Here is a 110,530-nt window from a genome sequence, read left to right as displayed (position 1 = left end):
CCGCCCCCCAAAATGGAAGCGATGATCCCGCCTCTTCAGAGCTCCAGCCCTTCATAGCTCCTGCGTGTGAGACCCCTAAAAGGCTTCCGTCAATCCAGCCTAATTAAGCGGGCAGTCTACAACACTTGTTTCATTGTAAACACCTGTAGGTCGTGGGCTAGCCCCCGCCCCCATCCTCATCTAAAGAACCACCTCAAAGCTGACATCACCTGCTGGGAGTTACAACCCATCCAGACAGGAGGGGCCTTCAGATACTCATCCTTAGGCTCTGGCTGACTCCCTGCTGTATGTGCTGGTGCCTTTTACCTCTCAACTCAACCAGACCTAAAATCACCGGGAAAGAAAGGCTCAACAGATCAGGTGGCCTGTGAAGCTTGTCTGTAAGGGATTCTTAATTGTTAACAGGTGTGGGAAGACCCAGCCCCTTGTGGGCAGCATCATTCCCTTGGCAGGGGTCCTGGGCTGTAGGAGAGGGGAGAAAGTTAGCTGAGAGCAGGGAAGCAGGAAGGACTCATGAGTCACTCTCTGTCTATTCTTGACTGTGGACATGAGGGTTTAAGATCCTGCCTTGATGTCCCCACTATAAAGGACTGTGACAGGAATTATGAGGTTTTTGTCAGGGTGTTTGTGACAGAAACAGATGAAACTAGAGCACTGTATAAATTAGTAACGGGGTGCTGAACACCTTTGATCACTGCTGCTATTAAGCACTGTAAAAGATCCCAGTCAAGCAGTCGGTGGTGGCATAGCTTTAGTCAGCTCTGGGAGGCAGAGGCAGGAGGATCTCTGAGCTCAAGGCCAGCCTGATCTACAAAGCAAGTTCCAGGGCAGCCAGGACTGTTACCCAGAGAAACCCTGCCTTAGGGAGGGAATGGGGTAGGGGTGGGGGGGGAGGGGGAGTAGGGGGTGGAGATCCTGGTCAAAGCAGTAAGGAAAGTTGATGATTAAAAAGACAGAAGTGCCGGGCGTTGGTGGTGCATGCCTTTAATCCCAGCACTTGGGAGGCAGAGGCAGGCGGGTCTCTGTAAGTTCGAGACCAGCCTGGACTACCAAGGGAGTTCCAGGACAGCCTCCAAAGCCACAGGGAAACCCTGTCTCGAAAAAACCAAAATAAATTAATTAATTAATTAAGTGGCTGCCCTACCCTGCCTCACCCGTCCTTCACATTTCTCCCCAGCTCGCCTGAGAGTCAGCCACTGACTAGCAGCTCTCTGTAGCGGTCCTGCTCCCTCCTCCTGATGCTCACAGAACATGTCAGGGAAGATGGAAGCCCAGGCCTTGGAGGATGTCTCTGAGCTCTCCTCCCTCTCCCCCAGCAGGAAGAGGTTGCCTCCAAGGGTTCACCTGTCTGTCTGCAGTGCTCCCACTTGGGGCCACCCAACACTTCCCTTTGGGGCGCACAGGCCAGGTCCTGGCTCTGGGAGCACTGAGAAGACGGAAGGGAAGGGAGAGGAGGGGATGTGGTTTCCGCTGGAGATGGGCTTGGGTTTTCCAGAGTTGCATCTGTTGCCTGAGCCCACACCATGTGATTCACTTGCAGCGTTGACAGCCCCATGACCCTGTCTGCATGAGGCTCAGGGGCCTGTGTGTGACGTCGCAGCATGGCTAGGGCTGTGAATGGAGCTTGGGGGTAGCATGTGAGACCCCAGGTTTGACCCCTGGCACCGCCAAAGTGTGTGGGACGGCCCCGTTCTCTGCTGCTGACTTCTGCTTTGTTGTTCAGAATGGTGAGGGAGAGCAGAAGAACAGCCGTTGGCTTCAGAGGGGCCTTTAATCCCAGCGCTGGGGAGGCTCTAGAGGCAGGCAGATCTGTGAGTTCAAGACCAGCCTGGTCTACCTAGTGACACTGTTTCTCAAAAACAAAAGCAAAAGATTCCAGTGAGAAGCAGGCGGCATGAACGCTGACATTTCAGACAGTGAAGTGTGTAGTTGAGGCAGGTGAGATGGCTCGGGGGTAAGGGTGCTTGCTGCCAAACCTGACAGCCTGAGTTCAAACCCTGGAACGCACATGGTGGAAGGAGAGAACCAGTCCTTACGTTGTCCTCTAACTTTCACCCACACACTGAGGCACACTCATGGGCTTCCACACTCATGGACTTCCACGCTCATGGACTTCCACGCTCATGGACTTCCACACTCATGGGCTTCCACACTCATGGGCTTCCACACTCATGGACTTCCACACTCATGGGCTTCCACACTCATGGACTTCCACACTCATGGACTTCCACACTCATGGGCTTCCACACACTTCCACACTCATGGGCTTCCACACTCATGGGCTTCCACACTCACCACATTCACAAATAAATACAAATTGTAAATCCTAAACAAAAACATCAACCCTGGCTCTGGTCGCTGGGTGACTTGGGATTACTGGGAGGTAAAATCACGGGTCAACAATGATGGGGAGGAATAGAGGTGTGGAGAGAGCGGTTGCATGGCATCTTGGCGCTGGCTATGAAGGGAGGCAGAGCTGTTTGCTCAGCAGTGAGCATGGGGATCCAGGAGAGTCTGTGAGGGGCTATCCTAGCCATGCAATCCTGTGACCTGAGGTCAAAGGGCAAGTGTCCTGCAGGCTGGATGTTTGACTGATTGTGTGTGTGTGTGTGTGTGTTGTGTATTTATGTGTGCATGTCAAGTGGTGGCCAGAGTTCAACCTTGGGTGTTGTTCCTCAAGAGTCAGCTACATTATTTTTTGTGATGGGGCCTGGAGCTCACGGATTAGGCTAGACTGACTGGCCAGTGAGGCCCAGGTTTCTGCCTGTCCATCTCTGAGATCACAAGCATGCACCGCCATGCCTGGATTATTTCATATGGCTGCTGGGGATTGAACTCAGGTCCTCCTGTTTTCATGGCCACCATTTGCCAACTGATCTACACTCTAGCTCCTTTTATTGCTGTTGAGACGGCTCACGTACCCAGGCCTGCCTCAAACTTACTAAGTACCCAAGGATGTCCTCAAACTTTTGATCCTCCAGCCTTGACCTCCGGAGTGCTGGGATTATAGGCACCACCACATCCCACTTGGGCAGTTAGTCCAAGTCTGGAGCTGAGCATCCGGGGTGCACAGCTGATCTTACAAACGCGGGCTGAGCTGGGAGCCCATTCCAGAGGCTGAGCCCGGTGGAGAAGATGAAGGAGAGGCTGGGGACGGAGAGGAGGCAGAGGTAGAAGAAAAGCCCAGGGCACGCAGGGCTCTGGAAGCTGGAAAGAGGGCCTCTAGAGGGAGGGGAGCCATGTGCCAGGACAGGTCGTGTCCTGAGCCTCCCTGGGGTTCTTCAGACAGGACATCACTTCGGGCAGAGCTCTGCCTTGCTCCACCTGCTGTTCACTAGTGGAAATGACTCTCCTAGGCATGCCATGGCCTGGCCAAGAGTGAGGGTTCCACCACAGGTGAAGGTCAGAGGATAGCTTTCAGGACGCTGTTCTCTTCTTCCATGTGGGTTCCTGGGGATCAGAGTCAGGTCATCAGGCTCACCGTCACTCAGGTTGGTGACAAGCTCCTTTACCCGCTGAGCCATCTCACTGGCCTCTCCTTGAGCTTCTGACCCTGCTCCCTCCACCCTCTGAATGCTGACGTTACAGGCCCCAAGCATGCTAGACAAGAACTCTCCCAGCCCCTGTGGACTGTGTAAGTCTTGACAGTCTTTTCACTTGGAGCTTCACTTTCTTGAGTGGGATCCAAATGCATAAGGAACTCTCAAAGGAAGAAAACCACGGAGCAGTGGGAAATGACCCAGCAAAGCACCTCCCACATCAGCCAAGCTCGTAGAACCTGCTGGTGGCAACTTCACACACATTCGGTACAAAGCAAAGGAGGTTCACACTTGAAGCAGTGGCCTGGATCAAAGTAGGAATGCAAGGTGTATCTCACACCCAGACTCCAGCATCTCAGGGAAGAGTCTGACCCCACACCCCGCCAAACGCAGCAGCTACATGCACGATGGATGGCAGACACTGAGAGATGCCGCAGAGCAATCAGAGCCCTCTGAATTAAAACAACGGAAGTAGTCGGGCATGGGTGGCGCACGCCTTTAATCCCAGCACTAGGGAGGCAGAGGCAGCAGATATCTGTGAGTTCAGGGCTAGTCTGGTCTACAGAGCGAGTTCCAGGACAGCCTCCAAAGCCACAAAGAGAAACCCTGTCTAGAAAAGCAAAAATAAACAAACAAGCAAGCAAATAACGGAAATGCTGCTTCTAGCCAGGCCTGTCATCTAATCATTGGGAGGTAAAGGCAGGAGGACCACAAGTTCAAAGTCAGCTTGGGAAATTTAGTGTGACCCTGCTGCAAAGAGCAAAAGGAAGGTTGAGACTGTGGCTTAGTGGGTTCATTCCCAGTACCAGCCCCAAGGCCACGCTCTTAAAGAATTATTTTTATTTTATGTGTGTTTTGTCTGCTTGTAGACCGCAACATGTGTGTGCAGCACCCATGGAGGTCAGAAGAGGGCATCAGATCCCTTAGAACTGGAGTTACAGGGCTGGAGAGATGGCTCAGAGGTTAAGAGCACTGGCTGCTCTTCCAGAGGTCCTGAGTTCAATTCCCAGCAACCACATGGTGGCTCACAACCATCTGTAATGAGATCTGGTGCCCTCTTCTACCATGCATGCATATAGACAAAACAGACAAAACACTGTATACATAATAAATAAATCTTAAAAAAAAAAAACAGAGTTACAGAAGGTTGTGAGCTCCCATGTGGGTGCTGGGAATTGAACCTGGGTTCTCTGGAAGAGCAGACAGTGCTCTTAGGCACTGAGCCATCTCTTCTGCCATCCCAAATCCACAGAATAATTCCAAAACTTGGACGAAACGTATACACACAAAGGCTTAGAGTCTTTGGAGCCTTCTACTTCACATTCTACTATGGTTTCAGGACAGGAGTGACCCAAGGTGGAACATTTATTGGGAAGCGGCTGTGTTTTTAAGCCCTGCATCATGACATTGCTGGATGCTGTAGCCCCTCCCCTTGGCTGGTCAAATTACAGTAGTCCTGGAAAACAGCTGGGATATGGTGGGAAAAAAGGGCTGGTGAAATGGCTCAGCAGGTAAAGGTGACTGCAGCCAAGACTGAGGACCCGAGTTTGATCCCTGGGACCCCCATAGTGGAAGGAGAGACCAGACTCTTGCAAGTTGTCCTCTGACATCCACACGTGTGCTGTGGTATGTGCACACACTAATTAAAACTTTCTGGGAGCCGGGCGTTGGTGGCTCACGCCTTTAATCTCAGCACTTGGGAGGCAGAGGCAGGTGGATCTCTGTGAGTTCAAGGCCAGCCTCCAGGACAGCCTCCAAAACAATACAGAGAAACCCTGTCTCGAAAAACCAAAAAAAAAAACAAAAACAAAAACAAAAACCAACTTTCTGGGAAACTGCTAAAAGAAGTCAGAAAGACTGCAACATCAGAAAAAGGAGAGGAAAATGATGGAGAAAGAAAAACACATTTTCCCACTTCATAGCCACAGAGGGGAGTTGGGCTCTCACACCCCACGGTGCTGCTAACTGAAGAGGAACCCCCATCTTTGGTAAGCTTGTGAGAGGAAGTCGCAAGGCCCAGGGCTTCCACCATATTCACTGTCTCTCAGTTTGCTGGCTGCAGACCACACCTGATACAGACAGGGGAAATGGGAAGATGCAGCATCCCTGTTGAGTGGTCCCCAGTCACCTGTAACTCCCTCCAGAGGATCCGTCGCCTGCCTCTGGCCTCTGCTACACCTGCACTCTGTCCACAACTCCCCACATATACTTAGAAATGATAAAAACTCACCCGGCGGTGGTAGCGCACGCCTTTAACCCCAGCACTCGGGAGGCAGAGGCAGGCGGATCTCTGTGAGTTCGAGACCAGCCTGGACTACAGAGTGAGTTCCAGGACAGCCTCCAAAACCCTGTCTCGAAAAACAATAAAAAAGAAATGATAAAATTCTTTTTACAAGTCCTTCAAAGATAAAAACAGAGCACATGTAAAATACTAAAATATACCTTACACATGTGTACACACTGAGATAGTTAAGATACACGTACACACAAAGCTGACATGGCCAGCAGAACTGACACCTATCCAAGTCAGGCTCCCAGCTACACAGACCCACTCCGGAGCGTGGAGCCTGCATCTTATCTCACGGTGCAGCTGCGAATCCTTCCACCTGGGAGACGGAGCCCATGGCCTGTCAACTCCAGCTCTCTCGCAATATCCAGTGTTGGCACCAGAAGGAAGCTATGCGGTGCTGGGAGGGGGAGTGAGTGAAATCCATGCTTCCCAGTAAGTGACTTGGGTTTCAGATTCAGTATCTGATTCCCCAAAAGTCCCAAGGGATTGATGGCTAAAGTCAGCAGATGGCAAAGTCACTACCAAGGCCTCGAGGAGCCCACCCACTGTGCCTACCCCATGGATGTGTAACAGGAATGGCTGGAAAGGCCAAGCTGCCAGGCTGTCCAAGAACATAATGACTGGTTTCCTCCATCACTAAGCTCTGAACAAGTGGTGTGTGGGCTGGTCCTCACTGGGTACACAGTATCTGGCACTGTGTTAATTGGGTGGCTGGAAGAGAAAAAGAGGAAGTGTTCTTAAATGGCACCTTGAATTGCTTCCCAATTACATCTTGGCCGGGTATTAAAATTAGCACCTGTCCCAGGAGCAGTGTCAAGCGCCTTTAAATGTGGATAGGAGGGGGTACAGAAACAGGGGGACCACATGTCCAAGGCAAACCTGATCTGTGTAATGAGCTCCACGCTAGCCAGGGATACAAAGGTGGATGGTCTCGAAGGCTCTGCAAGCCTGGGAACCTGAGTTTGGCTCCTAAGAACCTATATAAAGATGGACGTATAGTATGCAGCAAGGAACAGGAGACCAACATGGATTGTCCTCTGACTGCCATACTTAAAATTTTGTGGATGGGTGTTTTGTTTTGCCTGCATGTATGCCTGGTGCTTGTGGAGGCCAGAAGAGGGTGTTGGATGTCCTGGAACTGGAGTTATAGCCGTAAGTAACTGATAATTTAACTGCCCACCCATTTCTCTAGCCCCAGCTAAGATCTCATTTAGCTCAAAATAAAACTTCTTGAACTTACCTGGGTTCGTATTTATTAAGTTCTTGCAAATGTTCTCATCCCATAGCTACCTTGGGTGTCATTCCTCAGGTGTTTTTATGCCACCATGACTTTTTTTCCCATTTTTGACAAAGCCTCTCCTTGGCAGGACCTGCCCTCCCTTGTGTGGGGACTACAAGCACGTGCCACCACACCAGCCTTTTCTTACAAGGGTTCTGGGGTTCATGCTTATGCAGCCACTTTACCTGGGTCTCCCCCAGCTATTCCGACTTCTTTATCATAAAACTGTAAGGTTATTACTGAACCCTTTTTGCACTTTGACAAAAATGGAAAACACCTATATTTGAAATTACTCAGATGTCAATACAAACACCAAGCCTGTGGGTGTGCTCTTCCGAGAGTCAGAGGAAACTGCAGCCAGGCATCCATGAAACAGCAGTTCAGGAAGCATTTGTCCCAGTTCAGTTCTGGGCCGAGGTGGCAGCCCGCGCTGTCCATCCTTCGTTCCTGGGAACTCCTGGGAAGTAGCTGGTTTGTGTCCACTTTCCCTAATGCAACATCACGTACTTGGACCTTGAGTCTTTGCTGTCACTCTAGCTGATGTTGCATGGGTGCTTGTTGAGTGGACTCAGGACTAGTTACTGAGTTAATACTGCCAGGGAATATTCTAGTTGCTGTGTCAGCTCGGGGCAGGTAGTTAGTCTGTGCTGGTGTATACATAGACCACACAGGAACACAGCTCTGTTCCTCAAAGTCACCCCGCCCCTATCAGCTGGTTGGTCCATCAGTAGAAAACAATTTTCTGAAAGAACCACTGGCATTCCAAGCCAATTTGTGCCTTCTTGTTAAAAATTAAAAAATTAGGTATATGTGTCTTCTTGTGTGTAGGACTCTATAGAAGCCAGAAGAGGGCACTGGAAACCTAGAACCTGAGCCACAGGCAGCTTTGCTACCCTAGGCACAGCGGACCCAGGTCTGAGCTTTGTAAAAAAAAATTGTTTTTGGGTTTTAAGACAGAGTTTCTCTGTATTGTTTTGGAGGCTGATCGCCTGGTTCTAAAGGCATGTGCCACCCCCACCCAGACAGGAGCTCCACCTTTGCTTCTTTCCTTCCAATCCGTCTGACACGGCATCTCCATCTCCTGCCTCAGCCCCTTGTGGGGCCCATGACACTGAGCTTGCCCTTGGCTTCTCTCGGTTGCCTGGGCTGGACCCCAGTGGGATGCAGGGGGCGCTCTGCTCCCTCCCAACAGGCAGATTCCAGCCCTTCCCTCCTGGACTAGCATTGTCCCTGCCCCAGGTGTGTTTCTGGCTGTCTCTATATCTACAGAGTACTGTGAATAAAGCAATAGACAAACTGTCCAAACCAGTTTCAACAGAGCCTTTGAGTTCACAGCTTCAATATCTAGGGGCAGTCACCTCCCTTTAAGCTGTTTTATGGTAGCGCCAGGAATACTTGTCATATATACTCACAACTGGGACTTCAGCAGGGTCAATGAAGGCCTGGCAGGCAGCCCCACACCTAGCATGTAGTCAGGGCTGTGGCTCTGCCCTGAAACCACTCACCCAGCCGGAGGGCCCAAATTTCAGAGGAGCATAACCCTCTTAGGTCACAAGAGCATGCAGATAAAGGGGAAGACATCAGTAAATGGGGCAAGTCTGGTGTGTGTATGTGACCCTGTGCCAACTTCAAGTTTTCTCTGCTCAGGGTCCCATAGCAGAAGGCCAAGCCTGATGCCCTTGAACTGCCTTTGACCTAACCAATGGCTCAGACTTCCCTTCCTCACTGAAGGTTTACAGAACAGTAGGTCCAAACTCCACAAAGGAAGCAGTGAATGTGTGTTGTGTGGGGTGTACGGGGGACAGCACTCAGGCTGGTTCTGATTTCTGGTCTTTCCCACCCCCACTACCACACACAAGGTCAGAGGGTCCCTAAGCAACAGGGACCCAGCTTCAAGCAGAGCACAGCATTCCCCTAGAAGTGGAAGATGGAAGAACCCTCTATGAAAGGAAGCAGAGCCCAAGACTAAGACGAAGGAACTAAAGGCAGAGTTCTACAGGACAGGGCCTCCTCCCTCTTTCAGGATCACAGCTCCCCACCCCCAAACTGCCTGAAGGAGGAAAGACAAAGCGCCGCCACCAGACAGACAGACAGACACAGACAGGTTAACAAGCTCGCATTTAATAAGTCTGAAGTCATTCTCAGCACATGGCATTGTACACGGGCATCTGTGGAAACAGATTCATTTTAACAGGTCGTAGATTAAAAAAGTCATAGATACTGTGAGTTCTGTATAAACGGGTGGACGGCAAGTTAGTTCCTTTTGATTTATAAGCCTCAGCGTCACCGCAGAATAAAGAATGTAGCCAAAGAAAGCGCTATCGGTCACTCGTATAGGACAGTGTTGTTTCTATAATTTGAAGCTTTCTGAATGGACGGGTTCAGGCCTGATCCAACTGTAAAAAGATTACTTAGTGAATAGACTATCTGGGAATTGTACAAACTGTTATTAACTTCCATCATTAATAGCTTACCCAGCACTATATCACTATTGCTATTTAAAATAAAAACCTGCTTCTGAGTCCCCACGGAGGCGGCCTGTGCACGCAGCCTCGATGCCCTGGCCACCTCATGTCCAGGGCGTGCCAATACAGTCCAACAGAAACTTTGGCTTTAGGAAGGAATCACAAACATTGAAAAGAATGGCTTTAATCGTCATTAAGTGTGCGATGGGAGGGAGTGTGCTTCAGACAGTCTGGGCAGTGCAGGCGGCAGGTCACACCTGCTGCCCACGTTGCAGACACTATTTGTACATGACAAGACAGAGGAAAAGCAGTCCCTTTCAAACAAACTTTAAAAAATTGTTCACAGTGGTTCGTATCAACAGAATGCATTTATGACAATTACATGTACAGACTCACGCACCCTACGGCTTTCTGTATATACTAAAGAAAACAAGCATTTACATTATTCATGATTTATACTAAATTAAAAAAAGATCAATTGTACACTTGCCCCTCAGACAGGATAACCTGCCGAGGTGTATAGCTTAACACCATCATCAGAGTTGTCTGCAAAGGAAACAGAGGTTAAAAACAAAACGCTTTCTTGAGAATGACATACTTCCACTCGCTGCTATAACCAGCGAGAGCCAACGGTAACCCAAATGAAGGAGGGCCCAGCAGGTCGACCTGGGCAAGCTGACCAGCACACATTACAGTTTAAAAATGAAGGTTATGTACGCTATGTTACAAGTCCCAACCAGGCAGTGTCAAGTGACATCTATTTCTTTGCTTGCTTTGTGATCATACCCCTTGGCGGTGTGACGGGTCTGGTGGCATTGGGCTTCTTCTTCTCTGCAGGCTTTAAAATCTGTGAAGATGAAAAAACACCAGGCCCGTTAAGAAATGTATGCAGGTTCTCAGTCTTGTTCACATCTTCCATTCAGAAGTTCCTGCCTAACACTGCCCCCACCCCCAAACTTGGAAAACCCCTACTAGTAGTAGACGGAGCTACTAGTACACGAGCATTTTGCTGGAGATATGCCAGAATATACAGCTAAAATATGTGACTTGGCAAACAAAAGTTCCTGAAGGGGTAAAGTGACAAAGTCTAGAGAGCTCCCACAACCTTGGGGAGTTCCGTGGAAGGCACGCAGTCTGCAGTCTCTGGGGGTGCCATGGGCTGCCTCATCAGGACTTCCATGGCTACACTAACATTCACAGGTGAGTGACCTTGAACTAGATCAAGTCTACTACACCGAGTGAATGTGAGGAACAGCTTAACCCCAACAACTGGAGATGATGTTCCAGCAGAGGAGCCCCATGTGGCGGCACACACCACGTCTAGTCTCAGCCACAGGAGGCAGAGGCAGGTAGATCTCTGTTACGTTAACTTGAGGCCAGCCTGGTCTACATATGGAGTTATGGGCCAGCAAGGGCTACATAGACTGTTCCAAAAAGCCATGTACAGCTCCAAAAGCACTATCTGTAAAGTGATAACGCAACACATCATTTGCTTTCAGCTCTTAAAGAATTCAACTACACCTAAATTCAACACCGGGAAAAGGTCCTGTTAATTCCTTTGGAAAGAGAACACACAGTACTCCCATGGAACAAATTGGTCACTGGAGAAGAAAACACAGCCCACTCAGGAACCAACAGGGAAAGCTGTTTCTTTGGAGTCATGAAAAGCGGCATGTCTCACCTGGAAGGAGCACATGAGGGTTTCGTCCACACTCATCATGGCGCCTGCATTGTCAAACTCGCCACAGTAGTTGGGTGCAGAAAACAGAGTGACTAACTGCCTCTTTGCAAAAAACTCATACCCATCTTCAACCACCTGTGGAGACAGTGTCAGTGTGAGTGGCTGCAGGCCTGAGCAGTGCCACTCTTGTTCCCCACTGAGCTTGGCCTCCCACGGCTCTCCCCGGAGGCACGCTGTGTGGCAGGCAAGCCATACCTACCCACCAAAATCAACAAGGAGAACCTGCTCACACACATGCTCTAAGTGTACATGTAAAATTCAAAATCAATACCTGATGGGCTCTACATATAAGATCCAAATCATGCTTATGGAGAAATTTTGCAACCACTTCTGCACCAAATGTGAAGGACACTCCTCTGTCATTTTCACCCCAGCCTAAGACATCTTTATCGGGGTCAGACCACAAAAGATCACAAAGAAGACCTTGATCTGGTACATCAGTTGGTCTCATAATTCGCCGAATCTGCTCCATAGATTGAAGATCTGGTGATAAACCTATTCAAGGAGACGGGAAAGCACACTGGAGCGAGCACGATTGTTAGAAGCACACTGGCAGCCCCTCCTGTCTGCAGAGGCTGCTGCCGCCAACAGCTGCACTCACTGTGGCTCTTCTGTTTACCTGGTTTTGGTCAAATCAAGGCAACAAAACTGCCACCAAATATGTATGAAATTTACAGGGACAGTCACCTTGACACAGAGCACTGTGAAGTCAACACCCAGTGACTCTGAATCCATACCCCTCCCAACTGAGGGCAGCAAGGTGGACACACCAGGTGTCATCATCACCACATGCAATGGCTGGGCCCAGTGACAATGTTCAGCTGTGAGGCAGCTCCAGAGCCCCCACTGTCTACAGACCTCCAAATCTACAGGAGGACAGAGTAGACTGTGCCTTAACAGTCTGTGGTTTTTGATAGCTGCGTAATTCCCAGTATCATCCCCAAACCCCCATATTGTTGCAATTTCTGTATATCTCACACACAGCATAGCCACGGAGCAAAGCAAAACCACTTTTGGAAGGAGACCCCGTCAGAAGGGTCCAGGCAAACACACACAGCTGAGCAGACACACTAGGCTTCATTTTGTAATTTTATATTAAAAACATGACATATTTTCAACCTGCTCTCACACTTGACCTGACAGTCACCACGGATAAGTCCTAGTACATACACAGCAGTGGCCTGGTAGAGGCCATCACATCCAGTCTACCTTTTAGAAGGGGTGGAAACTACTTGGGCAAAGATAGCCACATACCTCCATGACAGCAGAATATCTTCTCATCCACGATGGCTGCTATCGGTAAGCAGTTAAAACAGTCTGTGAATGTTTTCCACAGCTTAATGTTGTATCTTCTTTTGCCTGTGAGAATGTAGATGGTCACCCCACTGTTCAATTAACTGAAACATGCTAACATTAAGAGGCCTTGCAGCCTCAGGAGGACTGGGGCACAGGACACCTGGAGCTGGTTTATCCAGAGGCAACAATACAGTCCCATACAGTTCTAGCCAGGAACACCTCAGGTAGGCCACAATTAGTGGGCATCACCTATTCTATTTGAAGCCTCATCTGCCTTGTCTAAATCTTGACCTAGAGGGAACTTCAAACCCTGAAGACAATCACCACCACACCCTCACATGCCATCACCTCTTCCTTTAGAGACCTGAGCTCTGGCACTTGCTACAACCAGACCACAAGACAGAACCCAAATTCCTACTTCAGGAAGAGGTCCAGGGACTCTGGGCATGCAGCTAGCTTAGTAGAGTACTAACAGTCAGTGCTCACTCACCCTGCCCCAGAGAATAAAGGCTACAGGGTTATACTCCCAACACGAGGGGGAGGGGTGTCCCCCTTCAGCACCATTCTGTTGTGAAAATTATGTTTTGAATTAAAAACCCATTCACAAGCCTTAGAAACTACCAAATTCTCTTAATTGGCTGAGGACTGGGCAATGCTAGGGAACCCTTGCCTCCTGGGCCACCTTACACTGAAGCATTATGTTTGTATTGTCTCCACAGACTGCCTTTTTTAATGGGACACAGGTACATCTAAAGGCCTAGACTCACTCCTTGGAGTCACAGCAGGGCCTAGCAACAGCTTTCCGAGCCGTGTTTCCAGACTGGGCAGACCACACTCCTAGCACCAACCCTCCCTGTAGAGGCCTGGACTCTATCCCCTAAGATACAGATTCCTTGGATAATTCTGGAAACTTAAAGGAACACAGCCAACAACTCCCATTACCAGCAGCTAATGGCAATAACATCAATGCTCACATGGAGGCCAGATGGCCCTGACCCCACTTCAAAATCCATCTGGTCCTGTCTCCTTTCTCACTGAACCTGGTGTCTGGGCAGTCACTCACTGCCTTTGCTGAGGGCTAGATTAAGGTTGTGTCTGCAATGAGAAGGCCCATGCTGACACATGGCCAGCCCTCTGCAGCCCACGTGACTTACTTCAAACCGCTGCATGCATGTGCCACATCAGCAAGTGCTAAGCCACCAGAGTCCTTAAATACCTGCCACTCCAGCCCAAACCCTCTCCTGGCAGAAACAGCCCAAGGATAGTGCAGCTAAAGGCTCAAGCCTCCTGGCATTTTCTTATTGTGAAATAATCCAAACCCTCCACCAAACCAGTCCTTTTTTCCACACCAATTCTTTAAGGCTTTGGAAGCATCACTTTTGTCAATGATCAACTCAACGTGCAGCCTCACCAGACAATGCAGTGGGGTGAGCACGTGGAGCTCCCACAGCCAACAAGCTGGAGCAGGAACCACAAGGCTGAGGCCAGCATGGGCTACTCAGTAAGAGCATTTCAGAAAAACTCAAAATAAAATCAAACAACCCAAAATGGGCCAGAGAACACACAAAAACTCTTTAAAATAAAATGGGGGGAGGGGGCAGCAGTGCAATGGCTCGGGGTAAAACGCCCACTGCTCAAGCCTGGCAGCCCAAGTTGATTCCTAGAACCCAAGTAAAGGTACAGATAGCCAACTCTACAAACTCTGATCTCCATTCCCACACCCCTTCACATCAAACACACAATCAAATCAAAATGTGTTTTTAAAAAATTATCTTTATTTTATGCCTGTCTGTGTGAGGGTGTTGGATCCCACAGAACTGGAGTTACAAACAGTTATGAGCTGCTATGTGGGTGCTGGGAATTGAACCTGGGTCCTCTGGAAGAGCAACTGCTGAGCCGTCTCTCCAGAATCCCAAAATGTAGGGGTTTTGGGATTGTGTGTGTGTGTGTGTTTGTTTTTTTTTTTGAGTTTTTCCTCTGTGGAGCTTTGTAGACCAGGTTGGCCTTGAACCCCCAAAGTGGAGTTTTTAAAGCATTTCTTTCTCCATTAAGCATATTTCAGAAAAAGGTAATGTCCCTTCCCTAAACAGAGCTGTGCTAAAAGAACACAACACACACTCGAGAAACAAACCGTTTCATTGCAAGGTCCCACTTCCCTTCAGCACAGCAAAGCCAGCAACAGAGCCAGCAGTCGACAACCCGAGACTGTGGCCCAGCTCTCGTTCCCACTGGATGGGACCAAGCTAAGTGAAGCCATGAAGAGCAGGGCCGTTTGGGCAGGCCCCCTGTGCCACCAAGACAGCCGGTGGCTCTTTCCATCCATCCATCAGCACCTGGGTTCTGGCAGCCCCCCTCACACTAGGATGAGGCGCAGTCCACCTGCGGCAGCCCCGCCCCTTGTACTTACATTCATCGTAAAATCCGTAGATTCTATTGATGCTGGCACACTCATGGTTCCCTCTGAGAAGGAAAAAGTTCTCCGGATACTTGATTTTGTAGGCCAGCAAGAGGCAGATTGTCTCCAGTGACTGCTTGCCCCTGTCCACATAGTCCCCAAGAAACAAATAGTTGCTTTCTGGCGGGAAGCCACCGTATTCAAATAGCCGGAGCAAATCATAGTACTGCCCGTGGATGTCACCTGGAGATGAGAACTCAGTGTTGCCATCTGCACAACCCTCAGTTCACTGACAAAACCTTGGCAAGACACCTCTTAAACATCCAGTGCACATGACAATAGCCTCTAACAAGTTTATAGCCAACACCAATTCCCAATCTTGTAGCCTATTTAGTTCAGCTGATCATGGTAAGCAAATGTACATGTCCAGAGCCCACTACAGGTACAACTATAATTTATTTTGTGGTGAAGAGTATCTTGACTCGTGTTTCCTGCCAAGCACTGCGGTTCCTTCCCTCTCAGATCACCAGAAGACCTCCCTCAGCTTCAGGGTCCTATGTCAGCACATCCTTTGTCAAGAGAGCTGGGCCCCCTCACAACATTAGCAGGCAGCGCACTAGCCGCCATCTCTAAGTGCTGCCAGACCAAAGAGCCTCATTCTTTTTTTCGAGACAGGGTTTCACTGTGGCTTTGGAGGCTGTCCTGGAACTCGAAGAGCCTCATTCTTAACACACATGATTTACCCAGAGTCAGAGATGCAACCCATACCACCCAGACTGCTCAGCTTCAGACCATAGCCTGTACCTGCTCCATACAGCAGACCCCAAACTAGACCAGGCTACCCCCCTGCAGTACCCATAATCCTTCAGAGAACTTTAAAACTCAATAGCTGGTAACACTTCCTCAACAGCTCCAACCTCACTCAACATGAGGGGCCACCAAAGTGCCCCAAGTGAGGGTGGGCTGGGTGACGGAGGCACTCAATGACACTCACCACATATCTTGAGTGGCGCTTCAAGCTCCAGAAGGATAGGCTGACTGAGGAAGATCTCACGAGACTTCAAGCAGAGTCCCCGGATTTCGTTCTCCTGTAGCTGGACATTCTTGCCTGGCTTGGACCCCCTCACTGTGGAGAGAATGGCAGTGAGGACACAGCTCCACATGGAAATGCTCATTCCTCAGTGGTCAAGAGCCCCTACTGTTCTTTCTAGCTGGCTTATATGATCATATGATCAACTGGAATCTGAAGATGTCAGTTGTATTCTTCAAGACAAGCCAGGTTCCTTTACAGTAGTTTGAAGGTCACCCCGCTGGAGCGGATGCGTCAGTGTCATCCCCTGAACACGGTCCTACTCTGTGCCACATCCAATACACCAGGACAGTGCCTTCTACTTCCAGGCCCCTCTACTTTCACACAATAAACTCAAATTTGCAATGGGAAAGGTCACACTGTCATGCCATGTCTGTCCTCAGAACAGCGTGATTTGACTGCTAGAAATGTCCAGAATCATCTCCCCAACATTGCCTTCTCAGGACCAAGTGCAATTCTACTGTCTCTAATTTATGAGGTCTGAGTGTTGTCTGAATTTCATTTTAAAATGTCATAGTGGGGCCTGCAGAGAGCTCACAGAGAACCCAGGTTCAACACCCACATGGTATTTAACTGTTTGTAACTCCAGTTCTAGGGGATCCAACACCTTCTTCTGGCCTCTGAGGACATTAGACAAGCACTTGCACAAACACATGCAAGGCAAAACCATACACACAATTAAAAAAAAAAAGCTCTAAAAGCTAGGTAGATAGAAGGCCCAGTCAATAAAAAGCTACCTGAAAACTTAGGTTTGAGTCCTAGAACACAAAGAAAACAGCCAGGTCTGATAGCCCACCACAAGTCCAGTGCACAGAGGTAGAAACATGCAGAGCTCTGGGAATGGGCAGCCAGCCAGTCACCTAATCTACTTGGTGAGCCAGTGAGAAATCCTGGGGGGGGGGCAACACAAACAGTTCTTGAATGAATGATACGATATACCCTGAGGCTATCACCTGGCATCCATATCTAAAATACGCCAAAGCTCCTTATGTACACTTTGGTGTATACACTGTGAACTTGCACACAAGAAATGTCAGCGCCTCCACAAAGCTAAGCTCAGCCCAGCCCCAATCATGGTGACTCCTGAGCCCGCCTCTGTAAGTAAGGTCTGGCCACAGCCCAGGCCTCAGGAGGCAAGTGTGACAGCAGTGGAGACATCTGTGTGGGCTCGGGTTACAAGAGCTCAGACAATCATGTAGACTGAAGAAACAGCTCCAACTGCCAAGGATCTGAACTCTCCAGCTCTGAAGTGGCTGCTTTATGGAACGGCTGCCACAGCCCTGCTTGCTGCACATCTGGTTGGCACAGGAGTCTGAACACTCAGTGTGCTGGAATCTATCTCTGCAGTTTGGTACAGAAGACTGGTGAAACAGGTACTTGGGAATCCCTCAGTGTCAGGCTAAGCAGCCCATTTAAAGCTGCGCCTGTCCACCATGAGCCAGTGACTTTTTTTTTTTTTTTTGAGACAGGGTTTCTCTGTGGCTTTGGAGCCTGTCCTGGAACTAGCTCTTGTAGACCAGGCTGGCCTCGAAGTCACAGAGATCCGCCTGCCTCTGCCTCCCAAGTGCTGGGATTAAAGGCGTGCGCCACCAACACCCGGCTGAGCCAGTGACTTCTTAGCTGAACCCTAACCCTGAATGATCTCACTAGCTTACATTTTTTCAATTGCAGGCTTTGTCTTCACATCGTAAAATCATTTGGCCTGATTGCTAACAATAATGTTTAAGACTTATGTATCTTTGGGTTCTGCAGTAGAGCAGATAGTCCTGGGAGAGAGGCCTGTTATGTAGAGTGGTGTCCACTCAAGGCTGTGCCCATGTTTCAAAAACAGAGCCTCGGGGAGGCTGGCCTTCAGCCTGCCCAGCCACACACCCCCGCTTCTCCAAAGGAACAAGCTGATCAGGAATGGAATGGTGTGCAGAGCAACATTAGTTTCTCAGTGAAAAATAAGCAAGGAAGGAAAAAAGAACATGAGAAGGGACAGGGAACCAGCTGGGAGTGGGCCCCTGTGTGCACCTTCACAACCCCCCATATAACTGGACTGACAGAAAAAAATCACGTGGGCTGGGAGTTGACCCTTCTCTATTCTCTACCTCACTTTTAGCTACACCGGAGGACTCAGGGATCCTGTTTCTGCTACCCCAAGTACTGGGGTAACAGAAACCTTAAAAAGTAGACTCTCAGCCAGATGGTGGTGGCGCATGCCTTTAATTACAGCACTTGGGAGGCAGGCAGATCTGTGAGTTCAAGGCCAGCCTGGTCTACAAGAGCTATTTCCAGGACAGCCTCCAAAGTCACAGAGAAACCCTGCCTCGAAAAACCAAAAAGAAAAAGTCAAGATCAGATGTGTATCTTAGATTTATTTCTATCTGAAAACTGGTACACATTACACATGGCCCCAAAGCTTAACTCCATCTAATAAGTAGCTCAAGGGAAACCTATAAATGCATCCACTGCCACAGCTCCTTCCACAGCTGGCAACAGCTGCTCACCCTCCAGGACTGCCCAGACACTGTTCCCTGCCCAAACAACACACCACAGTATCTGAACTGCTGCCAACACCTGGTTGCCAACTAGCCCTGAATGTCAGTCTGGCTGACTTACCTGCTCATTGGGAGCCCCTGATGTAGGAGGAAGTTTGCAACCATCTCTCCTGCTGACTTAAAACGTTCAAATCAATACATTCCCAGCACTTGGGAGACAGAGGCAAACAGAGCATAAGCCCAGCATGGTTTACACAGAGAAACCCTATCCCAAAAAGCAAAAAAAGCACAGGACTACACTCTTCAAAACGGACTTTGCCAGGCATTCCAAGTGAGCACTAAGTATGTTCTAAAAGCTGCCAAATCAGTGTCATCAAGCAGAATGACTCCTTCCCAGCTCTTCACTACTGCTGGGTATGCCTGTCACTTCCAGTGAGACATCTGGGCAAACTGGTAGCTAACATCAAAGACTGTTCTGTAGAAACTAGTTACCCGAACATAACTATAACATCACACAAGTTTCACCAAAACCTCCACTGACAACAGAAAGCCAAATGGGAGCTGATAAACCCTGAGATCAGTCAGTGCTACTGAGGGTTATTTGTAGCCCTAGCATCTCTCTAGACAGCAGTAACTTTCCCAGTCTAGCAGCAAGCAAAGGAGACAGCATTACAGGAGGAAGTGAGGACATTAAGTTAATGGGGGCTAGAAAACCTCTCCACGGAGCTGTGGAACATTGCCCATTGTGCACCAAGACCTGGGTCCACCCCTGCACAAAACTGGGCCTTGTACCAAGAGAATCAGAAGCTCAAGGTCATTTTCATCTACACAGAAGTGTCCAGGTCAGCCTAGGACATAGGAATCTCCATCTTAATGAAAAGGACAGAACAAAAAATGTCATGAATTACAATGAGGTTTGGAATCAAGAGCAGCACAAAAGGAGTGAGTCAGCAGCCCTTGCTATCTTGTCTGAAGATGGGACCCTACTCAAGCATCAGTCAGCCAAGTGCACCAGCAGCTTTAGTCACAGTACTGAGGAGGCAGGGTCAGGCAGCTCTCTGTTCAAGGCCAGTCTGACCTACATACATAGAGATCCTGTTTAGCACTTCCCAGGCAGAGGCAAGTATGAGATTGAGGCCAGCCTGGTCTACAGAGCCAGTTCCAGGACAGCCTCCACAGCCACCGAGAAACTGTCTCAAAAAACCAAACCAAGCCAAAAAACAACAACAAAAAAAAACCAAAAACAAAAAAACAACCCTGTTACTTTCATAGTATTTTAAAAATTGTTAGAAACAAGCCGGGCTTTGGTGGCGCATGCCTTTAATCCCAGCACTCGGGAGGCAGAGGCAGGCGGATCTCTGTGAGTTCAAGGCCAGCCTGGTCTACAGAGCAAGTTCCAGGACAGCCTCCAAAGCCAGAGAAACCCTGTCTCGAAAAACAAAAAAAAATTGTTAGAAACAGATCGAGGCCAGCTTCGTTCACAGAGAGAGTTCCACTACAGCCAGGCTATTAACACAGAGAAACCCTGTGTCGAAAACAAAAACAACAAAAAAAGATCTCAAACCAAATAAACTTAGTAAATATTAGCAGCACTGTACACTTTCTCACCAACCAAGTCATTTTCTACAAAACATGCAAGCTACAGAGACTTCCCAAGAACCCTCTTTTCCTCCTAGCTACCAAAGGGCAGTACCTCTTCCCATCTCACTGTGGCAAAACACCCCTGCCAGCTGGCTGGGAACTGCTGCCACCACGCACACTTGGGACTTTAAGGACAACTCTGGCTTCTTCAATGTGGGCAATTGGGATGTGCCTAAAAAAGCTCCCAGCACTTGGGAGGCATAGCCAGGCACACTGACTCAGTGAATTCAAGGCCAGCCTGGTCTATACAGTGCATTCCAGGACAGTCAGAGCTGTTACCCAGAGAAACCTTGTCTTTGAAGAACCATAAAAAAAAAAAAAAAAAAAAAAAAAGAAAAAAGCCGTGAGGTGGCGCATGCCTTTAATCCCAGCACTCAGGAGACAGAGGCAGTCGGATCTCTGAGTTAGAGGCCAGCCTGGTCTACAGAGCAAGCTCCAGGACAGCCTCCAAAACAATACAGAGAAACCCTGTCTTGAAAAACAAAAAAGAAAAAGCTCAAGACAAAAATCTCAAGGATGCATCTGGTTTTCTATACTGAACACAAAGCAACAGTGTATTTAGCCTAAACCAGGTACTGGGCTGTCGCTTCTGCAATCTCATCCTTCAGGTGGAAGGCAGGAGGGTCAAGAGTCCAAGGTCATTCTCAACTACAAAGGGAGAGGGAAGGCATCATTAGAATATGTCTTTTTTGGGGGGGTTCGAGACAGGGTTTCTCTGTATTGTTCTGGAGGCTGCCCTGGAACTCTCTCTGTAGACCAGGCCTTCGCCACCAATGGCCAGCTTAGAATATGTCTTGAACAAAAAAACGTTAAACATTTCCACAGCTGAACACAATTCGGCATCAGTGCCTTGCCCATCCGATCCTATGAATTTCTACTTCTTGGGTAAAGCCTAAAATTACTCACACCCTTCAAAAATGGAGGGGGACATCTAAAGAACCTATGAAGGCACATCTTGCCTTCACCCTCCTGACACACTGCAGTGACCTCAAGACAAGACAGAAATTCCTTCCAGAATCCCAGCTCAGGGAAATGATCTGCTTTCTTTAAGCGGCCTGTGGGGTTTAGCTCCCACCCGGGTCTTTCTCCCTCATATTTCAGAATGTGAGGTGTGCCAGCGTCACTCAATTAAAGCCTAGGATTGTCCTGCTGCCCCCCTCCCCCACGCAAAGGGCAATCAAGGCTCTGGGAGTCATCCTTGCCAAAGTGAGGTTTTTAAAAAGGCCCCAAAGCACCTGCAGATCATGAGAGAAGGAGTCCTGCCCTGCCTTCCAGGTGAGGTATGAGGACACACACCTGTCCATGCTGGGGAGCAGCAGGAAGTCCCAGCTAAAATGATCTTGCTTGTGGACTCTGCTCAGTTTTAAGATCTGCTTCAAGACAGCCAAGCCCATGGTCCTCACTTATCTTTCCTGTAAGACCTCAGCCACAGGCTTCTGAACCTCTCCAATAGGAGCACTGAACAGTCACAGATTTGGGGGCTTTTAGGACTTCAGACTGTCTTCACAAAGATGAGAACTGCTGGGCGTTGGTGGCGCACACCTTTAATCCCAGCACTGAGGAGGCAGAGGCAGGTGGATCTCTATGAGTTCCAGACCAGCCTGGTTTACAGAGTGAGTTCCAGGACAGCCTCCAAAACCACAGAAACACCTTGTCTCGAAAAACCAAAGCAAAAAAAAAAAAAAAAAGAAAAGAGAAAAAGGAGAACTGGAAAGCACTCTGTATTAACACAACCACTTCTCACCTTGCACCCTGATCCTCCTTTACAGAAACATGCTTTTTTTTAAAGGTTTTTCACGACAGGGTTTCTCTGCTAACAGTCTTGGCTGTCCTAGAACTCACTTTGGAGACCAAGTTGGTCTCGAACTCACCTAGATCCCTCTTTGTCTGCGTCTGCCTCCCAAGTGTTGGGATTAAAAGCGTGCACCACCATAGCCCAGCTAAGAAGCATGCTTCTTGCACACTCAAGAAGTGAAGCAATTACAATCACTTGTTACTCAAAAAAAACACTAGAGGTTTCATGAAGAAAGTGCCCCAATTCCACACTCCTCCTTTAACCAAAACAACAGAGCAGGAGGCCCAGGCCAAACCCAGCTAGCCTATTACCTATTTAAATCTGTTCTGCTTGAGCATAGAGCTAGCTAGCAAGGTGCTAACACCAGAATGTGTTAAGGAGTAACAGACCTTCCATCAGAGTGGCTGACCACAGGAGGACAGGGCTCAGGGGAAAGCAACTGCAGTTAGAATGCAGCAAAGCACTAGTGTTTATAATCCAGATCCAGTTTCCTGTTTTGTTAGACAGGGTCTCCAGGGTAGACTTGACCTCCTGACTCCACCTAAGTGCCTGGGACTACAGGTCTAAACCATGTCATTATTTAGCCTTGGGCGGTCTCAACTTATTCTGTACACCAGGCTGGCCTTGAACTCAGAATGCCACCTGCTTCTGCTTCCCAGCACTGGTATTAAAAGTATGGGTCACCATGCTCAGGTTAACATTTATCTTTAATCCTGTCTGTACAAGTTATGACATTCATGTAGGTATGTATGTATGGCATGTATGTTTCAGAAGCTAGGTGTCTGATCTCCTAGAGCTGGAGTAATAGGCATTGAGCTGCCCAGTAAGAGTGCTGGAAATTGAGCTCAGATCCTCTGCAAGTTACATGCTTTTTTTTTTTTTGGTTCTTTAGAGACAGGGTTTCTCTATATTGTTTTGGAGGCTGTCCTGGAACTCGTTCTGTAGATCAGGCTGGCCTGGAACTCACAGAGATCTGCCTGCCTCTGCCTCCCGAGTGCTGGGATTAAAGGCGTGCACCACCAACGCCTGGCCTAACCCTGAATTTTTTAAAGAACATTTTTTGTGTGTAGACATGTGCGAGTACACCCTTGCTGGGAGCATCTGTAGAGGGAGGGAGGTCAGAGGACAACTTCTAAGAATCTGGTTCTCTCAAGTTCTTGTGGGTCCTGGGGATCAAATCAGGTCTTTGGGAGTTAAGCTACTAATTCAGCTGAGCCATCTCTAGAATCTACGAACTACTTAAATCTCACTCCATGTTTAGAGATGAAGAAGGTACAGAGTACAGAGAACACAACACCACATTCTCTACAGGAGAAGCGCACACATCCTCAGCAGATGGCTGTGGTTCCTGTTAAACTCACACACAGAAATAAGAAGGAACATATACTGTGCAGCTAGCTTATTCTCAAAGCATTTGGATACAGTGTCCTACTCTATTAAGTTCAAAAGAAAATAAAAACCCAGCCTGGACATGGTGGTAAAGACTCTAATTCCAACACTTAAGAGGAGGCAGAGGCAGGCAGATCTCTAAATTTCAGGCTAGCCTTTGCTTGGCAGTGACACTCAGTCTCTAAATTTAAAAAGTAACCACTAAGTAACCAGAGGGGTCCATCAATGGTGGCAAAACCTGTAATTCCAGAGGCAGGCGGATCTGAGTTCAAGGCCAGCCTGATCTACACAGAAAACCCTGTCTTGAAACCTACTCCCCCCATAAAAAAAGAAAAAAAGGGGGGTGTGAAGTAATGGTTCAAAAGCCAAGAGTACTTGCTACTCTTGGGGATAAGCCTGGTTCCATTTCAGCAGATAGTGGCTCACAACTATCTAAGCCAATTCCAGAGGGCCCAATGCCCCTTTCTGACCTCCTGGGCATAGGCAGTGCACATAGATATATGCAGACAAAGCCTAAACATAAAATGAAATCTAAAACCAAAAACTTTTAAAGGGGGAGAAGGGGAAGCTGGTGAGGCAAGACTACACAAATATAAAAACAAACTACACACACCTAACTGTCCTCTAATCCCAGTGGCCTGTGTGTACTCATACAGAAAATAAAATAAATTTTAAAAAAAGATGGAGCCGGGCGTTGGGGGCACACGCCTTTAATCCCAGCACTCTGGAGGCAGAGGCAGGTGGATCTCTGTGAGTGAGGCCAGCCTGGTCTACAGAGTGAGTTCCAGGACAGCCTCCAAAACAATACAGAGAAACCCTGTCTCGAAAAACAAAACAAAACAGAACAAGAAACAACAACAAAAAAAGATGGGTCAAGTTTACTGCTAAAACTTTCAACACAATGTTAAACATTAAAAAAAAAAGTGCCAGGTGATGGTGGTGGCAGCAGTGTACACCTTTAATCCCATCACTTGGGAGGCAGAGGCAGGAGATCTCTGTGAGTTCGAGACCAGCCTGGACTACCGAGCGAGTTCCAGGACAGCCTCCAAAGCCACAGAGAAACCCTGTCTCGGAAAAAAAAAAAAAAAGATAAAATAAAAAACCTTTAAAGCCGGGCGGTGGTGGCCTTTAATTCCAGCACTCAGGAGGCAGAGTCAGAGGCAGGTGGATCTCGGTGAGTTCGAGACCAGCCTGGTCTACAAGAGCTAGTTTCAGGATAACCTCCAAAGCCAGAGAGAAACCCTGTCTCAGGGAGGAAAAAAATAAAAGAAAAAAAAAAAACCCAACAAATAACAAAATCTGAGCTGGGAATGCAGCCCAGGTGATGGAGTGCTTACTCAGCATTGTAGGAAGCCTTGGGTTCAATCCCCAGCACTTCACAAACCAGGCTTGGTGGCTTACAACTTCTAGTACTTGGGAGGAGGCAGAAGGATCAGGAGTTCAAGGCCAGTTCTGGCTCTGTGAGGCTTTATCTAGGGGGAAAGGTGATAAAAGCCTTTAATCCCAGCACTTAAAAGAGTTTGAGGCTAGCCTGATTTACACACATCCAGCTCCAGGACAGCCAGGACTGCAGAGACCCTGTCTCAATAAAGCCAAAAACAAAAAAGACCCGATCTAAACAAAACAAAGTATTAGGGGAGAAAAATGCACAGATTTTTAGAGACACTTTTTACTTTTGTTTCAATGACTTACTCTGCAGCTGCTCACCACCATCACTCATGGCATGTTTCTTACACGCCAACAGTATTTTAGGCAAAAGCAGGGAAAGCCAGCTAGTTAACATTGTCTAGAACCCAATCAGCTTTAGGTCGGGAATTTGTGGGGAGTCCCTATGCTAAATTAATCTCTCACTAACTGCAGCACCCCCCACCCTCCTACCCTCCCCCGTCTTAAATCGGACAAAAGAAGAGATTTTTAACCTTTCCTTAGCCACTGGGCATGCCCTGAGCTCCCACAGGGTGAACAGTGGAAGGTGGCTGGTTGTGTCTAGATTCTGGCTACCAGGGGTTTGAAACCTGACTGTTAACTGTGCCCTTGGTCCGGCGAGGTCTTTTGAAGTTTCTCCTGCGAAACACTTCCAGGATAACAGCACCTACCTGGCAGGGCGCTCCGCTGAATGCAGCAGTGCGCCCCTATCCCCGGGACAACAATCTGATGAGCAGAGAGCGACAGACTCTGTCACTCGGGTCGCGGCTCGGTCCGTGTGCAGATGCACGTTCAAGGGGAAGGAGCGCTGGAGGGAGGATGGCTTTTCTTTTGGGGGGGGGGGATGCAGGAGACGGGCTCTCATCGCCCTGGGACGTCTCCCCGCCGCCAAGCCGCACCGATGGGTCCTTGGACCCCAGATTATCAGGATGTGAAAGCCAGGGCAGGGGAGGGAATGAAAAGACGGGGTCCCTAGACCCCGGGGGCGCTGTGTGCGCGCCCCAGATCCAAGCGGTTCCCGAGGACCGGTCCTCGCCGGGCCTGGTCCCCACCGGCCCCCAGCCGCCCGCCCGCCCGCCCGCCCGCCCGCGCGCGCGCCGCTCACCTTCCAGCAGCCGTTGGATGATGCTGTCGATGTTGAGTTTATCGATATCCGCCATCGCCGTCCCGCCGCCGACCCTCCCGCAGCGGCGCCGCCGCCGGCTCGCGCCCGGGCCTCACACGTCCTCCTTACTCACGCCACGAGCCCCACGGGCGGTGGTGGCGGCGGCGGTGGCAGCAGCAGCCGCGGCGGGTCCCCCCCCCAGCCGCCCCGCTCCCGGCTTCCTCCTCCTCTCGCCACTGGAACCACGAGAAGAACAAAATGGCCGCCGACTCGTCAGGCCAGCCTCGGGCGGCGCACGGATGCGCGCGCGGGAGTGCAGCGGCCGGGCCGGGACTTCTTTACAGGCCCATAGGGCGCGCGGGAGGGGGCGGGGCCGATGCGGAGGGGGCGGGGCATTGGCGCTCAGGGGGCGGGGCCCTGGCAGAGACGGTTGAGCGACACCGCATCCGCGCGCGGGATCCTTCCGCCAAACGGGCGGAGGGTGGGGGGAGGTGGAGAGGGCGGGGAATAGAACTCCCCATCCCACCCCCTTCACACACACCCCGGCGGGAGAGTGAAGTTGCAAAGTTGGCGCGAGCGAGTTGGAGATGGTTATTGTCGGGCGGCTGCTTGCTGCGAGAGAGTCAAGATCTCCTCCCGGTCCTGCTGATTTGGGGCAGATGTCTGCTGACTCGGCGGGGTGGCAGCTTACCAGGGAACCAATCTGGGTTGGAGTTGTGAATGGAGGATCATTAAGAGAAGGATGTTGGAGCGTAGAGATTCATATGCTGGATTATATTGGTGAGCAAGAAGAGCTAGATACATGGCTCAATGGTAAGAACGCTTGTCTAGTATGTGTGAGACCCTGGGTTCAGTCCCCAGCACTGCCAAGATTTCGTAATACTGCAATAAAGTATCTAAGATCCAGTATTTGTAAAAAGAAAGCCTCCCCCAGATAAACGAAATGTTAATCCATTGTGAGTGGTGCATATTTCAGTAACTTGTGTACTTCTAGTGTGCACTTCTGCAGTTTTACATTTTAGGGAGAGGTTGGGAGAATTCTGAAAGGTGTCACCTATCTTTGGATTATCTTTCTTGAACTCAGAAAGTTATATAATAGCCGTGAGGTTCTCCCCTGGATTTAGCCTGAGCTGGATTGAATGAGCGCGCGGCAGCAGATAAGATGGAAATTTGCTGAGGAACGCGGCTTAGAGGCTCCTGTGCGCGCCAGGCTTCAGCACGTTCGACTGCTGCTTGCCTCTGGCTGGCTTCGTCGCCTCCCCAAAGGCACCCTTCTCCAAGGAGCCCCCAACTGTGCGGCCTGGCAGACTAACTGGATCTGGAAATGCACACCCGCCTGACCCATTTATCTCTCCAAGCAGCACTTTACAGTTTACACAGTTTAGGAAAAATCCTCTTCCCCACCCCCACTCCAGAAGCTCATGATTCTCAAGCAAAAGGGATGCACGGATTCCCTTCCGTGTGTTCCTTGCAAGGTGGCTTCCCCATCTGGAGATTCAGGCCGCAGCAGCATGGCGTGGAGTGCACCCTTTCGGATCTCCGGCCCTCTTCCTGCCGCTGGTGCCGACGGTGGAGCTTTGGAATTCATCCCAGCTCCCTCAACCATCTGCTCCATTTTGCTCAGTCACCAACTTACTCTCCCATGCTTTGGTTTTGCCCACCAGTCCTACAAGTGTCGTTTGTCACTCCAAGGCACCTGACTCAGTAGACATCTTGACATCTGGGGCCGATGCCAAGTCCTGCTGTGAATATCTTGTGTGACTCTCACCGAGTCTTGTGGGCTCTTCTGGGGCAGGGGGTATCTTCCCAATGACACTTTGGGAAAGGGATATAAAAGACAGGTTCCCTCAGGAGACAAATATTTACAGAGTGCCTACTCTGTTCCTGAGTTTTTTCCTAGGTGTGGAGCAGGGTGAGCAAAACAGAGAAAGCCTTGTCTCCATATAGAGACAAACACACTGCACTTTTATTTGTTTGAGCCAAAAATTATATTGCTGTGGGGGCCTGCTAAGTGGCTGTGTGGGTAAAGATGATTGCCACCAAGCCTGCCAGCCACAACACCCTGATGAAGAGAGGTTGTCCTCTGACCTCCAAGCAGACATATATGCAAAATAAATGTAATAAAATATTTTAATGAAAAAAATTACCTCAAGGCTGGGCATGGTTGTGAATGCCTTTAATCCCAGCACGGGGGAGGCAGAGATTGAGGCCTGCTGCAGATTGGACAAGGCTCCAGAACAAAATCTTGTGTTAAATAAAGCAGAATCACCTCATTGAATCCCCAATACTATCCTAGATATTACATATTCCCATCATTCCCATTTTACAGATAAAGTTAGGCACAGAAAGGCCAAATGGTTTGTTGAAGGTCACATGGCTGGTAAATTCCAGGGATAGCCTGAATCCTCAGACTTTTGTTTAATAAATCCCTAAATGGAGCCTTAGGAACCCAACAAACTGTGGCACACACTGTGTGCATCACTATGGGGAAATCAATGGAATAATCTAAATGTTTATGCCCACACTGCCATAACTCTCTAGATGCCAAGCCTTAGGTGTAGATCACTTAGTCCATGTGAGGGTAAGGAAAATAACAGTGAGCCAGTAGAGGGGACAATTTCTATCAGGGGACAGTTCCCTTCCAGAGTCCATAACCATGCCTGCATCAGAGAGTTGGCTCCCTTGAGAATGGTGGAACCCATAGCTGATAGAGAATGACCTTCAGCTACTCATCCTCCTGCCTCCACCTCCAGAATGTTGAAATCCTGGTGTGGCTGCCAAACCTGCTCTATGCCTTGCTAGAAAGATAACCCACGCCAGGAGACCACTCTACCAGACAGCCATATCACAGTCCCTTTGGAAAGTTTGAACAGACAATGTTTTGTTTTGTTTTGTTTGTTTTCTCTGTTTAACAGCCCTAGCTGTCCTGGAACTCTGATCTGTAGACCAGGCTGGCCTCAAACTCACAGAGATGCGCTTGCCTCTGCCTCCCAAGTGCTAGGATTAAAGGTGTGCACCACCACCTCTCCGAGAACATACAGATTTTTGAATCTTTTTTTTTTTTTTTTTTTTTTTTTTGGTTTTTACGAGACAGGGTTTCTCTGTATTGTTTTGGAGGCTATAGGTCCAGCCCGGCCTCGAACTCACAGAGATCCGCCTGCCTCTGCCTCCCGAGTGCTAGGATTAAAGGTGTGCGCCACCACCGCCCGGCTCAGATTTTTGAATCTTTATTTAAATCAATGTTCTGTCTTATCAACAGAGTGAGTTCCAAGACAGCCAGAGCTGTTGCACAAAGAAAACCCTCCTGAAACAATAAACAAGCAAAGCTGGAGGTGTCTCAGTGGTTAGGAGCACTGGCTGCCCTTCCAGAGGTCCCAGGTTCAATTCCCAGCACCCACATGGCCGCTCACAAACTGTAACTCCAGTTCCAAGGGATCTGATGCCATCACACAGACACGACTTCTGGCAAAACCATCAATGTACATAAAGTTAAATTCTGAAAGGGGGTTGCTGGAGAGACAGTCATTGGTTAAGAGCACAGGACTGTCTGCTTCCTGGCTACCATGCTGCCATGAGGCTGGCTAAGAGAGCAACAAAGGAAGATCCTGATAAGGAAGTGCAAAGTGGTGTGGCCTCCTGCAGTAAGGACACTCTGATACCATCTGCAGGCCTCTCCTCCCTCACTGGAGCCTGAAGAGTGGTGCGGACTCATAAACTAAGGAATCTCCCCCTCTCCCAGGAGAACATCCAGGTCCCTCCTGATAAGGCCACACCAAACTCCATGGTAATTCCAGCTCTGAGATTGCAGGGTAACAAACCTGTGAACGGAATCTTCCACCCTAGAATCCCATGGTCCCATAAACGCCCCCATACACACACCCCCATTTCCTCCGAGAGATCGGTGCCCTTCATTGTTCCCACTGAAAGTCGTTTTCTCATTATGTCTTATTCCCTGCCTCTATCAGGCCCGTGTGACAGGGTCCTTGAGGCTCACATCTAGTTACCACCCATCCCTCGGGCTGTGGGATCTGACCCCCTGTGTCTGGGAACTGCTCTACCCCCACCCTATTTCACTGATTTACTCATCGTCCAGAGCAGTTGGAATGGCAGAGCTACCCCACCCGATCAGACCCGATTGCTAAAATATCTTCATCAGTGGCAAAGTAACCCTGTCCCACTGCCGGTTACCTCCCATCTTCTAGTCTCTCTCCTGGTAACTTCCGATCTGTTTCCTTTCTGTTTTGATCTTTTCTGGACATTGACTGTCATATGCTTGGTGGCTGTTCCTATCTGGCTACTCAGTAGAAACCTCGACATACACCAAAGCTCTGTCCGATTGTATGACATCCCTTCATCCGCTGATTCCACTCCCTTTTTAGAATTTTTTTTAAGATTTATTTTTATTTTACGTGCATGCACATTGCCCTGCATGGAGGTCAGAAGAGGGAATTGGGTCCTCTAGAACTGGCATGATAGATGGTTGTGAGCCACCATGTGGGTGCCGGGAATCAAACCCAGGTCCTCTGGGAAAGCAGCAAGGGCTCTTAACCACTGAGCCATCTCTACAGCCAGGAATGTTAATCGACTACCTCAGGTCCCAGAATAAACAGACTAGCAGGCATGTGAGCCTCTTCCCTCCTTTAAACACTTGTTTATTTAATTAACCAGTTATCTATCCTTGTGCTCACGCTTGCCACAGCACATGTGCAGAGGTCAGCGGACAAGGTCTCTCTCTGTGGGTCCCAGGAACTGAACTCACATTGCCAGGCTTGTAAAGTAAGGGCTTCCCTTCCTCCCGCCTTTCTTCCCCTTTCTTCCTTCAAGACAAGACCTCACTATATAGCCCTGACTGTCCTGGAACTCATCTGTAGACCAGGCTGGTCTTGAACTTACAGAGATCCACCTGCCTCTCCCAGTAGCATATGCCACCACTCCCAGTTCCTTTTCTTTTTTTGAATGTGCTTGCTTCCTAAGATGGATGGAAGGTGTTGGGCTCCAGCCCCCACGGGGTCTCTGTGAGTTGCTTGTCAGCCAATAACCACAGGTGCATCCTGTTTTCTAGTCCTGGCTCACTGCCCCAGCCTTGCCCCACTGGCATCAACCGCTAATTATGGAAACATGAACTCTTACACCTGGGGTTTCTCCACTGTGCTGTAAGTCTGTATATAAGACTGCTCCCTCCTTGCAGTAAAGACATGGATGGACACACACACACACACACACACACACACACACACACACACACACATTCTCTTAGCACAAACGGCCAGAGATGTCTTGTCTTTCGTTTAAATCTCCAGGCTTTCACCCAATACATTAGATTTGCTTGTGGCCCAGGCGCCACAGGAAGGTGTCTCCCTCAGCCTGTTAGCAGACATTTTGTCCTTTCCCTTTGAGGACTGGCTGTCATTTTTATGCTGGGTGTGGCTCTGGTGGGGATACGGCTCAGTAGAGTACTTGCTGAACACACGAACCCTAGGAGCCATCCCCAGCACCACCGAGAGGAATAAAAACAGGCATGGTATGGTGGATGCCTGTGATCCTAGCTCTCAGGAAATAGAGACAGGAGGCTCATCTATGGCTACATCGTGACTTTGAGGCCAACCTGGGCAACATAAGGCCCTGTCTCAAAGTAGAAGCAGTGGTGGCACACGACTTTAATCCCAGCACTCAGGAGGCAGAGGCAGGTGGATCTCTGTGTGAGTTCCAGGCCAGCCTGGTCTACAAGAGCGAGTTCCAGGAGAGCCGCCAAAGCCGCAGAGAAACCCTGTCTCAAAAAAAAAAAAAAAAAAAAAAGGACAAAAAGAACAAGGAGGGAAACATGAAAAACCTCTTAAGGAGAAGCACCTCCTGGGACAGCTCCCCTGCCAAGTACTCCAGGCATTTGGGGATGCCACAGCCCTCTGTCCAAGCTTCCTCAGCGATGCTCCACAAAACCATCAAATACTGGCCACAGACAGAACAGCCTGGGTCCGCAGAGACTCCGTGGTCTGTGGGCCAGCCAGGCCACTTTTCCAAGAAATTCATTGATTGCGGTGAAGAGACCAGGATAAGTCAGGTTAATGCCAGGGTCTCGGGCTAAGTGCTCTCCACAATCCCAAGGCAACCAGCCCCGTGGTCACCATCCTGGCTGTGTCTCCACTAGCCCAATGTCAGGGTCTGCAGAATCAGAAGAAAGGGTCCAGTGTGTCTTTTGGACGGAATGTATCTTCTGCTCATATATCACACCTGTGACCCCAGTGTTCAGGGGCTGAGGCACCCTTCCACACTGTTCATGTTTTTAAAGTTCTGAACAGACATTACTTAAAAGGCAAAAAAAAATTCAGGCTAAAATATTGGTCTCAATTGTTTCTTTTTTTTTTTTCCGCCCAGCCTTGGTCTCAATTGTTATTGCATCCTTTAGCACAGCCCGCTGGTAGTGACACGCACACCTTTAATCCCAGCGCTAGGGAGACAGAGAGGCAGGGGAATCTCTGAGCTGGAGGCCAGCCAGGTCTACAGAGTGAGTTCCAGGACAGCCAGGGCTACATAGAGAAACCCTGTCTCAAAAAATAAAATAACATGGACTGGACGATGTCCCGGAAGTGGGTGGCTCACAAATGCCCATGACTAAGGGACCAGGGGTCCAGCAATGGTGTCTTCTGGTCTCCACCAGCACTTGCATTCACATGTTACAAAAGCACACAGATAATCACAAATAGAAGATCTTCAAACCATGTAGCAATGTATGCATGTAAGCATTTTGCCTGTATGTATGGAAGTGTAACACATGCTTGGTGTCCTGGTATTGTGAGCCATCATATGGATGGTAGGGACCGACTTGGGTCCTCTGCAAGAGCAACAAGCACTCTTGACTGCTATGCCAACTCTCCAGCCCCCACTAGACACTTTTTTTTTTGAGACAGGGTTTCTCTGTGGCTTTGGAGGCTGTCCTGGACGTGCGCCACCAACACCCGGCTCCCACTATACACTTTTAAGTTTTGCAAGTGAAGTCTGTGCTAGGGACAGAAGCGAATGTTTTCCAGTTCTGCATTGGCTCCCTCACCTCAATGCCTCAGGATGGGGCTGTGTTCTGGGTTATGAATAGTGTCCTTTTTAGAAGAGGGAGTCAGGGGACCAATGGGGTGGCTCCGTAGGTAAGAGTGCTTGCCACAAGCCTCATGGCCTACGTTCAAACCCTGGAACCTACTGGTGAAAAGAGAGACCCCTCTCCCAGAAGCTGTCCTCTGACCTTCACATTTGCAATCTGACAAAGCAGTGGAAACAAAAACAGGAGGCGGTTATGACGCAGTTGCTATGGATGCATAGGAGACCAGCAGATGAAGGACGCTGGGAGTGTGGTTATCTGCCACCCGAGGAGCAGCCTCAGAAGGAAGCCACTCTGCCCAGTCTGGGCCTTGGACATCTAAAACCGAGGAGCCCATCTCTGTGGGTAGAGTCTGGGAAATTAACACACGGGACAGAGATACATTTGCTTTTATTATACGTCAGATGATAATTATGTCCTTCACACCCCCCCCCAAAGGCTGGAGTCTGATCTCACAGTCTTTTTCTTTCTTTCTTTTTTTTTTTTTTTTTGGTTTTTCGAGACAGGGTTTCCCTGTGTAGCTTTGGAGGCTGTCCTGGAACTAGCTCTGTAGACCAGGCTGGCCTCGAACTCACAGAGATCCGCCTGCCTCTGCCTCCCAAGTGCTGGGATTAAAGGCGTATGCCACCAACGCCTGGCTCTCACAGTCTTTTTCGATTGACTAATCTGAAAAGAAAAGAGAATGGAGTCATTGCTTCAGGCCATCAAATTCCTGGGAAGATAGCTGGGAGCCTGTGAACAAAAGGTTTGGTGGGTGGAGCAGGGATTGAGATATTTACATAGAAAGTCTTAGTAAGTTAGAGGGGCTGGGGTAAAACTATTTAAATCTCTTGTCCTAAACACAAGCTTTATAGTATTTGATATAAAATACTCATACTCAACTGCCAACATAAGGCAGAGGCAGCAAAGCCCAAGTACAAATGAACTGTTGTGGCTGTGTTCTTTCTTTCTTTCTTTTTTTTTTTTTTTTTTTTGGTTTTTCGAGACAGGGTTTCTCTGTGTGGCTGTGTTCTAATAAATGTTTATTCATAAAAACATGGGACCAGCCTAGGTTTTGAGCATTGATTTACTCTCCAATCGTGTTCATGTTTTTTGTTAGATGCAGTCATGATTGTGAGATAAATGTGACAGGGTCACCGGGTAGTGGTGGTACACACCTTTTATCCCAGCATTCGGGGGAGGCAGAGGCAGGCAGATCTCTGTGAGTTCCAGGACAGCCAGGACTGTTACACAGAGAAACCCTGGCTCAGATTTCTTTGTAGAGACCAGGATGGAAGTGTGGTTGTGTGTGGGAGGATGGTGGAATGGGGGAGGGGTGGTTCTCAAACATTCCAGGAAAGGACTCTGCCACTTAACAGTAATGACAGCCCTCGGCTGTTTCCAGAAAGGCCTATTATCTGACAGGCAGGCCTTCAATCCTCCCTGAAGCTTCCCAAGTTGTTGGGTCTGCAGGTGTTCATCTCCCTGTCACTGAAGCTTCTATTTATTTATTTTATTATTTTTGAGACAGGGTCTCGTGTAGCCCAGGCTGTCTTTAAATTACCTAAGTAACTGAGGAACTTCTGATCCTCTGACCTTCGCCTCCCAAGTGCCGGGGTCACAAGTGCACATCACTGTGACTGGCTCGTGCATTGCTGGAGCTGGAACTCAGGACTTGCACATGCTGGGCACTCTGCCAACTGAGGTACAGCCCAAGCTCTGCCTCTAAAAAATTCCTTCTTATGTGGGTGTGTGTGGGTACATCCTGTGTGTGTGTCTGCGGCACCAGAAAAGACCCTTAGGTCCCTTGGAGGTATAGTTACAGGCAGCTGTAAGCAGCCAGACATAGACCCTGGGATCTAAACCTTGGTCCTAATGATTGAGCAAGAGTCAACATAATTTTTTTTTGAAACAAGAGTATGTTAGTTAGAGTTTCTATTGCTCTGTTGGACACCATGACCACAGCAACTCTTATAAACATTTAATTGGAGCTGGCTTACAGTTCAGAGGTTCAGTCCATTGTCATGGTGAGAAGCATGGCGGCATGCAGGCAAACATGGTGTTGGAGAGGTAACTGAAAATTCTACATCTTGATCCACAGGCAACAGGAAGTGAACTGATGATGAGCTTGAGCATAGGAGACCTCAAAGTCCTCCAACAAGGCCATACCCACACCTCTTTTTTGTTTGTTTGTTTGTTGTTTTTGGGTTTTTTGAAACAGGGTTTCTCTGTGGCTTTGGAGGCTGTTCTGGACCAGGCTGGTCTCAAACTCACAGAGATCCGCCTACCTCTGCCTCCCGAGTGCTGGGATTAAAGGTGTGTGCCACCACCACTGGCCACACACCCACACTTCTTTTTTTTTTTTTTTTTTTTCGAGACAGGGTTTCTCTGTGGCTTTGGAGGCTGTCCTGGAACTCGCTCTGTAGACCAGGCTGGCCTCGAACTCACAGAGATCCGCCTGCCTCTGCCTCCCGAGTGCTGGGATTAAAGGCTCGAGCCACCAACGCCCGGCTGGGGGAGAGGCATCCTTAAAACATAACTCTTACAAAAACAATTTCAATGAACACTATTCTAGAAACTTCTTGTGAGATTTCCCTTCAGGTTTCACCAGTCAAGAAAGACAGTTGCTGGGAAATAAGTATTTTCAGTGTGAGTATTGATGTCAGAGTCCCAGCAAGGGAGAAGAGGACCAAGGGAGATAGCTGGCCACTGTTTCTCATCACGCAGCTGGCATTGCTGGCTTCCAGCTCTATGACTTGGGACTTTCTGAACCGTTGTGTCTTCCGCTGTCTGTGGAGACGGTGGCACATGGGAAACTGGAGTTATCCGGGAGATTCACGCAGCCACCTGAGGACTTCTTGCCTGTCAGCAGGGAGAGGTCACTGAGAAATGGTTGCCATGGTGACTACGCTGCCATGCCATAGGATGACGCGGGGAGCTTGGAAAGAGCAGCGGACTTTGCACCTTGGGGCTTCAGACAGGCAGCGGATGTTAGTGGACACACCCTGCTCACACCAAGCTGCTTGGCTGTGCTTTCCCTATCTGCAAGGCGGGGCAAGGTCCAAGGGCAGGGCTCCCTGCCATTCTACTCCACAAAACCCTCCTCGGGCGGGGGAGATGGCTCAGTGGATAACACGCTGGCTGTGAAAGCGGGAGGGGCCTGCGTCCTGAACCCGCTGCCTAGCTAGACTGGCCAGCTCCATGTTCAGACAGAGACAGACCCTGCCTTGGTGGATAGAGTGGAGGTTTAGGAAGGCATGTGTGCCTGAACACTGGGAAGAACACCACACACACACACACACACACACACACACACACACACACACACACACATCATATGCATATCACACACACATGTCACGTGCATATCACACGCACATGCAAATGCCCACAAAATAAAAGCACTTACTGAGCACCAGGATCGGGGCAGTGAGTAAAACAGACCCTTCGCCCACTCGCCCTTCATGGGGAAGATAATAATTCTTTCTGTGCAGCCGCTGAAGGAAGGAGCAGGGGACACAGACTAACCCTGAGGAGGAAGTGGGCCACAGAGGATGCTAGGCTGTGGTACAATGACAGCTGGAGAACAGGACACGGCAACTGCCATTCGCGAGAACCAGAACACGCGCACGGGAAAAAAGCGCGGGACTGAAGACGGTCAGAATGGTTCACACCTTCAATCCAGTATGGGGAAACAAAGGACTAGAGGATGATGGGAGTTTGAGGCCAGCCTGCTCTACAAGGTGATCCAGGGGTAAGGACCCAGGCATTATGCTAGCCCGCCCCCTCACCTGGCAGAATGTACCCAGGCAGTACCCTGGTCAGCCCCAACTTCCCCAGCTCCGACATCACCATGCAGTCTGCACGCAGGTGCAAAGGAGCCTTTAAAACGGAACTCCGCCCCCCCCGCTTGAAGGGGCCAACAGAACTTTTCCTGCCTCCCTCTTTGCTTTTTCTTTTTTTTTTTCCTGCCTCCCTCTTCGCTCTTTTTCTTTTTCTTTTCTTTTTTTGGTTTTTCGAGAAAGGGTTTCTCTGTGGCTTTGGAGGCTGTCCTGGAACTCACTCTGTAGACCAGGCTGACCTCGAACTCACAGAGATCCGCCTGCCTCTGCCTCCTGAGTGCTGGGATTAAAGGCGTGCGCCACCAACGCCCGGCGTTCTCTCTCTTTTTCTTTCTATCTCTGTTCCCCCTCTTTCTCTTTCCTTTCTACTCCCGCCGCTTTCTAGTAAAACTTCTCACTTAAGCGCTGTCTGCCAGGCACGTTTGTCCCTCGCCTGCCGTGGAATCCTCCAAGGTCCCCCACACGCTTTATTCCTAACACTTAGCCTAGGTTAGTCAGACATTGTCTCAAAACCCCAAACTAAGCAAACACGAAAAGGCGGATCAATGATTTAAAACCACAGCAGAGTTCAGGTATGGCTTGATCCAGCAGCTCTGAGGATGCTCTCGGGGCTGGTCTCTCTCTGCCTCTGGCCTCCCCATCATTCAGTTCATCTTGTGTCAATCCGGTTCCCTCAGTCAGGCCTTCCGCTGTGGGTGGGAAGCCTGCTGCGAGTGTCTCCCTCGTCCTTCCCCTCAGATACCCAGGCGGCAGCTTCACCCATTCAACCAAAGAAGCAAAGATTTTGGTCCTGGAGCTCCCTGGTCCACATGATGTATGTATGTATGTATTTGTGTGTGTGTGTGTGTGTGTGTGTGTGTGTGTGTGTGTGTGTGTGTGTGCTGTGTATGTATGTATATTTAATCATCTGTGAGGAAGTAAAGGCCCAGCTGCTTCATGGAGGTGCCTGGCAGGAACGGGGCAGGTCTGCTCTGAGCTGACAGCCCCACCACCGACAGACAGAGGCTGTGAGCAGTTCTGGGTTGGCCAGTTGTGGTGCTCAGCAGAGATGGTGTCTCTGGGTCAGTCTCATTTTAATTAATCAATTAATTTTTTTTTTTGGTTTTTCGAGACAGGGTTTCTCTGTGGCTTTGGAGGCTGTCCTGGAACTCACTTTGTAGACCAGGCTGGCCTCGAACTCACAGAGATCCGCCTGCCTCTGCCTCCTGAGTGCTGGGATTAAAGGCGTGCGCCACCACCGCCCGGCTAATCAATTCATTTTTGAGGCAGGATTTCAAGTAGCTCAGGCTAGCCCAGACTTAGCTTTGTAGCTAGGACTATAGTCACAGGTCTCCATGCCTGGCTTGCTTATTACTGCCCCAGACTCCCCAGTGCTCCTGGGAACTGGTTCAGAATCAGTCTTTAAAGCCTGCACTGGGGGCCAGAGATGTGGCGTGGTTGGTAGTGACCTCACCTGGCATGCACGGTTGGCCCTGGGTTCCGTTCCCAGCACCACATGAGCCCGACCTTGTGGAACACACTTGGCATCCCAGGATTCAGGAGGTGGAGGCGGGAGGATAAGCGTGATTGCTCAGCAAGGAAGTGAGATTACCTTCTTCCCCCAGTGAGTGATGGGAGTTGCTAAGGAAACCCAGCTGCTGTGTCTCCAGCTGCACCGTCCCTGTGTTTTCTCTTGAGGGCCTGAGCTGAGGCAACCTGCAGCGGTGATGCATTTGACCAAATGTGTCTTGTGTGTCAGTCAGCTTTCCAAACTGCAGCAAAACACCTGAGGGTTAATTTACAAACAAGAAAGGTTTGTTCTGTCTTAGCTGTGGACGCTTTATTGGCTCAGATGGCTGCTGGCTCTGAGTCAAGGGAGGAGAAGGTGGCTGGGAAGTGAGACAGAGAGGGAGAGAAGGGCAGGCTTTCCAGTGTCCTCTCCAAGTACAGCCCCAGGGGTTCCTCCCTCCAGGTTCCACCCCCTTTGTGTTTGGCTGTCCTGAAACTCGCTCTGTAGACCAGGCTGGTCTCGAACTCACAAAGATCCGCCTGCCTCTGCCTCCCGAGTGCTGGGATTAATGGCATGCACCACCACTGCCTGGCTATGGTACCTTTTTTATTGTTGTTTGTTTTTTTTTTTGCTTTGACAGGGTTTCACTATGCTGTGGCCCAGGCTGGCCTTGAACTCACAGCAAACCTTCTGCCTCTGGTCGCAGAGCCTGGATCCACAGCATTAACTGCTTTCCTTGTCCCAGTCTCTCTGTCTCCTCCTGAAGTTTCGTGGGACTCCCCCCAGCATCCCAATTTACAGCCCAATCCAGGCCTCCTAGACTCTAGTCTGTGTCCTCCCCTTCACCCTGGTGACAGAGAGGAACTCTAGGAATCTCTGTACCGCACAGAAGGTCTTGGGGGCATCCGGGAGAAGCATTGCATCTCAAACACAAATGTGCAAGGCTGTGAAGCCTGGTGTGCACAGGCCTTTCCACTCTGTGGAAACCCCTGGCTTAAACATTCCAAGTCATGCAGGCCAAGAATCCTCAGGCTTCGCTGGGCGTTGGTGGTGCACACCTTTAATCCCAGCCCTCGGGAGGCAGAGGCAGGCGGATCTCTGTGAGTTTGAGACCAGCCTGGACTACCAAGCGAGTTCCAGGACAGCCTCCAAAGCCACAGAGAAACCCTGTCTCGAAAAACCAAAAAAAAAAAAAAAAAAAGAGTGCACCAGTTTCTCCTCCCAAGCTGCCACAGGAAGGCATCAACCCCCAGATAGGCACACACAGAGGCATCACACAAAGGAACAAAAACAAAACAGGACTGGGGATGCAGCTAAGCCGGTACAGTGTTTGCCAAGCACGCGCAAGGCCCTGGGTTCGACTCAGGAGATGTGGTCTGCCTGTCATCCCAGCGCTCGGGAGGTCAGCGGGGCATCAGAAAGCATTCCTTCGCAGTCACACAGTACATCCACAGCCAGCCTGGGTTACACGAGACCCTGGCTTAAAAAAAGAAACAAAGCAGAAAACCCCCAAAATAACCACCCTCAAAGCAGAAAATGAGGCCATGTCCAAGCTGCCTTAACTACTGTTTCTAGACGCCTCGGGGACTCTAGGAGGATCTGGAAATTGGCGGTTGGGTATAAGCAGATGAGAAGAAGCCTTACCATGTCATTCACAGTGGCAAGTGTGGGCAAGACCAAAGCAATCCAGTTTTGTCTCTGATGCCAGCGATGTTTTCCCATTGAAGACTTCTTGGTGTTTTGTAGGTGAAAGGAAAGAGAGAGAGAAGAAATTGGCAAGTGAAAGCAGCCATGTTTTAGGACACCCCCCCCCAATTTAAGCAGCAAACAGGACATGGGTGGGGTCCCTACATGGACCCTAGTGTCATCTGCCTGTGTTGGCACCCTAGCCCTGCCATCTGCCAGCTGTGCGACTTGTAAAAAGCCCTTCAGCCTCTCTGGACCTCCACAGCCTCATCTGTAAAATGGGATAATAACGGGGAGGTTATCATGTCACAGCAATGTCCTATGGACAGGGACAAGGTATTGGGATCGGTCTGTTGCATCATAACTGCCAAGCATCAGGAACACTTAATACTGTGCCATTGTCACCGCTTTGGGTCATGGGTAAGGCAATGGGAAATTGTTGGGGAGACTGGTAAGAAATGAGGGGGTCGGCTGGGCGTTGGTGGCGCACGCCTTTAATCCCAGCACTTGGGAGGCAGAGGCAGGCGGATCTCTGTGAGTTCGAGGCCAGCCTGGTCTACAAGAGCTACACAGAGAAACCCTGTCTCAAAAAACCAAAAAAAAAAAAAAAAAAAAAAAAAAAAGGAATGAGGGAGTCGGATCCTTGTGTGATTCTGGGCCTCAGTTTATACAAAGATGAACACGACAGTGCAGGGACCCCAGGACCACAGACACTGTTCTGAGTGTTTGCTATCATCCCTAATCTTCAGAGCTGCTTTCTGGAGGATGGGCAGTTAGCACTCCCGATGAGGAGATTGGGTGCAGAGAGGGACAGCAGTTTACCTGAGGCAACACAGTTTCTTCTAATATTGTTCTTATTGTTGCATTTATCTGTGTGTGGGCATGCACCTGTATACATAATATCCACACAACGGTTCACATGTGGGAGCCAGATGACTGTTATGGTGGAAATTCCAACCAAACCCCCTCACCTATCTCTCTCTAAACCCTGCTGCATCTCAGAAAGCCCGCCAAAGATGACCCCTCCCCAAAAGATGCTCAAGACCACTCCCACAGTGTATTTAAACTCTCTCCTAGAAAACAGACTTGGGGTTTTTCCAGTCTCCTATCTGGAGCAATGGAAGGCCATCCGGGAGCATTGTATCCATTAAACGTGGGCTTTTTCTTTTTTCTTTTTTTTTCTTTTTCTTTTTCTTTTTGGTTTTTTGAGACAAGGTTTCTCTGTATTGTTTTGGAGACTGTCCTGGAACTAGCTCTGTAGACCAGGCTGGCCTCGAACTCACAGAGATCCGCCTGCCTCTGCCTCCCGAGGGCTGGGATTAAAGGCGTGCGCCACCAACGCCCGGCAAACGTGGGCTTTTTCTAATTGGGTTTGATTTGGTCTGATTTGGATTACTGCATTGGCAGGGAGGCTTATCAGGTTTAGAAACTTTTCATCTGGAGGACAGCTGGTGAGAATCAGTTCCCGCCTTCTGTCAGATCCAGGTCCTCAGGCATGATGGCAAATGCCTGTAACCACCGAGTCATTTTTCACCAGCCGAGGTCACACAGCTACACCACTTCAAAGACCCATGGAGGCGTGTGAGGTCAGTGTTGTCCACCTGTCCCAGGAGCTGGTGGTGGAGCCCGCTGGCCCACCCTGTCCCATCTGTAGGTCTTCCTGGCTTGCTAGGCCCTGGTGCTGGGAGCTGGTCTAGGGAGGGTTTTGGATCTGATGAGCTTGGAACCCCAGGGCCTCCTAGTCCGTTCCTTCCCTTTTACGATGGGGACAGAGGTATGGCTGGCTTTCCCAGCAGCCTCTGCTTCCTTTGCGTCTCCTTCCTCATTTCATGCCCTCTTTCTCAGCATCACTCGGGGTCATGTGAAGATCTTGGGACACCAGTGGAAGGTGACCAAGCTGCTTCATCAGCGCAAGGCTTCTTAACTGGATTAGGGAGGAGGAGAGTGGGTGGGAGGCTTGGGGGGGGTGGGGCAAAATTCCAACCAGAGCCATTAAAAGATACTGCTCGGGGCTTGACGAAACCGGGGGCTTGGCACACTGTCTCAGAGAGCTGAGGGTGTACACACGTGTCCTCCAGCAGACAGAGGACATCCGGCAGGGGATGCTTGGGGGAGGGGGACCAGGAAGCTGTTCGATTATCCAGCTGCTTCAGTCTAAATATGTTGCACATCTGGTGGCCTAGAAATTGCCTGTGATTTCATAGCCACTGACTTGCTGTCTGGGCTTGAGCTCGGCTCTAGGGGAGGGAGGAAAAGAGAAGAGGGAGGGAGGAGGGGGGAGGCAGTCCAGAAAGAAAGGAGAGGGGCAAAGGGTGGGGGGAGGAGCAGAGGGAGGAGGAGGAGGTGGAAGAGGAGGAATTGGAGGAGGAGGTGGAGGAGGGGGAGGAGGAGGGGGAGGAGGAGGAGGGGGAATTGGAGGAAGGACAGCAGCTTGTTCGCACAAACAGCCACCGGGTTTCTCTGTTCTGCCAAAACTGGAGCTGGTTTGTGCCAGGCCTTGATGGGAAGTGCTGATCTCTTCTGAGGAAGAGCAGACTTGAGGAAGAGGCTCTTAATATAAGTGATCAGCTGCTCCCAAACGGGCCTATTTCACTCTCTGCTTTGTAACCTTCTGATAGGACCAGGGACGGTGCCAGCGTGGTTACCCACTTTCTTCTACAAACACAGAGCATCTGCGGTTTCTTTCTGACAGGATGTGGGGTAATGTGTCCAAGCAAGGGTAGGGCCTTTCAATGACAGTTGTGGGACATAGAGAAGGTGGTCACATGGAAAGTTCCAAAACAGGGAAGGACAATTTTTTGTCCCTCTGCTAGGTGATGAGCAGTGGCTGCTTTGGGGCAGCAGGTGGGGGGGTTCTGAGGCCACATCTCAGAGTGAATGAGTTCAGTAATGGATTGCTAATGTCTGTCATTAAGTTGGCAGGGGCAGGCAGGGTGGGTTGCTGTTCCATGTCTGCAGATTCAAACAGCTGTGTGTTGAAAGTATTTAGAAACAGTGGGTAAAGCAGCGAATTTGAGATTGAAGAAAGATGGGCCTGGAGGTGGCCTCACTTTCTGATTTGTTGCTGTTTCTTATTTTTTGTTTGTTTGTTTGTGTATGTTTTTTGTTTTTTAAGACAGGGTTTCTCTGTGTAGCCTTGGCTGTCATGCAAGTCACTCTGTAGACCAGGCTGGCCTTTAACACACAGAGATCCACCTGCCTCTGCCTCCTGAGTGCTGTGATTAAAGGCGTGTACCACTGCCACCACCACCCAGTTCTGAATTTTTTTTTGAGACAGTGTCTCATGTAGCTCAGGCTATCCTTGAACCCACCATGTAGCTGAGGGTGACCTTGAACTCCTGATCCTCCTACCTACACTCCTAAGTGATAGAATTATAGGCATGCATCAGTATACTGGGTGTACTTGGTACTGGGGATTGGAATTCATCTCATGCATGGTAGGCAAACACTCTACTGACGGAGTCACAGCTGAGATCTCTCCTTTGCCCGTCGTTCATGATCCTTCTGTCTTAGACTACTGAGTGCTGGGATTCCAGGCAAGCACACTCCCCTAGGTGTCTAACCATGCCTGGCTACTGCCTCAGGTATCATTGTCTGGGGACAGGAAACAAAGAGGCCCAGCTCTGTTAGCTCTTACCGTCTCAGAACCTCCTGCCTGCCTACTTGCATGAAGCAGACAGGGGCAGGCAGGAAAGTACTAGCTAATGGACTGGGCATGGGGTCTAAATGCTCACAAGTTAGACATGTTAGAAATTAAGAATGAGCCGGAGCCGGGCGTTGGTGGCGCACGCCTTTAATCCCAGCACTCGGGAGGCAGAGGCAGGCGGATCTCTGTGAGTTCGAGGCCAGCCTGGTCTACAGAGCGAGTTCCAGGACAGCCTCCAAAGCCACAGAGAAACCTTGTCTCGAAAAACCAAAAAAAAAAAAAAAAAAAGAAAGAAAGAAAGAAAAAAGAATGAGTCGGGCAGTGGTGGTGTATACCTTTAATCCCGGGAGGCAGAGGTCGGTGGATCTCTGTGAGTTTGAGGACAGCCAGAGCTGCAAAGTGAGACCCTAGCTTAAAACCAAAAATAAGAAAAGAAATTAACTGTGGTTTGTACACAAGACCCTGGCCCACAGTCTCAAGGGCTGAGCACTTTCTGAGCAGCCTGGCCACAGGACATACCAGCGGTCACTGTATAAGCTATCAGGATGGCAGGGCATGGCAGTGACCACTGTGTGTGTTACTGGGATGGCAGGGCAGGGCATGGCAGGTGGGCGCTGTCTCTTCAGACCTGGGACTCCCAAACGTGACCAGCCCTTGAAGAGCCTGAGGTTGTACTCACCCAGGTGCCTCAGCTCAGGGTCCCCAGGTTCTTCTGAATTGCCTGGTTGCGGGTTCCTAGGACCATGTCCCAGCATCTCGGAAGAAACGCGTTGGCATCTCAGTGTGTTCGGCTTCAGCAATAGAGCACGCTTCCTCCCGCCTGACATCATTCCCAGGAATAGACAGCAATTACCACCCCAAGCCAGTGTAGAAGGGAAATGAGGTGGCATATGATCTGAGTGTGCCGTGTGAGGATCTGTGCAGGTCCCAAGGATTCTTTTCTGTGAGGAATCTCCATGCAACTGCCAATCTGCCAGGTCAACAGCTCTCAGAGGCTGCTTAGATCACGGCACTTCATAGATGGGCATTGGCCTAAGGTCACCATGGGGGACAATTACTCTAAGGACAGTGCAACTCAAACAAGTTTGGGAACTGTTTTTATTTTTATTATTATTGTTGTTGTTGCTGCTGTTGTTATTATTATTTATTTACATATTGGTTTCTTTTCTTTTCTTTTTTTTTTTTATTTTTCGAGACAGGGTTTCTCTGTGGCTTTGGAGGCTGTCCTGGAACTAGCACTTGTAGACCAGGCTGGCCTGGAACTCACAGAGATCCGCGTGCTGGGATTAAAGGCGCCAACAATGCCCAGCTGTTTTTTTTTTTTTTAATAATTTGTGTGTGTGCAGTATCCCCAAAGGCCAGAAGAGGGCATCAGCTGGAGCTCAAGGTAGTTACATTTCTGTGTCAGTTCTGAGAACCAAACCCAGGTCCTCTGCAAGACCAGCCAGTGCTCTTAGCTCTTAACCACCAAGCCATCTCTCCCTCTCCCCATCATCTGTGTGTGTGTGTGTGTGTGTGTGTGTGTGTGTGTGAGAGAGAGAGAGAGAGAGAGAGAGAGAGAGAGAGAGAGAGAGAGAGAGAGAGAGAGAGAGAGAGAGAGAGAGGGGAAAGAGGGGAGAGAGGGGAGAGAGGGAGAGAGAGGGGAGAGACAGAGAGACAGAGACAGAGAGGGCCTCCTGTAGCCTAGGCTGGCCTGACTACACAGGGAGTCCCTGCCTGGAAATAACTCTCTTCCTGTTTCTGTTTCTGGACAGTATCTGCCACTTGGAAGGACCTGGAGTCTTTGTTTTTTGTTTTTGTTTTTTTGAGACAGGGTTTCTCTGTGTAGCTTTCGAACCTGTCCTGGAACTTGCTAGCTCTTGTAGACCAGGCTGGTCTCGAACTCACAGAGATCCACCTGCCTCTGCGTCCCAAGTGATGGGATTGAAGGCGTGTGCCACCAATGCCGGGACATCTGGAGTCTTTGTACACACCTCTCTGCCACACCTCTCTGTGACCCTGGAGGGAGACAGGCTCTGACTGGGAGGAGGCAGTATCTGCCTTCCTGCTTCCTCGTTTTGGATGCTGCGTGTGGCCCCAGGAGCTCCCCCTTCACTATTATCTAGAAGCTTCTCTGACTTGCTCACTTTTCTTTTCTCTTGTTCCTGGTCCAAGTGGGTCACCAGCTGGCCTCAGGGTCCCCTCCAAGCCTCTCTGCTGTTCTCCAGCCTCCGCTCACACAGATGTCCAGCTGTTCTGAAGCTATCTGTGCCAACCCAAGGCCTGTGCCCACGCTGCCTGATGGTTGCCAGGCAGTCGCCCCTTGCCAAGGGGTGCTTGAGTCACTATTGATCGGGCTGTCTGGTGGCCTATGTAAATCTCCTAGAGTGTCTGTCACATGGGTGTCATTGCTTCCACCTTAAGATGAGAGAAACAGAGGCTCAGACAGAGAGGGGCGAAGCTGGCTCATGGTGGGGACAGAACTTGAGCCCAGTGAGGCCAGATGTCTTGCGACCCTCCACCTCTGGGGCTCCCAGAGTCCTGAACCAGAGAGTCTCGTTAGTAAATGCATGAATGAAGGGATGTATGACAGAGAGAGGGAGAGAGAGAGAGAGAGAGATGTCCCAGGTGAGTCCTCACTGTTGGACTCACCCATTCTGCCCTTAAAACTTAACACATCGGCCCCAACACCTGCCATATGGAACCGTGGTGACCGTGTTCCAGGAAGCCATGCTTTTGGGGCCCTTTGATAGCTAATCTTGACTGTCAGCTTGACCACATCTGGAGTCAACTAAAGTCTAAGCAGCTCGACACACCTGTGAAGAATTATTCTCATTTATTTGTTTGTTTTTTGAGACAGGGTTTCTCTGTGTAGCAGCCCTAGTGTTGTGCCCAAGTTGAAAGTCCCGGAGACCACCAGGAAGACAGACCCACTAAACTGCAAAAGCAAGGTTTAATGATTGTTCATCCACTCATGACAGGGACCCTGTCTGGCTAGCTGTCACAGCAGCCTCCAGAGGGAGGTTCCCTGTCTACTGCTAGGTTTTAAAGACAAAAGTTACAGGATTGCATCAGTAGGTATGGGTTGGTTTCTGATTGGTTGACATTTAGGAACAACCAGGAGAATTTATCAAAGTCATATTTTGGCACCAAATACCTGTGCACCAATTATTTTCACTGGTCAGTGCTGAGAAGGAACATTCTGTGGTTTCTATGGCATTGTCTTATTACTTGCAGGTGGCCTGTTGCACATAGATACCAATAGTTTTCAGAACTATATCCTGGAGACTACAGGGGAGGTTTTGGTCCCCCCTGGAGTTTCTTTTGTGACCAAACAGTTCCCAGGAACCAAGCATCTAGGAGGCTGTGGGGAGGGGCATCTGGAGTTTCTTTGTGTTCAGTTTTGGCTCTAGACTCTGGGAGGTCAGAGGATCTGGAGTTTCCTTGTGTCAGAGACCTACATGTCTTTTCTGTAGCCTGTCATGGCTGCTAAAGCAGGGGCTGAGTGAGGGTCTGTTCCCTTTGTTTCTAAATTATTAGAAGTGAAGCTCTTGGCTGGGCGTTGGTGGCGCACACCTTTAATCCCAGCACTCAGGAGGTAGAGGCAGGCGGATCTCTGTGAGTTCGAGACCAGCCTGGACTACCAAGCGAGTTCCAGGACAGCCTCCAAAGCCACAGAGAAACCCTGTCTCGAAAAAGAAAAAAAAAAAAGTGAAGCTCTTGAGTTTAGTTTATCCCTGGAACTCACTCTGTAGATCAGACTGGTCTTGAACTCACAGAGATCTGCCTGTCTCTGCTTCCCGAGTGCTGGGATTAAAATTGTGCCCCACCATCGCCAGGCAACTTATTTTTATTTTACATATGTTGGTATTTTGCCCACAAGTATGTGTACAGGAGTCAGATTCCCTGGAACTGGAGTTGCAGACAGTTGCGAGCTGTCATGTGGGTTCTGGGAGTTGAACCCTGGTCCTCTGGAAGAGCAGCCAGTGCTCTTTTTTTTTTTTTTTTTTTTTTTTTGGTTTTTCGAGACAGGGTTTCTCTGTATTGTTTTGGAGGCTGTCCTGGAACTCGCTTTTGTAGACCAGGCTGGCCTCGAACTCACAGAGATCCACCTGCCTCTGCCTCCCAAGTGCTGGGATTAAAGGTGTGCGTCACCAACGCCCGGCCTGAAGGCTTATTCTTGACTGGGTCCTTTGAGGTAGGAAGAGACCCCCTAGATCTGGGCCACCCACGGTGGCAGCCAGCATAAAAGCATGTGGAAAAGGAAGCGTTTGCTGGTTGCCCTCCTCCCTGACTCTTGCTGGCCCGTTCCTCCATTCAGCTGCTGAGACATCCCTTTGCTGGTGTCAGAGGTCCAGCATGCACCAAAGACCAGCCGAGGCATCCAGCCTCCTGACTGAACAGCTACCGGATTTTTGGTCTTACAGTCAGGAGTCAGCCATTGTTGGTTTAGCCAGAACATAGCTCCATAAGCCATTCTAATAAATCCCTTTTATAAATACATGTATATATAGACTCATTCATCTGTTCTCTGGAAAGCCATGACTGACAAGAGGCCGTCACTTTGCAGGATCCAGGCAACTTCCTGCTGCAGTCTTTGTGTTTCTCAGAGTTGTATAACACAAGGTCTTTGCACCGGGCCAAGGCACAGAGAGGTTAAGTCACTTGCCCAAGTCACACAGTTTGCACATAGCAGAAGTGGGATTTAAATCCAGATCTATCCAAGTCTGTTACTAACATGTCCTCCTGCTCACCCATGGATGAGTTCCCCACATGGATTTCCTGGAAGGGATGCAGAGAGAATGAGCTCATGCCTACCACAGCCTTCAAAGTCTTGGGTACAGCAGTCAGACCCTCAGCAGTGAGGGCTGAGAGCCAACCTAGGTGTCAAGGAAGGAAGCTTCTGGGAGACTGTCCCCCGTTCTGCTCAGGGTGGAAGGGGAGCCCTAAAAGACAGATGTTGATGGCAATGACACATGAATGGAAGGATCTTACGAATGAAGCCGTGAGACTAAGGAGGACAAGAAGATGCTTTTAGGGTAAAAACATGCTCGGGGCCTGAGAGATTACTCAGTGGGCAAAGTCACTTGCTCTGAAGGTATAAGGACTTGAGTTGGAATCCCTAGCACCCACAAAAAGAAGTCAGACATGGTCATGCATTCCCATAATCCCAGTACTGATGGGCAGAGATGGATGGTGCCTGAGAGCTCTCTGGCCAGTCAGCCTGATGAAATTTCAAACTACACACACACACACACACCTTTAATCACAGCACTCAGGAGGCAGAGGCAGGCGGATCTCTGTGAGTTCGAGGCCAGCCTGGTCTAAAGAGCAAGTTCCAGGACAGCCTCCAAAACAATACAGAGAAACCCTGTATCAAAAACCCTGTATCAAAAAACCAAAAAAATAAAATAAAATAAAAAATAAACAGGCATTCAGACAAAAGTACATGTAAAATAAAAGTTAAAAAAAAAAAAAGCTCACCCCAGGCATTGGTGGTACACACCTTTAATCCCAGTGCTTGGGAAGCAGTGGCAGGCAGATCTCTCTGTAAATTCGAGACCAGGTTGGTCTACAGAGCAACTTCCAGGAAGGTTTCAAAGCTACAGAGAGACCTTGTCTCAAAAAAAAAAAAAAAAGGAAAAGAGCCACTTCTCCAGTAGATCCAGAGTGGCCTCCAAGCCAGCCAGCAACTCTCGTTCTTTAAGTGGCCTCTCTGGCTTGGCTCAGTCTTTATGTTTTTGGCACATTAAAATCGTTCATGGGCCGGGCGTTGGTGGCGCACACCTTTAGTCCCAGCACTCTCCGGAGGCAGAGGCAGACAGATCTCTGTGAGTTCGAGGCCAGCCTGGGCTACAAGAGCTAGTTCCAGGACAGCCTCCAAAGCCACAGAGAAACCCTGTCTCAAAACAAACAAACAAACAAACAAACAAAAAATCGTTCACAGTGACCCAAATCCTGGGCCGGGCAGGGGGATGTTGTAAGATGACAATTCTGCCTCACACACTTCTGAATAGAAGCAAAGATGTCCCCAAATGCCATCCCCATCACTCCCCACAATCCCCCAGCCCCCACCATCCCTGCTGGGACTGATTATTGTCGGGCGTGCATGAGTGAATTTTGGGGTCACAGTAGGTAATCGGATCTGGCCTTGCTGAGGCAGGTGACCTGAGGTCCTGGATAAGGGGATTAATCTAAATCTGTCAGAGAAGATATCTTCTCAAGACATCCAGAGAGCCAGTATGTAAAAGTTGAACTTGGGAACCCCCTCCCCATGCTCACAGCTCCCATGCGGTGTGAAAACTCCCATCACTGAGGCCGAGCCCCTGCACTATGGGTGAGAAGCCTAGCTGTCAACGAACCTGGAGGAGGAAGCCGGAAAGGGGGCGTGGCTGGGGTCAGGCCTTCTTCCAAATCACGCTGAATGGATGTCATCGAGTGGGGTACGGGTCCAGTCTGGGCTGGGGATCATGACTTTGTCTGGTAGTCTGTGTGAAGTCACTGCCCTACCACGGGCCTCTGTTTCCTCCCTGTGAAGATGGTCAGCATTGGCTCACCCTCCTCAGCCTGCACTGTGGGCTGGGCTCTGCCGTCCTCTGGGCTCCGCTTTCTCCTTCCTGTGAAATCGATGGTCATGTCAGCATGCTGGCTGTCTCCCGTTTTCCCCGACAAGATATTGACTGATGCTCCTAGGACTGCAAAGAGTCAGATGTTTCCCCTGGCTCTGGAGTCACCCACAAAACAGTCTCTGGGTGGTGGGAAGAGCCCAGAGGCCCTAGATCTTTCCAGAAGTATTTGGGGATTCTGTCTATAAGCTGTCAGCCAAAACAATCACAGGACCACTCAAGACCTCCGTGAGGAATGGGCGTGCACACACATGTCCAGTATTGATGAGTCCTTGGAAAGATCCAAAAATACAGCCTGCCCTTGCCCACAGTCAACCCAGTTTGGCCCTTAATTGGACTTTCCCAAGTCCTCGGTGACTCCCCTGGGTGGGTCGTTGTAGCCCATTTTTCAGACGAGAAACGGAGGCTCAGAACTGGCTGTTTACAGGCTACCAAACTATAGGATGCTAGGTAGGCAGGGATGCCAGGAACAGAGACACAGCCATATAATGATCACAGTCATGAGCACAAGGCCAGTGTGGGCTTGAGGGCCTACCAGGAGGTGTAGGTGATGAAGGCTTCCCATTGGCTGGTTCACATTTGAAAGTAGATATTCACTACTCTACGAGTCAGCTAATCCCAAAGGGCAGTCCCTGACACTGCCAAAGAGTCCCCAAAGTCCCCAAAGGGAAGACTCAGTCACACAGCACCCTTCAAGTCCTGGCTCCATATTTGTGTTTAATCTGTTTGTCTGCCTTAGGGAGAATCTGGTTGCGGTAATGAAATAATCAACAGAGGCTTTAGGAGCAGGAAGGAAGCCTAGAGGCACAAGCCCCAGGTCTTTTTGCCACCTCAGTGGCGGCATCAAACCCCCAGCCCCTTGCTCGCTTTTGCTTTCTCTGCGCGGCATGTGTCATATGGTTCTTCATAGAGTGCCAGGAAGGCTGCCATAGCTCCAGACATCAACACTTTGTCCAGAGGCCCAACAAGGAAGAAAAACATTCTAGTTACTGGTTTCTGTGGACTCCACTGTGATGTCACAGCAATAACCACAAGTTATTAGATTTTTGTAATTTGTTCTGATTCGTGAGTTTAACTAGACAATTTATTCTGTTCCATGGACATTGGCTAAACTGCACACAGCAAGCAGCTGAGTTGGCTGGAAGGTTCAAGAAGGCTTCGTTCGCATGTCTAAGGCTTCACATGGCTTCTCCAGTTGACTACCTAGAGTTTCCTCATCATGGTCTCACGGCAGTCTTTCGTGGTGGCTGGCCTGGCCCCCTCCAGTCCTAGCCAGAAACTGCCCAGGGTGCCCAGCATCATGGGAAATTACAGGTACAGCTCTGACTCCCGGGGAGGCAGACCCTTTTCCTTCTTGATGGGCAGTGTAGCAAAGACGCGGGCGTGGTAGGTCTGTGTTGTCCAAGCCCTGAGCAGTCCTAAGGAAGACATGTCCCTTGCTAGGCTCCTGGGAAATAACATCCCAGCCCCAGAACAGGTACTGGGGGGGGGGTGTTCTCCAGCCTCGTATTTGGGCTGGACCTCTGGATATGCAGGGTCTCTAAGCTCACGTGACTGACCCTTGATAATCACTGCCGATGCCAAGACTTGGTGATATCTTCTAACTTTCAGCAATTTGTGTCACAGGCCAAAGCTTTTTGAATTCAGCGTGGGGGAAGCTCCATGGAACTCTGAGCCTTGTTTTTAATCTTGCTGAGTTTATAGTCTGTTGCAGTGACATCTTCCCTTGCCTGTGACCTTGTAGTGGCAGCCACACCCTTTGGGCGTGGTTTCAGGTGTAGACCTGACCCATTATAAGGTAGAGGAAGGGCTGGCTCATTCTCTCTTGGGTTGCAGAGAGCATCGGAAGGGCAGAGACTGCATCTTCTGGAGCAGGATGACCTCGGCGGCTATTTACTCTTATCTGTGTAAGTGCTTCCCTGATAAACACCTATTAATCATTTATCTTGGGTCTGGTGGACTCATTTAAACCCCCGCCTTCAGTCTGTGTCTTGCCATCATGATATGCCATGACTGGGTTCCTCCAACCTTTCTGAGGGCCTGCTGAGCACAGCTGGTCTAAGCCACCATCACTGGAGAAAGTCTGCAATAGAAAAAGTGGTAGCAGGAGAGTCTAGTTGTCTTGGGGTACCCCTCTGCCAGGACACCTCCTCCTGGCTTCTCTCTAAGTCTAACTTGCTTGGAAGTTTGCCCAACCCTGGTCTCCACATGCTGGGTGTGACCATGGGGGGGTCAGAGTAATCAACCTCCAGGCCTGGGCATGCCCGGCAGGAGCCTAGGAGAAGATGAGCAGGAGGTTTGCGAAGGTGACATGATAGAAGAGGAAGCTTACTTACCCTCAATCCCCAGAGGAGGAAACTGAGGCCAGGAGATGTCGAGAACCTTGTCCAAAGTTTCACAGCTAGCTAGTGGCAGCCCAAGTCTGCACGGCTCTAGGACCCAGCTCTCCAAGCTGTGGTGAGGACGGGACCATAGCACCAGCCTTGGGAGATCCCATGGGAGTGACTGGGCCACCAGGGTGTGTTGCAGAAGGCCACACAAGGGAAGGGACACGTCTGAGCTCAACACATTCCCAGAGAACTAACAAGTTGCTTCTCCTCTATCAAGAAGCACAAGAGGACATTCACTTAAAAGATGCTTGTAAGTCACATTTATTTGTTGGGTGGAGGCAAGAACACACCACAGCACACGTCTGGCAGTCAAAGGACAGCGTTCTGGAGTCAGTTCTCTCCTCTGGGTGGGGCCCAGCGGCTGAACTCAGGCTTGGCAGTGAGTGCCTCTACTGAATGAAAGCTCTGCCCGGCCTGGCACCAACTAGGGCTAGGGATGAGGGACCTGGGTTTGACTGGTGGACCTGAGTAAGGAGCCAGGTGTGGTGGCAGGCTCTTGTAACCCAGGTGCTGGGATGCGGTGACAAGCAGACCCCCAGGGCTTCATGGCCAAACCCAGGTCTTAGGGAAAGACTGTCTGGAAAAGTGAGATATGGTGTTGGGGGTTAGCTCAGCGGTAGAGTGCTCGCCTAGGCCTTGGGTTTAATCTTCAGCTCCAAAGAAAGAAAGAAGGGAAGGAGGGAGGGAGGAAGGAAGAAAGGCAAAAAAGAAAATTCAACCCAGCACACGGGAGGCAGAGGCAGGCGGATCTCTTGTGAGTTCCAGGCCAGCCTGGTCTACAGAGTGAGTTCCGAACAAGTTTCAGTACAGCCTCCAAAAACAATACAGAGAAACCCTATCTCGAAAAACAAACAAACAAAAAAAAAAAAAAAAAGAGGGAGTTCCAGGACATCCAGAACTACACAGAGAAACCCTATCTCGAACAACCAAAAAAAGAAAAAAGAAAAGAAAAATCATTCAGATGGACTGGTGGATGAGATCAGGATCCAGGAACTTTCCCAGATTTAGGAGGAGGAAGGAGAAGGCAGGGTCTTGGATTCAGCCTCCTCCTGATCAGTAAGGAACAGCTCACCACGGGAGGCACAGATCTACCCCATGTGCCACCCCTCAGACCCTGGCTAGCTGGAAGAGGCTGGGAGGGAGTCAAACCCAGGGAACTTAGGGCTTTCCCTCTGCTGCAGGATCCAGTTCACTGTCAGCAACAAGGAGGACAGGCAGGAGCTAGGGATGGCGGGCTGGGAGACACTAGACCTGCAGCTGATGTCTTAGGGCCTCAGCTGAGCTCACTAAGCCAACAAGCTGCATGTCTTGCTTAATCTTCCTGTGAGGCCCCGCCTATTCTGCAATGGATCCTGGGAGTTGTCTTTTTTGGTTTTCAAGACAGGGTTTCTCTGCATAACAGTCCTGGCTGTCCTGGAACTCACTCTGTAGACCAGGCTGGCCTCGAACTCACAGAGATCTGCATGCCTCTGCCTCCTGAGTGCTGTGATAAAAGGTGTGCGCCACCACTGCCCAGCAGGAGTTGTAGTTTTTAAGGCTGTAGTTTTAAGTTCTACTGGTGCTTTCCCAGAAGTGGGAAGGGAGGGAGGGAAGGAGGGGAGAATGGTGTGGTCTCCTTGCTGAGGAGCTGGACAGGGCCAGCCTTTTCTCAGAGGAGCCTGGGGCATCTAGTCCCTCCTGCCACCTCCAGACGGTGGCCAGGTGTCCCCAAGAGTCTTGCAGAGTCACGGACAGCAGCATGGTGCCAAATTGAATTGAATGCTGGCTTCCCTCCCAGCCTGGTCTCTGCCCTCTGGACAGAGTCACTGCTGCTCAGGACACAAGAAGGTCACCTGTTTGTCACAGGGGAAGGTGGGGAGGGGATGTGATGGTCATTCGCAGGGTTTTAGGATAAAGCTGGGGTGAATTAGGGATCAGTTTAGCTACCTGTCTGGACATGACAATTAGAAAGCAGCATGAACTAAAACATAGTCCGTCACTGTGGCCACCCTGGAAAGAAGAGATAAAGGGGTACAGCGACCCCGGGGTTATCTCCTGAGGCACTGATGGGAGCTTTAGGCTCCAATAGAAAAGAATTGGGTTAAGGGCTGACATGCCTGTGTCTGTGAGTTCTACTGTTCCTGGAACTCAAAGTGACTGAAGATTAGGGCAATGGCCGGAGACCTTATTGGGATGGGGCCAGGTGGGGCAGTTTGCAGCAGGGCATTGTGGGAGCTGACCTTCAGATATTTCTTCACTCTTATTTCTGCATCTTCAGACTCTCAGGCCCTGAGCTCAGCCAGGTGGGCAGTATCCTGAGGGATCAACAGACTGGTGAATCAAAGCAGGAGTGCGACCTAAGGAAAAGGGACAAGAGGGAAAGACAGACAGACAGACAGACAGGTAGGCAGGCAGGCAGACAGACAGAAAGAAAGGGGACAATAAAATGAAGGCACAAGGCACAGCATGGTGGCGCATGCCTTCAATCCCAGCACTCTAGAGGCAGAGGCAGGTGGATCTCTAGGAGTCTGATGTCACCCTGGCCTATACAATGAGCTCCAGGACAGCCCAGGCTATACAGTGAGACCCTGCCTCAAAGCAAACAAACAAGAATGAGAAGGTAAAATAAGCAAAATGTAAGGAGGTGTGGGGGCCTACCTTCCTTCCCTCACCAAGTATTGTCGCTGGGGTCGGGACCCGAGGCTGGACTCCCATACTTGATCCCCAATTCTTGTGAACCCCCGTTGAAAGAATTCAGAGCAGTGTGTGGAAAGGGGGCAGGTTTATCACGCAGCAAAGTGGAGAGTGTTCTCCCAGGGTAGGAGTGGACACTGAACCAAGCAACCAAGGCACCCGTGTGTCTCCAGGGAGTGGACAGGAGGCCAAGCACCAAGTCACCATCTACCCTGCAGATGGGCTCTGTGCAGTTCCTTGAGACCCCAGAACACACCAGGCTGGTTTCCCTTAGGGTGACTGACTGGTCCATCTGCGTCTACTGTTACGGGAAGGGACAATCCTAGACATCCTAGCTGTGCCCTTTTATCACTACGCCTGCTGTTAGATAAGGATCTTGCAGGATTTAGACAGTTATTTATTAATGATTCTTAGGACAGGTCTGAGCTTCGTCTCCACCCAGGCGGGAGCTGTGACTCAGAGCCCATTCCTTTGGACTCTAATGAAAGTCCTGAACTTGAAGTTCCAGGTTATACAAGGAGCTGGTGATCCGGGAGGGTGCCGTATTCTTAGCCTGCATCCCCAGTGAATATCTGAAGAGGATCTCACACCAGTTTCCCTCATGATTGCAAGAGAGCTGCCAGCTCTTTTTCATTCTCAGAGACAGCAAAGAGCCTTCCTCTAAACTTGGACTGTGGGCCTCTCCTTTGCTTCTGATGAGAAGCCACTGCCATCCCTGTGGCAGACTCCAGGAATCTGCAATGTTCTTGGTTCGAGGATTGGCCAGGGCAGGCTGGTTTGGCAGTCTGACCCTGATGGAGACTCCGTGTGAGAGTCAACTGGGTGAACCAGAATCTGCTAGAGGATTCTTTGCATTTGTTTGAGTGTGCCTGTGATCCTCACCGGCAGAGGTGGGTGAGGGTCGGGACCCCTCCCCTCCTGACCCTCCCACGGTTTGCCCAACTCTCTGCATCCTGGCTCTGCTTGCACCCAAGAAGACCGCGAGGGTAAACCTTCTCCTGGAGGCAGGCATGTTTCTAACCACTGACCACCCAGCTGTGAGTCAGCAGCCTAAACAGCAGTAACAAGGGTGGGAGCTTCCAGATGGTGAAGGAAGTCATTCCCTAGCATGCGCGAGAACCTAGGGTCAATCTCCAGACAGATAAATAAATTAAGTTAAACTCTGAAAACGAGTCTAGTTAGGTCCCTGGGCTACAGAAAGGAGGCCTTTAGTGGAGAAGCAAGGGGACAAGAGAGAGTGGCCCAGGGAGGGGATGGGCTTGGTGGCCGGGACGATCCCTTGTCTCGGTTAACCAACCTGAGAATGAATGATGTGGGGGTAGCCCAGGAGTGCGTTACCCTTTCCCCTCTGAGAAACTGCGGGTTCCCAGTGGGTCCTGTGGCCTCGGCTGTCCATAGAGAACGTGGGTCGCCACTGTCACAAAGGCTCGTGTTCCAGGGCAGAGAACGCCGGGTGCGGAGCTGGCTGCAGCCCAAACGCAGCCGCGGTCTACCCGGAGCCACGGGAGCCGCGGGTGGTAAGTTCGGTGCACACAGCGCCCCCTTCTGGGGAAGAGCGGAGCTGGGAGCTGCCGCGAGCCTGGGGTTGCCACTGCCGCCACAAATGCTCCCCAAACCCAAAGATCTACATGTCCTCTCAAGCGCCCCCATATTTGTTTATTTGTCATTGATTCCAATTCATTCAGTTGTCTGAGACATGCTCTCATATGTCACAGGCTGGCTTCGGAACTCGCGCAGCAGCCAAAGATGACTGTGACATCTGATCCTCCTGCCTCCACCTCCCAAGGGCTGCGATGGCAGGCCAGCGCCATCATGTCCGGCTTTACTCTTGTTTTAAAACAGACCGTGCCACACACCCAGGGTCCCTGCAGAACCCACCTTGTCATTTAAAAGCAGGGAGGAAGCGTGGACTCCCTCCCTGTCCCAGTTGTTAGATGGGAGATGGTAAAGACGCAGCTATCAAAATGGGAGGTGTTCAAGGGGGCCTGGGTAACTCAAGGTGGGTTCGGGAAGCTCCAGGAGCTGTCAAGATATGGCCCCGTGGCTGTGACCTCCTCGCTGTAAGAATCTTCTAGCATTACTGTCCCTTCAGTATGATTTACCAAACTCCAGTCATCCCCATAGTCTCCATGACATCTTGGAACAACAGCTCGCACAAGCTACTGGATGCCTTGGGGCTACATTTTCCTTGCTTCTCAGCCTTCTGCCCAGAATCCCCCTCTCCTACTCGGCTCAGCTTATTCAGACTCAAATGTCTTGTTGGAGCCTTTCCCACTCTTTGACCCTGGGCTACCTTTGTAGCATCTTGAGATGACTGCCGCTTGGGTCCCCATAATATCCTGCACACAGTAGGCGCCGTTGGTATGCCAAATCGACTTGCACATGTGTACTGCCAGAACTCTGGTGGCTTACAAGCCCCAGAAAAGTCACTTCAGATTGCTTTCAGGAAAGGTCCCAGAGGCATCTTCCGGTCTGGCTTTGGTGTCTATGGTTTGCCTCTCCACCTTAGCTTGATTCTTAGAGCCCTGTGGAGATCTGTCCACACGCGCCTGACCTCAGGTGCCCAGGTTAAAAGTCAGCCTGCGCCAGCCTGAGTTGCTGAACTTTTTTTCCCGGGGCCCACTCTAGTGGGCCGAGATTATGCAAATTAGATGAGGGCTTCGCACTGATTGGCTCCTACCCTCACCGCTTTCCAGAGTGGAAACCAAGGTTCCAGATGCACTCGAGGTTCATCAGAACTGGGGAGGAATTGGAATGGAGAACGGGGGTTCCACATAGGATCCCTCAGTTCCGGGACACAGTGGATCTCACAGCCCTTTGGGGCTTATTAGGCTCATGTCCCCTCGCCAGAGTGCCTCTGGCAGGTGACATTCAAGTTCTGATGTTATTGGTTCCTGACCTGAGAGGAGGGGGCCCCAGTGTGTGTCTGTGTGTCTGTGTCTGTGTATCAGTGGACCTTGCTTGCCCAGCACACATAAGGTGCTGGGTTCGATATTTAGCACCACGTAAATTGGGTGTGTTGGCATACACCTATAATGCCATCACTTTGGAGGTGGAGGCAGGAGGAGGATCAGAAAGAAGTTCAAGGTCATCCTTGGATACATATTGACTTTGAGGCCAGCCTGGGCTAACAAGTGACCTTATTGCAAAATCAAAAGCCCAAAAAGCTCCACCAGGGTGCTCAGCATCTGAGGCCTTCAGGGATGTGGGGAGAGGGGTGAGTGACAGGCTGGAGCCATCTGCCCAGGTCCTAATAATAAACTGGGAGAGGAAGACGGTCCAGGCACTCTTGGCTGTGGGGGAGGGGCTCTCGTCACACCCAGCACCATCTGCCATGTCCCCTTTGCGTGCCAAGCTGTGGGCGGAGGAGGGGACTGTGAGGACGGAGGGAGGCCCATGGGTCCTCACTGCCAGCGAGGGTGGTCCACTTCCTTTTCTCTTCTCTTTACACTGGGCAGGACATTTCTGAGAGACAGAGAGACAGACAGAGAGAGAGAGAACGAGAGAGAGAGAGAGGTGGGCTTGCTGGCCGTGACCTCCAGGACCCCGTCTTTAAGCTGAAGGGAAGCTCAGATCCATCCCGATGCCAATGGTAGGTGATGACAGCTTCCTGTGCCATCTCGTCCTACCCTGACACCTCATCTCTGGGTACCAACTTTATAGACGGGAGGCTGGAAGTTCAGAAACACTCCGTGACTTTCCCAGTCTCAAAGCAGAGTAGCATTTGAACTCAGGGCCCTAAAGAGCACCTTCCCAACTTGGGCAAGGCACCCCCGCAGCGAGTGCGACGGTCACCTGGCAGCCCTGGGTGGGTCTCCCCTGTGACAGACAAGCAGATGACATCACCCTGGGGCGGACGTCCCCCTCTCGTGGGAGCCACCTGAGGGCTTCTCTGACCAGCTGGGCCTCCTTGCTCTCCATCTCGCCCAGGTGAAGAAACACAGGAGGAAGGTCTCTTTAGCCCTTCCGGAACTTTCCAACAAGGCCAAAGAGCAGCTGGCCGAGGCAGAGCTCAGGAAACTGAGGCAGCAGTTTCGTAAGATGGTGGACAGCAGAAAGTCCCTCAATTTTCGGAACCAGCGCATGATCGCCAACCAATAGTAAGAGGGGTGACCCCGGGCGGGCCTCGTCCCCAGCGTGTGCAGGGGGCACCCTGAACCCACGGCGGGGGTCGGGGACCTTTTACCCTGTGCTCTAGGACTTCACAGGAGGGCACCCAGCGAGCAGGACCCAAGGGGTCTTGGAGTCCCCGGGAGACAGGTGGCCCTCCACCAGACCCCATGTTCCCTCTGCCCCCAGCCAGGGCCTTGAAGACACATCCTCGCTATCAGTCCCAGACCCAGCATAGGGACAACCTGATTGGCTCAGGCGTCTACTCCTGTCCAACCAGCTGTGTCAGTGACGGGGCGGGGCCAGAGGATGCCTCGGGGCGTGGCCATCCTCCAGCGGGCGCAGCCAGGGATGTTCCCACGCTGCCTCCACAGGGCCCCCAGCCTTTTGCAATTTGAGGGACCCGGCTGTGAGTCGCTTTCTGCAAAGGCAGAAGCCGGCCTCCATGCACCCTCTCTGTCTGGATGTTTGGAATTCAGAGGAGGGAGCGGAGGTGTTCCTTGGTTTCCCGTAAATCTGTTTACTCCCGGCTAGGCTGGTCCCTAGGGAACGTCTCTGTCAGAATTTTTTTTTTTCGAGACAGGGTTTCTCTGTATTGTTTTGGAATCTGTCCTGGAACTCGCTCTGTAGACCAGGCTGGCCTCGAACTCACAGAGATCCGCCTGCCTCTGCCTCCCGAGTGCTGGAATTAAAGACGTGCGCCACCAATGCCCGGCTCTGTCACAATTTTTAAAAGAAGTCTTTTGCCCAGAGCGCTTTACTTCCTTCTCTTGGGAAAGTGCTCATAGAACGAGAGGAAATGTCTCAGGCTGGGGAGACGGCTCAGCCTGACTCCAAGTCTGAAGGCCTGAATTAGATCCCAGAGACCCACAAGGCTAGAAGTACAGAACTGAATCCCACGCTGGTTTTTGACCTGCACATGCGCACGTGCTAACACCCACGCATGTATTCACACATGCACAGTGTAGCGTGCTGAAACCCACGCACGTGTTCACACGTCATGCACAAATAAACACACGTTGAAGAAAGAAAGAAAAAGGTGAAGACTGGAGAGACGGCTCAGCGGTTAAAAGCACTTGTTGCTCTTGAAGGTCTGAGTTCGGTTCCCAGCACCCACATCTGTCTTCCTGACACCTCTAGCTCTAGCCCCAAGGGCTCTGTCACTCTCTTCCAGCCTCTACAGGCACTCCTTCCATACCCACTCCCATGTAAATAAAAATGACAGGATAATTACATTTCCAGGAGTTGGCGGCACACACCTTTAACCCCAGCACACAGGAGGCAGAGGCAGGCGGATCTCTGTGAGTTCGAGACCAACCTGGTCTACAGAGTGAGTTCCAGGACAGCCTCCAAAGCCACAGAGAAACCTTGTCTTGAGACCCCCCCCCAAAAAAAACCCAAGGTCCCTCTCCAGGAGGGAGCAAAGTGCCAGAAGCCTTGGAGAAAACCAGCTGCTAGGTTTACCACATGGCCATGCATGGCCTCTGAAATGGTATTGAGTTAAATAAAATGAGGTATTTGAGTCTTGGTGCACAGCAGAAGTGGGTCAGGGGTTCTCTAGTCTCGTGACAGTGCAGGGGCAGGACCTTGGTCCCTTGTTGTCTTTGTAGATTGTCCAGTTAGTTTCATCTCTGGACCATGGTGCACTAGCTGCTGCTTTTGTTGTTGTTGTTGTTATTCCAGACAGGGCTTCTCTGTGTAGCCCTGGCTGCCCGGCTGTCCTGGAACTCGCTCTGTAAACCAGGCTGGTCTTGAACTCTGAGATCCACCAGCCTCTGCCCTCTGAGCACTGGGATTAGAGGTGTGCACCACCCATCTTGTTCTTTTGAGACAATGCCTCTCGTCAGCTAGGAGCTCCCTAGCTAGGAGAGACTGGAGGAAACAGCTACCTCAGGCGTCCTCCTGCCTTCACGTCCAGCGCCTGACTTTTTGCACGGGTGCTTGGATGGACCTCAAGTCCCCGTGCTCACACAGGACACACTTTAACTTTACTGCCTGGTCATCACCCCAAGCCCTGCACCCACTCCCGACTCCCCTGAAGGGCTTTGACGGGCACCAGGGCAGTCTTCTCCTAGCGAGTGGAGAGATGGGAATGACTGGGTTCAGGGGCATGGGGTTCCATATGTGGACCCAACTCCCCATCCCTGAAGCGTTTGCATCTCATGGGGGCCTGGACCATACCCCAGGCTCCTTTTTGGGGAGGGGGATACCCTGTGGCTTCTGTGAAGGCGGTTAAGGGGCTGCTGGGTTAAGTCAGAACTGCTTCCCCTCAGTAAGGAAATTGAGAATCTGAAAGCCGAGCAGGCAGAGACTACCCTGCTTCTGAGCCTCGTGAAGTCTCCAAAGAACCTCGACCTGAACCAGAAAAACTTCATGGAGCTGCGTTTCCTACTGCAGACCAAGGGGGACTATGAGGCTCTTATCACCTCCATGAAGGTGCTGCTGGGAGAGCTTGATGACAAGGTGAGGCTTCCCTGGGAGACTGAGAGAAGGGACAGGCGCAGCACACCCATGATGCCCTAGGCAGAGTGGAGCATAGCATGGGAGTTCATCAACCCTGCTTGTCCCCTCGCCACCTCAAGCCCAGAACCAACCCCAGCACCCTTAGCATCAACCGACACGGGCAAGGCTTCGGTGCTGCAACAAAGATCCCCGCTGGTTTTGGGTGATGCTCGTTCCCCGTCCTTCACTGTGCACCAATCGTGGGTGAGTGAGGAGGCTGTTATCGTTTGGTTCTGTCACCGAGACGGTGGCTAGCATCTCTCTGGAACATTGCCAGATGTTATGCAAGAAAAAAGCCTTCTGGATAGTCTCATGTAGGCCATGGGAGGCACTTGTCATTCTGAGCATGATTCCTTGGCTCAAAATAGTCGCTCAGCACCACCCATCATGGTGCAACCCTCCTGGATGGCGGTGATGGCCAGGCCTTGCTGTGTCCCAGTCCTTCCTCATAGGAAAAGGAGCTTACCCTGAGCTAGTGTGCTTTGGAAGTATGTAACTTTTTAATTTATTTGTACTTATTTATTTCTGAGACATATATTTGTAGTCCTGGCTAGCCTAGAATTCACTCTGTAGACCAGGCTGGCCTTGATCAGACATCCTGACTTGTGGGGCTCCTGCCTCTGCCTCCCAAGTGCTGGGATTAAAGGTGTGTGTCATCACACCCAGCCACCCGTACTCTTGTTTTATTTTTTGGTAAGGTTTACTTTAATTGTGTATATGTGCCTGTATCTGTGTGTGAGTGCGTGCATTGGATCCTCTGGAGCTGAATTACTGAGGTGGCTGATGTGGGTGCTGGGAACCGAACTTAAGTTCTCTGCAAGTCCCTGGGGATGGAACTTAGGACCTTGTGCATGGTAAGCAAGCTCTCCATCGCTGAACCCTGTTTCTAGTCTTTTATTTATTCATTTTAAACCCAAATGGTGCTTGAGTTAGATGATCAAATAGCATATGACGCTAAATCCAAATGCATTTTTATATTTGAACACTCTGGCCCAATGTATCTAAAAGGCCCAGTGAAGTAAAAGACCCCACAGTCACGTTTGTGTTTTCCGAGCCACAGCGCCTCTGTGGAAACTAAACTCCAGCTGTTTAGCACCAAGGCAGTGGCCACAGGCAATATAGAAGTGACTGGCTTTTCCAATAAATCTGTATTTGTAGCAATAAGCCGTGGGCCAGTTTCCAAAAGGCTGTAGTTTGCAGCCCTTGGTGTAATTGATGCAGTGAGAGACTGTACACATGTGAAAGTCATCAAGGCTTTCGCTGGGTGTTGCTCTGCAGTGTGGGCTTCTTGTGTCTGCAACTCCCAGAACCCCATCCATGCAGTGCTGAAGGCCTGGTTTTATATTTACTTATTTATTTAGGTTTTTTGAGACAGGGTTTCTCTGTGGCTTTGGAGACTGTGCTGGAACTTGCTCTTGTAGACCAGGCTGGTCTTGAACTCAGAGATCTGCCTGCCTCTGCCTCCTGAGAGCTGGGGTTAAAGGCATGCACCACCACCGCTCAGCATAGATGGCCTGATTTTTAAAGTAAGGACCAAATCATGGGAAAGCTCCAGACACATCAAAGGACAGTCTTCCCATGATGTGTACAGTGACACCACGTCTGGTGACTTCTGTGAGAGCACCCCCATCCCATTCATTTGAAAAATATTTATCTTTATTTCATGTTCATTAGTGTTTTTGCCTGCATGTAGGTCTGTATGAGGGTGTCGGATCCCCTAGAACTGGAGTTACAGACAGATGTGAGCTGCCCTGTGGTTGCTGGGAATTGAACCCAGGTCCTCTGGAAGAGCAAGCCAGCGCTCTTAACTGCTGAGCCATCTCTCCAGCTCCCCAATCCCATTCATAAGCAGAGAAACTGCACATGTAGGGAATGTCCAGATGGGTACTGAGAAGTCACAGTGGTGCCACCAAAGCAGCTGGAGGTGTTCTATGCCCACACTCCAGCTTCTCCTTAGTTTAGTTAGGTTAGCAACCAAGTTTTACTACCACAGAGGCCAATGCCATTTCCTTTAGAAACCATGGCTGTTGGGGCTGGACAGATGGGGAAGTTTCGGTTCAACAGTGGGAAGATTCACACTCCTGCCCCCCCATGGGTGAGGCCAAATTGATTGGGGTGGGGTCACGGAGCCAAGTCAGAGCTCTGTCTACAGGATCTCACATTTGCTTTAGCCCATCCCTGTGGAATGGTTAGTCTATGCCAGGTGGGGCAGACGGACGCTGGTGCAGTGCAATGCTCCCAACCCCCGTCTCTCTCTCAGATTGTTCAGATGGAGAGGAAGATTACCAGCCAGAGACAGAGCTTCCTGAAGACAAAAGAGGCCAATAACCCTCAGAAGCTGCAGAAACAGATCCATGTTCTGGAGACCCGACTGAACCTGGTAGGTGAGGGGCTGCTCTCTGAAGTCTTGGCACCCCACCCCTACCCTCATCCCCCCACCCCTACCCTCACTCCACCCCTACCCTCACTTTCACATCTTACAAAATGAATAGTGTGTTAATATTTCTCAAAACCTGATCTGTACTGATATTTTTCTGGTCAAACCCAAATGTTGTGGGTTTTTTGTTTGTTTGTTTTTTTGTCTTGTTTTGTCGTGTTTAGTGTTTTTGAAACCTGGTCTTTCTACATGGCCCTGACTGCCCTAGCATTCACTATGTAGACCAAACTGGCCTCAAACTCACCAAGATCTGCCTCCCAAGTGCTGGGATTAAAAGCGTCTTTTAGAGATTTGATTTGATCAAGACCCCTGGAGTTTTTGAATTCTCAAATCTCCTCAACTTAAAATTAGGTGCTCTTAATCAGGGGTGGCTTTGCCTCCAAAGGGATGAAGGAGATACATCATTATAGTTGGGCTGGGCTGTGTGCTTCAGGCACTCAGTGGGCAGCAGCAGGGCCCTGACATCTTCCAGGACCATCCAGTCTGGGAATGAGACCCTGTTTGAAGCACAGCCTCCCCACAGGTTACTGTCCACTTTGACAAGATGCTGACCTCCAACGCCCAACTCCGGAAGGAGATTGAGGATCTCCTCTTTGAGAAGGCCGCCTATGACCACGTTTACCAGCAGCTCCAACGGCGTCTGCAGACACAGAAGAAGACCATGAATGTAGCCATCGAGCAGTCTGCCCAGGCCTATGAGCAGAGGTGCTTGGGAAGGCCCACCTCCCAACTCAGCACCCATTTGCTCCTCTTAAATGCCAGGACCATAACTCACAACAGCTGCAGCCCTGGACACTGACCGTCAGGGTGTCATACACCTTGGTGTGCCCATCGTCTTCCCCACAGCACGAGGAGTTAGTGTCTTCCTTCTTCTCAGAACAAATAGGGAGTCTGTGCAGATAGGGAGGCTGGGACTGCAGCTCTCTGTCCCCTACGTGGTCCCTGGTCCTGGTCTGGGGGTGTCTTTATCCAAGTCTTTCCTGGCTATGGAGAAAACAGGTCTTAGAGTCAGACGTGTCTGGGGATGACTCCTCCCTCCCTCCCTTCTGCATTGTGGTAGGATCCTTGTAGGTGGTAAGGAGCAGAAACTAATCCATGAATGAAAAGAATAAGTAATGATGAAGATGATGAAGGTGATGATGGTGGTGAGGATGATGGTGGTGATGGTGATGGTGGTGAGGATGATGGTGGTGAGGATGATGGTGGTGAGGATGGTGGTGGTGAGGATGGTGGTGGTGAGGATGGTGGTGGTGAGGATGGTGATGAGGATGGTGGTGAGGATGGTGATGGTGAGGATGATGATGAAGGTGATGATGATGGTGAGGATAGTGGTGAGGATGATGGTGGTGATGAGGATGATGGTGGTGAGGATGGTGATGATGATGGTGAGGATAGTGGTGAGGATGGTGGTGATGAGGATGATGGTGATGAGGATGATGGTGGTGAGAATGGTGGTGATGATGAGGATGATGGTGATGAGGATGATGGTGAAGATGATGGTGATGGTGAGGATGGTGAGGATGATGGTGAAGATGATGGTGATGGTGATGATGGTGAGGATGATGATGAAGGTGATGATGATGGTGAGGATGATGGTGGTGAGGATGGTGGTGGTGATGAGGATGATGGTGGTGATGGTGATGGTGGTGAGGATGATGGTGATGAGGATGGTGATGGTGAGGATGATGGTGATGGTGGTGGTGGTGATGATGATGATGAGGATGGTGAGGATGATGGTGGCGATGGTGGTGATGGTAATGATGATGGCCGTGATGGTGTTGGTATTGATACTGGTTATGATGGTGGTGATAGCGGTGGTGATTGTGTTTGTGGTGGATGATGGGATTGCTGAAGTAGCTGTTGCTAACAGTAGAGAGGGTGTCAGGAAAGTTACTTCCTAGGGGTGGTCTAGACTCACAGCTCTGGTAGGGTCCTGAGTTTGGTGCTCGCCACCAGAAAAAAAATTACAAAGGACCTCAAACAAACCCATGCCCACTGGGCAGGCAGTCAGTCCTCTGGACACTAAGCCCCATCTGCCATCTCCACACAGGGTGGAAGCCATGGCTCGGATGGCCGCCATGAAAGACCGGCAGCAGAAGGACATCTCTCAGTACAACCTGGAGATCCGTGAGCTGGAACGCCTATATGCTCACGAGACCAAACTCAAGTCTTTCCTGCTTATCAAACTCAACGACCGTATTGAATTCGAGGAACAGGCCAAGAAGGGGGAAGGTACAAGCTTACCTTCTCCCCTACCTCTCCCCAACCCTCTCTTTCTCTCATAGTAGGGCTGCCAATCATAGTCAATAAAAACAGCACACTTGGTTAACCTTGAGTCTCAGGTTAACGGTGAACACACTTTTAGGATAGTTTGTGCCATGCAGTACTGGGGATGCCTCTCCTGAGAGACGTTTGTTTCTTACCTGCACTGAGAACTTATTTTGACTGTTGGAAGTGCAGCTGGCTTGTGATTCGTATGTAACGGCTTGCCTGTGTTTTGTCTGCCAGCAGCAACCGGGTAAAAAGTCCTTTCACCCTGAGACTGTCTGTGGCTTAGGGGGAGACTTGAGGACCAGGGGTCTACTAGATCCTGTCTAGGTCTGATGGCTTTCTTGGAGTCTCGTCAGGACTCGGCCTATGTGAAACGGTAAAAAAGTAAAATAGTCAAATGGAAAAGACACAAAGGGGGTGAAAACTAGGGGCAGCTGCCCAGAAGGTACATTCAATCTTTGTTTTTTAGGTTTTAGGGATTGAGTCCAGGGCCTGTGCAATTAAGTATGCGCCCCCTGGGCCACACCCACCCTTCTGTATGTTCTGTGTCTCCCGCCTTTTCCTGCCTTATCACTTGGGACTGTGTTGCTACAAGTGTTCCTGGGAAGTCTCGTGTATGTCTTATTCCCTAAAATAAATCAAAGGCCACAAAGAGATTTTTTTCTTTCTTTTTTTTCTTTTTTAATCTTTTAGGCCTTCTTTTCATCTATCCATCTCCTCACCTCTCTCATCCAAACCACCGTTCAGTCATCCACTCTTCCACCCGTCAGCCACCTGTCCATTTACAGCTAGTCTGTGCAAGCCTCTACTCCAGGCGCCTGCCATGCATGGTTCCCATGTGGCCCTTGGGATTACGCCAAAGAATGGGCATTCCTACAGCACCCCAGCTCCAGAAAAGGATCCCGCAGCTCAGAGTAACACATGACCTAGCCAAGGTGTCCACCCCAGATATGTCCACTGCGGTCAGTCTTAATGCCGGGGCTGCTCGAGACCACACAGTCATACTCGAATCAGCATCTCAGTGAACCTGGAGTGCACTGGCCCAGCTCTGCTGGTGGCCGCCGAGCCCCAGGGAATCCACCTGCCTCCCCCTCCCCAGGTTGGGATTTCAGGCAGACATCAGCACACTCAGCTCTTCGCCCGTTCTGGGGTTCGGCCTCAGGTCCTTGGCTTTGTGCCGAGAACAACTCACCAGCTTTCCCAGCCTCTCTTCAGATATTTCTGATGTGGGTCACAAGCAGAATGAATTGCCTCATCTCCTGGCAGCGTCTCACCCTGTCCCCAAGACAGTGGTGAGGACGGGGAGCCCATGTCCCTTTCCACGCCCCCATCCCCCTGCAGTTGTCAAGTCCAAGAAGCATGGGAAGAAGAGCAAGGGCGAGAGCTTTGAGAGCTATGAGGTGGCGCACCTGCGGCTGCTGAAGCTGACGGAGAACGGGGACCTGAACCAGCTCATGCGGGACTTCCTGGCCAAGGAGGAAAAGAACTTTGCGCGCTTCACCTACGTCACCGAGCTCAACAATGACATGGAGACCATGCACAAGAAGACCCAGCGGATCCAGGTACATGGCTTGCAGGGCTGGGGTGGTCCCTGACATAGCCACTCGCCCTGCAGACAACGTCCACGTGCCCTGATCCTGACAGTGAGTTCATGTCCCTACCCCAATCATGACAGTCACCACCGAGGCGGGGCAGGTGCCATCGACTCTGGGCTGTGAGCTAGGATGGCACTTTAAAAATTTCTTTTATGGGTATGGATGTTTTGCCTGTGTACCACGTGCCTGCAGTACCCACAGACGCCAGACTAGGGCGCCATATGCCCTGGAACTGGAGATGGGTTGGCCCTACCCTGTGGGTGCTGGGAATCAAACCCTGGTTTTCGCTGCAAGAGCAGCCGGTACTCCTAACCTCTGAGCCATCACCCCCGTTCCTCTACTTTGTCCTCGGAGACAGAATCTGTCAGTAGGGTTTGGTAAGCTATGCTGTCTAGATATGGAGCCCAGGGACCCTTCTGTCCCCCCATCTCCCATACTGGGGTTACAAGTGCTTGCCACGATGACCAGATATTTTTGCATGGGTTCTGGGGATCGAACTCAGGTCCTGCCACCTTGGGCTTCAGAGTGGGAGGGAAATGGTTAATGCTTATCTTGACCAGGCCCCTGGCAAGGCCCGACTGCCTTTACCAAACCTGGTCCGTGGGCCTCCTCACTCCCACAGCACAGACGGCTTCTGGACTCGAACACCTGCCCAGGACAGAGCCCAGGCTACCTGATGTCATGTGGCAGCCCATCAGGACCTGGCTGACAGCCGCCTTTGTGGCCCAGTGAGGGCTCCCAGGGCCCCCTGCAGTGGCCGCCATTCCTAGCTGTGTTACACACCCCTCCCCCAGTGGGTCCCTGTGACTGCTCCCCGCCCCCACACCCTTTCCTTAGGCCCCCAGCTCCTTAGGCCTGGCCCTGCCCGCTGTCCCCTGAGGAATTCCTTGTGCCTCCCCATGAGGCCCGGCCATGTTTGTGGAGGCAAATTCCCATCTGTGGGGTATGAGGAGGCCAGGGTACGAGTCCCTGTCTTTCCCTGTTGTTCAGGGTTAACTGGCCTGTCGCTTCCCAGGGCTCTGCTGGATTATCCTCACTCCTGCCAGGACCGTTACCCTGGGGCCCTGGCTACCTTCTTGTTTTGCTTAGTGTTTTTTTTGAGACGAGGCTTCACTAGGTAGCCCAGGCTGGCCTGGAACTCACAGTAATTCTCCTGCCTCAGCTTGGAGTCACCAGGAAGCATCTTTGCTCAAACTAGGATTTGTTTTTTTTTTTTTGTTTTGTTTTGTTTTTTTAGGCTGAGCCGGCGGCCCCTCACACCCCATTGTACACACCTAGCTTCCCCTCTCCTGGGAACTGGGCCCATCCTCTGTGCTCTCCTGTTAGGATTTGCTCAGTAATGTTCAATAACTGTCAGCGTGTAAGAAGCAGAGCATTCCACACAAAACCCCAAATTTCTAGTTTCTCTGGGGACATCGATTCTGACACAAAGCAGCAATTTGTGTAGGCCACTGTGGACTTTGAGTGTATTGCCAGCGCCCTCTGGTGGCTGTGTGCAGTATGGCAGGAAGGTCTTTGTGGTCCAGGCTGTTCTGGGAAGAGCGCTGGGCTGGAAATGTTCACAACACAGAGACCTTTGAGGGCTTGGGGATAAGGTGGGATTTCCCTCTGTTGGCCTCAGTTTCCCTGTTTGCATTGTAGCCCACGGGCTTTTTGTTTCCTTTGCTTTGGGGAACTGTAATTTAGAGTTTGGGGCTCGTGTCTGTTGGGGACATGCTGCACCCCAAACTGCACGTGTCCAGGCCCTGCAGCACACCGTTTGCTCCCCAGACGGGCAGTTAGCCATTGTGTGTGTGTGTGCCACCCCCCAGTGGATGATCTGCCACCTCTCAGAAAGTTTGTGAGGCTACCTGTGCCAGAATCTTCCATTATCTCTTGAGATGAGGCCGGGGATGAGGACTTCTGTGTCACTCTGTGACTGGTCAGAAAGGCCGGGTCTCTGCCTATCTCCAGACCTGGAACTTGAGTGACCCTGGACATCTGACTCGGATTCTTGTGAGAGCTTGAGAGACCCTGGGCTAAGCAGCTGGGTCCTGTGAAGACACCGTTAGTGGCACGTGACTGTTTAAATTCCTTACACTGCAATACAACTAAAAACCCCAGATGCCCAGTGGTGGGAACCATGTTTCCAGTCCTAAGGGCCCACGATGTCTGGTGACCACAGAATTAGTGCTTGTAGAATGTGAAGGGTTGAGTTGATTGATCTGTTCTAGATGGTTCTAAACCTGTGGGCCACCTAAGACCATCAGAAAACACAGATATTTACACTATGATTCCTTCCAAGATCAGACGAGATTGGGCGCGTTCAGGTTGGTATGGCTGTAGACTACACTATGATTCCTAATGGTAGCAGAATGACAGTTATGAAGTAGCAGTGACAATCATTTTAAGGCTGGAGGTCACCACACCATGAAGGACTGTGTTAAAGGGTGGCCACATTAGGACGGCTGAGAACCGCCGCTCTGGATAGTTCTGGATGATTCTCAGGGAGGATGAAGGAAGGCACTCCTAGGAGTAGGAGCCGGTAGGGTGAGGCCCCTTGACGGGCTACCCAGCACTGGAGTGGGGGAGGGCGGCTGCCACTTTTTCCTCACCGGTCCCTTCTGTCCTGAGCAGGATGACATCATCAACCTGCGGTCACAGCAGCAGTCTTCCCACCAGGACACCCGGAACATTCTGAGACAGATGGAGGTGAGCTGGGTGTGGAGGGAGGGATGGGGAACCTCCTCTGTTGTCACCTGTCCGCCAGGTGGCCTGTCCTGACACCACTGCAGAATCTTGTCCCTAATGTCTGTCTGTTATAGAGATGAGCTCCTTTTCAGGGGGTTGAACCCAACCCCTGAGGCCCCAGCTTCATCCTGACACATCTTTGCCTCTGTTTCCCCTTTTGTCTCCTCGGTGGCCCAGCCCCACCATTTTCCAGTAGTGATAATGACCACAGTCCAACCTCCTACATCCTTTCCCTCTCCATATCCCTGCCTCTCTGTGCCAGGAGTCACACCCGGGACCTCCTGCACGCCAGCTCCCCCCTCTACCGCACCCCACAGGCAAACACTTCCTGGGCTGGTCGGTAGACACCGGGCTGTGTGTGCTCCTCTGGCCCCGCCTCCCTTCGCCACCCTGGGGAGCAGGTGTCACTCGTGATCTTCACATTTTTCAGGCGAGGAAACAGGCTGGTAGAGGTAAAAATGGCTTGGCCAACCCCAGGGAGCCGAGATATCCTGGGGTGTGGGTTTATTTGGGGGGAGCAGGGTCTCACTATGTAGCCCTGGTGGTCTGGGGTTCACTATGTGCACAAGGTTGGCTTCAAACTCATAGGATCACTCGTGCCTCTGCCCCCCAGCGCTGAGATTGAAGGCATGCGCCAGCTCCTCTCCCCTGCTGGTACCCTAGGAGTCTGAGAAAACCAGACGTTTATTTTTCTGTTAAAGAAGCTGAAAATCGGCGCTTCCAGGGTGGGTGTGTCATTGTGATGTCACCTGCCGCCCAGCCTCCTCTTGGTGTGTGGTTTCCATTCCAAGGATGCCTGGTGGTTGTATCCCTGGCCCAGCCATCACTCACAGCTTCAGGCAGGAAGAAGGTGGGCTGTAGCTGGAGTTTCATTCCAGCCTGGTCCTACAGCTGTTTAGCTCCAAATGAACACACAGAGGGCCGGGTGTTGGTGGCGCACACCTTTAATCCCAGCACTCGGGGGGCAGAGACAGGCGGAACTCTGTGAGTTCAAGGCCAGCCTGGTCTACAAGAGCGAGTTCCAGGACAGCCTCCAAAGCCACAGAGAAACCCTGTCTTGCAAAACAAAACAAAACAAAAAAGAACACACAGAGGCGTCTATTAATTATAACCTGTTTGGCTGATGACTTAGGTTTCTTATTGACTAGCTCTGTCTTCATCAGGAACCCATTCCCGCTAGTCTAAGTATTTCCGCGTGGTCTTATCTTACTGGAGAAGGGTCCAGGTCTTTTACTCCTGTCTCCATGCCACCCCTCCTGCTTCTCTCTCCTCCTCCTCCTCTCTCTCTCTCTCTCTCCTCTCTCTCTCTCTCTCTCTCTCTCTCTCTCTCTCTCTCTCTCTCTCTCTCTCTCTCTCTCTCTCTCTCTCTCTCTCTCTCTCTCATCACCCTGCCCACACTTCCTGCCTGGCCAGCCAGTGTTTTATTCGCTGACCAATAAGAAAAGCATATCCACAGAAGGACACCCTCATCGGTGGGGAGGTAGGGAGGCCGCACTGAGCCAGGAAGCTCTAGGCGTTTCTCGGGACACGGACAGTGACTGTTTTGGGGACTTGTAGCAGAGTCACACTGACACCCCTAGGGTAAACAGGGTCGCCCATGAAGGAGTTGGGAGAATGAACAATACACACGCTGGATAGGATGGGAATCCCACCTGACTGACTGGGTGTGGAGTGCGTGCCTGTGATACCCGTGCTCAGTAAGCCCAGGCAGGAGGATCCAGAACTCCAGGCCAGCCTGGGCTACCCCTGTTCAAACTGACAGTTCTGATCCCTGAGCATCTGCCCTGTACCCTGACCAGGCTGGTGGTGCCATTCTCGGACCTGCCACTAGAGGGCAGCAAGGTTCAGGCCAAGGAAGAGGTGCTGTGGCTCAGACCAGGCTGGGGAGCTGTTGTAGTTCAGGCTGGTGACCCCAGCCTATCCCCACACCCTCTGCTTGTGACTGCCTAGAATCCCAGACTCTTCCGTGGGGTTGGGACTAGCATCAAGGTCTCCTCTTCCTGGCCCTGTATTTACTGTTTCCTGTCTTCATGGGGTAGTGGTGGTAGTCAGGGGAACATGGGGAGGTGGTCCCCTCCCAAATGCAAATACGCAGGCAGGAGAATCTATCCCAGGAGCTGTGGGCTGTCAGATGTCTCCACCTCTCATGCCAGCACCCTCTTCACCGTCTCCTCTCTACCCAGGAGCCCAGATTAGGACTCAGAATAATCACTCGTTTTTGAGACAGGGTCTTATGTACCCCAGGCTGGCCTCCAACTCGCTGTGTAGACAAGGATAACCTTGGACTCCTGACCCTCCTGCCCCCACCTCCCGAGTGCAAGATTTTCAGGCACTCACACCATACTGGGTTTACACAAATGCTCCACTCACGGACCGAGCTACATCCTTAGATGTCTGTTTTTTCTTAGTTTTGTTTGCCACTGACAGGAAGTTTCATTTCTTTGATCACATACCCTCTGTGGTTTGCAAAACTGTCTGGGGTCCCCCAGTCACCTGCACAAAGAGTCCCCAGCCTGAAGCTGGGCCTGGTGTCTGTCTGCCCCCAGGAGAAACTGAAGAAGACCACCGAGGATGCAGACATCTTTGAGAACAGATACAAGGAGATAAGCCAGACCCTGGAGCATCTCAAGACCTCGGTGGAGAAGCTGTTTAAGAAGATTAACTGTGACGCCACGGAGATCTTGGGGAAGCTGGGCGAGACTGGGAAGATAACAGACATTAACTTTCAGCAGTACTTTGGTGAGCTGAGATGGCCCTGCCCAGCAATTAGGAACTCTGGCCAGATACAAGGGCTCTTTCTTTGGTTGGCAGTGAGCACAGTCATGGTGCAGCCTGCCTGGGCTCGAATTCTGATTCTTCACCTACTAGCTGTGTGATTTTGTCCACGTTCCTGACCTTCCCTGTGCCCAGCTTCTTACAGCTCCAAAGTGAGGGGGAACTGTCTCACCGGGTTACTGGGAGGACTAAATTCAGGGTAGCTGGTGGCAATCTTAGGAGACACGGGAGAGCGAGTTAGTGACCTTCAATCCCCTTAGTGAGAAAAACCAAAACTAGAAGGGAGCTTTCTTACACACACACAGACACTATGCACATACATGCACACACACACACACACACACACACACACGGATGTACACATATACATGTGCATGTGCACACACACAAGGCACCCATACAAACACTATACACACAGACACATGCACACACATGCACAGAGACACAAACATATACAACTCTACATACGTGGGCACTCACATGCAAACAACACACACAGGAGTACATGCATGAGCATTCATGCATACACATGTGCCTATACACATGCATGTATGCATTCATGTTCACACACATGCATGCGTGCACACGCACACACACGCACACACATGCACACACACACACACTTCATATTTGGGCCTCATGTCTTTTCTCTAAGATTGGAGAAGGTGAAGATGGAGCTCCCACTGAGCTTATTTAGTGCTGTATAGTAATTCTTGCCAAGGCAATAAGACAAGAAAAAAGAAAAAATCCTGATTGGAAGGAAGGAAATGAAGTGCTCAGAGTGAACGCTTGCTAACTGCCTTTGCAATTCCAGGTTTGGCTTCAAGTTCAGGGTAAAGAGGGGGCATGAAAACTCAGATCATGACAGCTTAGCATGAATGGTGCCTTCTGTTCTTGAAATTTAAGCCACAGGGGCTGGAGAGTTGCTCAGTGGTTAAGAGCATGTACTGTTCTTGCAGACGGCCTGAGTTTGAATCCCGGCACCCACATCAGGTGTCCCAGGCGGAAGGAATGGTGTACAGAAAGGCCTGGAGGCCAGGCTGGACCCCCTGCCTTTAGTTTATAGTAGAACTGTGGTTTTCAGCCATCTCTTTGTCAACACCAAGGGAGCCTCTTTTGGACAGCGCTTTCCGAGAAACTGTGATTTCTTGGTGCTTTGCCTCAGACCCTCTGTGTGGTTCCATGAGCTGCTCTGCCTGTGTGTGCTGTTAAGGAGTGAGATTCCTGTGCCTAATGAGGCCAGAATTTCTCACAGCCAGTGGCCAGGAGACAGCCGACAGCCTCAGGGGACAAACTCCCATCCCTCCTCCTGTTACAACCATGGCCACCCAGGCTGGCAGCCGTGACCTTCACCCTGTTGTCTTCCAGCTATCATAGAAAAGAAGACCAATGACCTGCTGATTCTGGAGTCCTTCCGGCGCCTGCAGGATGCGGAGGGACCCGATATTGATGTCCCACAGCCCTTTGTCAATCCCTTCTGGGGTGGCTCTGCCCTCCTCAAGGCCCCAGAGCCTACAAAAGTCGTGCCCCCTGTGTTTGGGGCAGACTCCTTCAGTGACAAACTTGATGAGGGTGAGTTCTTGGTCACTGCCACTGAGACAGGCCACTAGATAGAGTCCCTTAAGGAACCTGGGTCCCTACAGGGTCTGTGGGCCAAGCCTCAGTTTCCTTCGTTACTTCCTTGAGTGACATCACACTGTGTCAGGGACCATCACACCATGGCCACTTGTTTGAAAACACAGACAGGAATATATACTTAGGGAAGACTAAGGGCCAGGGTGGAAGTAGGAACATGTTCACTGCATCCCAAACCAGAAACAAGCAAAGGACCCTACACACACTCAATCACACACACACTCAATATCACACATGCACACACACTCAATATCACACACTATATGCACATATTCACACACATATGCTCATGAACTCATACGCACATACACAAACGCACTTACTTGCACACACTCATGCACACTGACCCACACACTCATAAACGCACTCATTCACACACATACCCATATACACTCATTTATACACACCCATATGCACACACAAACACACATACTCAAACACATACCCTCATACACACATGTAGTCATACACACACACCCACACATGTGGACACTCACACACACATATATACAAATGGGCACATGCACCATTCACTCTTAAGTCAGTCAGAACTTAACCCACAGTGGAGTACTATGCAGCCCCTAAAACGGAACTTTTCTCTGGGTAGTGGTAGCTTGGTAATCGAGCAAAGGCTGTGCCGTACAGCTTTGTCACTGATAGTAACCCAGCTGGGGCCTCACTCTTGCTTAGGAATTCCCTGAAGGCACATCTCTGCCTGGAGCTCTTAGACTTAGAGCTCTCTCTTAGAGCTCTTGGCACCTCAAGCCCATCCCAGCGTGGTGGAGTGACACTTCCCTGGGAAGGAAGTGAACTGGGCGTCAATTCCCGGTTGCTCACAGCGCTCTGTCCTGGGTGCAGTGGACTATCCCCTGGACCACAGTACCCTCCGGCAGCTGGTCTTGGAGAACTACCTTCAGAAGGACCGTGGCAAGGAACCCCAGGACACCCTGTCGGAGAAGGGGGACGAGATGAGGCCCAAGAAGAAGGTGATGGGCTGAGCTACAGGTGGCTGTGGTCCACACCCAGAGAGAATAAATGCTTTCTTCTGAGCCCCAGGGCCTTTGCTGGTGCTGTGCCGAGGAGCTCCGAGGACTGGGAACCAGGTCTGCAGTGCAGTGGGGGAGAGGAGACGGGGCTCAAAAGTCAGGGTCTCAGGCTCAGTGCTTCTGGAAGAATGGGTGTCCCTGAGGGACACTCACAAGACCACAGGTGGGGGATGAATAGTTCAGAGTTTTAGGGGCTCTGATCCCCCAGGACCCACCCTTTGAACCCCAGCTTCCTGCAAGGGGCTCATAGACACCTCATCGACTGCAGGGCTGGATGTGACCCTGGAGGTTCTTTCTCTCTCAGACAGGGCCTTGCTGTGTAACCCAGACCAGCCTCGGATGTCATCATGCTTGGTCCCAGGGATTCCTTTTAAGTTGGTTTTCCATTTTTAGTTCATCTATGGGGACTCAGCTCTAGGGTTATGTAAAAGTCCAGGTCAGGAGAACAGGGACTAGTTTGTTGATTTATTTGAGACAGGATCTCACTACGTAGCCCACTGTAAGTCTGGGACTCGCAGAGATCCGCCTGCCTCTGCCTCCTAAGTGCTGGGACTAAAGGTGCGCCACCACGCCCATGCTTCGCTGTACCAAGACCCCTCCCACTCTTGCCTCCTTAAGGGCTGGGCTCCAGAAAGCACCCAGAGCTAAGGGAAGGCCACCGTGGGCAGACAGTGACAGATGGCACTGCTACCCCTGGATGCAGCTGCTCCTGAAGCTCATGGATCTCTGAGCTTTTGGAACCTCTTTTTCTTTTCTTTTCTTTCTTTCTTTCTTTCTTTCTTTCTTTCTTTCTTTCTTTCTTTCTTTCTTTCTTTCTTTCTTTCTTTCTTTTTTTGAGACAGGGTTTCTCTGTGTATAGCCCTGGCCATCCTGGAACTTGATCCGTAGACCAGGCTGACCCCAAACTCAGAGCTTCACCTGCCCCTTCCTCCCAAGTGCTGGGATTAAAGGTGTGCACCAGGCAAAAGTCATTTCTTCTTCGAAATGAGATTCCTGCAGCCTTCACACAACCCAAATACTTTGTGAGTTTGGCTATGTAGGACCAATGAGCCAACAGCCCCCATGACTAGATCCAAGACTTCCTGTTTATTTGCGCATGACCCTGGGATGGTGAGCACCTGCAGGCTGGGGCAGCAGGGGCCGGGCTGGATAGCAGGGTGTCGGTCGCCGGAGACTATGGCTCAGGGCTCAGGGCTCAGTCCTTCTCCTCCCCGTGGGTGATGATGTGGACTAAATTCTTGTAATCTAGATTGCCCGTGACATCTGGGGGAAAGGCCGCGAACATCTGGTCGATCTGAGAGCAAGAATGGTAGGTTGCAAAGACAATGAGTAGCAGGGGTAGAAAGGGCCTGAGACCCCAGGAAAGACCCGGGAAGGACCCCATCCCAAAGGCCAGGACCTGCTCCACAGCTGTCACCGGGTCTGAGGCAGGAGGGGCACTGTGAAGTCCCAAAGGTCCAGCTCCCTGGCACTCAGCCCAGGCTACTGTCCTGGGGCAGCGTCTGTGCCCACATGCTCCTGTGTCATTACCGTCCCCGTCTCTATTCCCCAGGGTGACCCCCAAGGCCCCTAGACACCCCATAGGGGAAAATGGAGAGCCAGCCACACAGGGGGCCTGGCAGGTCAGGCTCGGGTGTGAGAGGTAGGGCTGTGGCTGAATGCAGGCAGAGGACAAGTTGTGGTCACATGGTCGGAGAGGTCACATTCTTGGAGGGAAATCAGGGGTTTTACATGCAGTTTCCCTGTATAAAAAGTATTGGATGTCTAGTCCCAGGACAGCCTCCAAAGCCACAGAGAAACCCTGTCTTGAAAAAACAAAACAAACAAGCAAAAAGTATTGGATGGAGTAGGTGCTCGTGATCCCAGCACAGGGAGGCAGAGACTGGAGGACTGGGAATTTAAAGTCACCTGGTTTAAGTAGTAAGTTCCAGGCTGGCCAGGCCTGTGCAGTGGAAACTTCTTAAAAGGCACCCCGCCACACACACGTGTGTTTTTGAATGGTTGCCACCGATCCCCCCCCGCTTTTCTCTATCTTGCAGTGCTGGGGACTGAACCCAGGGTTTCTTGCACGCCAGGTGAGTGCTCTGCCTCTGAGCTACAGTCCCCTGCCTTGTTCCTCTTATTTTGTGACAGCTCTGACCAAGTTGCCCAGGCTAGCTTTGAACTCTGTAGCCTGCACAGGCCTTAAACCTGCAATCCTCCTGCCTTCGCTTCTCTGGTAGCCGAGATGGCAGGTCCGTGTCGTGAGGCCTTGCTAGCTTGAACTTGTAACCACCAAAAGACACTGCGCATGGCCCCGTGATGGCATTGTGAACACCACCGAGCCTCGAGGCTGCGGATTGCGCTCTCATCCCTCTTGGACACATGGGGAGACCGAGGCACAGTGAGGTTAAAGTCTAACGTCCCGTGAGCAAGCCATTCTTAGGTGATGCACACTAGAGCAAGACAGAGCTGCTGTGAAGGCTGGGACACTGGGGACCCTGTACCTCCTCTTTGGAAAATCTCTCTGCTTGGGTGGTAAGCATCTCCCGGACACTGTAGGAGAGGAGAGAGCAAGAGCTGGTGATTTATGTTGCGGGTGGAAAATGAGAATCCCTCTCCCTCAGAAGCCACTCACTAGTCAGCCTTCAGCGACCCTTTGCCTTCAGGGTCAAACACCTTGAATGCGTTGAGAATGGTCTCCTCGGGGTCAGCCCCTGCAAGAGAAGGTAGGCTCACCCATCCGTCGGGACTGGAGCAAACCCAGGTACCCCTGAGCCAGAGGAGCCGGGGCAAGACCGCTTCCCTCAGGGAGACGTGGGTTTGAAGGGCTGGGGAGTTGGCTCAACAAGAGGGCTTGCCGCCCTGAGCGCCCACATGGTAGCTCACAACTTGGAGCTCCAGCTCCAGCACTGTCCCCTCCTTCTGGCCTTCATGGGCGTTTCGAGCATGTGCTATGCACGCACACATACACATCAATAAAAATAGGACCTTAAGGGGAGGCTGAGGAGTCAACAGGAAGTCAAATGCAAGAGAGGCTTCAAACACACGACTGTGACTCTCGGACTTTGTGGGCTGCAGGGAGCTTCAAGCAATTCGGCTTTCTGTCTAACCTGCGGGTTAGAGTAGAGCTGGCCTCTCAGGTGCTCTGAAATGTGTCAGTACCTGGGGTGGATCAGCCCAAGGCTAGGTAGAGGACTTGGAATAGCCCATTGCTGGAACAGCGCCCCTGCTGGAACTGCACCCACTCTCCAGCAGGGGGCGCAGTCAGTGCTCTTAACCGTTGAGCTGTCTCTCCAGCCCTTCCACACTAATTTTCAGTAGATCCTTGTCCACTTGTGAGCTGCCCACTTTCACCCATGCTGTCTCTTCCAGAGCTTAAGTCATGCCCCGAGTGAACCCACGCTTACACCCGCATGCTCACACATGTTCATTTGCATGCACACACACATGCACGCACGCACGCACCCGCGCAGGCTCACAAGCGGGACCTCACCTTTAAGCTTTTCCCCAAACATGGTGAGGAACACGGTGAAGTTGATTGGACCTGGAGCTTCCTTGATCATCTCGTCGATCTCTTCATTTTTCACGTTCACTCGTCCTAGGGGGAGACACCAGAACTCAGAGCTGGGAGCGGCAGCTGCGGCCCTTGGTGATCCAGCTTCTAGGAAGCCGTTCTAGGAACTGTCGGGGACAGTGGTATGTGCGTGCGAGCGTGCGTGCGTGTGCGTGTGTGTGTGTGTGTGTGTGTGTGTGTGTGTGTGAGAGAGAGAGAGACAGAGAGGGAGAGTGTGCGTGTGTGTGTGTGTGTGTGTGTGTGTGTGTGAGAGAGAGAGAGACAGAGAGGGAGAGTGTGCGTGTGTGTGTGTGTGTGTGTGAGAGAGAGAGAGAGAGTGTGTGTGTGTGTGACAGAGAGAGAGAGAGAGAGGGAGAGAGAGAGGGAGGGACGGACAGACAGACAGACAGACCTAGAACAGATTTCACCAGCAGTGTTCTCCAGCAGCCACCCAGCACCTGGGTGGAACGCACTGGCTAAAACAATGTCGTCAAGGCTGGGGACACGGTGTTCAGGGGATTCAGGATTTGCCTGGCATGCAGGAGGCCCTGGGTCTCACCCCCAGCACCACATAAACCAGGTGCAGTGGTGAATGCCTATAACTAAGCACTAGGGAGGACCAGAACTTCAAGGTCCTCCTGGGCTACATAGTGAGGTTGAGGCTAGCCTGGGCTACATGAGACCTGAGCTCATTAAATGAAAAAATAAGTCTTCAAGCCTGACACCTTTAACGTAGGAAAAGTCCTTAAGTTGCGATGCCCTTCTGAGACGCCAGCAGAGGGCTATGTCCCCAGTCACTGAGGGAACGCTTGGTCAGGCTGCCGCAGCCCACAGCTGTGGGCATCATGCCTGCTCTCTCCTGCCTCAGAACACTGCCTTTGGGCTAACCAGACAAAGCTGCTCCCTTCTTAAGACCGTTTTTAAAATCAGAGGCTGGCAGCCGCAAGGTGAGTTGCTCAGCCCACAGGGCTGCTCTCAGAGACCCGAGTTCTCAGGATGGGAGCAGGTGGTACCGGAAGGCGGGTTCACACTACTGTGATGTTAGATAAGCCAAAATCCCAAACCAGATGACCCCAATAACTTGAAAGGCAGACATCTGGAAGGATTTCAATGTTTGAGGCTGAAGCGTTCACTAGAGCATAGCCTTTTGGGTAATTCTGTTTTCTCCTTTATTCTTTTCTGAGTAGTTTGGATGTTCTATTGTGAGGCAGGAATGTGTTATAAAATCCCCCACCACACACACACACACACACACACACACACACACACACACACACGTCCCGGGTTAAGTGGAAAGGAGAAGCATGTAAAGGCCACTGGAGTTGCTCCTAAAGGCCAGTGACAGCTGATACTTTGGAAGAGGACAGATGGGCTCTGGGCTTCTTCTGACGCTGTTCTCCCTGTCCTCCTCCACCTGCCCCGGTTTGGGAAGGAGCCTTGCGCAGAGTTCATGCCACATACCTAGGGCAGCAAATGTGTCCCTCAGGTCATTCTTGTCAATGAAGCCGTCTCTGTTCTGGTCCATGATTGTGAAGGCCTGTGGGACGGGGACAGCTCAGCTGAGGCCAGAGGAGGGGCTTCTGGAACCCCAGGGACCGTGACAGAGTGGGGACTGGAAACTGTCTGAGTTGATTTAATCACACAGTCTCCCGTTAGGCCCCCAGCCCAGAGAATCAAAAATATGTCCCCATAAAACCTTGCCCAGAAGCTGGGTTGTGGTGGCGCACACCTTTAATCCCAGCGCCCATGAGGTGGAGGCAGGTGGATCTCTGTGAGTTTGAGGGCAGTCTGGTCTACAGAGAGAGTTCCAGAACAGCCAGGCCTACAGAGAGAAACCTCGTCTCGAAAACCAACACAAACCCTGTTCAGAACATTCCAACATGAGAGCCCCAGGCAAACCCTAACGTCCTTCAAGAGAGGAAATGAGACACCAAATGAGGCTCACATGTTGGAATACGCTTTAGCCCTGAAATGCTTCAATCCTTGTCACAGCCAGGATGGACCCTGAAGGCAGGATTTTCACACAGGGAGCAAGTCCACCAAGATGGAGCGTGGGCCACCCTTTTGTGAGGCGACAGAGGTATCCCGAGGTTCCGCCGTGGTGACCGGTGAGGAGTAACTCAGGTGAGCCACAGGAGGCGGTGTCCCTGCCCTCTGAGTTAGCAGGGGCAGAGGCACCACCTTAGAACCCGTCTGGAAGTGCTCCTGTGACCCCAGCGCCTCCCCAAGCCCACCCCCAACTCTGAGCCTGTCCTCCTTGGCCGTGGCCAGTGGCTTCACTTTTACCCCTCTAGTTAGGACCAGCGGCGCCTGCAGCAAGGCCCAGCCCCGCTGTCGAGGGCAGCCCTGCCCTTCCCCCTTTGGCGCCTGGAAAGAAGTTCTCCACGGTTAATGCGCAGGGACACGGAGCAACGATGGACACGGGTGGATGGCCATGCCGCCCAGCACCAGGAACCCAGGCGGGGAGGAGGATGGGGAAGGACCACAGGGACCAGTAGCTGGGCGTGGCCCTTCCGTCATCCTTCTGCATCTCTCTTCTCTCTGTCGCTCATCTTTCTGCCACTCCCCCCTCCCGCCCCCCGCCCCCAGCGCCCACAGGAGCGACTGAGGATCTCAGGCACAGGTGACCAAAGTGCTGGTGGTGGGGATCAACCCTGAGCAGAGACTGCCAGTGCCGCCTCAGCACCTACTCTGTTCTGTGCTTTTCTGGATACTTCCCTGCACGTCCGCCAGGGGGCGCTCTTTTTGATAATCTACAGACGTTAGTAAGACCAAGCATTTGTTTGGGGGATTCGATACAGTCTGGATGAGCTTGGACATGCGGGCGCGCGGGTCATTTCCTGGGTCGGGTGTCCTCCTTTGTGGGGAGGGGGGCTGCCGCCACACCTACCTCCTTGAACTCCTGGATCTGGGTCTGCTCGAACATGGAGAACACGTTGGAACTTCCACCCTCCACCCTCTTCTTGGCTTTCTTTGGTGCCTGAGTTTGGGGGAGGGGCGGCCATTAGACACAGCTGAGCCCTGGGCCAGGCTCTGTCACCTGGTGAGTGGGTCTCCTTTGCCCAGACACCTAAAAGCATGCAAACACTAATTCTTGCCTCTGCTCCACCAAGGAGACAGAAGTACTGGAGGCTCAGAGACCAGGTCACACAGCCGCAGACACTCATGCAGTCTGTGCCCCTAGCCGCTGTCTCTCTCTGACTAGCAGTTGGGGACTCCCTGTGCTGGGAGGCAAACACCTACCCAACACTACAGGGGACAAGCATTCAGCATTTGCAAGTTCAAAGGACAGAACCAGAAAAAAACACTTTTCCTGGCTGCCAGAATGGGGGGAAAATAAATTTGATCCTTAAAAGCCTCCTCTTTGGCTAACTCTGGGAGTTATTGATTTCCTGAGAGGCCACGAAGCAGCAGGTGGGGAAAAAAAAGCAAATAAAATATAAAACCACCCCAAACCCAAAAACCAAACCAAACTCCTTTTTTTTTTTTGGTTTTGGTTTTTTGAGACAGGGTTTCTCTGTAGCTTTGGAGGCTGCCCTGGAACTTGCCCTGTAGACCAGGCTGGTTTCGAACTCATAGAGATCCACCTGCCTCTGCCTCACGAGTGCTGGCATTAAAGGTTTGTGCCACCATCCCCCGGCAAAACAAAACAAAAAAAAAAACAACAAAAAAACCCCCAAACCCTCATTTATTCGATTTTTGCAAGTCCCCCGAGGAGCTGCTCTTTGTCTTGGGGACACTGATTGGGGGCCCTCTGCGTGGCTGATTCAAGGTGCTCGCCCATTCAGGGCTGGGGTCTCGAGAGCGCCTTCCTCCTACTCCAACGGGGTCCTGGCTTATGGGGGCTGCCTCTTGGTTTCCCATCCTGCATCTTCCCTCAAGGGACCACTGGTCACTCACCATGGTGTCTGTAGCTGGCTGCTTCCTCTGGAGAATTCAAGGAACCTGCTGGCCCGCGTCTGCAGTGGAACAATAAATACCCCTTCCCTGGCGATAAAAATAACCCAATGACCACTTTTGGCAGTTGTAGGTGAGGCAGAGGCCACCTAAGCCCCCCCTACCCCATGCCGTTCTTCTGAAGTAAGTCTCTTCACTGGCGGTCACCGCCTGGGTTGACACGTGAGACCCAAAAATGCCTTCAAGGTTAAAGAGACAGAGGCTGGGGCCTGGCCTGGGGAGGGATGCTGCCCGCTCGCTCTCTGCCACGCCTGTCATTGTCTAACGGGAAAAGGAGCCCAGGAGGAGGTGTGAGCATTCGGCCATATCTAGGCTCCCTGGCACCGCAGGGCCTTCGCGCCTGCGCACCTTGGGCAGCCTCTGGTGCACACCATCTTTGCCCAGGTGACCCGCCCTCCTCCTCCTCTGCTTTGTGTCCCCACCCGGCCCCCGCCGTGTTCACGCTTCTGAGCAGGCAGTGAGACGGACAGCCGTGAAAAACGTGAGTTCAGAGAGGCAGGCCGGCTGCTGGGGGCAGTTCTGGGAGGACCAGAGTGTCACCGCACCGACTCCTTTTCTCTTTGAGACATGGCCTCGTGTAACCCAGGCTGGCCTTGGACTTGATATGTAGCTGAGGGTAGCCTTAAACTCAAGGACTACAAAAAGGAAAATACAGGGCTTGCTCTTCCATTTCCTCCGCTCAGGCTGGCCTTGGACTCACTACATCGCCGAGGTTCACTTTGGAGCTACGATCCTTCTGCCGCCTCCTCTTGAGTGCTGGGACCACAAATGTGGGATCCGGGAAGCCTTCGGGAGGTGACTGTTAGTCATTTCCTTCCGAGGTCAAGATGGTCTCCATCTGTGGGGCACAAACGTGTGGTCGCATAATCCTATCAAAAGAAGGGGCCACTGGAGAGACGGCTCAGCAGTTACCAGCCCTGGCTGCTCCCAGAGGACCTGGTTCCCAGCACCCACAAGGCAGCTCACGCCTGGCTGTAACCCCAGTTCCAGGGGACCTGATGCCCTCATACAGACGAAAGGAGAGAAAAAGGAAGGAAGTGGGGAGGGGCAGGAAGGTAGGGAAGGGAAGTGACACCTGTTATCCCAGTACCCAGGACTTGAGGCAGGAGGATCAGGAGTCCATGTCATCCTTGGCTACACAGTGAGTTCAAGTTCAAGGCCAGCCTGGGCTACATGTCAACAACTCAAAACACAACCAATTGAACAAAACCCCATTCCCCTGGCTTCTGGAGATCCTGCGGAAGCGCACGTGACCGGCCAGGGGACGCAGTGACTGAGAAGGGAGGTGCCCCACAATGGCTGTATGAGGGTGAAGGGGTTCATGGGGTTACCATGAACCTGGGCGTCCTGTCCCCGTGAGCCTCTTTTCCACTGAGCTGTCTGAGGGGCAGGCTTATGCTGCTGTGTGAGAAACCTTTTGGTTATCTGGTGAAAGAGCCTGGCCTGAGGGTTCAGGACCTCAGCCTCCATGGACCTCCAGAGCTTGTTTCTTCTGGTAAACATGGATGTGCTAACTGCCCCTGGGGCTGTTGGACTCAGCAAAGGAGACCAGAGGATTCTGGGATCATGGTAGCCCAGCTAGGGCACAGAACCACGTGGGCTGGAGACACAAGGGTTCAGAACGCCGAGTCAGAGGTCACGTCCTTGAGGGGGGCTGCTGGGGAGACCCGGGTTGGGTCCACGAAGGGCTCCCTCCTTGAAGCTCATGGTGGAGGTGCACAGGGCTGACGCCGCCCTGTCCCTAGGCTCTCAGGCGACACCCACCCTGTGGCTCCACGCTCTAACAGCTCGTGAGATTTCTGCAAGCCTCGTTTCTGAGACCCACTGAGCACAGAGAACCGGGAGCTCCCAGGTGGAACTGTCAGCGCCTCCAGAACAATTGAGAACAAAGCCAGCGTGTGGCTTTCTCACCGCCGGCACAAAAATACAACGGTAAACCCAGCAGCCAAGCTCACTACCTGGCAGGGTTGGCGGTCAGAAATAGAAATCGGGCAGAGGGCTGTGTCCCGCTGTGGATGTGGGCGACAGTCCCTTCCTTACCCAGCTCCTGGCAGCTGCCAGCATTCCTGGCTCACATCCATCAGTGAGGCCGCTGTCTTCTGGCCGTTCAGCGTCCCACACAGGCAGTCGCAACAACTCATCTTAAGTGTGTTTAGATGCATGGAAAAATACACACCAAAGAACAAAAGGAAATATGTCCTGCCCCCCAAAAGAATCCAAGGTCAATACTACTGAATGGTGTCTATCTATATCCATTCGGGGTGGGGAGGGGGCTCAGCATGAGCTCCCCAAGTCTACCCCAGGAACCCACACAGAAGCCAGGCACCGGTGGTATGGGCCTAAGTGCCCATCACAGGGGAGGTGGGGACAGATTTCTCTGGCTCACCGGCCATCAAGTGTAACCTAAAATAGTGAGTCCCAGGCCTCAGTGAGAGAGCCTGTCTCAAAAAAAAAAGATGGATGGCCTCCGAGAAATGACCTCCAAGGTTGACTTCCGGCCTCTGCAGGCACACACAGGTGTAGGAGAAACTACAGCCAGCCTACCCAGGCCACAGTCACCCTGCCCCCCTGCACATGCACCTGCAACACACGGGTACCTGAACCCATTTGCGAGTGAGCATGCACACGCTTGTACACATGTGCACATTGCAGGTGCGTGTGCACACACACATACACACACGCGCACACACACAATAACCCATTGACAGTTTTAAGAGATGAGAAGAAAATATAGGTCATTTATAAACACAAATATGATTTTACCCCGATTTTAAGGACTTAAGTGTTTGTTGGAGCCCTACTGTGTGCAGGATCTGGTGTACACCTGGAGTCAGGGGACACTGGGGTTTAGATGTTTCTCCCTGAAGCTCCTGGGTTGGGAATTTAATCCTCAAGGCCACATTTGGTAGTGCTGGGGGCGGGTCTGTGGGAGGTGACTGAGGTTAGATGGGGTTACAAGGACGGCCCCCAGGTGGGATTAGTGATTTAGTAAGAGGACTAGAGACTGGTAAGACCCTCTGCCCTCAGCAGCCTCCAGCCTTTGGAGCAATAACATTGCTCGTGTTTGCAAACAATCCAGCCTCTGGTGCTGTGTTACAGTAACACCGATAATTAACTCAGCGCTCAGTGGAGGTGAACTTTGAGAATCTCTGGGATATGTGCCCAACTATTGACAGTATAACACAGTAGGAAGGAATACCTTTTATTTTCTCGGTTTTTTTATGTGTGTTTGTTTGTTTAGATCATATCTCACGTAGCCCAGGCTATGATTATGTAGCAGAGGATGCTGAGTTGACCCATTAAATGCCTTTGCTTTTAAAAACCTAAGTATTGATTTATTCCTCTAAGCAAGCAAGGAAACAAACCAAATAAACCTCCAATACCAAACCTCAGGGAAATTCACATAAAACTCAGAAGTGACCAGATGAAGACAAGTCTTTGCCTCTGCACTAAAGGTGGAGAAGTGGGTGACAGTTTTGAGCTGGGCGTTGGTGGTGCACACCTTTAATCTCAGCACTGGGGAGGCAGAGGCAGGCGGATCTCTGTGAGTTCAAGGCCAGCCTGGTCTACAGAGTGAGTTCCAGGACAACCAGGGCTACACAAGGAAACCCTGTCTTGAAAACAACAACAACAAAAACTGTTTCTTTGGCACAAAAGGATGAACAGAAGTGACTCATGGTAGTTCTGGTTGTGGGGACATCAGCGTGTGCCATCCTGTGACTGTGCAGAGAGGTCACAGCTCCAAGCAAGTGCAAAACACACCAGATTCTGCAGTTCGAGGAATCACGGAGACTCCTGACATAGTCCCTGGCAGAAAGACGCGGCCTGGCGAAGCAGCTCAGCCCACTTGGGAATGTCTGGGCTTCTAGGGAGGTGAAGACAGAGGACTTTGGCTCACAGACCCAAGTGTGCCTGACTGACACCAGGGGAATATTCACCTTTGATTTTCCTTGCTTGGGTACTGAGCAGCTGTGTGACATCAGGTAGGTTTTTTTTTTTTTTTGGCCTCTCTTAGCCTCAATGTGCTCATCTGTAGAGTGGGCACGATAATGACATTACCCTGTTGGAGTTGTCAGGGGGCCAAAAGCAGATTATTTTTGTGGGTGTGGTTATTTTGTGAGTGTTGACCTGGGGACTCCTGCTGAGGTGAAGAGCCTGCTAACTTTCCTACCAGGCCTGGGGATTGGCCTGATGGTGGGGGGCAAGCTTGGAAGCGGAGGGTCCTTTTCCCATAGGCTGTGGGCACTACGGAGACCCGCCATCAAGGCCTCTATCTGAACTGGGACTTGGTACCTCCACCTGGGCTCACAGTGCTCTTGAAGATAGCCACGGAAGGAGGGTACTTGTTCTTCTGGCCCCGGGTCCTGCGTGGAGCTCACCGCTGCTGGGGGCCTGTGAAAGCAACAGTTTCATTTCTGAATGAAGGAGGCACTGGAGTCAGATGCGTGTGTAACAGTTCATTTCTGAATGAAGGAGGCACTGGAGTCAGATGCCTGCCTGCCTGCGTGCGTGCGTGCGTGCGTGTGAAGCCAGGGCAGCAGGGTGGGAACAGTAAGGGAAGATTGGAGCTGGAGCTCACAGCTCTGTCAAAAATAAACAAGACAATAAGGGCTGGAGAGAGGCGTGGGGAGTAAGAAGAGTGCTCCTCCGGAGGAACTGAGTTTGATCCCCAGCACCCACAGATGTAACTGTAGCGACAGGAATTAGTTGCCCCAGTCTGGTCTCCCAGAGGGATGCACTCACATGGGCATAACCACACACAGGCATACACACGCATAATTAAAAAGACTAAAACCAATCTTTAGAAGGAAAACAGAGGCTGAAACGGGATTCCTGTGAAATTGAACGATTTGGCCTGGGGGTGCAGGGGTGTCTTAGGCCTTTTATCTGTCTGCGTGAGACAGATTCTCACTATGTATTCCAGACTGGCCTCGAACTTGTGACCCTCCTGCCACAGCCTCCTGAGTGTTGGAATCACAGGCCTGGACCACCAATCTTCTCTGCAGGTGCCTATCCCACGCTAGCTGCCAGAATGGAGTCCAGGCTGTGTTGCTCGGCTGTCAGCAGCGAGGCCCCTGTCCCTTGACGACATGGCTTCTCAGCAGCGCCCAGGAGCCCAGGGTGAGCAGCAGGAGAGTGAGCACTGACCTCTTCAGATGAAAGGCAGAGCCAGGGGAGGGGAGGCACCTAGCATGGCTCTCTGGTCTCTTTGGGAAGTGGCCTCACCACGGCCAACCTGCTTTGGGTGCTGGGCCCTTTAAGGAGGTGATGGAGTCCCAGTCTTCGTAGAAAGAAGGTCCTGCCAGCCTAGAGCTGTGGCTGATGGCTGCTGTCACCAAGGATAGCTTATCTCCTTCTGTCATGACTCAGAAGGTGTTGGTGACAGCAGCCCCTGGGGAAGCAGCCTCTCCAGGTAGGGGTGGGGGGTGGGGGATGTTGGGGTAGGGGGAGTGGGGATGGAGGGACTGGGGTGGGCGTGGGGAGGGGTGTAGACTAGCCCCCTCCTGGGGGGCCACTGGGCACAGAGTGCAGCTCTATGCTCCAGTTACCCCCAGAAGACGGACACACAGAACCACCTTCTAGAATGCTCCTGGACACATCCATGTTCAGTCAGCTCAGCTCTTACACGCAACACTGGGTGGACACTGGGTGGACACGGAAATCTTTCTTGCACCTCTTTGCCCCCCCCACTCTTTTCATTTCTAACTCTCGCATTCCCTGGATTTCCAGACCCAAAGCCCCCACCATCTTGATTCAACCCTTGACAAAAGGTTTTTTTCTGTTTCGCCCTATTCTGTCTGTAAATGCAGTTCCTTCTAATCCTGCCCCGGATCTTGCAGTAGCTCCCAATACTCTGGGGCCTCCTCTCTCTCACCACCCTACCCCCACCCTTCACACACCCCTATTCCTGTGCCCCACTCGGATGACCCCTCTGGACCACCCTCCCCTCCTCAGCCTGACTTTGAACTACTAGAGTGCTTCAACCATTGAAGGATGGGGTTCCAGGTCAGCTTTCCTGGGGGACCCTGGCCAGATGACTTCACCAGACCAGACCTTGGCATCTTCACTCTATGAATGAATAAATAGCTCTAATATTACAACGCTGCTGCTATTAAACGATGGTGGGGCAACAGCTTACGGTACTCACATGGGCTGAGTGGGGTTAGGATAGAGAGAAATTGAGATTATTGTCCTCTGCCTTCCTGGCTCCTCCCCCCACTCCAGGCCACAGACCCTCCAGTCTTGAGGCAGATGCTCCAAACCAGCTGAGTTCAAATGGACATACCCTAGGCTCTGGAGAAGGTGGTATGGCTTTTGCTGGGTCCTCAGGACTGGGCGAGGACTTCACACTGTAGCATTCCCGGCCTCTGCACGGTGACCTTCCTGCACTGAGGTCCCAGTGACAACAAGTGCCTATCACCAGCTTGCCCCACCTCCCCCGGAATGCCAGACACTGCCCAGATTTCTCCCGGTCCAAACCACACCATAAGGCAGATGTCTATATCAGGTCCATTTCTCAGATGAAAAAACTGAGGACCTCACAGTCAGAGCCTCTGCCTTGGGCAGCGCTGGATTTGGCCCCGGTTGCTGGGGTTTCTCTCTGTGCACTTCCCTTTGACCTGGGATCCAGTTGTCCCCACTGTCCCCCTCTCGGGAGCAGAGGTCCCACTGGGGGCCACTATTGGTGGCTTTTTCTCCGATCATGTTTTCAGCCCGGGCAGACTGGCTGGCTGGGGACAAGATCTCAGGAGAGTCTCTTCTCCCAGTGCCCTTCAGATGCCCTCGGGCAGCTGTCGTGGCATGCCTGGCATTCCAGGGCATTGTCCTCTGTGCGAGACCCAGATGCCAGTGACAGCTGTGGCCTGATCTGCCCGCAGCCCCTTCCCTGAGGAACTTGGAGCCAGGACAGCGGCGGTTTCCGAGTCCTCTGATCTATATAAAGGCTGTGCTCCGCTCCTCAGTCATGCGACCTGAGGTCATGGGGTGAAGGGCCTTTCAGCATGTCTTCAGCCAACGCTCCGTGTGCCTCCCCGCCCGGGAACACAGGCTGGTGGCCTCGGCTCTGCGGACTCGCAGGGACAGTGTCACCTGGCGCTGACGGGATGAGGGGCCACTTTTGTGGCCTCCACTCAGCTGCTTCCAGGAGCAGATTCCCTTTGCCACATGGCCACAGCCAAAATGTCCCCAGATGCTGCCAGCCATCCCCTCAGAGACAGAAATGAGTGACTAGGGTGGTGGCGAGCATGAGGTGGCTCTGTGGGTGTCACCAAAGTCAAAAGCCTGGTCCTGGGGTTGGCTATGCCATATTGGGTGACAGCTGGGACCCAATGCTAACTCTTAAGTGGAAGGCTCCCCTCTCTGTGCCCATGTCACCATGTCCATAGCGTCAGCTCTACGCTTCCACCAAAACGCACTCAACTCCTAGAAGTCCTCCAGGTCTCCTGTGGGCCACAGTCACCTCTCCCCATCTCCTGGATGACACACAGCCATGAGGGACCTTGGCAAAAGTCATCACCTCATGCCCACAGGGTGCTCTGTGGACACCCCCTTGGATGAAACTGCTGTCAATAAGGATGCCATTGGAGACCCAGGTCTGATACACAAGGCCAGGCGGGAAGCCAAGTTCAAGTTTGGGGTGCCATACAAGGCAGGCAAGAACAAGTGGCTCTTCTAGAAGCTTCCGTTTTAGGGATTTATCTTTTTTTTTTTTTTTTTGGTTTTTATGAGACAGGGTTTCTCTATATTGTTTTGGAGGCTGTCGGTCCAGCCTGGCCTCGAACTCACAGAGATCCGCCTGTCTCTGCCTCCCGAGTGCTGGGATTAAAGGTGTGAGCCACCACCACCTGGCTAGTTTTAGGAATATTTTTGTATCCATCATTAAGCAAAAAGAAGTTGGTAAAAACTGGGCTTGAAATTCTGGTTTTGTAGACCTGTATGGAGGGCAGTCTTGCTTGTCAACTTGACACATGGGAAGAGGCACACGCTTGAAGAATTATAGCCCATCGGACTCGCCTGTGGGCACGTCTGTGAGGTTATTTTCTTGATTGCTGATTGATGGGGGAGGGGCATCCAATTGTGGGCGGGGCATCCCATTGTGGGCGGGGGCATCCCATTGTGGGCGGGGCAGCCCATTGTGGGCGGTGCCATCCGGGAGCAGGTGGTTCTGGGGTATATAAGAAAGCAGATAGCTCATGGGTAGCAGCTTCCTCCGCGCAGCTTCCTTCATGGCCGGAGCTTCAAGCTCCTGGCTGGCGTGGCTTCCAGCAACAACCGACTGTAACCCGTAAGGCACAATACGTCCTTGTCTCCCCATGTTACCTTTTGGTCACCGTGTTTATCATAGCAACAGAAAGCAAACTAGAACATACTTACATGTAAGCTTGAAGGACTTACGGGAAGCCGGAGAATTTCCAGAAAGATCGCTGGGGATCTGGACTTGAATGCCAGTCGATGTTTCTCAAGGCAAGGTCTACCTCCGGAAAAGTTGCATCCACAGCCCCGACCCAGGCACTGCAGACAACAGGCTTTGCCTCTGCCAACCCGGGAAGATTTTGCAGGCTCCCAGTCCTGGCCATGTCAAGAGGCAGTTCCACAGACGGCCGGCAGGGGAGGCACTGCACCATGCTTTGCTCTGCCGTGGGGCTGAAATGGGGAGGGATGTCCATTTGTATCGGTTTGTCCCCACAGCCTGGGATGGGAGAATGGATCTGAGTCTCCACAAGGAAAACCATCCATCCATCCACCCACCCACCCATCCATCCATCCATCCATCCACCCACCCATCCATCCATCCACCCACCCATCCATCCATCCATCCACCCATCCATCCATCCACCCACTCTCCCTTCTCTGCCCCTTTTTTCTCTCCTCCTTTCACTTTCTCCTTCCCTCCTTCCTTTCTTGTTTTACACAGAGAGGCATTCCTCTCTTTCTTCCTTTTTTACAAAACCAGTGTAGTATCCTGTGTAACCATTTAAAAAAATCTGTAACAGTTTCTTCGTCAGCAACCTGGTAAGACAGTCATTCCATGTCAATCAGTGCTGAGCTGTCCTTTCCTGGGGACTTGGAGGATTCACCCTGTGGCTGTCACACAGCTCTTAGGGAGTGTCCCGCATCCCAGTGGCATGGGGCCTTTTTTTGTTGTTTTTTTGTTTGTTTGTTTGTTTTGAGACAGGGTTTCCCTGTGGCTTTGGAGGGTGTCCTGGAACTCTCTCTGTAGACCAGGCTGGTCTCAAACTCACAGAGATCCGCCTGCCTCTGCCTCCCGAGTGCTGGGATTAAAGGCGCGTGCCTCTACCGCCCTCGATATAGGGCCTTTTTATTTGCTGTCTGTTGCTTTCTTGTGTTTTGGTTGTTGTTTTGGGTCCTGGGGATGGAAGCCAGGGCCTTGCAGATGCTACACTCCCTCTTCCAATCTCCTGGGATGTAAATGCTAGCAGGAAGTTCACTCACTATCAAAGCCGAGAGGCCTGGTGTCACTACAGTTTGTCTTTGAGGCTTCCAGGAATCCCCAGGACATGGTTTATTTGTTTTTACTTTTTAAAAAGACTAATTTACGTGCTTTATGTATGTGGATGTTTTGTTCATATGTACATTTGCACACCAGAAGAGGGAATCAGACTACAGTGATTGATGGTTGTGAGCCACCATATGGGTGCTGGGAATTGAACCTGGGTCCTCTGGAAGAGCAGTCAGTGCTCTTTTTTTTTTGTTTTGTTTTTTTGTTTTTCGAGACAGGGTTTCTCTGTGACTTTGGAGGCTGTCCTGGAACTAGCTTTTATAGACCAGGCTGGCCTCGAACACACAGAGATCCGCCTGCCTCTGCCTCCCCAGTGCTGGGATTAAAGGCGTGCGCCACCAATGCCCGGCTTGCAGTCAGTGCTCTTAACTGTTGAAGCATCTCTCCAGTTCCCTTACTTTTAATTTTTTCTTTTTTTCTTTTTTTTTTAGATATAGCCTCCCTATGTTGCTAAGGCTGGCTTTGAACTCACAACCCTCCTGCCTCAGCCACCTGAATGCTGGGATCATGCATCCATGGTACTGACGTTTTTTTTTCTATACTGGGCACCCATAGCTTTCTATATTAATTTTCCTCAAAAAGATAGTATTTTATCTTTTAAAAAAAGATTTGTTTATTATGTATACAGTGTTCTGGCATGTTTATACCAACTCTCATTACAGACGGTTGTGAGCCACCATGTGGTTGATGGAAATTGAACTCAGGACCTTGGAAGAGCAGCCAGTGCTCTTAACCTCTGAGCCATCTCTCCAGCCCCAGTATTTTATCTTGTTATAAAAACCCAACACACCTGGACAGTGGTGGCGCACACCTTTAATCCCAGCACTCATGAGGCAAAGTCAGGCGGATCTCTGTGAGTCTGAGGCCAGCCTGGTCTACAGAGGGAGTTCCAGGACAGCCAGGGCTATACAGAGAAAGAAACCCTCTCTCGAAAAACAAAAACAAAAAAGAAAATATTTCTCTAAAAACAAAAGACGAGAAGTAGGTGAAATAAACAAAAGAGGCCTGCTTGCCAGAGCTGTCTTGCGCACTCTGTGCCGGCAGCTTCAAGATGGCCCGGCCCAGGTCAGCCCAGTCCTGGCCATGTTTACCATGTGAGGGGTCCCAGGTTCCCCTCAGTCAAACGGAATACTGTCAGAACACTGAGGACATAACCTGGTGTGGTGGTACACTGCAATCCCAGCACTCAGGAGGCTGAGGCAGGAGGATGGTCTTAAGTCAGAGGGTAGTTTGGGCTATGGAACCAGAGCAATTGAGGTCGTGATCTGAAGGAGTTGGGGGTTGGGGGTTGGGGGGGGTCATTTAAATGGTGTTTTCTCATGTGACAATAGATCTTCCAGACTGTTCCCTCTGCGGCCACTTGGGCAGCCCTGCTCTTCATCCCCATTCAGCAGATGCCCTGTGAGTTATCTATTCCTTCCCTTGTGGCTGGACAGTCACATAGTTGTTTGTATAAACAAAGATGCTTGGAGCTCCCCATGCGGTAGCCAGTGTCTCTGAGGGGAGGCGGGCTTCCACAGGCTTGCTTACCATCCCCTGCAAGTTTAGCAGGGACTGAAGGAGGGACAAAGGGAAGAAACTGAGAGGAACTGTGTGGGAGAGAAGGACAGAACTCAGGCACTGCTGGGGTTGGCTGGACTTGAGCCCTCTGTCGGGCTGGTGATGCAGTAGGCTCAATTCCCAGAACCCACATAGCAAAAGACAGGCAACTGCCATAAACTGACCTTTGACCTCCACACAGGTGCTATGGCATGCACACTTACACACATGCATGTACACACACACACACATACTCACACACAGTGTTCTGTCTGCATATACTTCTGCACCCCCGAAGAGGGCACTAGATCTCATTACGGTTGTGAGCTGGGAATTGAACTCAGGACCTCTGGAAGGGCTGACGGCGCTCTTAACCTCTGCGTCATCTCTCCAGCCTGGGATTCTTTTCTTTTACAAGTTGAGGTCTGTGTTCTCTGCCACAAATCTCTCTCACACTTGAGCCGTGAAGACAGTCTCCTGTGTTGCTTTTGAGATGCTCTGTTGTTTCTGAGATGTTTTGCCTTTGTCTGTCATCTGCTTCAAGGTAGCTTTGTAGCCAAGTGTGAGTGAACAACCTTGCTTTCCCTGTTTGCATTTTTCATAGGGCAGCCCGATGCTTGAGCACAGCGCATTGAAGGCAGCAGCTGTTATTTCTCTACCAAACTGAAAACCGGTTGCCTATAGGTGAGGGGGCCCTCAGTTCCCCATGTGCCTCTCCTACCGACACCACACAGCTTTGCAGAGAGCCTGGACTCAGAGCGATGGCTCGGCAGTCAAGAACACGCGTCAGTTCGTTACACCCACGTGGGGCTCATGACTCAGGGGATCCGACGGCCTCTTTTACCCTCCGAGGGCACCAGTCACATATGTCATGCATAGAGACACATGCAGACTAAACACTCACATATAAAGTCAATCAGTTTAAAAAAAGAGATCAGGTCTTCTCACTTGGGCATTTTAATTTGTCATCTAGAGAGGCTGAAGGAAGGAAATGATTTTGTTTTCAAGCCCAATAGGTTTTGGGCCACCACACCCTGTGTCCAGCCAACCAGGAGCTGGACCAGCAGGGGGCGCTGTAGGCTATAGGCAGCTGTTACGGAGCCTGAGGGACTCCTCTGCATAGCTAGCCAGGGCTTTTCCACGGGGTGGCAGTGTCACACTGTTCACTAGAAGCCATCCTTTTTGTTTGTTTTTCGAGACAGGGTTTCTCTGTGGCTTTGGAGGCTGTCCTGGAACTCACTTGGTAGTCCAGGCTGGTCTCGAACTCACAGAGATCCGCCTGCCTCTGCGTCCCGAGTGCTGGGATTAAAGGCATGCGCCACCAACGCCCGGCAATGGCGGGGTTCTGAAGACCACCTCAGACGCTTCGATGTCACAGGGTGAGAAAGCCCCCTGTATGAAAACAAAATTTCTTTATGACTGATTTGGAGAGCCCCTTCTGTCCCACTGTTACTGGATGCATTGTCTTTCCGGAAGTTCCCCTGGGGTTTTAGGGGACAAAACTCGTGGTGATGCAAGGATGGTGGTTCACCCAGGCTCCTGAGAGCTGGTTATTAAATTCTGGGGGTGCGGGGGGGGGGTGCCTGCAAGCTGGATGCTAAGGAAGTGTCTTAGTTACTGCTCTGTGCGAGCAGACACCTGTGACCAAGGCAACTTATGAAGGAAAGTATTTCGCAGAGGGATCCCTTGCAGTTTCAGAGGGAGAGTCCATGAACATCATCATGGCAGGGGATGGGCATGGTGGTTGGGAGGCGGGGCATGGGGCTAGAGCAGTATCGAGAACTCACATCAGGTGTGTGAGTTGCAGAGGGGAGGGGGGAGAGAGAGAGAGAGAGAGAGAGAGAGAGAGAGAGAGGGAGGGAGGGAGGGAGAGAGAGGAGAGAGGGAGAAAGGGAGAGAGGAGAGAAGAAAGAGGAGAGAGAGAAGAAAGAGAGAGGAGAGAGAGGAGAGAGAGGGAGAGAGGAGAGGGAGAGAGGAGAAAGAGAGAGAAGAGAGAGAGGAAAGAGGAGAGAGAAGAGAGAGGAGAGAGAAGAAAGAGAAGAGAGAGGAGAGAGAAGAGAGAGGAGAGAGAGAGAGAGAGAGAGAGAGAGAGAGAGAGAGAGAGAGAGAGAGAGAGAGAGAGAGAGAGGAGAGAGAGAGAGAGCACGTGTGCCTGGTAGTTTGTTAAGTGCATCCTATCTGACCCTAAAATGTCATCGTTTTCTGTCTAAATTCTGAGCCAGGTGCTGGTGCAAAGGAGGCCTCCTGAAGGATAGAAAAGAGCTTTTATGGATTTCTTTTTAGTGCAGTCTTTCTGTGTAGCCCAGGATAGCCAGGAACTCACTTTGTGACCTCGGTCAGACTGGAACTCATCCTCCTGCCTCAGCCTCCCAAGTGCTGAGATTACAGGTGCTGAGTCACCACATCCACTGTAGGAAAGGGGTTATTAAACATTAAAACTTGGAAAGCCATCCGAGCCACTGACCCCGAAGAGCCCCAGCCCACAGAGCCAGGTGTCCTGGCTCCTGGCTCCACGCCACAGCCGCCATCACAGGAGTGGAAGTTGCCTGGCGCAGTGGTGGAGAGGTGGCCAGGTGCCAGCGTCAGGTTCTGCTACTAAGAACATATGACTCCATATGCCCACGGGCTGGGCTGGCTCCGGGCCACCCTCCCCAGATGGCCATGTATAATTCACGCGTCTGCGATGCTGCGACGCTTTGCTGCTCAGCCTTCAGCTCGCAGACTGACAATTCAGGCCTCCGAGCCCACTGTGCCTGGGAGGCCACAGAGGATCCTGGACCCCAGTGTAGGAATCCAGACCAAACCAGCCCCTTAGGAATCTTCGGGAAGGTCTGTGTTTGGGTCTACACTCTACGTGTTTTTCTGGGTATCTTGTGGTATCCTCCTCAGCCTTGTGGCTGAACCCAGAGGCCACTGTCATTTGCACCAGGAGTCACCGTCCTCGGGGACTCTTCTGGACTCCTGCACTGTCCTGAGAGAGGTAAGAGGCGGAGATGAGAGCCGTCAGGTGCTGGAGACGGCTGAGCGGTAATGCTCACTGCTCTTCCAGAGGACCTGGGTTTGGTTCCCAGCACCCACGTGGCAGCTCACAAGCATCTGTAACTCTAGTTCCAGGGGATCTGGCGCCCTCTTCTGGTCACTGTGGGCCCTGCATGCATGTGGTACATAGACATACACGTAGGCAAACACACACATTAAAAAAAAACATTAAAAAATAAAGCCCAGGAGTAAACAATTATAATAAACCAGGGCACTGCCAGGCCTGTGTCTGAGGCCATCCTCCTCACTTTCCTGCCCTTGCTGTCACTGCTTAGAATCCTGCTTTGGACTCGGGCACTTTCCTTCCTTCTGTTTCCCTGGTGTGCTCGGGAATTCACCGCCATCGGGACTGGGCCCTGTCCCGCTCTGTATGAATCACCTGACCTGGCCCCAGGGCCACACAGTGTGGCCGCTGTTATTTCAACTTCCTAACCCTTTGAGTGGCAGGTCGAACACTGGAAACAAATGCTGTGGACTTTCTAGAAGAGTGAAGCTGGGCCAGGTGGTGGCGCATGCCTTTAATCCCAGAATGAGGAGAAGTTCTTAGACCTGCAGTCCATAACCTGTGGGTCATGACCCCTTAGAGGACCGAACAACCCTTTCACAGGGGTCACCTAAGACTATTGGGAAACAAATATTCACATTACGGTTCGTAACAGTAGCAAAAATCACAGTTATGAAGTGGCAACGAAAATAATTTTACGGTTGGGGGGTCGGTCAGCACAGCCCGAGGAACTGTGTTAAAGGGTCGCCGTGTTAGGAGGACTGAGGACAACTGTCTTAGGCAAAGAAGTCCGGCTTCTACATGAGGTGACTGGGCCAGCTGACCAAGCCTGGACGGTCAGACAGGAGCTGGCATGGAGACTCGACAACAAACACCGGAGAGAAACTTCCTTGGTTTCCAAAGGGTCTCGTGTAGCTCAGGCAGGCCTCCAGTTTGCTTCCCAGTCAAGGATAACCTTGAACTTCTGCTACTCCTGCCCCTGTCTCCTGAGTGTCGGGACTCTGGTGTGCCCCACCATGTCCAGCTTATGTGCTGCTGGAACCCAGGGCTCTGTGTTCACTCAGCCAGGGCTCCACCCACTAAGCCACGTCCTGGTCCCCGAGGGCCGGGCTTTGATCTGTAGGCACCTCGCCTTTGGTCATGTGGTTGAGGTATTTCCAAAGCTTCTGGGTGGGAAATGGAGAGATGCACGCAGCTGTGGTTCAGCGTTGTCACTGCTCAAAGACGGTGGGACCTGGGAGGATGGAGCCGATGAGTTAGGTGGGCTAGTGTCTCATGCAATAGCCGGCTTCATTCAGAGCCTCATACTCTGAGGGTCAAAGGTCACGTGAGTGAAGCTCTCCTGAGTGCAAGCTGTGTACACCCACAAGGACAAGCCATACGTGGCAAAAACATGATTTCCCATAGAGGTGTATAAAGGACAGTATAAACATTTTAATTGGGAGGCTGGAGAGATGGCTCAGCGGTTAAGAGCTCTGGATGCTCTTCCAGAGGTCCTGAGTTCAATTCCCAGTAACTACATGGTGGCTCACAACCATCTTTAATGAGATCTGGTGTCCTCTTCTGACCTGCAAGCACACATGCAGACAGAACATTATATACACAATAAGTAAATAAATCTTAAAAAAACATTTTAGTTGAATAACAACAGCAAGCAATAATGAGTAATCTAAAATAGACTCACTCCTATCCACTACACCTGGGAGGAGCCCGTTCCAAGAACAACTCTGTTTTGAAGACGCTGAGCTCACAAGACCCTTGTTTTCTGGGAGTGTTCTCATAAGCACCCAAAATTTTCATCACACGACTCCATTCTCGGACCATGTTCCGACAGTGGAAACCAAAAACCTAAAGATCTGAGATCAGGGCTGGAGAGATGGCTCTGAGGTTAAGAGCACTGGCTGCTCTTTCAGAGGTCCTGAGTTCAATTCCCAGCAACCACATGGTGGCTCACGACCATGTGGGATTTGATACCCTTTTCTGGCTTGCAAGCAAGCATACATACAGAACATTTATACATTAAAATAGAAAACAAAACGATCTGATTCAGACCCCTAGAGCCCACATGCAAGTGGGTGCAGTATTGAGGGTCTGGTAAACTCAGCGTTTCTGCAATGAGACGGGGGGGGGGGGGGAGGGCAGACAGGGGAATCCTCCAAAACTTGTGCTATGCACAGCAATGAACAGGAGGACCCATAGCCTAGCTTGTCCTCTGAGGTCACTCACAAGCTGGGGCTCCTGTGCCCTTACACACACACACACACACACACACACACACGGTTGCATACACTCAAAACACGGTGGGTGATTTTTGAGGAACACATGCGCAATGGAGACAGCCAGCAGGCCCCAGGCCATCATCACACACATTAAGCAATGACTATGATAGACTGTCCCCTCTGACCTTCTAGATAGTTCTATCTCTGCTCAGCCCAAACCTTCTGCCTCCATCTCAGGCTGAACACATGGTCTTGTTGAAGGATAGCAGGAGCTTTTGTTGCTTTCCCTTCCTGGGTGGGCCACACGTGTCAAGCATGCACAGTGGTGACTTCTGTGCCCGGGTCCTCCCACCCCTCCAGGCTCAGAAGCACCCACGGGGGCACAAAGAATGTGATCAGATGCAGCAGCTCGGCTGGGTGACTGCCACAGGCCTCAGTCATGTGGAACCCGCCAAATTGAAAAGATCTTGGGTTAATCAAATCTCTTTCTCCTCCGCTTTTATCAAACTCAAGAGGGGCCGACCTACTAATTAGAAACGCTTTTTCATGTAAAACACAGGCACTTCAGAGATAAGGAGGGAAACTCCAAAGGCCCCAGGGTGTTACCAGCCAGGCACAGCGATACTCCCTGCTTTCTTAGGAAACATCCCTCGCCACTAGACAAGGATCAGAAGGCATCTTTTATAGAGTCTAGAAGGGTGTCTGCACAATGCGGACCATCACAGAGCAAGCTGCTATCCTAGAATGTCCTACGCAGTCACTGTGGCTGGTTTCTGCTTTTGTAAAGTCTGTCTTGTGTCTTGACACCTGTGCGGGGCGGTTTGCCTGCGTGTCTGCCTGCAGTACCCGAGGGGGCTGGAAGAGGGCAGCAGGTCCTCTGAAACTGGAGTTGCAGGTGGTTGCGAGCCACCCTGCAGGTGCCGGGAATCAAAGCTAGATATTCTAGGAGGACCAGTGCTCCGTGCCTGTGTGTGTTAGTTAGGTTACTATTGCTGCGATGAGACAGCATGGCGGGAAAGCAGGTTGGGGAGGAGAGGGTTTATTTGGCTTACTCCTCCGCATCACTGAAGAAGTCAGGGCAGGAACTCAAGCAGGGCAGGGGCCTGGAGGCAGGAGCTGATGCAGAGGCCATGGAGGGCGCTGCTCACTGGCTTGCTCCTCGTGGCTTGTTCAGTCTGCTTTCTTATGGAACCCAGGACCACCAGCCTGCAGTGGCACTACCCACAATAGGCTGGGCCCTTCCCCATCAATCACTGATTAAGAAAATTCCCTGCAGCTGGATTTTCTCAGTTGAGGCTCCCTCCCCTCAAATAGCTTGAGCTTGTGTCAAGTTGTCATAAGACTAGCTAGGACAGTGTGTGTGTCCCAGAGGAGGGTGGTGTGTGCTGTGTTCCGTTGCTCTCTGGTTTTTTTCCCCCTGAGACAGGGTCCTTGAACCCAGAGTGAGGCCGGTGGCCAGTGAGCCCCAGCCAACCTCATGCCTTTGCCCCCCACAGCACTGGGGTGACAGGTGTCTCTGCCTTGGTTTGTCACTTGGCATTTGAACTCAGGTCATCCCACAAGTGAAGCAAGTGCTCCTGGTCAATTAAATATCTGTCCAGCCCTCATGGCGGCCATTTAAATTTAAATGAATGAAATGAAAATACATTTTTTGTGTGTGTAACAGTTACATTCAATAGCCTCAGTAGCAGGGCTGTGTTTCGGGGCTTTGGATCATTCCATAAAGCTCTATTGGGGATTCATTTCTTTTTGTTTTTATTTACTTATTTATCTGGCAAGGAAGCAGCTGAATCTACTCAGGCCTCAGTTTCTCTACTCAGAGAATGAGGGTAATAGATGATGAGAAGCAGAAATCGTGCGTGATCTAGCATTTCCTCCCTCCCCCCTCCCTCCCTCTCTCTCTTTCTTTCTTGTTTTTTGTTTTTGTTTTTCGAGACAGGGTTTCTCTGTGGCTTTGGAGGCTGTCCTGGAACTCACTCATGTAGACCAGGCTGGTCTCGAATTACAGAGATCCACCTGCCTCTGCCTCCCGAGTGCTGGGATTAAAGGTGTGCACCACCACCCGGCTTAGGGATTTTATTTCTAGTTATAAAGTAATGCTGGTTGAAATAGGGATGTGGCCAGATATTTGCTGATCCCTGTTGGCTGCAGTGTTGTTGGTCATAAGAGGCAAAAGCTGGAAACAGCCCTTATGTCCATCAATAGATGAAAGTGTGGTATATCCATACAATGGAATAGTATTTAGCCATCAAAAGGAAGAATGAACACAGGCTCACACAGATCAACTTGGAGATGTGCTAAGAGGAAGACACCAGCCACAAAGGCCATGTGTTGCATGAGCCAATGACAAGTGTCCAGAAGAGACAAATCCGTATTGACAGAAAGCTGAACAGGGGCTGGGAAACAAGGAGGGTCCAGCTGTGGTGATTACTAAGAGGATCGATGTGGTAATTACTAAGAGGAGCGATGGTCAAGTTTAGGAGATAGAAAAGTGATAGCTGTCTGTTGTGGAAAATGGTGACCTCGGTGTCATGAATATTTACCACAAACATTCTGCTGCCTCTGGGCATGGAATGCTTCCTCAGACACCTCATGCCCACTTTGAACTTCACAGCCCACCAGCTGACTGTGTCAGAGCTAGCTGTCCAATGATACTGAGCATGCTAACCTGCCTGCAGGGCAGGACTTAGGGACTCAGGCCTTGACCTGAGGGGAGGGCGTGGTCGTGAGGGTCCCTCAGGAAGTTCCTGACTCTAAAACTTAAATACACAGGGAATTAGCCAAGTATGGTGCCGGGGTCCAGGTGTGTAAATGCCATAGACCCAGTGCAGAGGAGACTACCAGGGACTGTCCGTGCAGCACCCAAGTGGCACACCCAACAAGACCTGTTGGGGAGGAGTTAAGTCGCACTGAGCCTTTTCTTCACTTTCAAGAGGTTGTTAGAGGGAAATGGGCATTTAGAGTGTTGGAGATATCCAGCTTTCCTAGTGTCTCAGTAGAGGGAAGATTGTTCCTGCAGAGGGAACAGCAAGCCTGAAGGCTCAGAGCCAAAGCAGGCCTGGCTTTTCCTAGGAATCCCAGTCCTTGAGTAGGGCAGGGGTCACTAGGACAGGGACTGGCAATGGCGGCCTTGTGGTCTTTGGTTTCAACTTGCCCTTGAGGGCAAGAGGAAGTCACAGAAAGACATGGTTAGTACAAACATTGCAGTGATTTTTCAATGATCCTTTCTGGTTAAGAAAATGAGATATTATTAGTCTCAGCAACTGGGGGGAAAAAGGAAACAGAAACCCCAAACAAACACGAAAACAAAAACCCCAAACAAACGCGAAGACAGAAACCCCAAACAAATGCCGCAGGCGGGGTTCTTCACTTGCCCGTGTTAGCGTTAGCAGACACTGGAGCGGCTCGTGTCTTAACGCTTCATGCTGACACCATTAAAGCCTGCTTGGGGAGCTCAGCTGTGTTGTAGCTGCAGCCTTGGCGTGTTTACTCCACACAGCACCCAATTCCCCCAATCTCCGCAAATTTGCCCTTAACAGGAAAATACTGGGTTCACAGCGTCTCTACCTCACCCAAATTATGCCCCTAGGGGTAACGCAGGCTCACAGTCCACTTCTGGTCCTAAGCCACACACTCCTTCCTTCTCGTCCCAGGCCAGATGCCCATTCCTTGTCCACAGGGTCCAGCCGGGACCCCCTTTCCCTGCCCTTACCACTAGGCCACAGGGGCTGCTTCCTGTTCTCCAGGCTCCAATACCTGTGGTGCTGTCTATAGAACTTTCTAGAAGATGAGCTCTGCAGGCACAGCGGTGCTTCCAGGAACAGTAAATACAAATCTACTGTAGGCTTTTAGGGCTTCCTGAGAATTGAAGAATCATAAAGGGTACTTGTCAGAGCAGATTTATGTCCCAAGCACCACCACCCCAACATCCCCAGGTCCACCCATACAAAAGCCATATTTTACCAAAGTACATCTCCCGCCAGCCATCCCGAAACTCCTCACTAACTGATGATATTTATCATGACGTGAGTCCCGTTAATTCCAGGCATCATCTCACTATTGTATTTATGACAGGCCCTCACCCCTCCTCCTCCCCGGGCCAGTCCGAGGTTGCTGTCAGTGTACTCTGCCGGGCGACCGTGAGATGTCATCCATCCTGGCCGCAGGAGACAGGCTCTGTCCTAGCCTCAGTTTGTCCCCTGACTTCTCTAATCCTCGATGAAGGCGGCATGACTGCTTTGTGCCGGCGGTGAGTGGAGCCTGAGCTGTGAGCTCTGTCTTGAGGCTGGCTGTGCTGGATAGGGGTGGAAAGTCCAGGTGGGGGACTTGGTGGGGAGGGGAGAGGGAGGCTGAGCTGGGAGGTGTGGCTCTTTAGCAGGGTGGTCTTCGGGGACCAGGGTCCCCAGACCAGAATGGAAAAGCCAAGGGGTTCCAGGAAATGGGAGCTCTGAGGTGTGTCCTTAAATGATGCTGTGGGGTGTGTCAAATGTCACACACACATACCGTACCGCATAAACACAACACACATCACACACCGTACACACACCATATAAACACAACAAACACACACCACACACCACACACACACCATATAAACACAACAAACACACACCATACACCGCACACACACCATATAAACACAACAAACACACATCACACACCACACACACACCATATAAACACAACAAACACACACCATACACCACACACACCACACACCATATAAATACAACAAACACACACCATACACCACACACACCACACACCATATAAATACAACAAACGCACACCACACACCACACACACCATATAAACACAACACCACAAACACACCATATAAACACAACAAACACACACCACACACCACACACACACCATATAAACACAACAAACACACACCATACACCGTACACACACCACACACCATATAAATACAACAAACACACACCATACACCACACACACCATATAAACACAACACCACAAACACACCATATAAACACAACAAACACACACCACACACCACACACACACCATATAAACACAACAAACACACACCATACACCGTACACACACCACACACCATATAAATACAACAAACGCACACCACACACCACACACACCATATAAACACAACAAACACACACCACACACCACACACACCATATAAACACAACAAACACACACCACACACCACACACACACCATATAAACACAACAAACACACACCACACACCACATGTACACAACACACACCACAGACCACATACTATACACACAACACAAAACACATACACACAAAACACACCACACACATCACACTAATCATACATCACACACACACCACACACTCAATACACACACAACACAGACCACATACACACACACACACACACACACACACACACACACACACAATCACCTCCTCCCACTGTGAGATGCCCGGTAAAAGCCACAAAATAGTATCTGAGTACTGTGACTGCTTCCATTTCACAGATAGGAAAATGGAGGCACAAGAGGTCACCCAGGCAGGGCAGGGCCAGAATTCCACCCCCCACCCCCCACCCCCAGGTCTGGTGCAGAATCCCTATTCCTAAGACTCAGGAATCAAGCCGGGCGTTGGTGGCGCATGCCTTTAATCCCAGCACTTGGGAGGCAGAGGCAGGCGGATCTCTGTGAGTTCGAGACCAGCCTGGACTACCAAGTGAGTTCCAGGACAGCCTCCAAAGCCACAGAGAAACCCTGTCTCGAAAAACCAAAAAAAAAAAAAAAAAAAAAAAAAAAAGACTCAGGAATCATTCTATAGCATTTATTGAGCACTTACTGTGAACCAGGTTGTGTGGGCATATGGACCATATGATACATAGCCATCATTGGGTTGCCATGGTGACCTGCCTCTGGCTGGGTGGGGAGGAGTAGAAAGGTATTTTCTTCCAGTTCTGTAGCTTCAAGTTCAAGGTCAAGTCAGGGCCTGACCTCCTTGCGGAAGGGCGTGGCCTCTGTGGACGTTACAGCAAGGGGAGGGCTCCTGACTCCTCTGTTGCCCCCAGCTTTGCTGGGTCATGCCTGTCTTGAGACTTTGGTGTAACCCTAATCCCACCCTCGGTGGACAGGGACACGGTTACATGGCACTTGGGGTGCAGTATGACTTAGGGCACCACCTCCAGGCCTCCGGGAGTGGGGCTGGGGAGAGTGGGTGGGCCAGCTGTAGGGGAGCCGGGAGGTGCCTGTGACTCTTGCAGAGAAAGTCCTTTGTAGGGAGCCTGGCTGGCCCTCGCAGACCTTCACAAATGTCAGGGGTAATTTTAGCTGGTAGAGCCGATGCGTCTGTCCGGTGGCGGATGGCGAGAGCGCCGGGGCAGACAAAACGCACAGCCACAGGAATCTCTATTTCAGTCTGTGGGCCTGGCTCCGGCTGGGAGCTGTAACCAGAAACCGGGCCACGCTGAACCTTCTCTTATCCACTCCAGGGAGGGTAAGAGAACCCTGTGGCAAGTGCCTTCTGGGAGGGTGTCCTGGAGTGGGGGGTGGCCACTGAGGAGGCCAGGCAAGATCACGACTCTCGGATTCCTTGAGCAAGTATCCACAGGGTTCCCGAGCCGTTGTTAGCCTAACAGACTGTGGTTACAGGGGAGGAGGCCCTCCAAGTCAGGGGAGGACTCTGGGGAGGGGATGGCCCTTGAATTAGGGGCCTGAATGACACTCTGTGGCAAGCCACGCTGGGAAGCCAGTGGAGTGATAAGGCCTGGGGGGGGTGTGGAGAAGGAAGTTCATAAGCAAATAAATAAATAAATAAATAAATAAATAAATAAATGCAGGACTCGCTGTCCAGGATCCCCTAGTGGACGCCCAAAATGGCTGACGCTCCCCACCTTACGCCCACAGTCCTGCAGTGTGTTTATGAATCGTGGATGGAAGGAGCTGAGGGGCAACAGTAGCCCCAGCAAGGATGACCACCTTGTCATAAAACTCACCTACAGCCGGGCGTTGGTGGTGCACGCCTTTAATCCCAGCACTCGGGAGGCAGAGGCAGGCGGATCTCTGAGTTCGAGGCCAGCCTGGTCTACAGAGCGAGTTCCAGGACAGCCTCCAAAACAATACAGAGAAACCCTGTCTCAAAAAAAAAAAAAAAGAAAGGACAATTTGCCAGGTGGTGGTGGCACTCGCCTTTAATCCCAGCATTTGGGAGGCAGAGGCAGGAGGATCTCTGCGAGTTTGAGTCTAGCCAGGGCTTTTACAAAGAGAAACTATGTCCTGAAAAACCAGAGAGAGAGAGAGACAGAGAGTGACAGAGAGAGACAGAGAGACAGAGAGAGAGAGACACACAGAGAGAGAGAGAGAGAGAGAGAGAGAGAGAGAGAGAGAGAGAGAGAGAGAGAGAGAGAGAGAGAGAGAGAGAGAGAGGAGCAGGCAGCTTCCCTGCAGCACATGGCTGACCTACATCCGTTCTTACCCAGCAGACAGGAGTAGAAGATAGACTTTTGTTACTATTTTACTGCTGGGGGGGGGCGGGCAGCCTCCTTGCCTGAGGCTACACAGGGGCAGCCGCCCTTCATTCTAGCTTCAGGCATTTTGTTACAGTACCGGAAGACTGACTATCCTTGCAGACCCTGGGATGCCCTAGAACCCTGGGAGAGCCTGGGCTAGCCCCTTTCCAGCCACAGCTCAGCTCGGACTCCTTCCACAGTTTTTGCTGTGCTCCATCCTATGTCCCTAAGACAGCCGGGCGGGGAACTGGCCCTCCTAGTATGCAGCCATGTGTGCAAGCCATCCGCACAATTGTCACTCATTTTTGTACTGTGCTTTAAATGGACTCATGTTTCTTGAACTGTAAATAGACGTACAGGACAAAGCAGCTTTACAGTACTATAAACGAAACGCCAGTTTTTCTTCGCAGAAATAGAACGCAAACTAAAAATAAATATATAAATATTAAAGTTTTTTTTAAAATTCCCATGTTCATCTCTGCACAGCCCCGTGTGATGCACCCCTCCTCACTGGCTCCTTATTCCTTCTGAAGGCAGAGTAATGGTGCGGATTACGATGACATTATCAAATTACATTATCAAAGAAGTGGGGGGGTATGAATGCCAGAAATGGGACAAAGCCACGCCAGGGATCTGTGGCCTGGATAGACCAGGAAGGACCTAACATGGTATCTGCGGTGCTTCCCACTCCACTGGGCGCCTAATCAACTCTCATCCTCAGGAACGTGGGGCAGACACAAAGTGGGTGCTCAGAAAATACCCCCACGGGGCAGAGGAGACGAGTATGTGGCTATGACTCTTGCTACACAGTACCCAAGCTAGATTCTCAGCCAAACGTAAAAAGCCAGCTGCGGAGAGGTGGACACAGGTGACAGTCACCCCCTTTGCTTCCTTCCGCAGCCCTTGAAGAGCCTCTGCCAGCTCATCTCCCCTGGAAGAGTCTAGATTCGTATTGGCGTAAGGAAGGCTCTGGGGAGTCCCAGCGGCGTTGAAGGTGGGCGGCTTGTGCTGTTTGAGAAGGGTGCTGCCATCGAACACGTTTCACCGGCTCGGAAACCAGACAGGCGAAGCGCTTCTCTCATGATTCCAGAGCGGGGAGGCGGCAGAGCAGGGATTCGAACCCCCTGTCTTAAATATTGAGGCAGGCTTGTACCCCAAGCTGCTAAGCCGGTGGATGCTGGCGACAGGGTGGTGGTGGCTGCGGGCAGGGGCTTCGCCACACAAAATCCAACCCAAACCCGGATGCTAGACTCAGCTCTGTCACCCCGACAGCTGTGTGGCCTGGAGCAGTCAGTGTGCACAGAGTTCTTAGTGTCCTGTCTGCCAGGGCGTCATGGAAAGGCACAGAGAAGGGAAGCAGCCGGGCCAGGGTCACACAGGAAGTGCCAGGCTCGCTATTTGAACGCCCCCTCCCTCCCCAGCCGTTTGAACCACAGAGCCCCAGTTTTGACCCCTGTGCTCCATTCATCCTGAGCTTCCGGTCCCAATCCCTGGGTGTCCCCCATCCCAGGCCCCCTCCCATCCTGCCTGGCATAGCTCATTGGTAACAAATGAACGGTTTTTCTGGTCTGGGGCGGTCCCTCTCGTTGCTTCCCAGCCTGGTGCTTGGTCTTGCTCATGGGGCGTGGCTGCTTCCGATGCCAGCCCCTGGTGTGGATTTCCAGAGTGTTCTTCCGGCCAACCACCTGCCTTCCTTCAGATAGACTGTGCCCCTCACTCCTTAGTGCTGTGTGAGATACACGCTCACCGAGGAGGAGGAGAGAGGCTGGCCGCGTTGACGATGGTGGCAGGGTTGGAGTTTATTCTGGCCTGACCAGTTCTCTCTACACACTCGGACACGTTTTGTCTAAAACAGCCTATGTGTAGGACCTGGGTTTCCATCCCAGCCGATGTAAATTATCTCTGACCCATATATTTTCCTGGAAATCAATGCATTTTAACACGAGATAATATTTATGAAATTGAATTTTTTATTGAAGCTAATGCAATTCTATTCTATCTTATGCATTTTTATTAAACTAATGCATTTTAAATTAATCCATTGTATATTAACTACAACAGACACGGTACTTACAGGCAAATGATATATGCCCACCGAGATCAATACGGCGGCCAGAAGTTTCCACATGAGTGAGGGATGCTGAGAACTGGGGTCATGAGGCCGTTCAAGATGGGGACTCTCTCAAAATCATTATCGCAACAAACCTGAAGCCTTCTTTAATTAATTCCCCGATTCAGAGTGGGAGGGGAATCACTTTTAAGCAAGTAGACAACTTTTTTTTTTATTTTATTTTATTTATTTATTTAGTTTGGTTTTTCGAGACAGGGTTTCTCTGTGTAGCTTTGGAGCCTAACCTGGCACTCACTCTGTAGACCAGGCTGGCCTCAAACTCACAGAGATCCCCCTGCCTCTGCCTCCTGAGTACTGGGATTAAAGGCGTGAACCACAACTGCCGGGCTGTGTGTGTGTGTGTGTGTGTGTGTGTGTGTGTGTGCATTCGTGACACAGTGCCTGGGGTGGGTCTCTCTGTTGTTGGTCTCTGTGGACCCCAGGCTAACTGACTTGTGAGTTTCTGGGATTCTCGTAGCTCTACCTTCCATCTCTTAGAGGAGAACTGGGTGACTACATTGGCTTTCTGTGGCTGTTGTGCCTGGGATTTGAACTCAGGTCCTCACATTTGTACAATTGTTTTAGCCCTTAAGCCATCTTCCTATTTTAGTTTATTTGTAAGGAATTTTTAAGATAATAATTTGATTATGGCATTTCTCCCTTAATCTCTCCAAACTCTCCCAAATACTC

General features: G+C 51.1%; 3 protein-coding genes and 3 long non-coding RNA genes across 11 annotated transcripts; 2 read left to right on the top strand and 4 right to left on the bottom strand.

Moving 5' to 3' along the window:
• Nucleotides 1-9,213: 9,213 nt before the first annotated feature.
• Ppp1cc (protein phosphatase 1 catalytic subunit gamma) lies at nucleotides 9,214-26,191 on the bottom strand. The gene is made up of 8 exons (XM_040731104.1): nucleotides 25,934-26,191; nucleotides 16,000-16,131; nucleotides 15,018-15,248; nucleotides 12,569-12,673; nucleotides 11,586-11,809; nucleotides 11,255-11,389; nucleotides 10,360-10,420; nucleotides 9,214-9,504 (listed from the first exon to the last, which is right to left on the bottom strand). Exons 1-8 carry the CDS (start codon nucleotides 25,986-25,988, stop codon nucleotides 9,434-9,436), a joined length of 1,014 nt encoding a protein of 337 aa, XP_040587038.1. The 5' UTR covers nucleotides 25,989-26,191; the 3' UTR covers nucleotides 9,214-9,433.
• A 7,363-nt stretch (nucleotides 26,192-33,554) lies between these two features.
• LOC121134038 lies at nucleotides 33,555-44,781 on the bottom strand. Of its 2 annotated transcripts, none has more exons than XR_005871047.1 (4): nucleotides 44,342-44,781; nucleotides 39,975-40,058; nucleotides 38,433-38,606; nucleotides 33,555-33,686 (listed from the first exon to the last, which is right to left on the bottom strand). It is a non-coding gene; the product is annotated as an uncharacterized LOC121134038 (long non-coding RNA). The 2 variants fall into 2 exon arrangements; XR_005871046.1 differs by lacking the exon at nucleotides 33,555-33,686 and adding an exon at nucleotides 35,443-35,861.
• Nucleotides 44,782-52,169: 7,388 nt separating this feature from the next.
• Nucleotides 52,170-56,753, bottom strand: LOC121134035. The gene is made up of 3 exons (XR_005871042.1): nucleotides 56,628-56,753; nucleotides 54,877-54,993; nucleotides 52,170-52,350 (listed from the first exon to the last, which is right to left on the bottom strand). It is a non-coding gene; the product is annotated as an uncharacterized LOC121134035 (long non-coding RNA).
• A 7-nt stretch (nucleotides 56,754-56,760) lies between these two features.
• Nucleotides 56,761-76,434, top strand: Ccdc63 (coiled-coil domain containing 63). 2 transcript variants are annotated; one of them, XM_013120934.3, is made up of 12 exons: nucleotides 56,761-56,847; nucleotides 58,789-58,922; nucleotides 59,261-59,430; nucleotides 61,714-61,903; nucleotides 64,203-64,322; nucleotides 64,903-65,084; nucleotides 66,430-66,611; nucleotides 67,992-68,212; nucleotides 70,862-70,936; nucleotides 73,522-73,714; nucleotides 75,119-75,322; nucleotides 76,244-76,434. In XM_013120934.3, the coding sequence occupies exons 2-12, from the start codon at nucleotides 58,914-58,916 to the stop codon at nucleotides 76,381-76,383; spliced, it is 1,686 nt and encodes a 561-aa protein (XP_012976388.2). In that variant the 5' UTR covers nucleotides 56,761-56,847; nucleotides 58,789-58,913; the 3' UTR covers nucleotides 76,384-76,434. The 2 variants fall into 2 exon arrangements, with proteins under 2 accessions (XP_012976388.2, XP_040587535.1); XM_040731601.1 differs by having other exon boundaries at nucleotides 76,076-76,287.
• A 1,064-nt stretch (nucleotides 76,435-77,498) lies between these two features.
• Myl2 (myosin light chain 2) lies at nucleotides 77,499-84,131 on the bottom strand. Of its 4 annotated transcripts, XM_005080644.4 has the most exons (7): nucleotides 83,867-84,129; nucleotides 82,857-82,946; nucleotides 81,428-81,503; nucleotides 79,907-80,011; nucleotides 79,049-79,127; nucleotides 78,918-78,966; nucleotides 77,499-77,725 (listed from the first exon to the last, which is right to left on the bottom strand). In XM_005080644.4, the coding sequence occupies exons 1-7, from the start codon at nucleotides 83,867-83,869 to the stop codon at nucleotides 77,627-77,629; spliced, it is 501 nt and encodes a 166-aa protein (XP_005080701.2). In that variant the 5' UTR covers nucleotides 83,870-84,129; the 3' UTR covers nucleotides 77,499-77,626. The 4 variants fall into 4 exon arrangements, with proteins under 4 accessions (XP_005080701.2, XP_040587510.1, XP_040587511.1 ...); XM_040731576.1 differs by lacking the exon at nucleotides 82,857-82,946 and having other exon boundaries at nucleotides 83,867-84,131; XM_040731577.1 differs by lacking the exons at nucleotides 82,857-82,946; nucleotides 83,867-84,129 and adding an exon at nucleotides 81,912-82,423.
• Nucleotides 84,132-84,225: 94 nt separating this feature from the next.
• LOC121134016 lies at nucleotides 84,226-95,888 on the top strand. Its single transcript, XR_005871017.1, has 5 exons — nucleotides 84,226-84,404; nucleotides 85,669-85,855; nucleotides 87,581-87,906; nucleotides 88,930-89,044; nucleotides 95,587-95,888. It is a non-coding gene; the product is annotated as an uncharacterized LOC121134016 (long non-coding RNA).
• The last annotated feature ends 14,642 nt before the right edge of the window (nucleotides 95,889-110,530 follow it).

This window comes from Mesocricetus auratus, unplaced genomic scaffold, assembly GCF_017639785.1.
Source record: "Mesocricetus auratus isolate SY011 unplaced genomic scaffold, BCM_Maur_2.0 Super-Scaffold_100025, whole genome shotgun sequence".
Classification (NCBI taxonomy): domain Eukaryota; kingdom Metazoa; phylum Chordata; class Mammalia; order Rodentia; family Cricetidae; genus Mesocricetus; species Mesocricetus auratus.
The sequence above is the reverse complement of the archived record's forward strand: the minus strand, read 5'-3'. Positions and strand labels throughout refer to the sequence as shown.

What these genes read in the sequence shown, in the direction of transcription:
- Ppp1cc (XM_040731104.1), bottom strand. Translation starts at nt 25,988, where the DNA reads ATGGCGGATATCGATAAACTCAACATCGACAGCATCATCCAACGGCTG. An exon ending in GATATTCTGCTGTCATGGAG is followed by an intron (nt 11,810 to 12,568) that starts GTATGTGGCTAT and finishes CTCCTTGAATAG; the next exon opens with GTTTATCACCAGATCTTCAA. An exon ending in CCCTCATGTGCTCCTTCCAG is followed by an intron (nt 10,421 to 11,254) that starts GTGAGACATGCC and finishes TCATCTTCACAG; the next exon opens with ATTTTAAAGCCTGCAGAGAA.
- Myl2 (XM_005080644.4), bottom strand. An exon ending in GGGTCGCTGAAGGCTGACTA is followed by an intron (nt 78,967 to 79,048) that starts GTGAGTGGCTTC and finishes CCTCTCCTACAG; the next exon opens with TGTCCGGGAGATGCTTACCA. An exon ending in AGAGATTTTCCAAAGAGGAG is followed by an intron (nt 77,726 to 78,917) that starts GTACAGGGTCCC and finishes TCTTGCTCTCAG; the next exon opens with ATCGACCAGATGTTCGCGGC.
- Ccdc63 (XM_013120934.3), top strand. An exon ending in TGGGAGAGCTTGATGACAAG is followed by an intron (nt 61,904 to 64,202) that starts GTGAGGCTTCCC and finishes TCTCTCTCTCAG; the next exon opens with ATTGTTCAGATGGAGAGGAA. An exon ending in AGAAGACCCAGCGGATCCAG is followed by an intron (nt 68,213 to 70,861) that starts GTACATGGCTTG and finishes TGTCCTGAGCAG; the next exon opens with GATGACATCATCAACCTGCG.